The 123,066-nt window shown below is 44.1% G+C and overlaps 3 protein-coding genes, 4 long non-coding RNA genes and 3 pseudogenes across 12 annotated transcripts; 3 read left to right on the forward strand and 7 right to left on the reverse strand.

Annotated features, from left to right (window-relative positions):
- Positions 1 to 1,368: 1,368 nt before the first annotated feature.
- On the reverse strand, positions 1,369 to 4,454 carry LOC137470829 (PHD finger protein 7-like; annotated as a pseudogene).
- Positions 4,455 to 10,812: 6,358 nt separating this feature from the next.
- On the reverse strand, positions 10,813 to 13,190 carry LOC137479265 (uncharacterized). Its single transcript, XR_011002125.1, has 3 exons — positions 12,880 to 13,190; positions 11,374 to 11,648; positions 10,813 to 11,169 (listed from the first exon to the last, which is right to left on the reverse strand). It is a non-coding gene; the product is annotated as an uncharacterized lncRNA (long non-coding RNA).
- A 538-nt stretch (positions 13,191 to 13,728) lies between these two features.
- Positions 13,729 to 16,814, reverse strand: LOC137470886 (PHD finger protein 7-like; annotated as a pseudogene).
- Positions 16,815 to 23,147: 6,333 nt separating this feature from the next.
- LOC137479306 (uncharacterized) lies at positions 23,148 to 25,525 on the reverse strand. Its single transcript, XR_011002162.1, has 3 exons — positions 25,215 to 25,525; positions 23,709 to 23,983; positions 23,148 to 23,504 (listed from the first exon to the last, which is right to left on the reverse strand). It is a non-coding gene; the product is annotated as an uncharacterized lncRNA (long non-coding RNA).
- Positions 25,526 to 26,063: 538 nt separating this feature from the next.
- LOC137470939 (PHD finger protein 7-like) lies at positions 26,064 to 29,138 on the reverse strand (annotated as a pseudogene).
- Positions 29,139 to 34,968: 5,830 nt separating this feature from the next.
- Positions 34,969 to 37,806, reverse strand: LOC137476734 (uncharacterized). Of its 2 annotated transcripts, none has more exons than XR_011000560.1 (3): positions 37,533 to 37,806; positions 36,032 to 36,306; positions 34,969 to 35,130 (listed from the first exon to the last, which is right to left on the reverse strand). It is a non-coding gene; the product is annotated as an uncharacterized lncRNA (long non-coding RNA). The 2 variants fall into 2 exon arrangements; XR_011000559.1 differs by lacking the exon at positions 34,969 to 35,130 and adding an exon at positions 35,726 to 35,827.
- Positions 37,807 to 38,511: 705 nt separating this feature from the next.
- Positions 38,512 to 49,420, forward strand: LOC137476731 (lipid scramblase CLPTM1L-like). The gene is made up of 8 exons (XM_068195012.1): positions 38,512 to 38,648; positions 39,675 to 39,725; positions 40,343 to 40,425; positions 42,224 to 42,258; positions 42,545 to 42,600; positions 42,683 to 42,727; positions 45,794 to 45,909; positions 47,134 to 49,420. The coding sequence occupies exons 1-8, from the start codon at positions 38,610 to 38,612 to the stop codon at positions 47,219 to 47,221; spliced, it is 513 nt and encodes a 170-aa protein (XP_068051113.1). The 5' UTR covers positions 38,512 to 38,609; the 3' UTR covers positions 47,222 to 49,420.
- A 12,215-nt stretch (positions 49,421 to 61,635) lies between these two features.
- TERT (telomerase reverse transcriptase) lies at positions 61,636 to 91,532 on the forward strand. The gene is given in 17 exon segments (XM_068195040.1): positions 61,636 to 61,749; positions 61,751 to 62,002; positions 63,014 to 64,904; positions 67,865 to 68,060; positions 72,311 to 72,500; positions 73,805 to 73,987; positions 75,296 to 75,457; positions 75,851 to 75,946; positions 77,901 to 77,986; positions 79,820 to 79,933; positions 81,597 to 81,668; positions 83,494 to 83,679; positions 84,886 to 85,012; positions 85,304 to 85,365; positions 87,099 to 87,223; positions 87,578 to 87,715; positions 91,367 to 91,532. Coding segments are annotated over 17 exon segments (4,083 nt in total). The 5' UTR covers positions 61,636 to 61,650; the 3' UTR covers positions 91,471 to 91,532.
- A 940-nt stretch (positions 91,533 to 92,472) lies between these two features.
- Positions 92,473 to 97,760, forward strand: LOC137476759 (uncharacterized). 2 transcript variants are annotated; one of them, XR_011000572.1, is made up of 4 exons: positions 92,473 to 93,805; positions 94,937 to 95,038; positions 95,753 to 96,022; positions 97,699 to 97,760. It is a non-coding gene; the product is annotated as an uncharacterized lncRNA (long non-coding RNA). The 2 variants fall into 2 exon arrangements; XR_011000571.1 differs by having other exon boundaries at positions 94,937 to 96,022.
- LOC137476741 (sodium-dependent neutral amino acid transporter B(0)AT3-like) lies at positions 94,943 to 120,915 on the reverse strand. 4 transcript variants are annotated; one of them, XM_068195063.1, is made up of 13 exons: positions 120,366 to 120,913; positions 111,506 to 111,646; positions 109,122 to 109,259; positions 107,939 to 108,120; positions 107,026 to 107,136; positions 102,087 to 102,199; positions 101,688 to 101,816; positions 100,924 to 101,080; positions 99,455 to 99,659; positions 97,684 to 97,843; positions 97,052 to 97,214; positions 95,751 to 95,982; positions 94,943 to 95,064 (listed from the first exon to the last, which is right to left on the reverse strand). In XM_068195063.1, exons 1-12 carry the CDS (start codon positions 120,520 to 120,522, stop codon positions 95,770 to 95,772), a joined length of 1,869 nt encoding a protein of 622 aa, XP_068051164.1. In that variant the 5' UTR covers positions 120,523 to 120,913; the 3' UTR covers positions 94,943 to 95,064; positions 95,751 to 95,769. The 4 variants fall into 4 exon arrangements, with proteins under 4 accessions (XP_068051164.1, XP_068051155.1, XP_068051174.1 ...); XM_068195054.1 differs by having other exon boundaries at positions 94,943 to 95,982; XM_068195073.1 differs by lacking the exon at positions 120,366 to 120,913 and adding an exon at positions 113,052 to 113,195 and having other exon boundaries at positions 94,943 to 95,982.
- Between the last annotated feature and the right edge of the window lie 2,151 nt (positions 120,916 to 123,066).

A 123,066-nucleotide genomic window follows, 5' to 3' on the forward strand; every position in this document is an offset into this window, starting at 1 on the left:
ACGGGAGTCACCCCAAAAGTTCATTTGGCGTAAGAACGGAGATTTGTAGCAGGTCGCGCGTCAGGCTGTCCCGTGCTGGGTCCATGCCAGGTCCTTGCCAAGTCCTTGCCAAGTCCTCGCCAGGCCTTGTTCAGAACAGCTAACGTAAAGGTACAGCAGCTGCACCTGCACTGCTGCTCTCTGCAAGCCGGAACTGCAGTGGGGGAAGGGGCTTCTCCTCGTGGCAATCGGTAGGCAAATGTGGGGGCTTCAGATGGCCTCTTGCACAAGCCCATCAAGGAGTGGCTCACTTTCAAGAGTAAGCAGTGGGGAAACACCTGAGGTTGGAGTCTAAAGGCAAGAACAAGAGTCCTTTTTAATTAGCCACATCATTTAAGTGACTTTTCACTTAATACATGGTAAGACAGAAATCAAGGTATTTAGCATAAGACTACTTTCCTGCCAGTCGAAAAGCCAAGAGCTACTATGGTTTTCTCACAGACCTGCAAATCTCAAGGACCCTGTACTGACCGATCTCACCTTCACTTCCGGCAGCGAGCGGATGGACTAGAAAGAAAAGATGACACTACGTGCTGCTGTTGGAGGCCCCAGTTGAGGCCCGACGCCGCTGGCGGAAGCGGCTGCTCCTGTGGGACATCCCTGACGGTGTCCCCCTGTGCCTGGGCCTCTCAGCCCTTGCTGCTGTCCTCCTGCTCCTGTCCTGGCGACTCCTGGACCGGACAGGTTGATTCGAGGCCCGGCGCTGCAGGCGGGAGCGGCTGCATCTGGGGGATGTCCCTGAGGAAGTCTCCCTTTGCCTGGGCCTCTCAGTCCTTGGTCTTGTCCTGCTGCTCCTGTCACGGCGACTCCTGGAGCGGCCAGGTGGACTCTGGGCCTGACCGTGCTGGTGGGAGCGGCTGCATCTGGGGGATGTCCATGAGGAAGTCTCCCTTTGCCTGGGCCTCTCAGTCCTTGGTCTTGTCCTGCTGCTCCTGTCACGGCGACTCCTGGAGCGGCCAGGTGGACTCTGGGCCTGACCTTGCTGGTGGGAGCGGCTGCATCTGGGGGATGTCCCTGATGAAGTCTCCCTTTGCCTGGGCCTCTCAGCGCTTGATGTTGTCCTGTGGCTCCTGTCCCGGCGACTCCTGGGCCGGGCAGGTGGACTTAGGGCCTGACCTTGCTGGCGGGTGCGGCTGCGTCTGGGGGATGCCTGTGACGATGTCTGCCTTTGCCTGGGCCTCTCAGTCCTTGTGGTTGTCCTGCTGCTCCTGTCACGGCGACTCCTGGAGCAGACAGGTGGACTTAGGGCCTGACCTTGCTGGCGGGTGCGGCTGTGTCTGGGGGATGCCCGTGAAGGTGTCTCCCTTCGCCTGGGCCTCTCAGTCTTTGTCATTGTCCTGTTGCTTCTGTCACGGCGACTCCTCGATCGGACGGGTCCATCTGGGGCCCGACCTTGCTGGCGAGAGCGGGTTCGGCCTCGGCCGGGCCCTGCACGTCTGGAATGGACCCTGTCCTCAGAGTCAGGGGAGCTGCTGTACGTTGAACTTGATGTGCTGAGGCTGCTGGTGTCCAGTGAGGAAGACGGCAGAGACTGCTGCCATGCTGTGTGTCGGTGGCTTCTGCGGCCGCTGGTCTCTGCAGATGAAGACCGGGGATCCAGCCCCGATGGCACCGGGGTGCGGGAGCTGGGGCTGATGGCCTCAGATTCTGAGGAGCCATGAGCAGGCTCCAGTCCGGACTGTCTGCTCCGGCTGGGGCCCCTGAGCTCTGACTCATGCCTGAAAGCTGTAAGGCCAAGCAGGAATGTCAAAGACCACCCAGGCGCGAGGCAAGCCAGGCCAGAGCAGAACCCCCAGCCCTTCAGGAGCAGAGGGGCTCTGCCAAGCCCAGCCTGGGCACTGTCCCCAGCCCAGGGGCACCGGCTGCTTTGCCTCATACCCGTTCCGAGACCAGCACAGCCGTCACACTCCCAGCTCTCTATGCGGTTTCTCAGGCCAGAGCAGCGCCTGTGGGTGCCCTCAGCAGCGCAGGAGGAGCACAGCAGCAGTTCCCAGGGCCTGGGGAGGCAAAGGGGCTCATGGACAACGTGTCCACAGCACAGGATTGTCCAGACAAGTTATTCTGATTCTTTCCCCTTTGAGCCCTTGAAGTGACACATGTACCCTGCAGAGCCTCAGGTGCAGCTCCCCAACTTACCCCTCTTCCTCTGCCTCCTCCCTGCCTCCCGGGTAAAGGCAATCCCTGGCATTGCACCTGCTGTGCCTCTCTCCTAGATCCGCGAAGGCATCGTTGTCCTCCCACGTTGGCTCTCTGATGCAGAAAGGAAAAGCTGATGAGTTTCTGATGTCCTGCCCTCATGGAGGTACAGGTTGTCCCTGCTCTTTCTCCAGTGCTTTTCCAAGTCCCGCGTGAAGCTGAAGCCCAGACTCACGGGGCAGAGCAGGGCCAGGACTGCTGGGGCAGGGCCTGGCACAGCACAGCACTTGCACCTCCTGTCCTGTGAGCCAGGCAGAAGGACACCAACCTGAAGGGAATTCGGATCCCCACGATGAACATTTGTGTAAGAAATTGTTCAGTGTCCCTGCACAGGGGGCAGTGGAGGCATAAAAGACCAGCGCGCATGGCCTGTCCCTGCAGGGCAAACAGAAGCAGGGTGAGCAAGGCCCTGGTGCTGCTGAGCACCTGCTGTGCCCCGGGGCTGAGGGGATGGCTCCTACCTGGATGCAGTCCCTGTGGAACCAGGCCCTTTTGCACGCTGGGCACACCAGGGTTCTGAAGGTGTTTCTATCCTCCACAGGCTCCATGCAGATGGGGCAATCGGTGCCCGGCTCTGCAGTCGCCTCCATGTCCTGCTCTGGACGGTGCTCAGAGCAGTAGGTGCTGAGGGAAAATGGGTGGGCAAAGTGAGCAATGTTGGATCTTCTCCCAGGGGCGACCAGGAGTGGGGAGGAGGGGCACCTGTACTCTGGAATATACTGTGTGACGCAGCCGCCCTCCTTGGCACAGGGCAGGTGGAACCATCTGCCACAGTCCTCCTTGCAACACATGATGGTTGCCCCGCTCTGGCCACAGACGCAGCAGCGCTGGAAAGAGCCAAGCAGCCCCATCAGCAGCAGCCTCGGGGCCTCCCCTGGCAGCCCCACGGCTCCGGGCAGGGCCTAGCATGTGGCCACTGCTGGGTCTCAGCCCACAGAGCCGACGGGTGGAGGAGACTCCGCTGCCAGAGCCTCTGTGCAGCTGCTGGGAGCCAGACTTTGGCCCACAGGCGGCCGGAAGGGCAGGCCTTTCATTCCAAGTGTCTGGGCTCAGCTCTGGCAAACCTCGCCTGGCACAAATCTCCCTGCTCTTGTCAGGCTCTCACCTTTTGTGCCGCCCGCCAGACTGCAATTTGGATGTCTCTAGGAAGAAATCCCATGAGTCCAACACGCTCGTTCTTCTGACGAGAAAGTAGAGTGGCAAAGAACTGCAGCAAAGGGGATGAGCAGATGAGGAGAGAGAGGCAGGAATTGCCCATTGCAATGGTGGAAGGAGCACCCAGAGCCACTCACCAGGCAGAACACGTGGGCACAGAGCCCATACTTCTCCAGTTTGTCACCGCACATGTCCGGGTCAGCCTCTGCACGTCGACACAGCATGCAGGCTGCAGGGGACAGAGCCAATGGCAGCGGGCACGAGCACCTCTGCGGGGCGCTTTGGCTGCAGCAGCATCGGCCCCAAGGGCTGCTCTCTCCCTGCCTGCCTGCCTTCCTGCCTGGCTGATGGGCAGGGCTGGAGGCCTTGGAGAGCAGGGGCCATTGCGGGCACGGGTGTCCCAAGAGCTGCCCCCTGGCCCAGCTGGGCCCCACTTGGGGAGGAAGGAGGCTCCCAGCCACGGCATGGCTGAGCGGCTCCTGCCTCCCCCTGCCTCTGCTCTGGGCCCTGCGCCGCCTGCCGCAAGCGTTCCTGGGCCAGGCTGTGGGAGGTTGGCATTGCCCTCACCTGGCTCCCTGGCTCCAGGGCCCTCCTGCTTGCTGTAAGTCATGGCAGCTCTCAGCGCTGAGCCCCTGTCCAGAAAGGCCACAGTCTCCTCCAGGTGCTGGTCCTCTCTCTCTGTGGGAGAAAGAGGAGTGTGAGGAGTTTGCCGAACAGGCCCAGAGCCACGAGGGCACTGCTCCCTGCTCAGCCCTGCGTGAGCCCTGCTCCTGTCCGCCTTCTGCTCCCGTCGTCGCCTGGAGGAAGACCGCAGTCTGCTCTGGTTGTTCCTCTGCTGATTCTGGGAAGGGAGAGGCAGGTGAGCCTGCAGCACAGGCCCAGATCCCGAGGTGTGGGGTGCCTCTGGTCCCTGGGCAGCAGCGACCCTGCCCTGCCTTCTCCTCCCGTTGTCAGGTCGCACTGACACACGGCCTGAGCCCAGCCTTGCCTTTTGAAGCCTTGGTCGCACGGGTCACAATGGCCAGGCTGACATCAGCATCGTGCAGCCAAAATTGGACAACCATGGCCTCGGGTCCCTGGCAACCACTTGAGGCGGCCCCCTTGGGAACCCAGGTTCTGAGATGGGTGCGAAGGTTTGGTCAGGCGGGAGCCAGGCAGGGACTCCTGCAGCAAGTGCAGGCTCAAATGCCAGGCCCCAAGGCAACCATCGGGCACTGCTCTGCTGCTGCTCCTGGTGCTGCTCCTGCAATTTTCACACAGACACAGAGCTACCTGCTCTGTCTCAGCCCTGTTCAGCACTGGACAGCAGGGCACAGTAAAATGTTGTCTTGGGTGTTATGGACAAACAAACAAACAAACAAAAAAAATTAACCTTTGAGGAACCTAGTTAAAAATGGTGGGATGTTGATACAAAGGTAAATGTTGTTAATACACGTTAAATGTTGTTAATTCAAGTAACAAATTGTGATTAGTTGTATTAAAACCCAGTACTGTTGCTGATGTATAGAGGGGGAGTGGAACCGGGGAGGAGATGGGGTGCCAATCTTTGTGGAGGGGCAGAGAAACTTTCAGGAGTATTGCATCATAGAACACAACCACAACTTAAATCAAGATTGGTGGAGAGACCAAGCAATGGGAGGAGAGAATTCCACAATGATTGGCCAAGACTGCAGCAACTGATAAGGCAATGGGCAAGGGAGAAATAGACCTATCACAGCACGGATCCTGAGCGCCCCAAGCAGGAGGCGAGAGAGAGACTTTAAAAGGCCTGGGGTGCCGAACTCCCGGGTCTTTCCTCAGAGCGGAGTAGGTTTCCCTGGAAACACACACCCCTAGGTTACAAGTACTAAGTTGTTGAAACAGTCTCCGGACTAGCCGGAGGCTTTTGCTTCCAGTTGTTCCTTTGGTAATAAACAGGCTTACTTTTTTTTAATTAAATTGACTCCTTTTGGTTACTTTCAAGTTTCTTTCTAAGCTTGTTCCCAGCATTGGGTATATGATCAAATTATTCAAAGTCCTGCAAAGAATCACATTCAAAGCACACACACAAAAAAAAAAAAAAAACCAAAAAAAACCACAAAAACAAACAGAAAAAAAAACCAACAAAAACAAACCCTGCTACAAATATTGAATTGACAAAAAAAGCATATTCCTCTTCAGAAACACAGGCTAACACTTTGGGCCAATGCTTTTTCCTATTAGCTCTTTGAAAGGATTTCAAAAGTAACATTGGCAACTTCTTCAAGGAACAAACAGGAAATGCTTCTGACCTCTAAAAGTAGATTTCTTCATTGGCTTTCGCTTTCCTTTTGGAATCCTTACGCTTTGCCTGGCATTCCAGAAAATCATGAAAATCCAACGTAATATAGAGGGAGTTTCTGAATTCAGTGTTTTTCTCAAAGACTTTCTTTACATACGTACAAGAAACTGCTCCTGTAACATAAAGAGATGCAGTGGTTTCCCTGACTGGACGTCACAAGATGACACGATACACTCCTCTATACTAAAAAAACTTCTGTTGCCTGGTAATTAGAAAGCTTCAAGATCTTCTAGAGGCTTTCCCCTGTGCAACTTCACTAGGTCCCTCTCTGCTCAACTCTCAAGCCTGTCCAGGTCTCACTGAAAGGCAGCAGCACAGCCGTGTGGTTCACCAGCCCCTGCTCTCGCTTCTGTCCCATCAGCAAACGTGCTGAGGGAGCGCTCCGTCTCTTCTGCCAGGTCACTGGGGAATAAGGCAAACAAGACTGGCCCCAGCACGGCCCCCTGAGCTCGCAGCTATCTGAGTTTGGAGCTCCACTGCCCGCTTCTCTACGCCACTGTCCCTGAGCTGCCCCATGAGCGTGATACGGGAGGCCGGGACAAAGCCTTGCTGAAGTCCCGGCTGACAACAGCCACTGCTCTCCCCTCACAAACCCAGCCAGTCAGTGCAGCAGAGGTGGCTATGGGATTGCCCAAGCATGGTTTTCTGTCGCTGTAGAGATGGACACAAGACATACACATACACCTGTGCAGTGACAACAATGGCTTCTTCTTTATTACAAGTTGTTCTCAAGTTTTATACCCCTAAAAAAGTGTGATCCTAAGGCCCTAGTTACATCAAAACAGCTCCTTCTATTCAATGGACAAAGCAATAGCTTATTGTATTTTATTGGTACAAAGCATTTAACGTCAATAATTCATTGGCAAGAGTTTACCACAAATTCTTAAGGCACGTCCACTGCTGACTAAGGCACGTATCCTCTAACTACAAGGAGCCCTGATGTGTTTTTCAGTTTCCACGCTAACGGCCTTGCTTGCTTCCTTGCCATGGATAAACCCGTATCTTATTAATTTCTTCTTCTGCAAACTCAGTTGTTTGCCCTGCAAAACAGCTGCTAAACCCATCCAGTTTTCCCTTCCTGTTATTCCACACGCTTAGAGATGACATCCAAGAGGAGATATTCTGCCACCTTTCTGGGGACGGAGCTGAGGCTGATGGGCCTGCAGTTTCCTGGCTCCTTCTTAGTGCCCTTTTGGAAGACTGGAGAGATGCTGGCTTTCCTCCACTGCTCACGCCTCTCTCTGGGGCTATCACCTTCCCTGACCCGCTAGCAGAGCGCCCTGTGCCAGAGGCAGGAGCAGAGACTTCCCTTGGCCCCAAAAGGCAAGGCTGGGCTCAGGCCGTGTGTCAGTGCGACCTGACAACGAGAGGAGAAGGCAGGGCAGGGTCGCTGCTGCCCAGGGACCAGAGGCACCCCACACCTCGGGATCTGGGCCTGTGCTGCAGGCTCACCTGCCTCTCCCTTCCCAGAATCAGCAGAGGAACAACCAGAGCAGACTGCGGTCTTCCTCCAGGCGACGACGGGAGCAGAAGGCGGACAGGAGCAGGGCTCACGCAGGGCTGAGCAGGGAGCAGTGCCCTCGTGGCTCTGGGCCTGTTCGGCAAACTCCCCACACTCCTCTTTCTCCCACAGAGAGAGAGGACCAGCACCTGGAGGAGACTGTGGCCTTTCTGGACAGGGACTCAGCGCTGAGAGCTGCCATGTCTTACAGCAAGCAGGAGGGCCCTGGAGCCAGGGAGCCAGGTGAGGGCAATGCCAACCTCCCACAGCCTGGCCCAGGAACGCTTGCGGCAGGCGGCGCAGGGCCCAGAGCAGAGGCAGGGGGAGGCAGGAGCCGCTCAGCCATGCCGTGGCTGGGAGCCTCCTTCCTCCCCAAGTGGGGCCCAGCTGGGCCAGGGGGCAGCTCTTGGGACACCCGTGCCCGCAATGGCCCCTGCTCTCCAAGGCCTCCAGCCCTGCCCATCAGCCAGGCAGGAAGGCAGGCAGGCAGGGAGAGAGCAGCCCTTGGGGCCGATGCTGCTGCAGCCAAAGCGCCCCGCAGAGGTGCTCGTGCCCGCTGCCATTGGCTCTGTCCCCTGCAGCCTGCATGCTGTGTCGACGTGCAGAGGCTGACCCGGACCTGTGCTTCCCCAGGCACTGGCAACAGCTCCTGTGCTGCCCAGGGCACCCACGGGCACTGCCAGGGCCTCACACCAACCCGAACCAGCTGGGGTGTGACAGCTCTGCTGCTCTGCGCACGGCTCTCGGGCAAAGCAGCCGCGTGTCCCTGGGCTGGGGGCAGTGCCCAGGTCGGGCTTGGCAGAGCCTGTCCGCTCCTGGAGGGCTGGTGGCACTGCTCTGGTCCGGCCTGGCCCGGCCCGGGTCTGGGGGGCCTTTGACATTCCTGCTTGCCCTTACAGCCGCCAGGGATCAGCCGGAGCTCAATGGCCCCAGCCTGGCCGGACAGTCAGGACTGGAGCCTTCCCGTGGCTCCCCAGCACCCAAGACCATCAGCTCCAGCTGGGAAACACTGCCTAACAGGGTTTGTCAATATTTTCTCCTGTTAGATCATTGAAGGGATTTTGAAAGTGACGTTGTTTGGCAACTTCTTCAAGGAACAGAAGTGGTGCGCTTCTAATCAGTAAAAGGTTTATTGGTTTCCTTGGACTTTCAGTCTGGTATCCTTATGCTTCCTCCGGCGTTCCGGAAAATAATGAAAATCTAACAAATTCTTGGGAGAAGGTTCTGAATCCACTAGTAGGAGAAGTCTCTAAATTCACTCTTTCTCTTAAATACATTCTTTACATATAGTTAAGTAGCTGTTCCTGTAACAGACAAAAATGCCGTGGTTTACCCGACTGGAGAATACCACAGGATGTTATACACACCGGCACACTAAAACACTTTTGTTCCCGGGGAGTTACAAAGTTGCAGGCTCTTCTCGAGGACCTGAATTAATTCTGCATGCCTCTTCATACCCGCATTCCCTCCCCATGCTCAGCTTTCACCTAGAGTTCCCGGGGAACGGATCTTACATACTCACCTCAAGCAATAATCTACGTCTGTCTTCCCAACCCTCTTTTTCTTCACTGAGCTCTGCAGATCTGCAAAATAACTTTGGGCCCTCTGCACAAAAGAAAGAACCAATTAATAGGCTTAAACACTTCTGATTGTGCTGCTGCTTCTAACAGTCATGGACAACACAGCAATCGTGTTCTCCAGAAGTCAATTCTTCACATCCTCCCTGTTCTCTTGCCCCCCCACCAGACGCTGGCTCCAACAGAAATGTTCCCTACTGCAGCCTGGTGTACGAAGAACCATGAAAGGCAGCAGCAGCAGTTTTCCTCAACATGCTGCAATCGAAATTGCAGTGAAATAGCAGCTGTTTCATTAGAAGCTCAGCACCAAGATCGCACCTCTTCCCCCAGAACTGAGGCCTGCGAAGGACTGAGCTCCCCATCGTAACACACCCTGTAAATCAGACGGGCTGGAAGATTGCTGGGCACTAACTGGATGAACACAGCAATACATTTCAGCAGCGTTATCGAATCAGTCTCGAGAAAGGCACATCATTTCAGCCTGTCTTACGACTCTGTTCTACAAAACATGTAACAAGCAATTGTTTTGCTGGCCTTTGCAACTTTGGGGGACTCTGTAGGTTTCCTTTGGTTGTTGTTTTCTTTGTTTCTAAATTCAAAATTCACTGGATTCGGGAGAGAAAACCCCAGATTCATCAGGACCAAGAAGCACAGGGACATATGTGGCTGACAAGAACACTCAACATTCCTAATGGTAACACCAGAAAGGCAGGAAAAAGTGAAAGATGATATAAATACCTGAAAGGATCCAAACTATCTAGGTAAACTGTCAAGTGGCTAATGTTTTGGTAAGCTCTAAAAGTCCAGATTCCTATTAGGCAATTATCTGAAAGAAAAGAAAGCCAGAAATCTGCTTGGCCTTTATTTTACCAGGACTTTCTCACGGGATTCTACCACAACTTTGGCCGCAAGTAAGGATGCCAAATTTTGACTAGAAAACATTCATAAGCAGGCAGCATTTTTTTCCTCCTCACGGAATTCCAGGAACAGTTAAAAAAAAATACAGAAGGGGGCGAAGAACTTCCGTCGTACCTCTCAGGCGTTCATCATCTTTGGAGAAGAAGAAAACTCTAGCCCTTTCTGTGCGTGGTAAAGAAAGAAACCTAGACAAGTACAAAGGGATTTTAGCATCCTAAATTGTACTATCAAATTCCATGAACACAAGTTAAAACTGTAGCGCTTCAGAGAAATGGTGACCGTTGAAAAGCTTTATTCCCTAGTAACCAAAGAGAGCCATCTATAAAAAAAAACCCAAATCACTTCTTGAAAGAAATCTGACTGTGTCTTTGGCTTTTGGCCAAACTCAGTTTGGAGTTGGTCAAGCCAAAAGGACCAAGTTAATTTCTTGTGCTCAATGTCTCTCTTCTCATATTCAACTTCACATCAAATGGGCTGCTGGCAATTTTGACTCTGGGCAGCCCAAATGGTTTTCCAAGATGACTTTCATTGCTCAGAGGTGTGCAATGTCAGCTTCCCATTTCCCGAGTGCTGCTCTTAACATTCCCACAGCATCCAACTACTACAGCCAAGTAGACAACAAATAGAAAGGGAACTTGCATTTCTTGGTCCTTTTCAATTTCTCACGTCTCAGGCTCACCATCACCCTCAGAACTGCTGTCTTGGAAACGTGAATCCTCTTGCCATGCGACTTTTGCCGACTTGATGGTTCCAAGTCCGCAAGACTCTGCAATAACAGCACCAAAAATAGAAACGAAGGCAAAACCAGATTATTCCTCCACTTGTCAGGAAAAATTCCTCCTTTCAAGACAAATACTTACAGTGGAGAAGAGAGATTTAGGAAGGACAGAATCTGCTCCTGCCTGATTTCCTGAGCTACATCTCTGCTCCAGGATTTTCCGGTTTGTTCTAGGGATCGCTTCTGTATTCTTAAACATTTATCATTGCATTCAGAAGACACTGAATACCTTCTGAATTCAGCACAAGTGTGGGAGGCTCGTTGCTTTGTCTTGTGGCATTGGGGTTTTTTTAATATTTTGGATAACTTCACATGGCTTCTCTTCTCTCCTTCAGGACTGTGACTCCATTTAATGTTGTTTCATCTTCTTTTCATAAGGCCTCATTTTATCTACGGTTAGAACACCCCAATGATCACGTGTCATTCACTTTCCTTTTCCTAAAGGTCCAAGAATAGAATTCAGTAACAAAGAGAATGTCCATGGATCTTGGGGTCAACTCCCGGATTTTGCTCCTCCCTCTACATTAACACACATTTCCTTGAAAATCGTGTTGGGTTCTATGAAACTTGATATGACTGGTGTATCCCCTTTCTCCCTGCTTGAGAAATTCAGGGCATGACAACAAGCTTTCTCACCACTCAGCAAAAACCCCAATGCCTTCTCAAAGCATGCCTTTCAGAACGCCTGAGATGCAAGCACGAGCTACCTCTCATTAATCCACCACAGCCTTGGCAAGCAGAAATGAAGATCAAAATGCTTCTGCCTACTTACTGACTTCTGCTGCTGAAAATCCCCTGCATCCTGACCTTCTTTACACCCTATTGCTCTACAGTGCCTGCCAGAAGCTCTTCCTTAGAAATGGCACTCTTAGAAGGGTTCTGCTGTTACCTCCTTTGATGCCCAACCCCTCTGTGTCTCCAAAGAAGGGAAACTTGAAAGCACTCGACTCCTGAGCTGCATCGTTCTCAGGCAAAGGTCCCAAATGGTCGTCTGGGGCAGAGTCCTGCGCATCCTCTTTGTCCCAGGGTATTTCCACAGTCTTTTCTGGTTTGTTCTTTCAAGGTCCAAGCAAGTCTTTTAAATCAGCAGCAATAGAGTAATCGATTTCTTCAGGCACTTGAGGTTGTGTGTCACTCTCTTCTCTCTTCTTCCTTTTGGCTTTACTGAAATGAGATTGTTCAAGGATAGCAACACAGCACACGTCCTTTTCCAAGACAGCTTCCCTAAGAGCCACCTTGCTCTGAATGTTTCCCTAACCATACCCTGTCCAAGCTGTCACGATCCGCTTGTTGCGGGGTGTCGTGATGGCTCTTTTCACCAATCCCAAAAGTGCAAAAAGGCAAACAACAAGGGACTATCAGTTAATCACAACAAATGCACCTTTATTAAGGGCCAAAACAGTAAATGGGATAGTGGGGATCTGAAAGAAGGTCAAAGAATAGAGAGAGAGAGAGAGAGAGAGAGAGAGAAGAGGGGGATGGGAATAGCTACAAGCACAGGCGAGATCCTCAGTGGTCCAGACGATGGGGATCCGTCTTGTCGTGTCGGGGAAGTCTTCGAAGTTCTGGTCAACTCAGGGGTCCAGTTATAGTCCACAGAGGAAAGAGGGGGGAGCATGCAGGACAATGAGAGGCCCTTGTGATTGCTGCGGGGGAACAGGCGAGTCCACCGAAACCACCAAAGCAAGGCAAACACAATGGAGAATAAGTCCACTGGAATTACTGAAGGGAAACAGGTCATGTCGTTAGTGGTCAGACCACCGTTTTGCCCCCTGCCTGTAGTAGGGGTCTCAGTCTCAGTCCTTGGGAGGAGGGTCCTCAATCTTTGTCTGTCACAGTGGTAATGAGGCAGATGAGGGGTCTTCAATGAAGGACCACGGGAGTCACCCCAAAAGTTCATTTGGCGTAAGAACGGAGATTTGTAGCAGGTCGCGCGTCAGGCTGTCCCGTGCTGGGTCCATGCCAGGTCCTTGCCAAGTCCTTGCCAAGTCCTCGCCAGGCCTTGTTCAGAACAGCTAACGTAAAGGTACAGCAGCTGCACCTGCACTGCTGCTCTCTGCAAGCCGGAACTGCAGTGGGGGAAGGGGCTTCTCCTCGTGGCAATCGGTAGGCAAATGTGGGGGCTTCAGATGGCCTCTTGCACAAGCCCATCAAGGAGTGGCTCACTTTCAAGAGTAAGCAGTGGGGAAACACCTGAGGTTGGAGTCTAAAGGCAAGAACAAGAGTCCTTTTTAATTAGCCACATCATTTAAGTGACTTTTCACTTAATACATGGTAAGACAGAAATCAAGGTATTTAGCATAAGACTACTTTCCTGCCAGTCGAAAAGCCAAGAGCTACTATGGTTTTCTCACAGACCTGCAAATCTCAAGGACCCTGTACTGACCGATCTCACCTTCACTTCCGGCAGCGAGCGGATGGACTAGAAAGAAAAGATGACGCTACGTGCTGCTGTTGGAGGCCCCAGTTGAGGCCCGACGCAGCTGGCGGGAGCGGCTGCTCCTGTGGGACATCCCTGACGGTGTCCCCCTGTGCCTGGGCCTCTCAGCCCTTGCTGCTGTCCTCCTGCTCCTGTCCTGGCGACTCCTGGACCGGACAGGTTGATTCGAGGCCCGGCGCTGCAGGCGGGAGCGGCTGCATCTGGGGGATGTCCATGAGGAAGTCTCCCTTTGCCTGGGCCTCTCAGTCCTTGGTCTTGTCCTGCTGCTCCTGTCACAGCGACTCCTGGAGCAGCCAGGTGGACTCTGGGCCTGACCGTGCTGGTGGGAGCGGCTGCATCTGGGGGATGTCCATGAGGAAGTCTCCCTTTGCCTGGGCCTCTCAGTCCTTGGTCTTGTCCTGCTGCTCCTGTCACGGCGACTCCTGGAGCGGCCAGGTGGACTCTGGGCCTGACCTTGCTGGTGGGAGCGGCTGCATCTGGGGGATGTCCCTGACGAAGTCTCCCTTTGCCTGGGCCTCTCAGCGCTTGATGTTGTCCTGTGGCTCCTGTCCCGGCGACTCCTGGGCCGGGCAGGTGGACTTAGGGCCTGACCTTGCTGGCGGGTGCGGCTGCGTCTGGGGGATGCCTGTGACGATGTCTGCCTTTGCCTGGGCCTCTCAGTCCTTGTGGTTGTCCTGCTGCTCCTGTCACGGCGACTCCTGGAGCAGACAGGTGGACTTAGGGCCTGACCTTGCTGGCGGGTGCGGCTGTGTCTGGGGGATGCCCGTGAAGGTGTCTCCCTTCGCCTGGGCCTCTCAGTCTTTGTCATTGTCCTGTTGCTTCTGTCACGGCGACTCCTCGATCGGACGGGTCCATCTGGGGCCCGACCTTGCTGGCGAGAGCGGGTTCGGCCTCGGCCGGGCCCTGCACGTCTGGAATGGACCCTGTCCTCAGAGTCAGGGGAGCTGCTGTACGTTGAACTTGATGTGCTGAGGCTGCTGGTGTCCAGTGAGGAAGACGGCAGAGACTGCTGCCATGCTGTGTGTCGGTGGCTTCTGCGGCCGCTGGTCTCTGCAGGTGAAGACCGGGGATCCAGCCCCGATGGCACCAGGGTGCGGGAGCTGGGGCTGATGGCCTCAGATTCTGAGGAGCCATGAGCAGGCTCCAGTCCGGACTGTCTGCTCCGGCTGGGGCCCCTGAGCTCTGACTCATGCCTGAAAGCTGTAAGGCCAAGCAGGAATGTCAAAGACCACCCAGGCGCGAGGCAAGCCAGGCCAGAGCAGAACCCCCAGCCCTTCAGGAGCAGAGGGGCTCTGCCAAGCCCAGCCTGGGCACTGTCCCCAGCCCAGGGGCACCGGCTGCTTTGCCTCATACCCGTTCCGAGACCAGCACAGCCGTCACACTCCCAGCTCTCTATGCGGTTTCTCAGGCCAGAGCAGCGCCTGTGGGTGCCCTCAGCAGCGCAGGAGGAGCACAGCAGCAGTTCCCAGGGCCTGGGGAGGCAAAGGGGCTCATGGACAATGTGTCCACAGCACAGGATTGTCCAGACAAGTTATTCTGATTCTTTCCCCTTTGAGCCCTTGAAGTGACACATGTACCCTGCAGAGCCTCAGGTGCAGCTCCCCAACTTACCCCTCTTCCTCTGCCTCCTCCCTGCCTCCCGGGTAAAGGCAATCCCTGGCATTGCACCTGCTGTGCCTCTCTCCTAGATCCGCGAAGGCATCGTTGTCCTCCCACGTTGGCTCTCTGATGGAGAAAGGAAAAGCTGATGAGTTTCTGATGTCCTGCCCTCATGGAGGTACAGGTTGTCCCCGCTCTTTCTCCAGCGCTTTTCCAAGTCCCGCGTGAAGCTGAAGCCCAGACTCACGGGGCAGAGCAGGGCCAGGACTGCTGGGGCAGGGCCTGGCACAGCACAGCACTTGCACCTCCTGTCCTGTGAGCCAGGCAGAAGGACACCAACCTGAAGGGAATTCGGATCCCCACGATGAACATTTGTGTAAGAAATTGTTCAGTGTCCCTGCACAGGGGGCAGTGGAGGCATAAAAGACCAGCGCTCATGGCCTGTCCCTGCAGGGCAAACAGAAGCAGGGTGAGCAAGGCCCTGGTGCTGCTGAGCACCTGCTGTGCCCCGGGGCTGAGGGGATGGCTCCTACCTGGATGCAGTCCCTGTGGAACCAGGCCCTTTTGCACGCTGGGCACACCAGGGTTCTGAAGGTGTTTCTATCCTCCACAGGCTCCATGCAGATGGGGCAATCGGTGCCCGGCTCTGCAGTCGCCTCCATGTCCTGCTCTGGACGGTGCTCAGGGCAGTAGGTGCTGAGGGAAAATGGGTGGGCAAAGTGAGCAATGTTGGATCTTCTCCCAGGGGCGACCAGGAGTGGGGAGGAGGGGCACCTGTACTCTGGAATATACTGTGTGACGCAGCCGCCCTCCTTGGCACAGGGCAGGTGGAACCATCTGCCACAGTCCTCCTTGCAACACATGATGGTTGCCCCGCTCTGGCCACAGACGCAGCAGCGCTGGAAAGAGCCAAGCAGCCCCATCAGCAGCAGCCTCGGGGCCTCCCCTGGCAGCCCCACGGCTCCGGGCAGGGCCTAGCATGTGGCCACTGCTGGGTCTCAGCCCACAGAGCCGACGGGTGGAGGAGACTCCGCTGCCAGAGCCTCTGTGCAGCTGCTGGGAGCCAGACTTTGGCCCACAGGCGGCCGGAAGGGCAGGCCTTTCATTCCAAGTGTCTGGGCTCAGCTCTGGCAAACCTCGCCTGGCACAAATCTCCCTGCTCTTGTCAGGCTCTCACCTTTTGTGCCGCCCGCCAGACTGCAATTTGGATATCTCTAGGAAGAAATCCCATGAGTCCAACACGCTCGTTCTTCTGACGAGAAAGTAGAGTGGCAAAGAACTGCAGCAAAGGGGATGAGCAGATGAGGAGAGAGAGGCAGGAATTGCCCATTGCAATGGTGGAAGGAGCACCCAGAGCCACTCACCAGGCAGAACACGTGGGCACAGAGCCCATACTTCTCCAGTTTGTCACCGCACATGTCCGGGTCAGCCTCTGCACGGCGACACAGCATGCAGGCTGCAGGGGACAGAGAGAATGGCAGCGGGCACGAGCACCTCTGCGGGGCGCTTTGGCTGCAGCAGCATCGGCCCCAAGGGCTGCTCTCTCCCTGCCTGCCTGCCTTCCTGCCTGGCTGATGGGCAGGGCTGGAGGCCTTGGAGAGCAGGGGCCATTGCGGGCACGGGTGTCCCAAGAGCTGCCCCCTGGCCCAGCTGGGCCCCACTTGGGGAGGAAGGAGGCTCCCAGCCACGGCATGGCTGAGCGGCTCCTGCCTCCCCCTGCCTCTGCTCTGGGCCCTGCGCCGCCTGCCACAAGCGTTCCTGGGCCAGGCTGTGGGAGGTTGGCATTGCCCTCACCTGGCTCCCTGGCTCCAGGGCCCTCCTGCTTGCTGTAAGTCATGGCAGCTCTCAGCGCTGAGTCCCTGTCCAGAAAGGCCACAGTCTCCTCCAGGTGCTGGTCCTCTCTCTCTGTGGGAGAAAGAGGAGTGTGGGGAGTTTGCCGAACAGGCCCAGAGCCACGAGGGCACTGCTCCCTGCTCAGCCCTGCGTGAGCCCTGCTCCTGTCCGCCTTCTGCTCCCGTCGTCGCCTGGAGGAAGACCGCAGTCTGCTCTGGTTGTTCCTCTGCTGATTCTGGGAAGGGAGAGGCAGGTGAGCCTGCAGCACAGGCCCAGATCCCGAGGTGTGGGGTGCCTCTGGTCCCTGGGCAGCAGCAACCCTGCCCTGCCTTCTCCTCCCGTTGTCAGGTCGCACTGACACACGGCCTGAGCCCAGCCTTGCCTTTTGAAGCCTTGGTCGCACGGGTCACAATGGCCAGGCTGACATCAGCATCGTGCAGCCAAAATTGGACAACCATGGCCTCGGGTCCCTGGCAACCACTTGAGGCGGCCCCCTTGGGAACCCAGGTTCTGAGATGGGTGCGAAGGTTTGGTCAGGCGGGAGCCAGGCAGGGACTCCTGCAGCAAGTGCAGGCTCAAATGCCAGGCCCCAAGGCAACCATCGGGCACTGCTCTGCTGCTGCTCCTGGTGCTGCTCCTGCAATTTTCACACAGACACAGAGCTACCTGCTCTGTCTCAGCCCTGTTCAGCACTGGACAGCAGGGCACAGTAAAATGTTGTCTTGGGTGTTATGGACAAACAAACAAACAAACAAAAAAATTAACCTTTGAGGAACCTAGTTAAAAATGGTGGAATGTTGATACAAAGGTAAATGTTAATTCAAGTAACAAATTGTGATTAGTTGTATTAAAACCCAGCACTGTTGTTGATGTATAGAGGGGGAGTGAAACAGGGGAGGAGATGGGGTTCCAGTCTTTGTGGAGGGGCAGAGAAACTTTCAGGAGTATTGCATCATAGAACACAACCACAACTTAAATCAAGATTGGTGGAGAGACCAAGCAATGGGAGGAGAGAATTCCACAATGATTGGCCAAGACTGCAGCAACTGATAAGGCAATGGGCAAGGGAGAAATAGACCTATCACAGCACGGATCCTGAGCGCCCCAAGCAGGAGGCGAGAGAGAGACTTTAAAAGGCCTGGGGTGCCGAACTCCCGGGTCTTTCCTCAGAGCGGAGTAGGTTTCCCTGGAAACACACACCCCTAGGTTACAAGTACTAAGTTGTTGAAACAGTCTCCGGACTAGCCAGAGGCTTTTGCTTCCAGTTGTTCCTTTGGTAATAAACAGGCTTACTTTTTTTAATTAAATTGACTCCTTTTGGTTACTTTCAAGTTTCTTTCTAAGCTTGTTCCCAGCATTGGGTATATGATCAAATTATTCAAAGTCCTGCAAAGAATCACATTCAAAGCACACACAAAAAAAAAAAAAAAAACCAAAAAAAAACCACAAAAACAAACAGAAAAAAAAACCAACAAAAACAAACCCTGCTACAAATATTGAATTGACAAAAAAAGCATATTCCTCTTCAGAAACACAGGCTAACACTTTGGGCCAATGCTTTTTCCTATTAGCTCTTTGAAAGGATTTCAAAAGTAACATTGGCAACTTCTTCAAGGAACAAACAGGAAATGCTTCTGACCTCTAAAAGTAGATTTCTTCATTGGCTTTCGCTTTCCTTTTGGAATCCTTACGCTTTGCCTGGCATTCCAGAAAATCATGAAAATCCAACGTAATATAGAGGGAGTTTCTGAATTCAGTGTTTTTCTCAAAGACTTTCTTTACATACGTACAAGAAACTGCTCCTGTAACATAAAGAGATGCAGTGGTTTCCCTGACTGGACGTCACAAGATGACACGATACACTCCTCTATACTAAAAAAACTTCTGTTGCCTGGTAATTAGAAAGCTTCAAGATCTTCTAGAGGCTTTCCCCTGTGCAACTTCACTAGGTCCCTCTCTGCTCAACTCTCAAGCCTGTCCAGGTCTCACTGAAAGGCAGCAGCACAGCCGTGTGGTTCACCAGCCCCTGCTCTCGCTTCTGTCCCATCAGCAAACGTGCTGAGGGAGCGCTCCGTCTCTTCTGCCAGGTCACTGGGGAATAAGGCAAACAAGACTGGCCCCAGCACGGCCCCCTGAGCTCGCAGCTATCTGAGTTTGGAGCTCCACTGCCCGCTTCTCTACGCCACTGTCCCTGAGCTGCCCCATGAGCGTGATACGGGAGGCCGGGACAAAGCCTTGCTGAAGTCCCGGCTGACAACAGCCACTGCTCTCCCCTCACAAACCCAGCCAGTCAGTGCAGCAGAGGTGGCTATGGGATTGCCCAAGCATGGTTTTCTGTCGCTGTAGAGATGGACACAAGACATACACATACACCTGTGCAGTGACAACAATGGCTTCTTCTTTATTACAAGTTGTTCTCAAGTTTTATACCCCTAAAAAAGTGTGATCCTAAGGCCCTAGTTACATCAAAACAGCTCCTTCTATTCAATGGACAAAGCAATAGCTTATTGTATTTTATTGGTACAAAGCATTTAACGTCAATAATTCATTGGCAAGAGTTTACCACAAATTCTTAAGGCACGTCCACTGCTGACTAAGGCACGTATCCTCTAACTACAAGGAGCCCTGATGTGTTTTTCAGTTTCCACGCTAACGGCCTTGCTTGCTTCCTTGCCATGGATAAACCCGTATCTTATTAATTTCTTCTTCTGCAAACTCAGTTGTTTGCCCTGCAAAACAGCTGCTAAACCCATCCAGTTTTCCCTTCCTGTTATTCCACACGCTTAGAGATGACATCCAAGAGGAGATATTCTGCCACCTTTCTGGGGACGGAGCTGAGGCTGATGGGCCTGCAGTTTCCTGGCTCCTTCTTAGTGCCCTTTTGGAAGACTGGAGAGATGCTGGCTTTCCTCCACTGCTCACGCCTCTCTCTGGGGCTATCACCTTCCCTGACCCGCTAGCAGAGCGCCCTGTGCCAGAGGCAGGAGCAGAGACTTCCCTTGGCCCCAAAAGGCAAGGCTGGGCTCAGGCCGTGTGTCAGTGCGACCTGACAACGAGAGGAGAAGGCAGGGCAGGGTCGCTGCTGCCCAGGGACCAGAGGCACCCCACACCTCGGGATCTGGGCCTGTGCTGCAGGCTCACCTGCCTCTCCCTTCCCAGAATCAGCAGAGGAACAACCAGAGCAGACTGCGGTCTTCCTCCAGGCGACAACGGGAGCAGAAGGCGGACAGGAGCAGGGCTCACGCAGGGCTGAGCAGGGAGCAGTGCCCTCGTGGCTCTGGGCCTGTTCGGCAAACTCCCCACACTCCTCTTTCTCCCACAGAGAGAGAGGACCAGCACCTGGAGGAGACTGTGGCCTTTCTGGACAGGGACTCAGCGCTGAGAGCTGCCATGTCTTACAGCAAGCAGGAGGGCCCTGGAGCCAGGGAGCCAGGTGAGGGCAATGCCAACCTCCCACAGCCTGGCCCAGGAACGCTTGCGGCAGGCGGCGCAGGGCCCAGAGCAGAGGCAGGGGGAGGCAGGAGCCGCTCAGCCATGCCGTGGCTGGGAGCCTCCTTCCTCCCCAAGTGGGGCCCAGCTGGGCCAGGGGGCAGCTCTTGGGACACCCGTGCCCGCAATGGCCCCTGCTCTCCAAGGCCTCCAGCCCTGCCCATCAGCCAGGCAGGAAGGCAGGCAGGCAGGGAGAGAGCAGCCCTTGGGGCCGATGCTGCTGCAGCCAAAGCGCCCCGCAGAGGTGCTCGTGCCCGCTGCCATTCTCTCTGTCCCCTGCAGCCTGCATGCTGTGTCGCCGTGCAGAGGCTGACCCGGACACGTGCTTCCCCAGGCACTGGCAACAGCTCCTGTGCTGCCCAGGGCACCCACGGGCACTGCCAGGGCCTCACACCAACCCGAACCAGCTGGGGTGTGACAGCTCTGCTGCTCTGCGCACGGCTCTCGGGCAAAGCAGCCGCGTGTCCCTGGGCTGGGAGCAGTGCCCAGGTCGGGCTTGGCAGAGCCTGTCCGCTCCTGGAGGGCTGGCGGCACTGCTCTGGTCCGGCCTGGCCCGGCCCGGGTCTGGGGGGCCTTTGACATTCCTGCTTGCCCTTACAGCCGCCAGGGATCAGCCGGAGCTCAATGGCCCCAGCCTGGCCGGACAGTCAGGACTGGAGCCTTCCCGTGGCTCCCCAGCACCCAAGACCATCAGCTCCAGCTGGGAAACACTGCCTAACAGGGTTTGCCAATATTTTCTCCTGTTAGATCATTGAAGGGATTTTGAAAGTGACGTTGTTTGGCAACTTCTTCAAGGAACAGAAGTGGTGCGCTTCTAATCAGTAAAAGGTTTATTGGTTTCCTTGGACTTTCAGTCTGGTATCCTTATGCTTCCTCCGGCGTTCCGGAAAATAATGAAAATCTAACAAATTCTTGGGAGATGGTTCTGAATCCACTAGTAGGAGAAGTCTCTAAATTCACTCTTTCTCTTAAATACATTCTTTACATATAGTTAAGTAGCTGTTCCTGTAACAGACAAAAATGCCGTGGTTTACCTGACTGGAGAACACCACAGGATGTTATACACACCGGCACACTAAAACACTTTTGTTCCCGGGGAGTTACAAAGTTGCAGGCTCTTCTCGAGGGCCTGAATTAATTCTGCATGCCCCTTCATACCCGCATTCCCTCCCCATGCTCAGCTTTCACCTAGAGTTCCCGGGGAACGGATCTTACATACTCACCTCAAGCGATAATCTACGTCTGTCTTCCCAACCCTCTTTTTCTTCACTGAGCTCTGCAGATCTGCAAAATAACTTTGGGCCCTCTGCACAAAAGAAAGAACCAATTAATAGGCTTAAACACTTCTGATTGTGCTGCTGCTTCTAACAGTCATGGACAACACAGCAATCGTGTTCTCCAGAAGTCAATTCTTCACATCCTCCCTGTTCTCTTGCCCCCCCACCAGACGCTGGCTCCAACAGAAATGTTCCCTACTGCAGCCTGGTGTACGAAGAACCATGAAAGGCAGCAGCAGCAGTTTTCCTCAACATGCTGCAATCGAAATTGCAGTGAAATAGCAGCTGTTTCATTAGAAGCTCAGCACCAAGACCGCACCTCTTCCCCCAGAACTGAGGCCTGCGAAGGACTGAGCTCCCCATCGTAACACACCCTGTAAATCAGACGGGCTGGAAGATTGCTGGGCACTAACTGGATGAACACAGCAATACATTTCAGCAGCGGTATCGAATCAGTCTCGAGAAAGGCACATCATTTCAGCCTGTCTTACGACTCTGTTCTACAAAACATGTAACAAGCAATTGTTTTGCTGGCCTTTGCAACTTTGGGGGACTCTGTAGGTTTCCTTTGGTTGTTGTTTTCTTTGTTTCTAAATTCAAAATTCACTGGATTCGGGAGAGAAAACCCCAGATTCATCAGGACCAAGAAGCACAGGGACATATGTGGCTGACAAGAACACTCAACATTCCTAATGGTAACACCAGAAAGGCAGGAAAAAGTGAAAGATGATATAAATACCTGAAAGGATCCAAACTATCTAGGTAAACTGTCAAGTGGCTAATGTTTTGGTAAGCTCTAAAAGTCCAGATTCCTATTAGGCAATTATCTGAAAGAAAAGAAAGCCAGAAATCTGCTTGGCCTTTATTTTACCAGGACTTTCTCACGGGATTCTACCACAACTTTGGCCGCAAGTAAGGATGCCAAATTTTGACTAGAAAACATTCATAAGCAGGCAGCATTTTTTTCCTCCTCACGGAATTCCAGGAACAGTTAAAAAAAAATACAGAAGGGGGCGAAGAACTTCCGTCGTACCTCTCAGGCGTTCATCATCTTTGGAGAAGAAGAAAACTCTAGCCCTTTCTGTGCGTGGTAAAGAAAGAAACCTAGACAAGTACAAAGGGATTTTAGCATCCTAAATTGTACTATCAAATTCCATGAACACAAGTTAAAACTGTAGCGCTTCAGAGAAATGGTGACCGTTGAAAAGCTTTATTCCCTAGTAACCAAAGAGAGCCATCTATAAAAAAAAACCCAAATCACTTCTTGAAAGAAATCTGACTGTGTCTTTGGCTTTTGGCCAAACTCAGTTTGGAGTTGGTCAAGCCAAAAGGACCAAGTTAATTTCTTGTGCTCAATGTCTCTCTTCTCATATTCAACTTCACATCAAATGGGCTGCTGGCAATTTTGACTCTGGGCAGCCCAAATGGTTTTCCAAGATGACTTTCATTGCTCAGAGGTGTGCAATGTCAGCTTCCCATTTCCCGAGTGCTGCTCTTAACATTCCCACAGCATCCAACTACTACAGCCAAGTAGACAACAAATAGAAAGGGAACTTGCATTTCTTGGTCCTTTTCAATTTCTCACGTCTCAGGCTCACCATCACCCTCAGAACTGCTGTCTTGGAAACGTGAATCCTCTTGCCATGCGACTTTTGCCGACTTGATGGTTCCAAGTCCGCAAGACTCTGCAATAACAGCACCAAAAATAGAAACGAAGGCAAAACCAGATTATTCCTCCACTTGTCAGGAAAAATTCCTCCTTTCAAGACAAATACTTACAGTGGAGAAGAGAGATTTAGGAAGGACAGAATCTGCTCCTGCCTGATTTCCTGAGCTACATCTCTGCTCCAGGATTTTCCGGTTTGTTCTAGGGATCGCTTCTGTATTCTTAAACATTTATCATTGCATTCAGAAGACACTGAATACCTTCTGAATTCAGCACAAGTGTGGGAGGCTCGTTGCTTTGTCTTGTGGCATTGGGGTTTTTTTAATATTTTGGATAACTTCACATGGCTTCTCTTCTCTCCTTCAGGACTGTGACTCCATTTAATGTTGTTTCATCTTCTTTTCATAAGGCCTCATTTTATCTACGGTTAGAACACCCCAATGATCACGTGTCATTCACTTTCCTTTTCCTAAAGGTCCAAGAATAGAATTCAGTAACAAAGAGAATGTCCATGGATCTTGGGGTCAACTCCCGGATTTTGCTCCTCCCTCTACATTAACACACATTTCCTTGAAAATCGTGTTGGGTTCTATGAAACTTGATATGACTGGTGTATCCCCTTTCTCCCTGCTTGAGAAATTCAGGGCATGACAACAAGCTTTCTCACCACTCAGCAAAAACCCCAATGCCTTCTCAAAGCATGCCTTTCAGAACGCCTGAGATGCAAGCACGAGCTACCTCTCATTAATCCACCACAGCCTTGGCAAGCAGAAATGAAGATCAAAATGCTTCTGCCTACTTACTGACTTCTGCTGCTGAAAATCCCCTGCATCCTGACCTTCTTTACACCCTATTGCTCTACAGTGCCTGCCAGAAGCTCTTCCTTAGAAATGGCACTCTTAGAAGGGTTCTGCTGTTACCTCCTTTGATGCCCAACCCCTCTGTGTCTCCAAAGAAGGGAAACTTGAAAGCACTCGACTCCTGAGCTGCATCGTTCTCAGGCAAAGGTCCCAAATGGTCGTCTGGGGCAGAGTCCTGCGCATCCTCTTTGTCCCAGGGTATTTCCACAGTCTTTTCTGGTTTGTTCTTTCAAGGTCCAAGCAAGTCTTTTAAATCAGCAGCAATAGAGTAATCGATTTCTTCAGGCACTTGAGGTTGTGTGTCACTCTCTTCTCTCTTCTTCCTTTTGGCTTTACTGAAATGAGATTGTTCAAGGATAGCAACACAGCACACGTCCTTTTCCAAGACAGCTTCCCTAAGAGCCACCTTGCTCTGAATGTTTCCCTAACCATACCCTGTCCAAGCTGTCACGATCCGCTTGTTGCGGGGTGTCGTGATGGCTCTTTTCACCAATCCCAAAAGTGCAAAAAGGCAAACAACAAGGGACTATCAGTTAATCACAACAAATGCACCTTTATTAAGGGCCAAAACAGTAAATGGGATAGTGGGGATCTGAAAGAAGGTCAAAGAATAGAGAGAGAGAGAGAGAGAGAGAGAGAGAAGAGGGGGATGGGAATAGCTACAAGCACAGGCGAGATCCTCAGTGGTCCAGACGATGGGGATCCGTCTTGTCGTGTCGGGGAAGTCTTCGAAGTTCTGGTCAACTCAGGGGTCCAGTTATAGTCCACAGAGGAAAGAGGGGGGAGCATGCAGGACAATGAGAGGCCCTTGTGATTGCTGCGGGGGAACAGGCGAGTCCACCGAAACCACCAAAGCAAGGCAAACACAATGGAGAATAAGTCCACTGGAATTACTGAAGGGAAACAGGTCATGTCGTTAGTGGTCAGACCACCGTTTTGCCCCCTGCCTGTAGTAGGGGTCTCAGTCTCAGTCCTTGGGAGGAGGGTCCTCAATCTTTGTCTGTCACAGTGGTAATGAGGCAGATGAGGGGTCTTCAATGAAGGACCACGGGAGTCACCCCAAAAGTTCATTTGGCGTAAGAACGGAGATTTGTAGCAGGTCGCGCGTCAGGCTGTCCCGTGCTGGGTCCATGCCAGGTCCTTGCCAAGTCCTTGCCAAGTCCTCGCCAGGCCTTGTTCAGAACAGCTAACGTAAAGGTACAGCAGCTGCACCTGCACTGCTGCTCTCTGCAAGCCGGAACTGCAGTGGGGGAAGGGGCTTCTCCTCGTGGCAATCGGTAGGCAAATGTGGGGGCTTCAGATGGCCTCTTGCACAAGCCCATCAAGGAGTGGCTCACTTTCAAGAGTAAGCAGTGGGGAAACACCTGAGGTTGGAGTCTAAAGGCAAGAACAAGAGTCCTTTTTAATTAGCCACATCATTTAAGTGACTTTTCACTTAATACATGGTAAGACAGAAATCAAGGTATTTAGCATAAGACTACTTTCCTGCCAGTCGAAAAGCCAAGAGCTACTATGGTTTTCTCACAGACCTGCAAATCTCAAGGACCCTGTACTGACCGATCTCACCTTCACTTCCGGCAGCGAGCGGATGGACTAGAAAGAAAAGATGACGCTACGTGCTGCTGTTGGAGGCCCCAGTTGAGGCCCGACGCAGCTGGCGGGAGCGGCTGCTCCTGTGGGACATCCCTGACGGTGTCCCCCTGTGCCTGGGCCTCTCAGCCCTTGCTGCTGTCCTCCTGCTCCTGTCCTGGCGACTCCTGGACCGGACAGGTTGATTCGAGGCCCGGCGCTGCAGGCGGGAGCGGCTGCATCTGGGGGATGTCCATGAGGAAGTCTCCCTTTGCCTGGGCCTCTCAGTCCTTGGTCTTGTCCTGCTGCTCCTGTCACAGCGACTCCTGGAGCAGCCAGGTGGACTCTGGGCCTGACCGTGCTGGTGGGAGCGGCTGCATCTGGGGGATGTCCATGAGGAAGTCTCCCTTTGCCTGGGCCTCTCAGTCCTTGGTCTTGTCCTGCTGCTCCTGTCACGGCGACTCCTGGAGCGGCCAGGTGGACTCTGGGCCTGACCTTGCTGGTGGGAGCGGCTGCATCTGGGGGATGTCCCTGACGAAGTCTCCCTTTGCCTGGGCCTCTCAGCGCTTGATGTTGTCCTGTGGCTCCTGTCCCGGCGACTCCTGGGCCGGGCAGGTGGACTTAGGGCCTGACCTTGCTGGCGGGTGCGGCTGCGTCTGGGGGATGCCTGTGACGATGTCTGCCTTTGCCTGGGCCTCTCAGTCCTTGTGGTTGTCCTGCTGCTCCTGTCACGGCGACTCCTGGAGCAGACAGGTGGACTTAGGGCCTGACCTTGCTGGCGGGTGCGGCTGTGTCTGGGGGATGCCCGTGAAGGTGTCTCCCTTCGCCTGGGCCTCTCAGTCTTTGTCATTGTCCTGTTGCTTCTGTCACGGCGACTCCTCGATCGGACGGGTCCATCTGGGGCCCGACCTTGCTGGCGAGAGCGGGTTCGGCCTCGGCCGGGCCCTGCACGTCTGGAATGGACCCTGTCCTCAGAGTCAGGGGAGCTGCTGTACGTTGAACTTGATGTGCTGAGGCTGCTGGTGTCCAGTGAGGAAGACGGCAGAGACTGCTGCCATGCTGTGTGTCGGTGGCTTCTGCGGCCGCTGGTCTCTGCAGGTGAAGACCGGGGATCCAGCCCCGATGGCACCAGGGTGCGGGAGCTGGGGCTGATGGCCTCAGATTCTGAGGAGCCATGAGCAGGCTCCAGTCCGGACTGTCTGCTCCGGCTGGGGCCCCTGAGCTCTGACTCATGCCTGAAAGCTGTAAGGCCAAGCAGGAATGTCAAAGACCACCCAGGCGCGAGGCAAGCCAGGCCAGAGCAGAACCCCCAGCCCTTCAGGAGCAGAGGGGCTCTGCCAAGCCCAGCCTGGGCACTGTCCCCAGCCCAGGGGCACCGGCTGCTTTGCCTCATACCCGTTCCGAGACCAGCACAGCCGTCACACTCCCAGCTCTCTATGCGGTTTCTCAGGCCAGAGCAGCGCCTGTGGGTGCCCTCAGCAGCGCAGGAGGAGCACAGCAGCAGTTCCCAGGGCCTGGGGAGGCAAAGGGGCTCATGGACAATGTGTCCACAGCACAGGATTGTCCAGACAAGTTATTCTGATTCTTTCCCCTTTGAGCCCTTGAAGTGACACATGTACCCTGCAGAGCCTCAGGTGCAGCTCCCCAACTTACCCCTCTTCCTCTGCCTCCTCCCTGCCTCCCGGGTAAAGGCAATCCCTGGCATTGCACCTGCTGTGCCTCTCTCCTAGATCCGCGAAGGCATCGTTGTCCTCCCACGTTGGCTCTCTGATGGAGAAAGGAAAAGCTGATGAGTTTCTGATGTCCTGCCCTCATGGAGGTACAGGTTGTCCCCGCTCTTTCTCCAGCGCTTTTCCAAGTCCCGCGTGAAGCTGAAGCCCAGACTCACGGGGCAGAGCAGGGCCAGGACTGCTGGGGCAGGGCCTGGCACAGCACAGCACTTGCACCTCCTGTCCTGTGAGCCAGGCAGAAGGACACCAACCTGAAGGGAATTCGGATCCCCACGATGAACATTTGTGTAAGAAATTGTTCAGTGTCCCTGCACAGGGGGCAGTGGAGGCATAAAAGACCAGCGCTCATGGCCTGTCCCTGCAGGGCAAACAGAAGCAGGGTGAGCAAGGCCCTGGTGCTGCTGAGCACCTGCTGTGCCCCGGGGCTGAGGGGATGGCTCCTACCTGGATGCAGTCCCTGTGGAACCAGGCCCTTTTGCACGCTGGGCACACCAGGGTTCTGAAGGTGTTTCTATCCTCCACAGGCTCCATGCAGATGGGGCAATCGGTGCCCGGCTCTGCAGTCGCCTCCATGTCCTGCTCTGGACGGTGCTCAGGGCAGTAGGTGCTGAGGGAAAATGGGTGGGCAAAGTGAGCAATGTTGGATCTTCTCCCAGGAGTGGGGAGGAGGGGCACCTGTACTCTGGAATATACTGTGTGACGCAGCCGCCCTCCTTGGCACAGGGCAGGTGGAACCATCTGCCACAGTCCTCCTTGCAACACATGATGGTTGCCCCGCTCTGGCCACAGACGCAGCAGCGCTGGAAAGAGCCAAGCAGCCCCATCAGCAGCAGCCTCGGGGCCTCCCCTGGCAGCCCCACGGCTCCGGGCAGGGCCTAGCATGTGGCCACTGCTGGGTCTCAGCCCACAGAGCCGACGGGTGAGGAGACTCCGCTGCCAGAGCCTCTGTGCAGCTGCTGGGAGCCAGACTTTGGCCCACAGGCGGCCGGAAGGGCAGGCCTTTCATTCCAAGTGTCTGGGCTCAGCTCTGGCAAACCTCGCCTGGCACAAATCTCCCTGCTCTTGTCAGGCTCTCACCTTTTGTGCCGCCCGCCAGACTGCAATTTGGATATCTCTAGGAAGAAATCCCATGAGTCCAACACGCTCGTTCTTCTGACGAGAAAAGTAGAGTGGCAAAGAACTGCAGCAAAGGGGATGAGCAGATGAGGAGAGAGAGGCAGGAATTGCCCATTGCAATGGTGGAAGGAGCACCCAGAGCCACTCACCAGGCAGAACACGTGGGCACAGAGCCCATACTTCTCCAGTTTGTCACCGCACATGTCCGGGTCAGCCTCTGCACGGCGACACAGCATGCAGGCTGCAGGGGACAGAGCCAATGGCAGCGGGCACGAGCACCTCTGCGGGGTGCTTTGGCTGCAGCAGCATCGGCCCCAAGGGCTGCTCTCTCCCTGCCTGCCTGCCTTCCTGCCTGGCTGATGGGCAGGGCTGGAGGCCTTGGAGAGCAGGGGCCATTGCGGGCACGGGTGTCCAAGAGCTGCCCCCTGGCCCAGCTGGGCCCCACTTGGGGAGGAAGGAGGCTCCCAGCCACGGCATGGCTGAGCGGCTCCTGCCTCCCCATGCCTCTGCTCTGGGCCCTGCGCTGCCTGCCGCAAGCGTTCCTGGGCCAGGCTGTGGGAGGTTGGCATTGCCCTCACCTGGCTCCCTGGCTCAGGGCCCTCCTGCTTGCTGTAAGTCATGGCAGCTCTCAGCGCTGAGCCCCTGTCCAGAAAGGCCACAGTCTCCTCCAGGTGCTGGTCCTCTCTCTCTGTGGGAGAAAGAGGAGTGTGGGGAGTTTGCCGAACAGGCCCAGAGCCACGAGGGCACTGCTCCCTGCTCAGCCCTGCGTGAGCCCTGCTCCTGTCCGCCTTCTGCTCCCGTCGTCGCCTGGAGGAAGACCGCAGTCCTGCTCTGGTTGTTCCTCTGCTGATTCTGGGAAGGGAGAGGCAGGTGAGCCTGCAGCACAGGCCCAGATCCCGAGGTGTGGGGTGCCTCTGGTCCCTGGGCAGCAGCGACCCTGCCCTGCCTTCTCCTCCCGTTGTCAGGTCGCACTGACACACGGCCTGAGCCCAGCCTTGCCTTTTGAAGCCTTGGTCGCACGGGTCACAATGGCCAGGCTGACATCAGCATCGTGCAGCCAAAATTGGACAACCATGGCCTCGGGTCCCTGGCAACCACTTGAGGCGGCCCCCCTTGGGAACCCAGGTTCTGAGATGGGTGCGAAGGTTTGGTCAGGCGGGAGCCAGGCAGGGACTCCTGCAGCAAGTGCAGGCTCAAATGCCAGGCCCCAAGGCAACCATCGGGCACTGCTCTGCTGCTGCTCCTGGTGCTGCTCCTGCAATTTTCACACAGACACAGAGCTACCTGCTCTGTCTCAGCCCTGTTCAGCACTGGACAGCAGGGCACAGTAAAATGTTGTCTTGGGTGTTATGGACAAACAAACAAACAAACAAAAAAATTAACCTTTGAGGAACCTAGTTAAAAATGGTGGAATGTTGATACAAAGGTAAATGTTAATTCAAGTAACAAATTGTGATTAGTTGTATTAAACCAGCACTGTTGTTGATGTATAGAGGGGGAGTGAAACAGGGGAGGAGATGGGGTTCCAGTCTTTGTGGAGGGGCAGAGAAACTTTCAGGAGTATTGCATCATAGAACACAACCACAACTTAAATCAAGATTGGTGGAGAGACCAAGCAATGGGAGGAGAGAATTCCACAATGATTGGCCAAGACTGCAGCAACTGATAAGGCAATGGGCAAGGGAGAAATAGACCTATCACAGCACGGATCCTGAGCGCCCCAAGCAGGAGGCGAGAGAGAGACTTTAAAAGGCCTGGGGTGCCGAACTCCCGGGTCTTTCCTCAGAGCGGAGTAGGTTTCCCTGGAAACACACACCCCTAGGTTACAAGTACTAAGTTGTTGAAACAGTCTCCGGACTAGCCAGAGGCTTTTGCTTCCAGTTGTTCCTTTGGTAATAAACAGGCTTACTTTTTTTAATTAAATTGACTCCTTTTGGTTACTTTCAAGTTTCTTTCTAAGCTTGTTCCCAGCATTGGGTATATGATCAAATTATTCAAAGTCCTGCAAAGAATCACATTCAAAGCACACACAAAAAAAAAAAAAAAAACCAAAAAAAAACCACAAAAACAAACAGAAAAAAAAACCAACAAAAACAAACCTGCTACAAATATTGAATTGACAAAAAAAGCATATTCCTCTTCAGAAACACAGGCTAACACTTTGGGCCAATGCTTTTCCTATTAGCTCTTTGAAAGGATTTCAAAAGTAACATTGGCAACTTCTTCAAGGAACAAACAGGAAATGCTTCTGACCTCTAAAGTAGATTTCTTCATTGGCTTTCGCTTTCCTTTTGGAATCCTTACGCTTTGCCTGGCATTCCAGAAAATCATGAAAATCCAACGTAATATAGAGGGAGTTTCTGAATTCAGTGTTTTTCTCAAAGACTTTCTTTACATACGTACAAGAAACTGCTCCTGTAACATAAAGAGATGCAGTGGTTTCCCTGACTGGACGTCACAAGATGACACGATACACTCCTCTATACTAAAAAAACTTCTGTTGCCTGGTAATTAGAAAGCTTCAAGATCTTCTAGAGGCTTTCCCCTGTGCAACTTCACTAGGTCCCTCTCTGCTCAACTCTCAAGCCTGTCCAGGTCTCACTGAAAGGCAGCAGCACAGCCGTGTGGTTCACCAGCCCCTGCTCTCGCTTCTGTCCCATCAGCAAACGTGCTGAGGAGCGCTCCGTCTCTTCTGCCAGGTCACTGGGGAATAAGGCAAACAAGACTGGCCCCAGCACGGCCCCCTGAGCTCGCAGCTATCTGAGTTTGGAGCTCCACTGCCCGCTTCTCTACGCCACTGTCCCTGAGCTGCCCCATGAGCGTGATACGGGAGGCCGGGACAAAGCCTTGCTGAAGTCCCGGCTGACAACAGCCACTGCTCTCCCCTCACAAACCCAGCCAGTCAGTGCAGCAGAGGTGGCTATGGGATTGCCCAAGCATGGTTTTCTGTCGCTGTAGAGATGGACACAAGACATACACATACACCTGTGCAGTGACAACAATGGCTTCTTCTTTATTACAAGTTGTTCTCAAGTTTTATACCCCTAAAAAAGTGTGATCCTAAGGCCCTAGTTACATCAAAACAGCTCCTTCTATTCAATGGACAAAGCAATAGCTTATTGTATTTTATTGGTACAAAGCATTTAACGTCAATAATTCATTGGCAAGAGTTTACCACAAATTCTTAAGGCACGTCCACTGCTGACTAAGGCACGTATCCTCTAACTACAAGGAGCCCTGATGTGTTTTTCAGTTTCCACGCTAACGGCCTTGCTTGCTTCCTTGCCATGGATAAACCCGTATCTTATTAATTTCTTCTTCTGCAAACTCAGTTGTTTGCCCTGCAAAACAGCTGCTAAGCCCATCCAGTTTTCCCTTCCTGTTATTCCACACGCTTAGAGATGACATCCAAGAGGAGATATTCTGCCACCTTTCTGGGACGGAGCTGAGGCTGATGGGCCTGCAGTTTCCTGGCTCCTTCTTAGTGCCCTTTTGGAAGACTGGAGAGATGCTGGCTTTCCTCCACTGCTCACGCCTCTCTCTGGGGCTATCACCTTCCCTGACCCGCTAGCAGAGCGCCCTGTGCCAGAGGCAGGAGCAGAGACTTCCCTTGGCCCCAAAAGGCAAGGCTGGGCTCAGGCCGTGTGTCAGTGCGACTGACAACGAGAGGAGAAGGCAGGGCAGGGTCGCTGCTGCCCAGGGACCAGAGGCACCCCACACCTCGGGATCTGGCCTGTGCTGCAGGCTCACCTGCCTCTCCCTTCCCAGAATCAGCAGAGGAACAACCAGAGCAGACTGCGGTCTTCCTCCAGGCGACGACGGGAGCAGAAGGCGGACAGGAGCAGGGCTCACGCAGGGCTGAGCAGGGAGCAGTGCCCTCGTGGCTCTGGGCCTGTTCGGCAAACTCCCCACACTCCTCTTTCTCCACAGAGAGAGAGGACCAGCACCTGGAGGAGACTGTGGCCTTCTGGACAGGGACTCAGCGCTGAGAGCTGCCATGTCTTACAGCAAGCAGGAGGGCCCTGGAGCCAGGGAGCCAGGTGAGGGCAATGCCAACCTCCCACAGCCTGGCCCAGGAACGCTTGCGGCAGGCGGCGCAGGGCCCAGAGCAGAGGCAGGGGGAGGCAGGAGCCGCTCAGCCATGCCGTGGCTGGGAGCCTCCTTCCTCCCCAAGTGGGGCCCAGCTGGGCCAGGGGGCAGCTCTTGGGACACCCGATGCCCGCAATGGCCCCTGCTCTCCAAGGCCTCCAGCCCTGCCCATCAGCCAGGCAGGAAGGCAGGCAGGCAGGGAGAGAGCAGCCCTTGGGGCCGATGCTGCTGCAGCCAAAGCGCCCCGCAGAGGTGCTCGTGCCCGCTGCCATTGGCTCTGTCCCCTGCAGCCTGCATGCTGTGTCGCCGTGCAGAGGCTGACCCGGACACGTGCTTCCCCAGGCACTGGCAACAGCTCCTGTGCTTCCCAGGGCACCCACGGGCACTGCCAGGGCCTCACACCAACCCGAACCAGCTGGGGTGTGACAGCTCTGCTGCTCTGCGCACGGCTCTCGGGCAAAGCAGCCGCGTGTCCCTGGGCTGGGAGCAGTGCCCAGGTCGGGCTTGGCAGAGCCTGTCCGCTCCTGGAGGGCTGGTGGCACTGCTCTGGTCCGGCCTGGCCCGGCCCGGGTCTGGGGGGCCTTTGACATTCCTGCTTGCCCTTACAGCCGCCAGGGATCAGCCGGAGCTCAATGGCCCCAGCCTGGCCGGACAGTCAGGACTGGAGCCTTCCCGTGGCTCCCCAGCACCCAAGACCATCAGCTCCAGCTGGGAAACACTGCCTAACAGGGTTTGCCAATATTTTCTCCTGTTAGATCATTGAAGGGATTTTGAAAGTGACGTTGTTTGGCAACTTCTTCAAGGAACAGAAGTGGTGCGCTTCTAATCAGTAAAAGGTTTATTGGTTTCCTTGGACTTTCAGTCTGGTATCCTTATGCTTCCTCCGGCGTGTCCGGCGTTCCGGAAAATAATGAAAATCTAACAAATTCTTGGGAGATGGTTCTGAATCCACTAGTAGGAGAAGTCTCTAAATTCACTCTTTCTCTTAAATACATTCTTTACATATAGTTAAGTAGCTGTTCCTGTAACAGACAAAAATGCCGTGGTTTACCTGACTGGAGAACACCACAGGATGTTATACACACCGGCACACTAAAACACTTTTGTTCCCGGGGAGTTACAAAGTTGCAGGCTCTTCTCGAGGGCCTGAATTAATTCTGCATGCCCCTTCATACCCGCATTCCCTCCCCATGCTCAGCTTTCACCTAGAGTTCCCGGGGAACGGATCTTACATACTCACCTCAAGCGATAATCTACGTCTGTCTTCCCAACCCTCTTTTTCTTCACTGAGCTCTGCAGATCTGCAAAATAACTTTGGGCCCTCTGCACAAAAGAAAGAACCAATTAATAGGCTTAAACACTTCTGATTGTGCTGCTGCTTCTAACAGTCATGGACAACACAGCAATCGTGTTCTCCAGAAGTCAATTCTTCACATCCTCCCTGTTCTCTTGCCCCCCCACCAGACGCTGGCTCCAACAGAAATGTTCCCTACTGCAGCCTGGTGTACGAAGAACCATGAAAGGCAGCAGCAGCAGTTTTCCTCAACATGCTGCAATCGAAATTGCAGTGAAATAGCAGCTGTTTCATTAGAAGCTCAGCACCAAGACCGCACCTCTTCCCCCAGAACTGAGGCCTGCGAAGGACTGAGCTCCCCATCGTAACACACCCTGTAAATCAGACGGGCTGGAAGATTGCTGGGCACTAACTGGATGAACACAGCAATACATTTCAGCAGCGGTATCGAATCAGTCTCGAGAAAGGCACATCATTTCAGCCTGTCTTACGACTCTGTTCTACAAAACATGTAACAAGCAATTGTTTTGCTGGCCTTTGCAACTTTGGGGGACTCTGTAGGTTTCCTTTGGTTGTTGTTTTCTTTGTTTCTAAATTCAAAATTCACTGGATTCGGGAGAGAAAACCCCAGATTCATCAGGACCAAGAAGCACAGGGACATATGTGGCTGACAAGAACACTCAACATTCCTAATGGTAACACCAGAAAGGCAGGAAAAAGTGAAAGATGATATAAATACCTGAAAGGATCCAAACTATCTAGGTAAACTGTCAAGTGGCTAATGTTTTGGTAAGCTCTAAAAGTCCAGATTCCTATTAGGCAATTATCTGAAAGAAAAGAAAGCCAGAAATCTGCTTGGCCTTTATTTTACCAGGACTTTCTCACGGGATTCTACCACAACTTTGGCCGCAAGTAAGGATGCCAAATTTTGACTAGAAAACATTCATAAGCAGGCAGCATTTTTTTCCTCCTCACGGAATTCCAGGAACAGTTAAAAAAAATACAGAAGGGGGCGAAGAACTTCCGTCGTACCTCTCAGGCGTTCATCATCTTTGGAGAAGAAGAAAACTCTAGCCCTTTCTGTGCGTGGTAAAGAAAGAAACCTAGACAAGTACAAAGGGATTTTAGCATCCTAAATTGTACTATCAAATTCCATGAACACAAGTTAAAACTGTAGCGCTTCAGAGAAATGGTGACCGTTGAAAAGCTTTATTCCCTAGTAACCAAAGAGAGCCTTCTATAAAAAAAAACCCAAATCACTTCTTGAAAGAAATCTGACTGTGTCTTTGGCTTTTGGCCAAACTCAGTTTGGAGTTGGTCAAGCCAAAAGGACCAAGTTAATTTCTTGTGCTCAACGTCTCTCTTCTCATATTCAACTTCACATCAAATGGGCTGCTGGCAATTTTGACTCTGGGCAGCCCAAATGGTTTTCCAAGATGACTTTCATTGCTCAGAGGTGTGCAATGTCAGCTTCCCATTTCCCGAGTGCTGCTCTTAACATTCCCACAGCATCCAACTACTACAGCCAAGTAGACAACAAATAGAAAGGGAACTTGCATTTCTTGGTCCTTTTCAATTTCTCACGTCTCAGGCTCACCATCACCCTCAGAACTGCTGTCTTGGAAACGTGAATCCTCTTGCCATGCGACTTTTGCCGACTTGATGGTTCCAAGTCCGCAAGACTCTGCAATAACTGCACCAAAAAGAGAAACGAAGGCAAAACCAGATTATTCCTCCACTTGTCAGGAAAAATTCCTCCTTTCAAGACAAATACTTACAGTGGAGAAGAGAGATTTAGGAAGGACAGAATCTGCTCCTGCCTGATTTCCTGAGCTACATCTCTGCTCCAGGATTTTCCGGTTTGTTCTAGGGATCGCTTCTGTATTCTTAAACATTTATCATTGCATTCAGAAGACACTGAATACCTTCTGAATTCAGCACAAGTGTGGGAGGCTCGTTGCTTTGTCTTGTGGCATTGGGGTTTTTTTAATATTTTGGATAACTTCACACGGCTTCTCTTCTCTCCTTCAGGACTGTGACTCCATTTAATGTTGTTTCATCTTCTTTTCATAAGGCCTCATTTTATCTACGGTTAGAACACCCCAATGATCACGTGTCATTCACTTTCCTTTTCCTAAAGGTCCAAGAATAGAATTCAGTAACAAAGAGAATGTCCATGGATCTTGGGGTCAACTCCCGGATTTTGCTCCTCCCTCTACATTAACACACATTTCCTTGAAAATCGTGTTGGGTTCTATGAAACTTGATATGACTGGTGTATCCCCTTTCTCCCTGCTTGAGAAATTCAGGGCATGACAACAAGCTTTCTCACCACTCAGCAAAAACCCCAATGCCTTCTCAAAGCATGCCTTTCAGAACGCCTGAGATGCAAGCACGAGCTACCTCTCGTTAATCCACCACAGCCTTGGCAAGCAGAAATGAAGATCAAAATGCTTCTGCCTACTTACTGACTTCTGCTGCTGAAAATCCCCTGCATCCTGACCTTCTTTACACCCTATTGCTCTACAGTGCCTGCCAGAAGCTCTTCCTTAGAAATGGCACTCTTAGAAGGGTTCTGCTGTTACCTCCTTTGATGCCCAACCCCTCTGTGTCTCCAAAGAAGGGAAACTTGAAAGCACTCGACTCCTGAGCTGCGTCGTTCTCAGGCAAAGGTCCCAAATGGTCATCTGGGGCAGAGTCCTGCGCATCCTCTTTGTCCCAGGGTATTTCCACAGTCTTTTCTGGTTTGTTCTTTCAAGGTCCAAGCAAGTCTTTTAAATCAGCAGCAATAGAGTAATCGATTTCTTCAGGCGCTTGAGGTTGTGTGTCACTCTCTTCTCTCTTCTTCCTTTTGGCTTTACTGAAATGAGATTGTTCAAGGATAGCAACACAGCACACGTCCTTTTCCAAGACAGCTTCCCTAAGAGCCACCTTGCTCTGACTGTCTCCCTAACCGTATCCAAGCTGTCACGATCCGCTTGTTGCGGGGTGTCGTGATGGTTCTTTTCACCAATCCCAAAAGTGCAAAAAGGCAAACAACAAGGGACTATCAGTTAATCACAACAAATGCACCTTTATTAAAGGCCAAAACAGTAAATGCGATAGTGGGGATCTGAAAGAAGATCAAAGAATAGAGAGAGAGAGAGAGAGAGAGAGAGAGAAGAGGGGGATGGGAATAGCTACAAGCACAGGCGAGATCCTCAGTGGTCCGGACGATGGGGATCCGCCTTGTCGTGTCGGGGAAGTCTTCGAAGTTCTGGTCAACTCAGGGGTCCAGTTATAGTCCACAGAGGAAAGAGGGGGGAGCATGCAGGACAATGAGAGGCCCTTGTGATTGCTGCGGGGGATCAGGCGAGTCCACCGAAACCACCAAAGCAAGGCGAACACAATGGAGAATAAGTCCACTGGAATTACTGAAGGGAAACAGGTCATGTCGTTAGTGGTCAGACCACCGTTTTGCCCCCTGCCTGTAGTAGGGGTCTCAGTCTCAGTCCTTGGGAGGAGGGTTCTCAATCTTTGTCTGTCACAGTGGTAATGAGGCAGATGAGGGGTCTTCAGTGAAGGACCACGGGAGTCACCCCAAAAGTTCATTTGGCGTAAGAACGGAGATTTGTAGCAGGTCGCGCGTCAGGCTGTCCCATGCTGGGTCCATGCCAGGTCCTTGCCAAGTCCTTGCCAAGTCCTCGCCAGGCCTTGTTCAGAACAGCTAACGTAAAGGTACAGCAGCTGCACCTGCACTGCTGCTCTCTGCAAGCCGGAACTGCAGTGGGGGAAGGGGCTTCTCCTCGTGGCAATCGGTAGGCAAATGTGGGGGCTTCAGATGGCCTCTTGCACAAGCCCATCAAGGAGTGGCTCACTTTCAAGAGTAAGCAGTGGGGAAACACCTGAGGTTGGAGTCTAAAGGCAAGAACAAGAGTCCTTTTTAATTAGCCACATCATTTAAGTGACTTTTCACTTAATACATGGTAAGACAGAAATCAAGGTATTTAGCATAAGACTACTTTCCTGCCAGTCGAAAAGCCAAGAGCTACTATGGTTTTCTCACAGACCTGCAAATCTCAAGGACCCTGTACTGACCGATCTCACCTTCACTTCCGGCAGCGAGCGGATGGACTAGAAAGAAAAGATGACACTACGTGCTGCTGTTGGAGGCCCCAGTTGAGGCCCGACGCCGCTGGCGGGAGCGGCTGCTCCTGTGGGACATCCCTGACGGTGTCCCCCTGTGCCTGGGCCTCTCAGCCCTTGCTGCTGTCCTCCTGCTCTGTCCTGGCGACTCCTGGACCGGACAGGTTGATTCGAGGCCCGGCGCTGCAGGCGGGAGCGGCTGCATCTGGGGGATGTCCATGAGGAAGTCTCCCTTTGCCTGGGCCTCTCAGTCCTTGGTCTTGTCCCGCTGCCTTTTCGCTATTCCTCTTTTTTTTGTCTGGAATATATGGTGGGTGAGAAAAGAATATTGGTGTATCTGAAGTTAAACAAATTAACCTTGTCCAGAAAAAGCTTCAGGGAGTGCAGCTCTCCTGGGCAGCTGCATTGCCTAAGTTGTCAAATCTGTATAGCAGTGTGGGTACATGAGTAAATTTTCAGCTGAACTGCAACTTCTGGTTTACATTAGGGTCAGACTGTTACAGCTGTACAGCAAGTAACCAAATAATTCAGCAGATTCACTGATTTTTGCTTGTAGTCCACTACTGAAATGTAATGACCATGTAAGTAAGTGCCAACTTAATCACTGTTAGGACTTCTGTGCCCCCTTCGTCAAAGGCACATAAAAACTTGCTTGGCAGGTGACTACTGGAATTTTCTAAATGCTTGACCTGGAGTGCATGTTGGTGCTAACCCCACTTAGGCACTGCCATTCAGATATCCTGGAATGACTACATTACTTCACTTAAATTACATCATCTGATAAAGAGACTTAATAGTGCAGGCTCACAACATTGTATTTGTTTGATGACATAGCATTTGGTTTGTGCAGACACAGGCAGTGTGTGCTGCAATCAGGCTGCTACTGCATTATGCAATGGGTGGTTAAAAGAGGTATTTTAAAATCTTGATTTTAATTGTCTGAATCCTTTGTAAGATGTTCCTTTGTGTAATAATCTTTTACGTGCATTTTTTCTGTTTTGCTAATCACAGCTCTGGAAAGTGAAGAAGGCCTTGAAAATGACAATCAGGTGGCAAGGTTTGAGACCCAAATTTCAGGTATAGTAGACATTGCCCTGTTAATGATTACACTCTTGAGCCACCCATCTGTTTCCAGGTTACTGTGCAGCTTGAGTTCTAGTGAAATGGAGAATTTTTTTTAAATTATAAAACTTTCCTGTCTTCATCTCTCTATGAATGGCTTAATCCAATAGCAGGATGAGCATTTTCAAACCTGTTTCTTTCTCTGAGTTCTTAAGAAGCAGCTATTTATTTGTATGTATTTATGGTGCAAGAAACTTCAGAACTTCTCTGTCAGTCCTGCTAAATCTTTATAGGTGGGACTGTGCTGCTGCCACTGTGTTGGAAAGGCATTCTTAAGTGACATCTTGTTTTCAAATAAGAAACTGGCTTTTTCATGAACCTGTAGGTGTAACTTCTCAGATGTGGAACTAACAGAAGATTTGACATGTTCTGGGTACAGTACACTCTTAGATGATTCTTCTGGGTGAAATGAAGTGCTGAGATTGCAGAACATGCAGTGGCAAAGTGCAGTCTACACTGAAAGTTTGTCTTGCCGGTAAAAGAAACAGTTGTCTAATATTCAGTGTTTCTTCACAAGAAGTGCTGGGGGTTTGTGCTGCTTAAAGTCTATGTGTCTAGAGTGACTGGTGGCTCTACTTGTTCCTGTGTCAAGGAACTGTGTTGAAGCAGGCAGAATTTGTGGACATGCAGAGATAATCCATAACCATGATAATCCATGACCTCTTCATGGTTATGGCTTTTCATAAATGCTTCCTGTATCTGACAAATTTCTAGCTACTTGACCTGGCTTTTGCATTGTGAATTCTGCTGTCTCAACAGCATTTCTCTAAGCAAAGTAGTCTTGGAAGTTTGGTATAAAATATGAGGTTAAAGGTTAATCTTTTTGCCTACCCTATATTTAGTAGGCTGCACAGGACAAATATATGACTCTCCTATATAGTAGCTTTTAAAAGCTTTGTTACCTGCCTAAAGTAGGGAGTTGGACAGGAAATGCTTTCCCCCTGTGTTCTGACGTGATTATGGTTTTCATGTGTGTTGCAGTTTGGTGCATACAATGACTCTGAAAAGAAAACCGAGGAATATGATGCCCAGGTAAGAGGGAATCCTATGACTTCCAATCTACAAAGTCTGTATATGTCACGTGTTGGTTGACTTGTTTTGCTCTTTTTGTCTACAAGTGTATTTTCCACATCCTCAGAGTTGTCAAGTGAATCATCATTGTGTAGATGATCAGATAGTGAAGATTCATTCTGATAATTTATGAAAGGAAACAAGGAAATAGTTCTTTTGGTTGTTGAATCTGGTTGAGGCATTGCTCTTAGAAGCATTGCCACTCACAAATTTGAAAGCTGATATTTGTACTTATTATTTTTACTGAAGGAAAGTTCACATGGTTCCTGATTTCTGAAAGGAGTTGAGCATAGGTGACAACATTGGTGTTAAGTAGGGAGCTATTTTTAGAGACTGATCTTCGTGGTGTCTCTTGGCACCAATGCTCAGAGGTGATTGCTTGTCTGAACTGGACTTTGGAATTTTCACCATCGCCATTAGAAGTGGAAGCATAGTAGAAATAGCAGACATTTGGAAATAGGAAAAGATTTTCAGGAAAAAATTATGTGGCTGTCTTCTTCTTTTCATGGCTATTTAATGCCATGAAAAATCTCTTCATATAGAATGTGAACTAACAAACTATTTTCCTTGTCCATTAGGCTATGAAATACTTGTCATATTTGCTCTATCCACTGTGTATTGGAGGTGCAGGTTACTCCTTGCTGAATGTCAAATACAAAAGGTACTGTAACTCTATAAATGACCTTATATGGAATTGAAACATTCCCCATTTTTTCCTCATGGTTGTGGAAATTTGTTGTTAGCTTGATGCCCAGGCCAGGCACTGGAAACTTCCGTGTCCTGTCTATCTAAAGCTGAAGAATATAGATGTTTTTTTAACATGCTGCAAGCAACAGGCTGCTGTATTTCACAAGTTACCTGATAATTACTTTAGCATAGAATTCATTAGCTTGCATACATGTCAATCAGAAGAGGATGAAGAAAGCTACCATTGATGTTCAGAGGGCCAGTTGGTGATAGGAGAGATGAAAGGAATTCAGTGGTTGGACTTGTCCAATAGCAAAAAGAAGCAAAAACCTTCACAAAATTATTTGGTTTGAACAACAGGCTTCTCTGTTCCTAGATATGATAGCTACAATGGCAAGCAAGCAAAAGCATTTTTTAGAAAGGGCTCTTTATTCCTTTAGAGCCATGAACTTCCTGCAACATAGTAATACTTCAGCAAGAGCTGAACATTCAATATTTCATGAACAAATGAAACCCTTGTCACCTTTCAGTCAAAATAGCTGGCTCATTTTGTGTTGGAGAGATGCAAGCAAGTGAGCAACCATGAGACTTTGTTGTAGGAAAATCCTGCAAACACAAGCATGGTGAGGCCACGTAGGCATTTTTTAATAGTCCTTAGGCCCAGATGGGATGGGACAAAACAAGCAGTAGTAGTTTTTCCTTGTGTTATTTTAAGCTGTTGCTGCATACGTGAGCTGTAACACTCATACCAGAAACTTGGGCAATTTCTGCGCTATTAGAAAAGCATTTTTTTCAAAACGTTCTTGTCTTAGTAAGCAGCTAACAGATGTGCAGCATTTTAAAATTCTGCTTTTTGGATAAAATTCTTGAATTAGTTTAGTATTTCAAAATACGATATTTTAGATATTTTATGAGCTGTAGCTTAAGGAAGTGAAAGCAATTAATATAATAGAATTCTTCCCATTGTTAAATCAGTAAGGAAATGTGTCAGGACAAATAATCTTAGCAGCGGATTATCCTTTAATCTTGGAGGCATTTTCTGATTCATTCTTTATATGCTTGTGGATTACTGAAATGCTGCTACAACTGTAATGTTGCTCTTAATGTGTCAGTAACACAGCAGTGCAAGTTTAATTTTAAATGATGTAACCAGAGCGTGACAGTTATTAGCTGTTCTCAGGATTGCAAGCACAAGTATGGGATTCTGTCATTGTCTGTAGCCCTACCATTATTTTGTCAGGACTGTGCTCCATTGAACACCTGGGAAGGTTATTAGATGTAAGGAGGGAAAAACCTAGATTCCTTGTCTTTTTTTTGTTTTAAGTACCTTCTGTTGTGGTTTGCACTGAATGGTACTTGTTTGAAATTTAATACGTGCCATATGAAGTGACCCTTTAATATTTAGAATACAGTGTTTCCTTTGCAGGCTTTAATACAGTCAGGGTTCAGTGCACAGTATTACACGCACAGTGCACATATCTCATGTCAGTTATCTCATTATCAACAGAGATGTCTTAAAATGGTCTGTAAAAGTATAAAAACAGGCGATAAACCTCTCAAAACTTCTTGTACGGACTGATAAGTATCGTTTGCTTAAACTACCTTCTCTGGAGCCCCTCCTAATCCAAGAAAGATGTGAGGTATTTAGTTCTTGCGTGGAGTAATTTGTAACACAGCTATTTCTTGGAGTAGTCATGTGGTGTACAGTGGTGTATAGGATGTACTATAATTTTGGCTGAAGAGAAATATAACTGTACTCTCTTTGTTTGTAGCTGGTACTCCTGGTTGATTAACAGTTTTGTCAATGGTGAGTCCCTTCTGTTCTCTTTTCTAGACATGTTTTTTCAGATGAAGGCCAGGACTCCAAAGTAGAATATTAACTGCTGTCATTTGGATCAGTGTAATACAGATCAATAACTTATTACTAAATTATCCCAGTGATTGAAAAAGGGAGAAGAATCAACCCAAAGTGAACAAAAGAATTAGATACATCTTCACTCCTCAGAAAAATTGAGTGAAAGTTACTAATTATGGAAGTACAGTCGTGTGATTAACATCTGTGCATTTGTTTGTTTTCCATATTTCATCTTCAGGAGTGTATGCTTTTGGATTCCTGTTTATGCTGCCCCAACTATTTGTAAACTACAAGGTAAGATTGAAAAGTGATGGAAGTCTACTTTTCTAGTCTCTTCTTCCAGACTTTATAACAATTTGATCTTTTTTATTTCTAGATGAAATCTGTTGCACACTTACCATGGAAGGCTTTCACATACAAAGTAAGTGAAGCTCTAATTTAAAGTTGGGTGCAGTCATTTTGAAAATTATTTTCTGTAAGAAACAGCCTAATAATAAATAGCTTAAGGATGGCAATACTTTTTTGTGTTAACAACTACACTTGTTTGCAACTGTCCTTAAAATAAAAAAAACATGCTGATTTTCATTTTTCATAATGACTTCCATATGATGAGAACACTTACATCCTAGTTTTTATGATAATACTGCTTTTTGTACTGTCAGCTGTCTTGCATGAGTGCAGATGTTGGCCTGCAGATAAATTTATCAGTCTCAGTTAAATGTGTTATTTTAAGAAGGTGTCAGTGCATCACTGACAAGGGATAGTTCTCAAGAAACAGTTAGGAATGCTAAAAGACCTTATTTTGGCAGGTTCCAGGAGCTACCAGAGGCTGAAGTCATGTACACACTGTTCTGTGCTAGGGTGGTAATTGTGAGCTTCTGGGCAAATGCGAGGGGGATTGTTCCATGGAGGAACAGGGGCTGCACTGTGGTGTCCCCAATGCCTAGACTGCCCTGGTAAGGCAGTGCAGTGCTGCAGCCAAGCTCAATAGCAGACCTTGGAGGGGAAGGTGAGTTTATTTAAAACCAAAATCAGCTCACTAACCCTTTGAGAGCTGTATATCCACAAGCACCCGCTCATGTGTCCAAGTGGTTTGTATAGTATTCAAATACCAAGATGATAGACCCAAGTATCCCAGTCAGTTATCATACGTGCTGATATGGATAACAAGGGACACCCACTGTTGAGTTACCACGTCTCCTATGTTCTCCCTCAATTAGCAGCTCTATACTAGTTTTGTTCTTGTACGCCTAAAGAGCTGATAGTGTTTTGACTATCATTTCCCACCAATCCTAGTCATTAGGGATTTTGTACTGTGCTTTGTTTTCCTGATCGTTGTGTCCTGAGAAACCTTGGGCGGATGTAGTGGGATCATCAAGGCCCTGATGCCATCACCATGTACCCTTTTTACTTGTGCTTCTACTCATAAATGCTTTCATTTTTCCTTTGTGCCGATATATTACAATTCTCCAGAACATCTGTACTTTAAAAGGAACAGTGTTAAAAACTGCTCAAGAAATGGTGTCCAATTCTGAACAGAAGATATGGGACAAAAGGACTAAAACCTCTACATCTAAAGAGACTACAAAGACTTTTCCATTTCTATGAGCCTATAGCAATTGTCCAACTTTCTGCTGCCTTACTGTTTTTAAGGAAACAGGGTGCATCTAGGAAAACAGATTGAAATGTAGCTGCTAGCAGAATAACAACTAAGCAGTGTTTGATGTGGAAATAGAGATAAAAATAACAATAAACACAGTATTTCAGGCATATACTAGGCAAATCAGCATGTTTCTTAAGAGGAGGGAGCAAAAGGTATATTAATGAAGTAATTTCACAATCTTACTTCACCAAAGAAAATAACTGAGCAGAGACATCAACAGTTAAATAAACAACAGAGGGAGGTTATTGAAGCAAATAACCTATAATCAGTACAACCTTGCTGAATAGCCTTTTCTTACAAAGTATTTATGGTTCCTGTTTAGATGCCATAGGCTACTCATAACAAAGGCTTGTGTGTGTGGAGAAAGAAGTCTATTTCCGTTTTCAATTATGTTTAATTTAGAGAGCTTTGGATGGAGTATTTTACTTTTTGAAATGAATATTTAGAGTTGCTTTGTCTCATCTTCACTTGAAGTGGAAAGAAAAGTCTGAGGGCTCACTTGTGACCATTGTTTTAGAGAGCTTTGTTGGTTTTTTTCCTTAATTTGAACTCTGACTTTCCAGTTTCTGTGGGTTTTATGTTTCAGTGTTAATAAAGAGTACCTTCAAGTGCGGTAATCTCAAAAGAAAATTGTCCAGTCTGAACAGTATTGAATGGGCTGCCTTGGTGCATTCACTTGCAGTGCCTTATGAAGACTGCCTGTGTGCCTGAAGGATGGAGCATTTAGCTTTTTCTTCCCATTGTCATTGCAAGATCACTCACTTGGGTGTTGACTTGGAAAGGCTGTCTTTTCCAGTTTGCCAAGGTTTTTATGTTTGCTCCATGACAAACCTTTGCACAGGCTTGAGAAGTGCCAACCATATTCCTCTCTCACTTCAGATTGATGGATTTGTTTTGACCTGACAGAAAGAGCTCTCCTGTTGTAACTAATCAGAACTCTCTCCTGTCCAACACCCCCATTTTCTGCTGATATTTTCTTCCATCATATAAACATTGGTTCATTGTGTAGAGTGAGTTTTCTGCTTACATCACTTGCCCCCTTCTCAGGGTATGGATTTGCATACAGCTTGCTAAACGGAAAGGAGCCATGCTACTGACTCAGTGTGTTAACCTAACAGTGAATATTCTTTGCTGTGTTTGTTTCCCGATGTGTTTAGTGAGTTGAAACAGTTTATTGCAACATGAGAACTAGAGCTGGTGCACTGTAGGCAAGAGCCAGATCCAGAGGAGTTGCCTTTTGGTTAAATTACTTTTTATTATTGCTGCAGAAGCAGAGCCTACAGTACACCTAGTTGATTGGAAATGGTGTAGAAAATTAGCCATCCCTTATTCAAGACATGGTTACTTCCAGGAAAGCACTGAAAATACTTTAAAGTCTTTCCAAGGCTATTAAGTTAATCTTCTTAAAAGCAATAAATTAACAAGTTTTTACACAAATTTCTACAGAAAACGAAAGTGAAGTGACATTTTGTACATCTTGTGATTTCAGTAATGAATGAAGAAAAGTCTGGGGGGGTTTCCAGGTCCTTTTGAAGTTTTCTCTGAAAATGAGTCTGTGTTTTCCCCTCCCACGACAATACTCTCACAGTCCTACTTCCTTTTTACTTGTAACTTCTGGTCTGTAGTAGACAGTATGGTCTTCATTAAAAGAAGGCATTTTAAAGTTTGCACTAATTAGTTCTGCAGCATAACCTTTAAGTGTTGTTATAAATGTGGAGGAAGTCTGTGTTCCCACAGAAAAAATATAGGAAGCTTCTAACTTTGTATGACTGATGACTTCCTTTCTTCACAGCCAGCTGAAGTAGTCTTTTCTTTTATTTGTAGGCATTCAACACCTTTATTGACGATATATTTGCTTTTATCATCACTATGCCAACATCTCATAGGCTGGCATGCTTTAGAGATGATGTTGTGTTCCTGGTCTATCTCTACCAAAGATGGTATGACTTCCTTTAATATTTGTTACAGTTTTTACAATGCTAAAGATGGTTGCAGTCTTGTTGCTATAAAGAGCTATAGTGGGATAGACTGGAGTAGAAGTTTTATGCTATAATAATGTATAGTATAGTTTGGTCTGGATAATGCTAGTTATGTATATGCCTAGTGAAGGGAATGGTGAGCAGGGTACCCTATAAATGAGATCTCAATACAAATAAGAGGAACAAAAACATTTTCCCATAACTGACAGTAATCCTGGACATGATACAGAGTAGTCAGAAAATTTCTTTTCTCACAGTACTCTGAATTTTTGTCTGTTACCCCTTTTCCCTCCCTACAACATCCTTCTTTTCACCAGATCTGGAAGTCACAAGTCCTCCTACCCCACCCCAGAAAAAAAAAAAAAAAAAAAAAAAAAAAAAAAAAACAAAAAAAAAAACAAGCAAAAACTACAAAAATAAAAAACAAAACAAAAACCCCACAAATCAAATGTGAGACATAAATTCCTGAAGTTAGGGAAAGGAGAGAAATTCCTAAGCTTGTATTCACCTTAGCAGTTCTGGGCTTCTAACCCTTGCTGAGGGCCACATCTCCATATGCTCAGTGTCTGAGGCATGTTCTCCAAGCAAGGTGCTCTGCAGGGCAGTAGTGAAGGATGCTGTCTGATAGGGGATCGTCCTGCTTTGCCTTTCTATGTATCTGGTTTGCAAAAACAAGTTATCAGGTTCTTTTGTAAGTTGAGTACCTGTTGAGTTTCAGTGTCTTTGAGTAACTAAAATCAGATAGGCAAGAAAGCTATATGCACTACTTATGAAATACTGTTCATAGTGAAGTTACAGAAAGTGTATTTTTGTTCCCAAGAATAAACGTTTTTGTTTATTGTTATTTTTGTAGAAATTAAGTGGTCAGCAGCTTCTGATAGGGGCTGGACAGTGGTTTCAAGTTTGAGAGGTGTCCTGCACTGCTTGAGAAAAGACTCCAGCCAAGCTTTAAGGGAGCTAATGCATCTCTTAAGAGGTTCTGTTATAAGACATCTGGTTGAGTCATACTGTGAAAAAGCTGATACATCTGTCCAAATCTTTAAAGATGTTGGGTTTTGCCACAAATGGGAATAGAGAATACGATGACAAAGAAATTAACTTTTAAAATTAAGCATCACAGAACTACTTAATTCCTTCAGATAGGAGGCTGTAATGGAACTAAAGATTTGGGTTTTTTTCTGCCAGGCTTTATCCTGTGGATAAGAGCAGAGTAAATGAGTACGGAGAATCTTATGAAGAAAAGTTAAAAAAAAAAAAAGCTCATAGAGAATAACTAAGAACTGAAGAAGATTCTGACCCCTGGACTCTTCCTCGCTTTGTGTATTACCTGGTCTTAAGGAAGGAAAAACTTATTTAATAAGAGTATTTTTAAAGCTTATGACAGAACTACATGGACAGTACATCTTCTATATTGCCAAAATCTAGTTTTGATACCCTCCTCTTTCAAGATCCTCTTCTGTCCTCACAAGGTCTGCAGTCTGCCAGATGACATTATATAAACTTCCTGCATTTCAGCTTCTCTTCAGTGAAAACCTAAGCATCCTGAACATTGTAGTTAACATCAAAATCTGTGTTTTTAAGACAACTCACGAACTGAAACTGTGGTGCCTGTGCCACTAGGCTATGAAAACTGAAAAAAAAACGATACTGTGTTACAGAAAAATCAAGGATTATTGCCAAACTGGGGGCTGTCAAAAATAAAAGGTAAAATATTTCATTATATTCTACTTACAAATCATTCTCATTTGATAATGGAGATAATGGAAATTGTAGAAATTGTGAATTCCTAGCTGAAAAAATATATTGTTGGAAATACAGGATAAGGTACATGGCATTGTTAAACTTCAAATTCTGCCACATTCTTGGCCTACAATATGGCAGTGGGTTTCAGTTTTCTTAAAGTGAGTGAAGGTGTGAAAAAACTAACATGATTTCTTTCAATATGTATGCGAGGTTATAGAAATCCTTCTGCCTTGTTGACAAACCTGATTTCTTGGCATAGCAGGTATTCATGTAATGCAAATCATTGTTACATGCTGGGAAAGTCTCTTAACACTTCTTAAATTCTTCATCATTTGGTACCACAGTGACCTACTAGGCCAATTCTGTCATGTTTCAAAGGGAATAATTCCTCAGTCTTTTCCCCTCTCCCTCCCTGCCCCATCCTGTTTTTTAGATGAAACACACATCATTCAAATGGAATTATTTTGCTCAAGTACAGGTTCAACAAAGTACACTGATACAGAGAAAAAAAAAAAAAAAAAGCCTGGTAAAGAACAATTCATACCTTTCAATTTAAAATCTGTATTCCATGGGAATTAAATTCATTAAGGGAGATATTTTGATCTGTTTCTTTCAAATTTGTAAAAAATAATCAGGTTGACTTATTATACCAAAATCTAAACTCCACAGCTATATCTAGAAACCACTTATAAAAATGGTTAGAAAAAATTTAAATTTTAAATCTTCAAAGATTTTTAAAAGAAAGTTTCTTAGTAACACTAAGGGAAATAAAGAATGCATTCCGTTCAGCAGCAAATGAAATACAATTTAAAAAATCCAAAAGGCAGAATTCTAGTTTCCAATTCTAGTTTTGCTTTGGCCAGTAAGTTTACAAATAAACCATAATGATTCTTAAGTTTATTAAATTGCATGCTGTTTGTGCAAGGCTGCTAAACCTCGATTTGTCATGAACTGAAAATATTCATACAGGTCAGCTCCTGTGGTCTGTAACTACTTTGTGAAGTGGATTTTATCCAGTTCTGGTACTGCAAAGTCTGAACGTATAAATATTTGGGTCCTAAAAAGATAAAGAAGTTTGTCTGCCTATTGTGTTTTGCTACAGACTACAGTCTTTCCTGTACTGAAGTCCTCCTTACACACTGCTGGCAATGGAAAGGAGTCTTGACGTGAATATTTATCTCATGTTAAAGTCTCTTTATGCTGTTAATTGTAACTACAGATTATTGACTTCAGCATTAAACACACCTTAGTCTATGCAAAACTGAGGCTGCATTTGCTGTATCTTGTACCTGTTTTGAATTTGTTTGGAATGAGCTCTTTACTGTTAAGCAAACTAATATTTCACATTAAGTAAATTGTGTGTGAAAAGTTTTCCTGATATAAAGAATGCATATAGCACGTTCCCTTTTTGTGCCATTTCAGAACAACCAAGTCATTGGTTCTTCTACAGTAGCTTCTCAAAGTCCAGAATACCGTATCTGGGTATTTCTGATGTTTCATTGCTCCTTTTTGTACAAGCTGTTGAAAAATTTCTCTTACACCTTTACTGTGAGTTCCCTGGTCTTCCGTCTTGCATTTCTTGGCACTGACCTCATGATATCCTATACAATAGTCATAAAGCTTATAAAATTAGAGCATTTTAAGTCTTTAAAATGAGCAAGACTTTCCTGTTCAAGTCATTGTTTTATGCATTCCATTTCCAAATAAAAGACTTGGCATACAGGATAAAGAGTTACATTTTGTTCCTGGAAAGAAAGGTGGTAAAAAAACTGTACGTAGTAACTTTGGAGATACTGAATTATATGTTTTAACTTTCTAGTTGTGGTAATGACATCAGCTAAAAATGTGGTTCTGTAGTGAACCAGCTCATGCTGGATAATCAATATCTTACAATCTGTTCAAGTGTCCAAGAGTAACTTCAAAACTTCCTCACTTCTAATGGGATCTACTATTGTAAGCAACTAGGTGACCATCTCACATTCTCATCTTCATTAGGCTTGTAAAGTCTTTGGAAATTATAAGATTGCTGTGATTTGGGGTCGGGGCTGGTTTAGAATTAATTGAGAAAAACATCCTGTACTTCTGGAAGCTGCTCTTGCCCAGGATTTAGCACTGCAGTCCTGATTCTCTTAAGGACATAAGTGACAAATAGCAGCTGGCTGGACTCTGTGGCTGTAGATAGCCCATGGCGCAGTGCCTCCGAGCTGTGACAGAGACTGTGCTCCGTTCCTGCACAGCTCTTCACTTCCATGCCCTGCTACTTCCTGCTCATCATTTCCTGCTGTTCTCCCAGAGGCGACCTTCCACCCTTTGGACTTTTTCCCCAGGAGCCACAGGACAAATGGATTTACAAAACAGCAGCAGCACAGGCAGGCTTTTCTCACCAGCAGAGCTCAAGAAGTGTGCTCTGCTGTGCTTCTGTCCCTCTGGAGCAGGGACTATGGATGCTGCTAAGCTGCAGCCTCAGCACCAGTACATGTTTCTTTTTAACATGACACTCCAGTAACTCAGCTACAGCACCTACAGCTCAGCAACAGAAGCATTAAGACACAAAATGCTGTATTTGGTCTGCAAACACCACGCTTTCCAGTTTTTTTCTATCAGAAGATAAATCTCATCTTGAAGAAGAAAAATGTGGCAGTTTATTGGTAATACCCTTTACATTAGCTTTTCCTTATCATGCAGTCTAAAAGAGGTGAGAAGGGACTACAGGAGGCTGCTCACTGCCCACACAGCCTCTTACCCCTCTGAACACTAATTATGCTTTCCTGTTAGTCCCATGTAAAGAAAGCCCTCTGAGTGAATAAATCTAATATGCATTGAGAAATGGAGCCAGAAAGAGCCCAGCCTTCCCAGATGCCCAATGACAGTCTCTGGCTGTTCCCCATCTCCCACCAAGAGAAGTTTGGCCCTGTGTGAGGATCGATGCACTTTTCCAGTGGTTACAGAAATATAGAGGAAAGACATTAATCTGTTAGAGAGTATCAAAGGAGAGGAACGAGGATGGTAAAAGGACTGTAGGGGAAGTTTTATGAGGAGCAGCTTGAGATCACTTGGTCTGTTCAGTCTGGAGAAAAAAGAGACTGAGGGGAGACTTTATTGCAGTCCAAAATTTCCTTGTGAAGGGGAAGCAAAGGGGAAGGTTCTGATCACTTCACTCTCATGGCCACTGACAAGACTTGAGTAAACAGTATTAAGCCTAGTCAGGAGGTTTAGATTGGTATTTTATTAGGAAAAAGTGTTTCACCCATAGTGTGGCTGGGCAAGGGAACAGGCTCCCCAGGGAAGTGGTCACAGCAGCAGCCTAACAGAGCTCAAGAGGTGTTTGGACAATGCCCTCGGGCACATGGTGTCAGTCTTAGGAATGGTGCTGGGTAGGGGCAGGAGTTGGATTTGATCATCCAGATGGGTCCCTTCCAACTCAACATATTCCATTTAAGAATTTTCTCTTAGTATAAAGGGAGAATTGTGATGTCTCTTTTTTTAAGGATATCTAGAGCTAATCAGTTTGCTTCAGCTATTTCTTTAAGCTATTCTATTTCTCACTGCTCCTTTTAATGGGTCCCTAAAAATCCTGGTTTGATTTGGTTTTTTTTAATTATTCTTTTTAGAACCACCCCCTCCTTCATCTATTTTGTCCCTACAAAATAGATTCAAAAGGCACTTTTAACACTGGGGCATTTTGGCTCATGCCTGCCTGAGTTTGGTTAAAAGAGTAGGATAGCTTCTCCCCTGGTGCCTCCAGCTTTCTGTTTAGTGATAGATACTCTGTCCTTTTAGTCCTTGCCGTATGGTACCCATAAAACATCTTGTAAGCTGTTTTGAGTCTATGTATGTATTTGGGTATAGTTGCCTCTCAGTTTCTGTCCCCTGAGGTTCTCTTTTTTCATCTCCTGCTCCACAATCCGTATTAAGAGAGAACTCTGAAGGTTGCTTTTATGATGATTTGTCCTCCTTCTATTTCTTGCACACCTGCAAAGACTTGTGAACTATCTTTCTCTTATTTTGGACTTTGAAAAGTTGACTTTGAACATTTTTACCAGGCTTTATTTGCCTGTAGCAGTCTCTAGCCTGAGGTTAGTCAGTGTCAAGCAGCCTAAAGCCAGGTAGGCGTTTCATTGGTGTGGTTCATCTGTGTGCTTTGGTCCTGTTAATCACAAGCCTAATGTGTCCAGGGAGCAACTGGGAATGAAAAATGCCAGTTTCCCCCCCACTTATGAGATATTAGAGAAGAGGAGGTTAGAACTGGTTGCAGAAAATCAATTTTTTTTTAATTAAAAAAAAATTTAAAAAACAAAATTAGTAAAATAAAACCCAAAAAAGAAAAATTATGCAATTTTACACAATTACACCACCAACCAACTGATGCCCAGCCTCTCCCTGAGCACCTTCTCCCCCCGCCTCCCAGTCTCCCCTCAGCTTTTTATGCTGAGCATGACACCATATGGTATGGAATACCCCTTGGGTCAGTTGGGGTCAGCTTTCCCAGCTATGCCATCTTCCAGATTCCTGTGCACCTCCAGCCTCCTCACTGGAGGAGCGTTGAAGGGAGCAGAAAATACTCTGACACTCTGTAAACATTGCTCAGCAGTAAAAAAAACATCTCTGTGTTATCAAGACTCTAGCACAAGTTCAAAACATAGACCTGAAATAACTAGTATGAAGATACTTAACTCTACCCTAGTTAAAACCAGCAGACGGAAAATAAATTTCCCCTTGTTATGAACAAAAAAAAAAAAATTAAACCTTTGAGGAACCTAGTTAAAAATGGTTGAATGTTGATACAAAGGTAAATGTTGTTAATACACGTTAAATGTTGTTAATTCAAGTAACAAATTGTGATTAGTTGTATTAAAACCCAGCACTGTTGCTGATGTATAGAGGGGGAGTGGAACAGGGGAGGAGATGGGGTGCCAATCTTTGTGGAGGGGCAGAGAAACTTTCAGGAGTATTGCATCATAGAACACAACCACAACTTAAATCAAGATTGGTGGAGAGACCAAGCAATGGGAGGAGAGAATTCCACAATGATTGGCCAAGACTGCAGCAACTGATAAGGCAATGGGCAAGGGAGAAATAGACCTATCACAGCACGGATCCTGAGCGCCCCAAGCAGGAGGCGAGAGAGAGAGACTTTAAAAGGCCTGGGGTGCCGAACTCCCGGGTCTTTCCTCAGAGCGGAGCAGGTTTCCCTGGAAACACCCCTAGGTTACAAGTACTTAGTTGTTGAAACAGTCTCCGGACTAGCCAGAGGCTTTGCTTCCAGTTGTTCCTTTGGTAATAAACAGGCTTACTTTTTTAAATTCACCTGCCTCCTCTTTGTTACTTTCAAGTTTCTTTCTAAGCCTGTTCCCAACACCCTCAGACTCACTAATACTGAAAGTCAGCATGAAGCCTGAGGAAGAATATGTCTGAGGAAGAGCAAAGTGTGATGAACTTGGGTGTGGCTGTCTGCCAGCCAAGAGTCTGAGATAAGGGTCAAAGAGCTTGGGGAGGAAATACTGGGATTGATGTATAAAAAGCAGTACTGAGCATTTATTTAACAGAATAGAAAAGTTCAGTGTTTGATGGGCACAAAGTATGTCAGACACAATTAAGACCTGACTTCAAGAAGGCAAATGTGGGAGGAAAGGAAGGGCTGAACATCTGTTCTAAGGAGTAATAGGCACGTAGAGCGAAGCTGAATCAAACAGTAAGTCTGGGGCTAGTGTTAGAAAAGTGATGCCATTCAGGGACCATCACATGGTGTGAGACACACACAGTGGCCTGAAAAAAAACATTCAAAGAGGTGAAGGGACCACTGCAGCTCTGAGGGAGAGTTCCAGTCCAGAGGATTTTGGTAGACAGACATGGGGAGAGCCAGACCCATGTAAGTCTGGTAACTGTGATAATAGTGCTAGAAAGGGCTTGTTTCCCCACACCACATGCCCTCTGCTCAGGGTGAGACAGAGAACCAAATCACATCTCCATTTACCAAGACCACTGTAAAGAAAACAAAGACTGCAGATGCAAGCCAACAGAGAAGAGAGCAAGTCACTATCACAACAGGCTTTATTCCACAGCAGATAAAAGCCATGACACTTGATGGACGCTCTAAAGAGGGATTGTGCACTGAGCAGCTGGTTAGGCTGAAGGGATGTCGTTGATTAAAGGCACATTAGTGTATGATCTATCTCAAGCAATAGCCTCAGGTGAGACTAGCACCAAGATCAGCCACACTGGCTGAAGATCCCCTAGTCAGTGATGACTCTGATGGATGTGATGGGCCAAAAAGAGGTCTTACTCTGACAAATTGTACTGGGTCTGGCAAGGACAGAGTTACCTTTCTTCAAAGCAGTCTGTTTGTGTTCTTCTTTTGATTTGTAACTAACAGACAACACACCCAAGTCTTGATACTACTAAGCAGTTCTTGGAACAGCATCAGGATTTATTTTTTCCCACTCTGCCTCCAACATGAGCAGACTGAGGTGAGCAAGAAACTGGGAGTAGACACAGCTGGGACAACTGACCTTAACTGACCAAAGGAATGTGTCCCTGAATCATATAATGTCATCCTCAGCTAATGTAATGCTGACTACTCCAGTGTGCCATTCTCTACTACAGCTAGTCAACTTTCACAGCTGAGTCATCAGATTTACTTCTAGGTAGTCCCTATGATATCCTTTGGGATTCTTGATGTCAGGTTACATATTTTCATAGCCTGTGATACAGAAACTTTCTGTCTTGAAATGCGTAATCAAAGGCTACCCCGGACCGAGTCCCACAGGGTGGCCCTCAGTTGGCTGGTCAATGGGTGCCTGGATAGCGTAATTAAAATCCCCACCAGGAAGACGGAAGGACTCTTGAGCTGCTGGAATCCGAGCGGGTTTGTTGAGGATTGATCGAAGGAGTAAAGAGGCAGAAATAGGAGCAGGAAGACAACCACACTCAGGGAAAGCAGACTCCTAGAGCCCCAGGGAAGGAGGGGCCAGAACATATGACTGGGGCGGGAAGGAGTGCCTAGGGTACAAATGATCCAATGGGAAGAGGGTGTAAGGGAGGAACAGGGTTGGGGTAACATAAACTGGACCAATGAGGGAAAAGGGAAGGAGTGGTTTACAGAGGGAACCATTAGAAACAACAATAATAGAGAACTTTCCAGAACTTGGGGAGATGACAGCCACAAACTGACAGGTGATGGGCATGTGCTCATTTGCATTGGGGGGGCAGAGGACTCTGGGGAAAGGCCTTATGCTAAACAACTGTAGTTTCCCATGGTATTCCCACACTGTCCTCTCCATGGGCACATCCCACAGGTAATCCCTGAGTTCCTTTAAACTCACTGGTAATTACCATCTAATTTTAGAGACTCACTGGTTTTTGTATTTTTTTTCCTCTTTCTTGAACAACATAAATCACAATACTCAACCTTGAGACTGTTCATGCTGTGTGCAAAGATTTCACACAGGACCCTCCCTCAAGTTTCTCAGTATTGCCATGATTGTTGTAAGTGTTCCTTCTCTATTTTTGCATTATAGACTTCCTGGCAAGCTGTTCCACTTCTGATGTTTCATGTTTCTTTCAACTTTGAGAAGTTATTAATCAAACTAATCTGATATTGTTTGATTTGTTTTTTCACTTTTCTGTGTGAACACAGATTCCGATTTTTGAAAGACACCTTACGTCTTCATCTTGTTACATTTCTTCTAAGAGTTTCTTTTAGCCTTCTCAAATGGAGCTTTGAAAACAGAGGCACACTTGCAGAAAGCTTGCCTCTTTAAATGGCCATTACTGAAGCTGGACCCAAACATAACATCTCATTTTCTTTCACTTTGTTGCTTCAGTGTAAAAACAGCATTTTATTTTTATCATACCACTATCATCATCCATTCCCAGGGTAACCCCCTTTCACAGAAACTGGTTGTAAAGCAGGATGTGGATAAGGTTAAGTAAGCCTTGAAGCATAAATTTTGTTGAGAACTGACCCCATTATTTGTCCAGATCTGGGTTCCCAGTAAAAGAGTGATATTGCAGTGACCACAGAAAACTTTCCACTAAGGGTCACTAAAGTGATTAGAGAGTGGGACAATCTTACCCTATGAGAAGAAGGTGAGGCAGCTGGAGGAAAGGCTCAGTGGGGATCATATCAAAGTGAATAAATACAAGATATGTCCAAATTCTTCTCAATGGTATCCAATATCAGGATAAGATGCAGTGGGCACAAATTAAAATAGAAGAAATCTCATTTAAACATGACTTTTTTTTTTTAAGTGCGATAAAGCACTGGAGCAGGTTGCGCAGTGAGGTTGTAGTCTCCATCGTCGAGGGTATTAAAGCCTGATTTGACATGGCACTTGCAATCTGCTCTAAGTGACCCTGCTTTGAGCAGCAGAGTGGACTAGATAACTCTATAGAGCTCTTTTAACCTCAGCTATTCTATGTCTCTGTGATTCTATTTTCCTTATTCATCCTGTCATCCCTCCAAAAAAAAAACCCCAAAAGCCAAAAAATCAACCTTTCTCTTTTTCCATGTTACTTCATTCCCCCTCACCCCTCTCCCTCCTGAATTTTCTCCGCAGCCCAAAGGTAGACACACAGGAAAACATAGTACCTGTGAAAAGAAAGAGGAGAGAGGCCCCCTTAGCTCGGCTGCAGCAGCCCTCTCCCCCTCCACCACTGCTGTGGTTATTGCTGCCAAGGAGGCATCAGGAAGAGGCACAGGCTGGGACCTGCCAGCAGCTAGTAGAGATTAATTAATCCCTTTTTCTTCCTTTTCCTCTTACTTTCTTCCTGAACATGCTTGTCACAGGAAATGGTGAACCTTATGTTTGTCACAGGCAACATTCTACCTTAAGGGTACTGTCACCTTTGAAGCAACAGAGATATGGGGGGAAATACATGTCAAATAGATCCTTCAGAGGTCAGACCAAGGGCATCAGCTTTATCACTAACCTAGGTGCAGATGCTGATGGATTCAGACTGTCTACAAATCCCCTGCCTCTCAGTATGCAGTGGCAGTGCAGTATTTCAGTTACAGCCTTGCTGAGGTGCCATGAAGCCTGGTGTTATTGCTCTGCCTCCCTTGGGAATGCCAGCTGGTGCCTATCTCTGTTAAGGGCTAAAGGAGTCTGGCAAGCAGGCAGTGCTGAAGTGGAAATGATGTAGGAATGCCTCAACTTGTAGGTCACAAGTTGCCAGGGAGTTGAATCCTCAGCCATGCTGATGTTAGGAGATGAGCTGCTTTGCTCCCAGGAAGAAATTAATTGTTTTAGTAGGAAAAGAGGCCAGTCCTCCCTGAGCAGTGGGATGCTGACCTCACTCCCTAGTCTGTAAAGGCTTCACTTGAGGAAGGGAAGGTACACATTGCTCGGTCTTAGCAGACCTACAACTTTTACACATCTGTCCCTGCCACTGGTGAGAATTACTCACAGCATGGCACCGCACCACCACTACCAGGGACAAGACCACAGGGACACTAACATCTCCCTTCACCTAGTGACACACCTGAAAAAATAATCTTCTCCATGATGGGATCTGTTGGACAATTCCTCTCAAAGATGAGGTACTCTCTAAACTTTGAGAAGGAGAGAAGTCTATTATATTTCTGCAGGATACTTACAGCAACCTAACTATGAAGCCTGTGTAGAAAACAATCAGTCACCTTGTGGCAAGCACATTTCTCTCTCTCTCAGGATTTTTATAAAGGTGCACAGAGAGAAGCGAAAGAGAAAACAATTTCTATTTCTGCTCCTTGTTTTTCTCTTGTGGAATGTGTTTGGAGAATTGTTTACCTAGAGCGAATGCCTGGTTGGATCACGGTGGATTGTTTGGGCCTGATGGCCAATCGGATCCACCTGTGTCTGGACTCTGAAGAACAGGGTCATGAGGTGTGAGTTAGATATGATAGAGAGAGTAGCATGTAGTTTTTAGTATCCTCTTTTATATAGTATATTAATGTATCATAGCATAATTATAATAAAGAAATCATTCAGCCTTCTGAAATAAGTCAGACATCATCATTCTTCCCATTGGGTTCGCCGACATCTACAACAAGTGGTGACGCCGAATGTTGAACTAGGAACCAGGACCTGGATCGGTCCACAACCATGATTTTAGACAGGAAAGGAAGTGAACCCTCTTGAAAAGGCATGTCCGACGTCCCTGCAAGGGATAGGGGAAGACGCCGTGGGAACCCTCTCTAGGACCAGCTGCAGCCCTGAGCAGTTGCCGTAACCGGACGCCTCTGCTTGCCTTTGAAAAGGTACTGATTTTTGATTATAATACTGCCCTGACCTGGGGTGGACTTTAACTTTGGGAAGAAATGTCTGAAGATATAGACACTGGTTTGTATTGTGTACATGGCCGTATATTTGCCGTCTGGAGAGATTTGCCTAAGGCCTATGGAATTTATATCTCTGAGGATGATTTATTGGAGTTTCTTGAATATGCAGACACTCGTGTTTTTTTCAGGGATCTGTGTTTTTCCCTGAATCCAGAAGCTTGGAGATCCCTGTATTTCCTCATCAGGCAAAGCATCATGCGAGATCTCCGAGCGTTTCGATACATGAGAGTTTATTTCGAGCTTCTTCCGATAGTCCAGAAATGGACCCCTTTTTCGATAGTCCAGTCTTTGCGGCAGGTGCCCCCCCGCAAAAGGAGGGGGGCAGAGCTTTTGTCCGTGGCTCAGAAGTTTTCTTCTGCTTCTGCGCAGAGGGAGGTTTGTTCACCGCCTCCTCCACCTCCTGCTCCTGCAGTGTGTGAGCCCCCTCTCCTCCCCTCGGAGGGGGCGGGCCCGCTCCCGACCCCGGCGGACGCGGAGACACCGCCTCCCTCGCCGGTCCGCCCGCCTGCAGCCGTGCCGCCTCCTCCTCCTCCTCCTCCTCCTCCTCCTCCTCCTCCTGCCCATTCGGAGCTGGGAGACACACCCGCCGCTGAGAGCCAGCCTGAAGCCACTTCGGCAGGGGCGGAGACACCGCCTGCGCCGGCTCCCGCGCCGGCCCCGCTCGCCGCGCCCGCTCCTGCCTCGGAGTCGGCGGCCGCGCCTCCTGCAGCGCCAGCGGCGCCTCCGGCACCGCCCGTCATTGCTCCCGCGGCGGCGGCCGCGCTCCCTGCACCAGCAGCCGGTCCTCCCGCGCTGGAAGCCAGCCCCCCGGCGCCGCAGCCGGCGATTGAGCCATCGGCAGCCGAGGCCGAGGACCTCCCCGCGCCGGCTCCGCCGCCGACATCAGCTCTGACGCCCTCGCCGGCCCCGCCGGTCCCGGCTGCCCCGTCGCCTCCCGCAGCTTTCGCCGGGTCCCCAGGCGCTGCCACCAGCAACAGCAGCGAGCCGCAGCAGCCTGGGGCCGCGCTGGAGCGGACCCCGCCGCCTCCAGTCAGCCCGGGGTCCCCTCCCGGCCTGTTCCCTGGTGCTGGCGCTCCTCGGCAGCTCCTTGCAGCTGCCGCGAAAGTGGAAGTTATGAAGTTTAGTGCCTTTCTGGGGAACAGAGTTTTTCTTGGTCCAATTCTTGCTTGGGTGGGGGATTCCCGCGGGAGCTCGAGGCCCCTCGTCCCTCCCGCTCCCGTTTGGGGGGCGGGGGGGATGAGTTCTGGGAACGCTGCCGCTGGACTTGTGCCCGGAGAGCGTGGGGGTGCTGCTGCCAGGGGTCAGGGAGCTGCGTGCCGGCCCAGCCGTGCCGCAAGTCCTGAGAATCAACATTTCTCTGGGGAAAGCACCTTCTCTGCTGAGCCCTGGGGCAGTTCGCGTGTCCTGCTCTCGTTTGAGGTGCGGGATGAACAAAATGCTGGAGGAATTGCCGTGATGCTGGCCGCGTGGTGGGGGCGGGCTGTGGAGATGAAGACCCCGCCTCGCCGGCCGGGCTGGGGCCGATTGGTCCAGCCCCCCGGCCGGAGGGCCCCGCGCCCCCCACGGCCGGGTTTGGGATCTTGGCTCCGCCCGCATGGACCGGGGCCGCCAGCTGCGCAGGGTCTTAAAGCCTGCTACTTGCTGGGCATTCTGATCCCAAGAGTTCGAAAAAAAAAAAAAAATCATTGAAGTTAGATTTAAGATTAATTAAATAGAGGTGGTTGACAGAAGAACAAGAAAAAAGTGATCGATTTAAGAGTTATGGCCATGGCATTTCAGAGATTTTTCAGGGTTTTTTTCTTTTTTATTTGGTGATGGGTTTTTGCACAAGAAAGGTATGTTTGCATGGTTGATGATCAGCCCAGAGTTGGTTTTATCGGTTGTTGAAGTCTCTGGGATGACATTCAGTGTTTTGGTGTTTGATAATTATATGATGTCGCATTTGGGTTTTCTTTATGGGTTTTTTAATGGTTATTTGGACTTTCTTCAGTTGTTTTGTTTCAGGATTCAGCAGTTCTCTGTTTCAGCAATGAGAAGGACTTTTGAGGATGTCAAGATAAACGTTTCCAGACAATGGACACCTTCTCCTGAGAATCAGCTGTTTGGACTTTGAACTTTGAGCGTTCTTTTCCTTGTTGTTTGGGTTTTTGTATTGTAAGCTTTGTTTTAGAGATTTGATAGATGGTTTGCAGGTAAAGGATCTCTGAACATTCCACATCAGTATGTGATTTGGCTTTTGATTGATAGCTAGCAAATTGATAAGGGGGCCTCTTGAGATGTGTTTGCTCTCTTTTGCAGGGTCCTGCAGAAGACTTGCAGATGCAGTTTTTAATTTTTTTTTTTTTTTTAATTTATACTAAAACGGTGATATGTGGCAAGCACATTTCTCTCTCAGGATTTTTATAAAGGTGCACAGAGAGAAGTGAAAGAGAAAACAATTTCTATTTCTGCTCCTTGTTTTTCTCTTGTGGAATGTGTTTGGAGAATTGTTTACCTAGAGCGAATGCCTGGTTGGATCACAGTGGATTGTTTGGGCCTGATGGCCAATCGGATCCACCTGTGTCTGGACTCTGGAGAACAGGGTCACGAGTTGTGAGTTGGTTAGATAAGATAGAGAGAGTAGCATGTAGTTTTTAGTATCCTCTTTTATATAGTATATTAATGTATCATAGCATAATTATAATAAAGAAATCATTCAGCCTTCTGAAATAAGTCAGACATCATCATTCTTCCCATTGGGTTCGCAGACATCTACAACATCACCTCACCCACCATCTTACCAAAACATTTACACAAAAGTCCTGGGTTTGTTGAATTTATGTGAAGTGTCATGCTACATTTTCTTGCAAAGGTTTTTGGAAATTCATGTAGCATATATCAACCAGATGACCAGATAATTTTTCATGTCTTTCCAACACTTGACAGAACTCAAGGGCAGGACTCCTTATGGGAGCGATGTTGGCTGAGCAATTTGTATTTCTCCCAGCATCCCCTAATTCTGTTATTGCACAGATATTTCACATATATTGTCCTTGCCCATGGCAAGGGAGTTGGAACTAGATGACCTTTGAAGTCCCTTTCAACCCAAACCACACTATAATTCTACGATTTCTGCTAATCCACCTGGAACACACATGGGGCTGAGAGACCTGTACTTCCCCAGGACTCTACTGCAATCTCTTTCACAGTCTAGCATCAAGTTTTCTATCGTGAAGTCTTCAGATACCAAGGCAAATTTGGAGTAGGAGGTTATACACTACCACAAGTGATGTGGCTTCTTAATTCATGAATTTGATGGAAAAAACCCAAAAGCCAACAGGGTGAGCCATTTCGGTTTTTGTAGGGTTTAGTATGTTCATCTCCACCATAATCTCTCCTACAGTTGCTCTTATTTCAGATAGATCCTCAATGGAGTGCTGATCCTGAGGGGGAAAAAAGCGTTCCTCAGAAAGGAATCTTCCCGCTGCGTCCCCGCCGGCGGAGCTGGACAGCGGCCTCCGGTCCGGCCCCGCCCGGCCCCGCCCCGCCCCGCCCGCCGCCGGTCCGCGGCCACGCGGTGGGCAGCGGCGTGCCGCAGCCGCGCCGCAGCTTTAAAAGGATGCTTTGGCTGGTTTCTTTTTCTCCCGCCTCACCAGTCAATGCTTTTATTTACTTATTCATTCATCGCTAAGCAGCTGCTCCGCGATGCCCGGCGGGCGAGCGGCGTGGTCGTAGGGGCGCCGCGGCTGCGCCAGGTGGACCCGTGCCCTCTTTGGCCGCAACATGGCGGGCAGGGAGCCCTTCACGGCCGTGCTGTCCGCCCTGCGCCGCTGCTACGCCGAGGCCGTCCCGCTGGAGACCTTCGTCCGGCGGCTGGGGGACGGCGGCGCCGGGGACGCCGAGGTGCTGCGGGCCGACGACACCCCCGGCTACCGCAACTTCGTGGGGCAGTGCCTCGTGTGCGTCCCCCGCGGCGCCCGCGCCATCCCGCGGCCCTTCACCTTCCAGCAGGTAGGAAGGGGCCCGGGGGCGAGAGCCCTGCCGGGGCTTCCCGGGGACAGCGCTTCCCGCGCTCCGTGCGAGCGCGGGGGCGGCGCGGCGGCCCTTGGTCCCTGGCGGCTGCTGCCGGGCGGGCCTGGCCGGTTCCCGCAGCCGTCTTTCTCCGCTCCATCCTGGCCCCAGAGCCAGCGGGGAGCGGTGGGAATCAGCCCTTGCCTCTTCTTGGGGTGGGAGAGCAAGGCCCGGGTGCCGGCGTGGGGCGGGCGGATAGCGCTGCAGGTCTGCGTGCGTGGGGCTCCCTGACTCCCTGCCTGCTCATGCGGGTAGGGATGAACGAGACGAAAGTGGCCGGGGAGCGACGGGGGATGGAGAGTGCCCCAGTCTTGAGAGATTAAAGAAGGGGCGTGTAGAATGGGCTGCAGGTCAGTGCTTAAACAGAGGAAAAGCTTTTCAGAGAGGGAAGACCGCTTTTTTTCTAGCGCCATATGAGCAAAACTGTGCTGTGGTAGGAAGATGTTGCAAACCCAGGACAACATGTTAAATGGATTTTGGAATTGTGTGCCGAGTCGTTTAGTTGAATTATCCTTTACATAAAAGGAAATGGAGGCCTCAAGAAAATTAGCGTTAGTTTCCTGGAGGTTGGAGCCTGCGCGAGCACGTATGCATGCCTGCAAATGTGGATCTGCGAACACGGATTCACTGGAGGCAGTGGAGTCTGAGCTGCTGAGGGACTTAAGGGGAATAGTGTAGGGCGTTTCCCGGGCATAAAAGCCAGCATCAAAAGGGCAGATGTTAAAAAGACTTCCTTCAAGTCATTGGCTTATGTTGCTACATATGAACATCTTGCATTATGCTTGGAAAATCTTAATTTTTGAGTATGATGCTGGTGAATAATTAATACTGCTTTGAAAACTGATGTCTAGGGCTGTGTATCTTTGCATGTGTTTTTATTTAAAGGGTATATTGTGATTTATGGAGGAGTAAGTGAAAAAAGTTAATAATCTTTTTTCTTTGTTTCTTCAGTTATCTAGTCAGAGTGAGGTCACCGCAAGAGTCGTTCAGAGACTGTGTGAAAAAAAGAAGAAGAATGTCCTCGCATATGGATACTCCTTACCAGATGAAAACAGTTCTCAATTCCCAGTCATGCCACTTTCAAAGATACACAGCTACCTGCCCAATACTGCCACAGAAACTCTTTGTATCAGCGGCTTCTGGGAGACACTGTTGAGCCGGATAGGGGATGATGTGATGATGTATTTATTGGAACACTGTGCAATCTTTATGCTGGTTCCCCCCAGTAATTGTTACCAAGTTTGTGGACAACCAGTTTATGAACTTATTTCGCATAGTGTAGACTCACCCCTGGTATTTGTTAGACAAAGGTTCTCAAAGTATAAACGTACTAGCTTGCTTAAATATATGCGAAAAAGGCTTATGTTTCATAGAAATTATCTTTTAAAGTCATACAGACAAAGATATGAAGATAATGTCTCCAAAATGAGAAATGAAAGAAAGAGCATGAGACAAAGCTTAGTGCCCACTGATCAGTGTTCTGCAAAAACTGTTTCTAAAGGAAGCAAACAGATCAGAATGATTACGGAAGATCAGGAAAAACAGAGTAGCTCCAGTTCATGTGTTTCAGCTACAGCTCCATCTCTAAAAAGGAAGATTCATAGAGAGCAATTTGGAATTCCAGCCAAGAGGGCAAAAATAGGGGAGAAAGTGAGAGAGGAAAAGGCTTGTAGTCTTGTTCCTGATGTAAACCAAAGTAGTTCCGAGAGATCTGAAACTGGGTATGTAGCACCATGTTCTGAAAGAGTCATTAAAACCCCCTGTATTTCTGAAAGAAGTAACAGTGCTGTGTCTGGTCCTTCTTTAGTTCACACATCTTGTGGCAGGAGGAATTTTGTGGCAGTCTCTCTTCTGCAGAGATTTCAGAGTAACAAACCTTTAGAGTCCAACACTGAAATGCAAGCAGAATCCCGTAGGAAAAGAGTAGAGATTCATACATCATATGAATCTCAGTTGGCTTCAGGACAAATCAAACCTGTGGAGGGTACTTCAAAATGCGGAGAGCAGGAAAGTCCCCAACCTCATTTATCAAAGAAGCTAACAAATAGACTCCTGAGTTCTGCAGCATACATTGAGAGGAAGTCTCTTCTGTATTCTTGCAGGAGTTTCAAAGAATGTTTTCCTAAATCATTTGTATTGAATTGCTTGCAGGGCTCTCAGGCAGGTGGAAGACGGCTTGTAGAAGCTATATTCTTAAGCCAGAATCAGGTGCAGCAAAGGCATAACCAAAGTCTGCCAAAATGCAAGCGGAGAAAGAAGACGTTGCCCAAACGTTACCAGCAAATGAGGCATACATTTCAGAAACTGCTAAAGAACCATGGAAAATGTGCTTACTTAGCTCTCTTGAAAAAAAATTGCCCTGTTTGGATATCTGAAATCAGTATGACAAAAATCAAGCTGTTTTGTCAGGCAGCCTTGCCTGAGGAAGCAGAGGTTCAGAAGCAAGCAGAACAGCTTGGGAAAGAGCCTGCTAAATGTGTGACAAGCAGCAGATGTGAATCTGGTCACACTGATGTGCCAGACAACTTGGGTGCTCCCCTCGCAGAATCTGTGCGTGGGGAGTTGCCTCTGAGTGAGGAGCAAAACCCACGAGAGGCATGCGATTCAGCCCTCACGGAGCTCCTCAAGCAACACAGCAGCCACTGGCAGGTGTACATGTTTGTGAGGGATTGCCTGGAGAAGGTCATTCCTGCTGAGCTTTGGGGTTCAAACCACAACAAGTGCCGGTTCCTAAAAAATGTCAAAGTGTTTATTTCCAGGGGGAGGTTTGCTAAGGTTTCGTTGCAGGAGTTGATGTGGAGGATGAGAGTGAATGACTGCATGTGGCTTCGTCTAGGCAAAGGTACTTCTTATATTAAAGAACTACATGGTGGGGCTGTCAGATGATTGGTGTTCATGTTTAAGGTGGGAAGGGGAGGATATTGAATCTGGACTCAGAATTGCTGAGTTCATTGGCAATAACCGTAGCTGAGAGAGAAAATGTAGTTGTGTTTGTAACTGATGGTGGAAGGACACTTAAGCTTGTCTTTCTTGCAAAACTCGTTTGCATACATGCTATTTGTGTTTAATAGGATGATGTTTTCATAAACATGAATTCAGGACCTGGGCTAAACAAAAACTAAAACTCTTTCCCATCCACTCCTACTATCCAAATTGCGGTAACTCTGAAAATCCACTGAAGTGTGACCTAAACATGTAAGGAATAAACACTGTCTGCCTGTTTGTTACTGTAGGAGTTCAGAAAGAACTAAAAGCAAGTCAAGACTCTTGCAGTAGCATGAGTTCATCTGCTATGGGAGTGAAAAAAACCTTTTTTTTTACTCCCTCACAGCAACCCTGTGAGAAAGATGTGAGTATGAGACCCATTCATACAGGGATTACCTGCTGTAGAATCTCAGAATTATTTGAATTCTAAGTGACTTTAAAGATGTAGTTCTAACCTCCCTGCTATGTGCAGGAACATCTTCCACTAGATCAGGTTGCTCAGAACCCCATTCAGCCTGTCCTTGAATCTTTCAGGGCTGGGACATGCACAACCACTCTGGGCAATTTGTTCCAGTGCCTTACCACCCTCACAGTAAAGAATTTCTTCCTAACATGTAACCTAAACCTACTTTTTTCAGTTTAAAACCTTCCCCCCTTTCTCCTAACACTACATGCCTGTGTGAAAAGGGCTGTCATCATCTATCACCTTTTCTAAAGCCCTTCTCTAGGATCAAGAGAGCCTTACTGAGCACTGCTTCAGCCTGGCTAATTGGTGCTGCAGAAGTCCCCAGGCTAAGTGGTTCCTGGCTAAAAAGCTCCCACGAGGGCAATAGCTGATTGCTCCAAATTGTGTATGAATCCATTTCTGTCCTCTTCTCAAATGACAGGTTAATCTTCATTTCCTTGAGTTTGTTCTTCAGACTCTATCCCAGGATTTAAATGTAGACTGAAGTAATTGTTCTGAGGTTGATTGCTGTAGGATCTAGTGCATATTATCATTTTTCTGTGCTTCTGTTCTTCATCTATACTATATGGATTGTTCTCCCTTAACTGCTATGCTTACAGTGTTTATTCATACCTGGTATTGAACTTGGATCCTACAGTAATGTGAGCTGAAAATGGTGTTCTTTTGTTAAAAGTTGCAATAAGTTCTGAAACTGTTACAGGTTCTTTCAGGTGTAGAAGGAAAATCAAAAGTCTGATGTTTGAGAACTGATGTCAAAAGTAAGGGAGGTTACATTTTCATAAGAAACTCTTAATTTTAGGAAGCAGTATTTCTTTATTCAGAAACTGTGGTTCAAAACCACACTTTCCAAAATGCTGAGGAGTTAAAATATTTTAAAAGGCTTTATTGAAAATTATGTGTTTGATTCATAGTAATTTGGAACATCTGATCTTTGAAAAAGGTAATGCCCTCTTCTCTGGCCATATTCCAGGCAAAGCAATACATAGCCTTATTTAAATTTTCATGAAAGTAGTCCCATGTACTTGATGTTTAAACATGCTTTGAATTGCTTTGCTGCACTGTAAGTGGAGTTGTTTCTTCCTCCAAAGGTAGTAGTGATTTCTTGACAATTTCCTGAATTGTAGTCATTGTTTACATCTGTTGTCAAGAACTTAGAAAATAAATAATCTATTTCCAGGGCAGCTACCTATCAGCATCCTGATTCAATTTGCATATTACAACTGCCTATTGCAACTCTTGGGTTAGAGATTTTTCCAGCAGTGAAATTTTTCCCTGATGTTAACTGGCTTCTGTTGAAATAATACTGGTCTTTTTTAAAGTGCTGTAAATACATGAAAATGTCTCTGCTGTGGAGCATGCAAAAGCTCAACAGAGTAGAAAACTGAAAATTTATTTCCATTTTATAAATTTTACTGTCAGGTCTGTTGCATCAAAATTAAGCTTTTTTTTTTTTTTGACACATTCATGCCATAACCATGATTTTGCTAAGTAGCTAAACTAATATTTCTGTGTAGTTTCTTTAAGATGCTCTTGCATTTGGGCTAAATTCTACTCTTTGAATGTAATTAGAAAAAATATTGTTGGAAGTTTCCCAAAACATCACTATTGTAGCCCAGGGTCTTACTCCCTGTTCATCTGTATTTAGACATAATTACAGATCTATGTTACTTTAAATTCAATGGCAGTTACGAATGCTCTGGGTTCATAATTGTTGTCCCATCTAAATGTTGGAAGTACTGATAGACTTCGGGTGATTTGAATTTTTTCTTTGTTTTTCTTTGACTACAACAATAAGTTTTATATAGGATGTCTGAAATAAAGCCTAACCCTACAATTAACTAATTTTCATGTAATTGGGAAATCTGAATATCATTCTTATCCCCAAATCATCCCAGTTTACTTTTGTTAATTTTCACAGTATACCTATGTTATTTTCAGTCTTTTTCTTCCTTTTTTTTTTAAGTTTTATATTGGAGTAGACTTGTTTCTTTCTAATTTACCTCTCCTTTCACAATAATCTTGTCTTTGTGCATTAAAGATCTTGCACAGTTGATGTTGTGGTAAGAAAGTAAGTCTTCGGGCTACTGTAGCATATATTTGTATCCTCTGTGTCAGTTAGTCACTGCAGATTAGTTCCTGTGTTTATGCTTTAAGCTTGGGTCAGTTCATTATTTAATGCCCTGAAACTTTGGATTGTCATCTGTGTAATTGTTTGTACTTACCTTTTTTCTTTCTCATGACCTCAAGCTAGGGCAAGAATGTTATCCAAGTTTTTTGTTTGTGTGTTCTGTTTCTTTACTTGTGCTAAGAGTTGATAGTTACTATAACTACCTTTGAATTATTTATTGAAGGTGATCACTTTGTTCCTGCCGACGAACATTGTTTCCGTGAAGAACTTTTGGCCAAATTCCTATACTGGCTGATGGGTACCTATGTTGTTGAGTTGCTCAGATCATTTTTCTATATCACCGAGACCATGTTCCAGAAAAACATGCTCTTCTACTACCGAAAGTTTATTTGGGGCAAGTTACAGAGCATTGGAATTAGGTAACACTAGAAAACTAATTAAACTTTAATGGAGATATAGAAATCATGTGTTTTGTAGTGTAAAGGTATATTTCTGCTTTAATTTATTGCCTATTTATCTTCATTTTATTTGCTTCATTTCCCAGAGGAAAATTCAGCCTGTGATTGTAGCATGCACAGTTTCTAATTTCAGAAATATTTTGTGTGAGAAAACTAATTCAGATTTAGACTTCTTTATTAGAAGAGAAATCTTTGCAATAATAAAAACCAGTATGGAGAGGATTTTGTTATTATGTAAGTGCAGTTTTTATACCTTTTAACAATGAGTGATAGTATCCCAAAGTAACCTTGTGAAAGTTCATTTTAAAAATACTCAATTTCCTTCAACTACTTTAATTTAGAAAAAGAAAAAACAAGGCTCTGCTGAAATGCTGTAATACTCTCTTCATAAAAATCCGACAGTAGCCTAGTTGGTTTAGGTTTTTTTTTTTTTTTTTAATGTTAGGGTTTAGAAGCCACAGCTCCTTTTTTAGTATGGCTGTAATTCCATGCTGGATTTTTTGGTCTTAAAATTGCATGCATGTATTTAAGTTAGAGCATTATTTAAGATAAAATTTTAAACAATTAAGTGAGAAACTAGGAAAGGCAATTTTAATTAACAGTGTTGTCCACCCACAACATTGCACCCACATCCTTAGTTCACATCTTTCAGGTTTTCATTATAAATTACTGGTGTCTAAGAGAGCTTTGGAACTGTGAAAAATTAGCATACTTAATATCTTGTGTTTTAGTGGCTATTTTGTAATGGTGAACCTTTTGCTTTTGCTCTGATCTTTTGGTCCACAATGTTACATGTGTGATTTTTTCCCCTCCTGCCCCATCACTCCCTGGTTTCAGCATTAATATCTCCAGTGCCACTCTTTGCATTTGTGTTTGCAATTAATGGGGTTTTGGTTTTGTTTGCAGTTGTAGCACAGAAAATGCACTTTGAATAGTAGTAGAATGTAATTTTCAGTCCCACACATTTTATTTGTCTTGTCTTCAAGACCAGCAGCTGTAGTGTTGCAATTAGTGTTTTATTCAGTTTCAGTGTACTTAAAGACTATTTTTTGCCACAAAATGCGATCAAGTACTGACTTTCACATAGTACGGATACAGTAAAAATAATAGAAGTAGTAAATAATAGATTTTTGTGGGGTTTGTGATTAAAAGAAAACAAATAACTTAGGATTTAGCTCTTTTGTGTTCCCAGTTTCCCAGAAAAACTCAATGTGTAAGGTGCTTTGAACTCAAAAGACTTTAATCTAGGGTCTTGTTTCTTCTGATTTCCTCCCCACATATTTCCTTACCATGCAGGAAACCCCTTCTCACCTTTTGCTTGAAAGGTCTCTAAATTGCAGATTGTTGAAAGCTGGAGAAACATCCCAAGGAAATGCTGCTGCATGCTTGCCATAGGCGTGTTCTGAAAGCAGGATGTTTGCTTTTAGCTACAGGAATCATAGTTTATAAGGACTTTGAGTCTCATTCCAGCAGCTGCAGTTAAGCTTCACTGACCCGGCTTTCAGCACTGCTCTTTCAAGTGTGATTTGTTACACGAGGTCTGCCACGAGTCCAGTTTCCTGCATTCATACAGGTGGCCAGCTGCCAACTTCGCATAGGAGGAAAGACATTGGGATACAGGTCTTTAGAGATGCGGGGGTACAGGTGTTTAGGATGGCCTTGGCCATTTTGAGGCTGTTCCAACACTGTCTGCTCTTAACCAGCCAGGCACTGCTGGTGAAGTAGTGCCAAAGGCTGTTGAGCTGCTTCCATCTTCTCTGGAGGAAGAGTGTCTGGTGACCTCAGTTGTTGCCCTAATGGATGTTCTGTGGTTGTTCTGGTTCTCCTCAGCTGGAGCTGCTCAAGGCAGTTGCCCTGAGCTGGTTCGTAGGAAGGCATTGGTAGCCACTGATTGCTGTTGAGTTCTTCTGCATCCTCCTTTGGAGGAAGGAAATGGATGGAACAGGCTGGACTGAGTGGACCTGGATCTTACTTGTGAGCTTACCTTTGCATTGACTGCATTGTCATTAGGGAGTAAATCCTCATCTTGGAGGACTGTCCTTTTGAGTAGATCATCCTGGGCAGAATCCCACTCAAGGATATGGATCAGGGTTCTGAGAGGGGCCCTGGATCTGTATATTAGCCTTGCTATACTGGTAGAGATCAGACTGTGCTGTCATTGTACACAGACAACTTTGTGTTAATTTTTGAAGCTATATCAAACTTCAGTCCCCAAATTAAAAACAGAATTTGTTAGGAAAAAATCAGTCTTTTGTGATATAGTTGCTTCAAGTTAAATAGCCTGTAGAATGTAAATTTGTGTGTTAAAAATAATGAACACAGTGTTGTGGTGAGAACACCTGTTTTCTTAAAGCTCATGCTGTCCCTGCGCTTGCCACACACAGTGGCTGCTGAGAATTAAAAACACTGCAGAAATTCTGAATCTTCCCCATCAGATTGAAGTGAGATGTCAAAAGACAGCAGGACCATCTAGTCAAGTTCCTTCAAGTTTCAGTGCTTAACAGCTTTGTGAGTGCCAGTGAGAGCAGCGTGCTTCAGTGGCCGCTAGATTAGCGCACATTCAAAATCATTAGCACTGCTATAAATGCCATGAAATAAGCAGTGAAAGTTGCTGCAGGCAAAATGGCATCCAGGTCTCCAGCTGGCCAGAGGGAGTAGCAAAGATCTGCCAATAACTGGCCTTTGTCTTCACTTTCAAAGGAAGCCATATTTTTAGTATAGTGATAAAGGTTCATTGGGTTTTTTTTTCCTTCTGGTCTTGAATGTGAGCTGTAAAGGGATGGAAATTTGATCATTAAGTTTTTTCTGTTGAACTGGAGTTACTTGTTTTATCCTGGTTATCTATATAATAGTATAGTAGATGTGTTCAGCAAAGAATGTAATTCTGTAAAGAGTAGTGATCCCTCACTGTGGAAAAGCAACCATTTCTGCTTTCCTTTGGGCAGCGTCTGTACCAGGAATTTAATTTGAAAATTTGAATATTAATCCTCAAAACTCTCTTTTCAGTAGCTCAGCTCACTGGCCCTGAATGCCACTATACCTTCTAGGTGTCGTGCACTGTATCCCTCAGATACATGCCAAGAGTCTCAAGCAGCTGGATCATGAGCTTGTATTTGAGTTGTATAGGCATACAAAAGAAGTATTTGTGTGCATCTCTTACCTGCATTCTTGGCTTCTCAGGTGTCTCCTAGAGCATCTTTACAAGGTTTCCACTATTCACACACTGCCTTTTGTAACAGTGTGGCCTCCTTTTGCTAAACCAGCCTGTTGGATTGTGTAGGATGTAAAAAGTCTTCATGCAAATTTAGATTGATGTCCAGTCTTTTGTGAGGACTTGAATTGCCTCCCTTACTTCCCAGGGTAAGATCATAACCATTAGTCTGTAGGGCATATTTTGTCCATTTGAACAATACAAGCAGTGCAGGAGGTTTAGCCACGTCTTTTATGTTACAGGTAGGGTACTTCAACTTTGCATCTTAAGAAAAACAAGGGCTTTTGCTCCACCACCATCTTCCTGATTCGTTGTATGGAAAAGTATTGATTTTGATTTTTTCATGGAACTGTAAATCCTGAGGGGGGACTCTGAGAGGAGAACACATTTCCTATTAAGATGGACTTGGGAAGCCCAGAACCTGTGACTTAGGCGCCTTTGGTTCCTTATTATTTTCTGCTGTTTGTTTCAACTGACACCTGCTCATCAGAGTCCTGGATACCTAAAGCCCTTATGTTGTCTGTGTATCCCAGCACCTAATAAGTGGTAGATCCCCCAAGTCTTGGGGGTAGGACAGCCATTACAGTTTGCATGTTATTCCCAGGAGCTCTTTTAGAGTAGTTTTCAGAAGGTTCTTTTCAACTTTGTTAATGCCTTTCAAACTTCTGAAACCATGAGCAATATCCAACTTCCTGTTTCTTACATAAAACATATTTCATAATGTTCATATGTATTCCACTAATCTGTGCTTAAATTTTAATTTGTGTTAAGAGGGGTTTTTATTTGCATCAAGCAGAAATATGTTGTCTCTTGTCATATTACATTGTCATTAAGATACTGTGATAGTGTCCTGAAATTCAGAATTTCATGTCACTTTCTGTAGAGGTTAGTATTTGTATTATCTTAGAAAAATATTTGGCTTTAGTTATCATGAATACACTAAATGTTTTCATTTTCTCCCTTTCCTATTGCTTACACTAAGTGTATATTTGTATTTTAGAAACCATTTTGTCAAAGTACAGCTACGGCCTCTGTCTTCAGAGGAGATTGAAATGATCCGTCAAAAAAAATTTGTTCCTGTGGCATCAAAGCTCCGGTTTATTCCGAAACCAAATGGGTTGAGACCCATAGTAAAAGTGAGCGGTGTTGTTGAACCACAAGCACTCAGCAAGGAAAGCAGAGAAAAGAAGGTTTTTATTTACTTCATTGTTTTATGTGCATTTGATGTAGGTTACTAAAAATGGAGTAAAGATTTTTGTTACATAAAACTAGTTTTAACATGGTGAACTGTAACATTCTGATCAAAATGGCTGAATGGGTCTGTTGCAGCTTAGCTTCTCCCTTTCCAGTGCTTAATTACCACAAGCCTCCAGTTCCAGGATCGCAAACTTCTGTTGGCAAATGTACCTTAAGCAAATGAAATGAGCCCAATAGATTAACATGGCTTGTAAAGTAATCCCGTTTATTTGATATGGGTGAGTCTGGCTTGTTGGGGTTTGCCTGAATACTGGTATGATGCATGTTGATCTGTGAAGTTGCCTGTGGAGACAGTGAACAGTGGTGAGCTGGGTGTGTTACAGAAGAGGGTCTCAGGAAGGGCAAGGAAGCTGGAGCAAGCACAGTAGAGAGATAGAAAGGAAGCTGAGTAATTGCAGTGTGGTAACAGACAGAACACTCAGTGCATGGAATAATCTATTTAACAGGGCAGCTAGCCAGAAGGAATAGTGGCAGCCTAGTTGCACTATCTTGCAGGGCTGCATTAATTGTTTTTCCTTAAGGCTGAGTCTCATTCACAAGATTGAATGTTCGCCAAATGGGTGAAGTGTCAACAGCTTCTTAGCACTAACTGTTCAGACCATGTGATCCCATACCAGGTGAAAAGAGCATCAGCTAAAAGCTGTTCTGAGCTGTGGAGTGTTATTTCCATAATATTCCAAGTTATGGTGTTTACAGAGCTAATCAACCTGCATGACTTCAGTGCTGCTCTGATTTACTTGACTATCCCTACAGCTGTGTTAAGTCTTTGCTCAATTACTTGAATTAAGCACCTCAAGAGGCCCAGCTGATGGTGCAGCTGGAGTAGCATAAAATCTCAGAGCACAGCTTCTCTTTGCTGTTCTTGTTGCTGTCATGATCTCCAGCAAAAAGAATGAATGGTTATTTTAGGTTATTTTCAGATCAGTGGTGGCTTTATTTGCTGGCATTCATCTATTTATCACTGTGACTATTACACCTTGATTTCCAAGAATCAAGTATAGGAACAAAAACATTTTCCATAGGATTTAACTGTACCAAAAAAAAATCTGAGACTGTTTTGTCACTTTAAAGTAGTTACTGTGGTGATACTCAGGCTATCTGAAACCTTCAGTTGAACAAAATAATATAGTAAATACATCATTTTAATCTCAAACTTCATTTAAATTTGTAATCTTTGTATTGCAAAGATTTAATGTGTTTCAGCATAATTTAAGGTGATTCTCTTTGGTCTCTTTAGATGAATCATTACAACACTCAACTAAAAAATCTGTTTAGTGTGTTAAATTATGAACGGACTATAAACACCAGTTTTATAGGCTCTTCTGTGTTTGGGAAAGATGATATCTACAAGACATGGAAGCAGTTTGTTATAAAGATTCTTGAATCTGGTGGTGAAATTCCTCATTTCTACTGTGTAAAGGTATGTATTTTTAATTACATATTCAAACTAGCTTTTCAAAATCAGCTTGTGCAGATACTTTTATAGCTGTATTAGCTGTAATCTGACTGCATAATGATTTGTTTTTCTAAATAAAATTTTGTGCATACCTTACAGACTGGTTAGTTTTTTGATGGGAGTGGTTGATTGCTTTTTGTGGATGGGTGTCCCTGCAGTAGAGCTTCCTTTACTTGGGTGTTTTTCTGTCCATCTTTCTGTTGTGCAGGAGCTCCTGCTTCTACACATGCACTGAATTTTTTGCAGTTATATGTAGCTAGGTATAAAAGTGGGAAAAAGAAGTTCAGATAACCTTTTGAGCCATGTGAAAACCAGAAAAAATGTTTTATGTGCATATGAATAAATTCAGTGTCTCTTAAATGAATTCTCTTCTATCTCAGTATCATTAGTTTTTGTTGAAAATGAACACATGACTTCTGATTGGTGTCTTTCCAAGAAGTTTCTTCTCCCACTTGGAAAAAATCAGTGCTTGTTGTAGCCCATTTTTTAAAGGAGTTTGTGCTTCATCTTCACACTTTTGACAGGTCTGTCTAGCAGGCAGCATTTTGTGTTTGATTTCAATTCATAGCTTTGAATTGGGGCGATGTATACAAAAATACATAAATTACACAGATTTGTGTGTATTTTAGGGGAGCTGTGTTCTCATCTCTTAAATGTTGCTTGTCATCCTGCTCTGAAATAACTTTCATAATTTTGTCTTATGCTTCCAGCCAAAAAGTTGTGTTATTGACATAATTTGTCATATAATCCCTAAGATTGCTGCTTCTACAGAAAGTTTTCTGTTTTTACTAGGACAAGTAAAAGCAGAGGTAGGTTTCCAATATGAAAAGGAAAGGAAGGAAAAGGTATAATATGTAGGTTTACAGCTTTCTGAAAGTCTAAGATGTCATCTCCATGGCCATATGGTGAGGCAAGTTTCTTAAAATACTTCAACATTAAAATACCAGTTATTAACTTAAATGATTGGGGGTTTAGTGTTAGTTTTGTGGTTACATGTGGTGTAATCTTCTGTTAATAATTAGAATTGTGTTAAAACTGATGATTTGGATATTCCTTTCTAAGGGAATACTCAATGAGTGGGTAAAGGTCTCTCAGATAAGCAGCGAGTTCCTATTTTTGTCAGAAATTTGGCCTGAATGTTGCAGTAATTTTACTCCCATGTGATCTATCCTTCAGCCTTGTTTACATACTACAGCAATACTTCTTCTGTACTACCACAATGTTTATAGCAATATTGCTGAATATGTAGTGAAGATATTTCTTCTGTTTCAGGCTGATGTGTCCAGGGCTTATGATACCATTCCTCATAATAAACTTGTGGAAGTGATTTCGCGGGTGCTGAAGCCTGAGAAGAGAACTGTGTACTGCATACGGCGCTACGCTGTGATTATGATTACCCCAAGTGGAAGAGCCAAGAGGCTCTATAGGAGACATGTATGATTTCCTGATTTCTTCTCTTTGCTGTTGTAAGCATATTTTAGTCCAAGGGAAGTTTTTCCTTTATAGCTTTCTTTAGCCACCATTTGAAGTGGATAAGTACTTAATAAACATTTTTTAAATGCTGTTAGATATTTTCCAGGGGTAGAAAAGCTTGTTTTTAGTTCATACCTTTTAAAGTTTTTACTCACTCGTAGTAAAAATAAAGATAAATGTGTTGTGGAAATAGAGATTTGTGGGTGAGACATTTTATTTTAATGGTAGAAGAGTTGTTGTATTAAAATAATGCAATAAGGCTGGTTCTTTGCCCTCCACTGAACAGAAAAGTCATTTATTGAATATTTTATTGCTTTTGTCATTTGTTTCTTTACAATTTAAACAATTACACAGGTTTCTACTTTCAAGGACTTTATGCCGGATATGAAGCAGTTTGTGTCTCAGCTTCAGGAGAATGCCTCATTGCAAAATGCAATAGTAGTTGAACAGGTAAGTATTGTGAGGCTTCTTTTCAACTGAAAAAGCTACAGAAAAATTAGAGGAAGATGGGGATTTTTACTTGTGTGTACATGTTATGTGGTACCATTACTTCTCATTTAGTTAACCAGCACCTTCTTTCTTCTGTAGAAAGACTTTTGTCATCTCTTCTTTGATGTTTGTAGCAGGCTCTGAGTGTTCAGTGGAGGAGTGCACCAGGCAAGAAATCTGACTAAAAGTCCTTCGAGATTTTCTCATTATTTTATCGAACTTTCATTTTAACCAGTGTTTTCTTTTTATTTTCCTAATTTCATTGTTTCTTGCAACAGTCCTCAAGTGAAATATTAACTATCTAGTAAAAGCAGACATCAACACTTCCCATCTCCAAAACATACGGAAGTAGGAATGAGTAAAATGTATTATAAGCTGAGTAGCTAAGGATGTGGCATCTTGACTTGCAAATTGCGCTGCTTTTTTTGGTTTTTTGCTTTAAGATTTTAGTTTTTGCCTTATTAACAGTTTAAAAGGCTGATTTTAAGGATTGCCTGTCAAGGTTGATGAGAATGAACTCTTCTTTAGGGGGAGTTAAGTACAAAGCAAACAAGATCATCTCTTTAAGTTTTTGTTTAAAGAGATTTCTTGCTTTCAGTGAATTAAAGTATGGTTAAAAATTACATATATTTTAACTTTACTCCAACTGATGCTTTGTTGCAAGAAGCAAGTGTCCTTCTGTTTTCATTCTTGTGATACAAGTGTTTGTTCTCAAGACTTCCTTCTGTGCAAGCAGCATGACAAAGGTATAGAAGTAGGTGATAGGCTTAGACAGGTTCTTCATGCATTTCCTTGCTTGGAGTCATGGTGTTCCATAATAACAACCTACAAGATTTCCTGAGCATCCAGTGAGAAGACGGGTATGTTCTTTCAGGCTAGTAATTCCTCTTCAAATTTTTCTTCTCTAAACCTGGCAGTGGAAAATGACAAGGTTGGCAAAAAGGTGATTTCTAACATACAGGTGAAATGATCTTGTGTATCTGTGGACGTATGAGTAGAATATATGGTGTGGCTGGTGTACAATTCCAGGATCCTACAAAAATAAGAAAGTCTAATGAGTACCTGGATGAAAATGGAAACTAGCTGGATCTCTGATGTCTAAGTACATTTTGTTATCTTTTTCAAACTGATTTAGAGAACTATGCTAGATACTGCATGAGCAGCAGCGTTCTGTTTAAAAATATTTTATGTTTGAGAACAATTGTCATTATCTTAAAAGAACAAAGTAGTTTGAGAAAAGTGGCATGTCAGGCTGGGTGTCTGTACCACTGGTACATCACCTTATCTTTTCAATGCAAGTAATTGTGATCTTGCATGGCTCTGTCAAAAGCTGGGTGTGTTTGCCTGCTGTCTAATCTATGCAAGTAGTAAGTAATTTTATTTTAATTTGAATTAAGTCATTGTTAAGGGTATTTAAATTGTTGTAAATGGATTTTTTTATCTTATAATTTTTAACAAAATGTTCCATAAATATTGGGTGGACAGCAATGCATGGAAGTGTTTGTTATACCTGAAGAAGTGTGTGTTTTGCAGCAGAATGGGCAAGTGAATGTGTCAAGACTTTGGGAATCATAAAAATTGGGACACACAGAAATTGTCCTACAGGATAGAAAGTGGCCAAAAGAGCAGGGTCTTATACCTTGTAATAATCCAGTATATTATGCCAGCACTTAAAGTGGGTTTAGATGTTCTATTTGATTTCTTCTAACACAAAAAAACCATCCAACAAAAATTAACTTGTTGGATGTGAGCAGCTTCATAGTATGTATGTTCAGATCTTGGGTGTAGGGTTTGTCTGTTCACTTACATAGGGATTTGAGCTACTACAGTCTACTATTTTAAAGATTTCTGTGTATCTTCAAAGTTACAGTGTATTTTTCATTTCAAATCATATTTTGTTTTGTCACATTTCTAGAGCTTAACTTTCTATGAGACAAGTTCCAGCCTGTTTAATTTTTTCCTTCAAATGATACATAACAGCATTCTGGAGATTAGGAACAGGTAAAAAAGAAATTTGTTATTCTTTTATAGTATACTTTGTTTGTTTGTTTGTTTCCTGTTAAGAGGATACCTTTAATTGACTCTGGGGACTTTTGAAAAGTTGTCTTTTAAATATTTTAAAATTTCATATTAGTGAGATATTTGTGTATCAGTTTAAGTTCTAAAAAAGCATGAAGAGTTTGGAGTCAACTTTATATTTAATAAAATTTCTCTTCCCTACCTGGATGATGTTAACTATTTATAATGCATTAGTCCATAGAATATGGAATAACCTTCATAATGTGTATTATTCCATAGCATATGGAATAACCTTCATTTAAAAATACAAGTGTAGTTCAAAAGGAATATACTTTAAAATGGGGGGGATCCATAGTGGTGAGTAAAAGCAGGAGTAACATCCAAGCAATCATGCAAAAGCCTTGTTAGTAATTTCCCTGAAGTGCAATGGTTTTTCTCTTTGGCAAGTTGCAATAAAAATAAAAGGCAGTAGCAATAGGAATTTAAATTATTGGCAACTCCAAAATTAAGATTCAGATGTTACAGGAAGTAGTAATGCAGATTTCTTCTTGTGTTGGTAGAGATACTGACTTGGTACTTATATTTTGCCTCTAGGTGGCAAATGTGTACCATGTCTAAAAAATGAAGTACTTACATGATCATTATTTGTAAATTCAGAGTGATTTATGTTAGAGTGAATAGCTTCTTGCTCTGGAAAAAATACCTTCGTTTTAGAATACTTTTTTTTAAGTCTCACAGAATTGAGGGAGAGTGGGAAATGCTCTCAAGGAGTCACATAGAAGCATGTTTATATATTTTTCTAGCATTGATGCTTACGCTCCCTTTGGCAGGATCATAAGAATGCTCTTCTGGCATACTTTAGTAATGACTAACTAATGTGAGTATGTTTCATGGAATTTTAATGGCTTCAGAGAAAGCACACCCTGACAAACCCAGCTTCACACTTTCACATTCAGTAACAACTTGACTGAAAAAATACTGTTTGTCCTGAAATGAACTTAACCCTTTTAATAGCTTGTTCTTGTTTGTCCAAAAAAAAACCCCATATGTCTAGTAAATAGACTCTCTTTTTCATAAAAAATTACAGTTGGTCAACATTAACATGAAATTTTGAGAAAAATGCTAATTATTGAGCTGGGGACCTCTAAGCAATCTTTTAATACCATTAGATACATGTAACAAAAGTCTGTAAGTAAATAAAATTACTGCCAGGAGTATTTTCAGATGAGTGAAAATACAGGTAGGATCAGTGCTCAAAAGTAGCACATGGTCTGCATTTATTCTTTTCAGCTTCACCAAGTCATTCATGTCATAGTGGTGAAATGGACATTATAGAATCTCACTGCTTCAAAGAAGTGTTGTGAAAATGCTTCTCTTGGGTTTTGTGAGCCATATCCATTTGGTTGATGCCGGCATAGAAAATTCTTCAGTGCACATGGTTTTATGTGTAAGAACACTTCTCTTGAAGCTGTCACAGTAAGATGTAACAAAGAAAACTTCAGTGAAGGATGTGTCTGCAGCAGAAGGAGGTGTTGTGGTTTGAACTCAGTTATACAATTTCTTTCATTTAATGGCAGTTGTCTCCTGGAGTTAGTTAATATGAAAAGAGTATGTGTGTTAGTGAGTTTTTCCCCCACTGTTAAAGTTACAACTTCTAGATCTCTATGTAGGTTCTTAGAAGAAGAACAAAAAAAATTAAGGCTAACTGGCAAACATATAGCATATTTCTTATGTTACACTTGGAAAAAATATTTAACAGCTATTGTGATCTTGTTACATGTTTTGATTTTTTTGTTTTCTTTTCTTCTTTGATAGGTACTACTTACAGTGCTGTGGAATTCCACAGGGCTCCATTTTGTCAACCTTACTGTGCAGCTTATTCTATGGAGATATGGAAAACAAATGGCTCTCTGGAATAAAGCAGGATGGGTAGGGATGTTTTGTTCTGTGCTCTGTTACAGTAATTCATAATATGTAGTGTATGTGTTAGTCATTTTCTCTGACATTTAGTTTTGAATTTCAAGGATTTCCAACTTCATTAGGAGTGTGGTGCACACAAACATTTCTGCAGCTTCAGTGAAATTGTGGTTGTTTTTTGGGACAATTTCTCCACTGCATGATTGAGAAGAAAATGCACAAAAGGCTTTCCTGTATATTTGGTAGGAGATTTATTCTTAGAAAGGGCACCATATTTAGGGATGCTTTAAGGAGTCTTACAAGCTGTTCTTGTACTTCTGAGAAGTTTATGCTTCACTCATTCCCACATCATCTGTGGTCTTTTCACCTCAGGCAAGATGAGATGTTTGTTACATACTTTCTGATACTGACACTCCAGGCTCCTGCCTAAGGGCTTTCCGATCCTCTGTTGGTAAATCTTAACATTTTATCAAGGTCAGAGCTTTATAGCAGATTTTTATGGGGTATGTTGGTTCTTTTTTGAAGCCCTGTGTGATTTTTGGTAAATCTTCTCAGTCTTTGTGCCCATTACATGCTTGCTCCTTAGGAGCTTGACAGAAAGCTAGCCTGATAAAAACTTTACCTCTTTATTAGCTGTTTACCTCCTTTTACATTTGTATTAACAGATCCCCAACTGAATCCTGGATTAGGGTATTTAGTCATGAGCTGTACCCTGAAACTTGACATCTCCCTTCATTGCTGTGAATTCTTTCCCAAAAAAATGAAAAAGAACTGTGGGAATACTCCAGATAAGTGCATCTGCCTGGTGTCTCTTCTTGGGAGGCTTGCTGGGTCAGAATTTTAAACATTTCCCTACAAAAGTAGTACTTACAGGCTTGAGGATGCTCTGATGTGAGTCTGAAAAGCTGTCTTGCTTTCAAAGGCTGTTTAGAAAATGGAAATTATGAAACTGATTCAGAAGAATGCACTCTTTAATGTAGCAGCGGTTGTTATGTAGAGAAGATTTTAGAATGTTAAGTGTCTGTTGAACAGTCTTGATAATTTAATTTGTTCTTTAAGGCAGAAGAATAAGGTGGTTATTGACTTAGCTGGGCCAAGGTGCAGCAATCTGTTCATAGTGATGGCAATACTCTTGCTTTGAAGATGAGACTGTACATCATCATATCCAGAGCTACTTCTTTGTGATCTGCTAGGCAGGATTTACCAGAAAAATATGGGCATGCTTGGGGTCTGAATTCTGTTAGAAAATGTCAGCCTTTGCAGTGGCTGATGGTATTCTGGTTTACATACAAGCTGTAGCTTCATAAACAAGTTGTTATGTGGTAAACAAAGAGAGAGTTGGAGCTGATCAAGAATCTTCTTGTGTACCTTGTCTGGCACAAAGTGTAATGTCCTGTATCGAGGGAAGCCATTGTGGAGTAGTTTGTGTGTTGCAAATTCCTTCGTGTTTCATCTTGCCAGTCTCATTGCTTTTTTATTTTATTTAATTTTTTCATTTATGTTTAGGAAAGAAGCAAAATAGAATTTCTTCATGAGTCTCAATTTGGAGTTCATATCAGCCTCTACCATCTTGTGAATTAAAACAGGCAGGCACATTGTTGCTCTGAAGCGTATGAAAAAACCTTGAAATGATTACGTATTAAAAAATCTAACACTGGTTTCTTCTTGATTACAGAGTCCTAATACGTCTCATTGATGATTTTTTACTGTTTACACCACATTTAATGAAGGCAAGAACTTTTCTAAGGTATGCTGTTAGAGACGTAGTCTGCAAAGTAGTTAGCATTATTACCTTTTATATAATTCTTTTTCATCTTCATGCACATAGGTGTATTTGTTTTATGAGTTAACAATCAAGGGCTATTTTTCAGTCCTTGGTAGTAGCCTGTGCTTGGGAAGAATCTTAAAACTGCATTCTTGATAGCCAGTTAACAATCTGTTGCAGTTCACATGGTGGGCAATTCCTGCTTAAGTTTGAATTAGGGACCTACCTACTAACCTTGGTGGAGCTTCAAGCAAAAATTAGTATTGCAGCCTAACCAAAGCAGCTGACAGTTGTCTTTGAAAAACATTTTCCCTCAAATTTTTAAAGATGTCGTATTTGCATTCTCAAAATGCTTTTATTGGGAACTCATGCTGCTGCTTTCTGTTCCCTGGGAAATAATGCAGCTCTGGTCTGATCCAATATTGCTAAGAATTTTCTGGTCATGAACATTTCATGATGAGTATCTGAAGATACCAATAGCATGGTAGTATGCAGTTCACACTGAAGTTTTAAAACAGTAATTATTTATTGTGCTTCAGAACTACCTTTTCTTTAAAATGTGAATCCCAGAAGCTCCTGTTTACTGTGGATAGGAGTGTACAGTCAGTCCTGGGGGGTTCTGCTGATGCCAAAATCAATTTAAAGGATCCAAGGAACAGATCTGGGAAGAAATGCTTGGCATCTGCAGTGTAGTCAGTTGCATTATGCTTTTCAGTAGTCACAAAGATGCAGCTCTGTTGTGAGCTTGAAAGGTGATAGAGCAATCATTAAGTACAGTTTGAAGTATAAATTCTATGAAATAGTGGTAGCATATTTTGAAGACTTCATTTGTCCTCATTTCCTTATTAGAACAGAAGGAAATTTCTTTTTCTGTGGGATCTGTGGGTTTACAGATAAGTCAAACTAACAGTGAGGGCTTCAAACTATTAATCTCTTATAACATCTTTTCAGCACAATGTCACTTAAGTAGCAGTGCAGATATTGTCCTTCTTGCCCTTTGAAGTTTTCTGCATCATTGTTCTATATCCACTTCTGTACCAGCTGTGTTGATTTTCTGTAGAGAAGTAGCCTGTTCTGTGAGAAGTTTCCAGAACTGTTTACAGATCAGATCCTATGAGCTCTCTGCCACAAATGGAGTAGAACCAGTTTTTCCTAATGTAGCATTAGAACTGGCAGACTCAATAAATTAGTTTTGAGGAGACAGCATTAAGACTATGACTCCCCAAGAAGAAGAGCCTACCTCTTCCTCTCTTCAAAAGGAGGCCTGCACATAAGTACATTGCCAAGTAAGACGAGCTGCTTCTTGTCCATGACACCACTGATCCAATATGTAGCAGGTAATCAGCGTGCAGTCTGGCAATGAAAACATTCTTAGGGAAAATATTCCCCTTCAAAACTTTTCATCAGATAAGTGAGGTTCCTGTTATATGGATTCTCCTTGGTTTTGTTAACTTCCAAAAACAGTAACTTGTCATCTTTTCCCAGTGATTTTTATTTCAGAGGTTTCTGTGAGTGTAGTTCATACAGCTTGTCTCAAGTGTTGCATGGCTGATGTGCTTAATTTGCATTAATCAGGATTTTTTTTTCTCCATTATCCTCAAGTTTATTTGTTTTATGTATTTATGTACCTCTAATGTCTTCTCTTTCTTTATTTCTAGCTGTATTCCTTAACCTGAAGAGTTGGCTGTAGATCCCTTCATTCTTTGATTTCTGCCCTTTTGCGCAAGATCTTCTGTCTTGCAGCATGGTGCCAGTTTTTGTCTGCTTTGCTGGGGGGGCTTAGCCTAACTGTTTATATCTGTTTTAGGACTCTAACAACAGGTATTCCTGAGTACGGCCTTTTAATAAACCCAAATAAGACAGTGGTGAATTTTCCTGTTGATGATATCCCAGGATGTTCCAAATTTAAACAACTGCCAGATTGTCGTTTGATCCCATGGTGTGGTTTGTTATTAGATATAAAAACACTTGAGGTTTACTGCGATTACTCCAGGTAAATAGAGTTGCGCACTCCAGTGTCAGCTTTACAATATCTCGTACATAGTGGGAGAAGCACAAGGGTGTGTTGGGAAGGGTGTAGTTGAATTAATTGCAAAATGGATTGGGATTAATTTGGTACAGACTAGAGGGACTAGCAATCCTTTCAGCATCAGTGGTGTCCCCTCCGGTACATTTAACATGGGAAAGAATGTGTGGGGAAGGGAACTTCTCTTTAAACTAGCAACCTTGACCATTTACACAAAACAGTCTGAAGTGGCATAGAACTCCAGACAGGATAGTGTATCCTACTGAAAAGTTCTGAAGACTCTGTACATGAACTACGAGAGGTGGCATTAAATATTTGCTAAAGATTGCAAGAAAGAACTGTTCAAACTCAAGGATAATATTGCTTCATTAGCTTCATTATTGACCATTTTTAGTATAAACAGCCCTTAAGCATTTAAGTGGAAAATTAGGAGGTTTTCCACCAATAGGGTGGTAAAGTTCCTCAGTAGTCTTCCTAAACAGAAAAGCTTTTTCACTTTAGGAAAGGAATTTATATGACATGGTTTCCAAACTCAACAGCCAAAGGGATTTGTTCACTAGCTGAGTTCTTGAAAGAAACAGTTTATGTTTAAAATGGTTTTGATGCTACTGGTCTGGGAGACGCTAGTCAGAATCATAAAATCATAGAATTGTTTATGTTTGAAAAGACCTTTAAGATCAAGTCTAACCATTAACCCAACACTGCCAAGCCCACCACAGTGTTTCAAGGCTTTGCTTTTGATAAGCTTGACTTAAGTAGCTTGATCATCAGGGTTGTTCCAGAAGCTAGGGTGGCTTCAAGCCTAAGCTCCTGCATTGCACAGATCATTTAGATAACATGATTGTCACTGGAGTAATTAATAATGTTCTGGCTAGACAATGTGTTTAAGAAATACGTTTAGTTTGTTTTTAAGGTTATTGATTTAGCTTTTTTTAGCAGGCTGAATTTTTCAGCCCTGAGGTATTGAAGTCAGCCCTTAGCTAATACCCTTAATGCCACAGGGACTAGTCTCTTTCAACATTGAGTTAAATTATGGTCCTCTTTTAGCCACTGGCTCATTGATTAGCAGGAAATCTCTGTAACATGGGAAGTTAAATGAGGCTTACTTTACAGAACTTAAATTAGTCTGTTATCCCACGGAGTTTAACTGCTTTTTTTGCTTTTTTTTTCTAGTTACACCTGTACTTCTATCAGATCAAGTCTTTCCTTCAATTCAAGTATAACAGCTGGGAAAAACATGAAATACAAACTGAGTGCAGTCCTCAAACTGAAATGTCATAGTTTATTTCTTGATTTACAGGTAGGAATATGAAAATGGATGTTTGGCAGTATTGTGATTAGTGATGAAGAGCATTAAAACTGCTTTGAGTTCGAACATAAAAGTTTATTTTGAGAGGAGATCCGCATAATCTAGAAATGTTGACATCAAATAAGATGTAGGGTTCCAGAAGTGATCCTTCACAACACTGTTAACTTAGTTGCATAAAAGAAGTTTCTTAAGTTTAGCATAAAATGTTTTTTGCCTAGATCTTCAAGAAGACCTATTATGACACTAAAATATTCTTATAGCTCTGTTTCTGTTCTGTACTAGATCAACAGCCTTAGAACAGTTCTCATTAACATCTACAAGATATTTTTACTCCAGGCTTACAGGTGGGTCACTGTCTTCTGAAGTAAGTGTCAATATTTTATTACTCTTTCTTGACACATGGAGGAGCTATGAATCAGAAAAAGTGTGCCATGTAAGTGTGCAGGGTGTGTGCAGTAGTAAATGTCAGTAGTAGGTCAAGTTATTCTTGTTTCAACACTGTTCTTAAATAATACTGTTGTGTTTAGGATACAGGAATATATTTGATGTGTGTGTTTAAGTGATACTTCACCAAATGGATTTTCAGTGTCTTGGTTTTGACAGCTGACCTCAAGATAACCAGTCTGTTTTGATTCAGGAATATGATAAGAAGCCTTATTAGCCATTTTATATTTAGATCAGTTAAATATTAGGCAGTTTATATTTAGAACTTTGTATCTATTAAAGTCATATAGAACTTTGACCAGTATAACATTAGGTAAAGTGAGATTTCATTCTACCAGGTTAATTGTAGTTTCTTATTGCTGATAACATTTTAGTTGCTCTTTAGCTGGTAATATCTTGGCATTTGTGACTTTGGCTTGACCAGTAGAGGAAGTGAATGTTTTAAACAAAGATAAAGGAAAGAAATAAAAACTGATAAGAATGTTGGAAGAAAATACTAAACTATGTAATTGAAAACTTGGAATGGTTGGCAGCAGCAAGTAATTGGGTTTTTATTTATTTTAACACAAAAATGTGCAAGAAGTTCTTCACTGTTCACAGAAATCAGATGTTGCTCTTTTGCTATGGTCACACTTGTTACAAAGGGACATTTTGGTTTTTATTATTAAATTCATCTTGGTCCACATTCAAGCTGTATTCTTTGTCCAGGATGTGTAAATGTGTTTGTCTAGTACAGCACTGATGTGTCCAGCTCTTAAACTTTTGGCTTGTGGGTGATTTAAGGTTTTTCTCTGATAGATATGATCACTTAGTTACTTCTGTTTGATTTTATGGTAACATTCTAACAGTGGCCTTTATATGTTATTTAAAAGACTGTCCACCATGATAACTGTATGTCAGGTTAATTCAGCCAAAGACATGTAATGCAGCATGGTACTTGGGTCTATCCTTTATATATTGAAAATGTCACCATTTTTAAAGTGATTGTTGGGTTAATTTAATAAACAATATACACATTGTTGATTAATTAAAAATCAACATTGTAATTGGCTATATTTGGCATAAGCAGGATTATAATGCCACAGTCTGAAGGCAAAAAAGTCAGCAGTTTCAAAATATTTTCAAACAGGTGTAAGGAAGCATACAATACAAATAGCATCTAAAGAGTTGGCTTTGAAATAGGCAAAGGAGTTAGTGTCCCGGTCTGTGAAATCATTTAGAAATCTGTTTTCCTGCATGTATGAACAAAATTTATTGTGGAGTTTTGCTTTTTCTTCCTCTCACACTCTCTCATGTGAGTGTTCTCTGGTGTCATAGTCTGTGACATGGAATTGGTGGCAATGGGTAGTTTAGTTTTCCCTGCACATAACACAGTTATGCTGTCCTCAGAGGAGAAGTCTGTTACCAAGGCAAATGGCTTCGAGAACTTCTTTCAGCATAAAATTTAGAAACAAGCATCATTTATGTCTGACATTCCAGGAATGTGTATATATGGGAGAGGTGTCATGCAGTAACAGTGTTGATACAGCTAAAGACTCTTGTGAGCATTTAAGTGTTGTATAGTGCCTATACAACATAGATACCCTTGAAATTGCAAATGACTCTTTATTAAATAGGTTGTTTTTGTGAACAGGTTCCATGCTTGTGTTCTCCAATTTCCATTCAGCCAGCAAGTTAGAAAAAATCCTCATTTCTTCCTAAGGATTATCTCTCAGACTGCGTCGTGCTGCTATGCTATCCTGAAAACAATAAATGCAGGTATAGGATGTTAATGGCAATGAGGTAGTGGGCTTGGATTTGTTTGGGATTTTTTTAGACAAATAAAACATTTTGAATGTGCAGTCCAATAGTGTAATTTTGGGATAAAGATTAGGAATTAATATTGTGAAGTGCATAATAAGAATCACAGTGCATTTTTCTTCTCAAACTCAGTTTCCTGAAGATTGTGTTTCAGATACTAGTTTCTTATTTTTCTGCTGATGCATGAGACTTCACTGACTGCACAGGTTTCTAATAAAAAACCCTGGGGTGATTTTATAGAAAGGGAGGAGAGACCAGACATATTTCTTAATACTCATCATTTTCAGTTACATTATTTTCCTTTTTTTCTAGGGATTGCTGAATGTAACAAAGGTTTATCTGGCATATTCCCTATTCAGGTAGCAGAATGGCTTTGCTACCATGCCTTCACTGTCAAACTGTTAAATCACAAAGCTGTTTACAAATGTCTGCTTACATCCTTAAAAGTCTGTAAGTATCCAGCTATTTTTACAGTTTTGTCTATGGTTCATTGTAATTAAACTTAGAAACTAATGGATTTTTAAAGATTTCCAATCCAAAAATGTTGCTCTCAGATGTACATTAACGATCTTTCTGATTTTATTCAAATTTACTAAGTAGACAGATTAAAATGTTTTCCAGCACTGCATTTTCTAGAGCCTTATTCTCACAGGACAGTTGATGCTTGGCACTCAGTAAGCTTGTACATTTCAGAAGGCTTAATAAGACTGTGTTAATCATGTAAGTATTGTCAGCAGGTTTAACTAAATTAAATACAAATGCTCAAGCTTCTATTTTAAAAAATGTAGATTAATTGGCAAATAAGCTCCTCCCACAATTTAAACTTTTACCCAAAAAAGTGCCACCAGAGTCACTTGGAAACAGAAGCACTGGCTTCACTGCATATATATATATTCCTGCAGAGTTGTGGTGTTGGGGTTTCTCTGACACTTCCATTTGATCAAAGAAGCTGTCTGTGTCCCTGGCCCCTGGGGAACTCTTTCCTTAAACAGTTGTGCAGTCTGCCTCTAGGCTAGCCCCAGAAATAATATAATTTTCAGTTTTAAGGTACTAAAAGTAGACAGAGGTTTTCCTGAAGCAGCCAGTACTGTTGATGAATTAACTGCAGTGATGGCCAGACTCTCGATGCTGACTCTGTAATTTGCACTCTGAATGAGTCATTGCTTGGGCAGTTTTGTTATACAAGACCAAGAAGTTCCTGGGTCTCATTCCAGAGTAACACCTATTTGATTTGAAATGTATCATAAGCTTCCTTTGATAGCTGCACTGAGGTCCAGTGCCCCAGAAAGAAAGCAGCTTTTCTTTTGGAAGGAAGCATTTTCTTTCTGTTATCAAAAGCTTGCAGCAACACCTGAGTGCACAGTCTGATTTTTGGTGGTGCAGTGTGAATGTATTAAGATGACACGCTTTTACAGGAAACAAACTGATGGTTGGGATTTTGCCAGCCACATTCTTGAGAGCTATGGACTTTCTGTATGGAGCAGAATTCTGGCAGCCTTTCCCAGAGGAACTTCTTCTCTGAGTTTACTCACTGACACCAAAACCAGAGGCCCCAAGTTTGCTCATTGCTGCTGAAAAACCAGGGCAGGGCTGCTTGCTTCAATTGGAGAGGACAGGGACTGAAGAACTAAAGTAGACAATGCAGTAGACACAGCCAACAGGACAGTGGCTCTTGGGATCTTTGAGTGGGAGACCACAATCCAAGCCAAAGCTCCTTCCTCCTTCTGTGTGCATGCTTTGCTGTTTCATCTGACAGTACTTCCAGGGTGGAGGCACAGGCCCCGGCAGCTTTACTGCTCAGCAGAATCTCACCTTCCATGGCTGTCTGCATCAGCCATAAAAGTGGTCTCTGCTGTCCACAAAGTCACACCACCACAGATGCCAGGGAGAATTGGCTGGGAAGTAGAGGTGAAGTTTTCCTAGTTTGAATAGCAATTGTCACTAGGTTCCTTCTGCTGTACCCAGAGGGCTGCCTAACTGCAATACTAACCTGGAACTTGCATGTGGTCCAGACCTAACTCTGTGCACAGTTTCTTCCCCAGGAAGAGAAAGCTGACCACCTGTCAACTGGCTTCTCTGGCACTGATAATTGCCCTTTAGAAAGAGAATAATCTTTCTTCCTAAATTCCTGGGGAAGCCTATTAACGTTGTACTTCCTGAGTATTGTGGAAGTGGAGCAGGAAAAGTCCAAAGGTCTGTGGAAAGTCAGTGGTGGTGTTCTCTTGAAAAGAGTGATTTTCAGCTATTCTTTCATAAATCTTACCTTCTCCGGGGCAGAATCTGTTCTTCACATCCATAGTGTTAAGACAATCCACTCTTCTTATCTACAGAGCCCAGTTTCTTTTGGAAATATGAGACTCCAGGTACTCTACTGAAAGATCAAGGCTTCAGAAATCTTTGCTTAACAGCTGCCTGAACAATTAGCAGGCTGTGGCTTGTGACTTTACTATGAAACTTTTAAGATGGAAACTTTCACTGTGCTTGGTTGACAGATCACTGAGGTCCAAGTAATTCAAATGCTATTTCTCTATTTGCTTCCAGCCACCTGAAATCTTACCTGTATTTCCACTAGCCCTGTTCCACCAGTGCAGCTCAGGTTGATACAATAATTGGTGGAGCTGTCCAAAGACATCTTGTGGTGACAAGTCACATGCACACCCTTGGTGTGAACAGGCATCATTATCTCTGTATCCCCAAGGTCTCTGGTCATAGGGGAAGGCTGTTTTTCAGTCCCTGATTGTACATGGTGTTTATATTTGTGTTTTCTTCTGAATTTGCTACTAAGTGTCCTGATCCTTTGGGCATACGCTGAAATTAATTTACAGAGATATTGATAGTTTTCTATACAGTTACAAGTTAGTTTTGTTTGCCCTGCACCAGACCTAGCCCTGGGCAATGTTACTGTAATCAGAGCATCATCCTGTAGAGAAGGTTACTCTGTTACTGAAGGTTACTGTAGAGAGCTAAGCATTATGTAGAGATGTCAGAGCTAATTCTAAACATGGTATTTTAAGTTTTGTCTTCTGGAAATCAGGTAGCATGTGTGGATGTCGGTAGTCATGACAATAAAGTCACTGACTTTCAGGTGGGACCCTGTGAAGTTTGCTCAGTATCTCTACATGCTGCAGTAATCTGTAGCATAGAGTTAAACAAGGCTGGTAAAAGCCCCTATTTGATGTAACAGCTGCAATTTCTGTTGTCATTTTGGAGTTTGTATTGGCTGTATAAAACCTATTACCTCTGTAAGATTGTTATTGACAGGAATTGATATAAATGTGATTTTCTCTTGTGTCCCTGCATGTACTTTTCTGTTACTCCCCGTGGGAATTGAAATCAAGCTCATAGGTTTTGAGGAGGATGTTCTTCCCACTCTTCCCAAACCTATTAAATATCAACATCAGGGGCTTGTCATAAGTTGTCATCATTCTTCAGAGTTAAGTATTTAAAACACAGTTATTGTTTAACATCCCTCCTGTTATTACTAGTGGGGAAAGGAGCAAGAGTCTTTCCTTATCATGATAAGATATAAATACATCATCTGTCTCCTTTCCAGATACAGGGCAAATGTTTATTGAGTACTTCTGGCTTTCTGCATCATTTACAATTTTGCTGACTCTGTTTAGTGACAGACTTAAACTGTTGCTAGGATTTTACATGTTCTTCCTAATCTGTAAAAAGTCCTTTTTGCTGTCTGTATTTCTATCAATGGGACATTCTATCTTTCAAAGTAACGGGTTTAACAGAAGGCCTTATTTGGTGGGTAAAGTTGTTGAACAAATGGGCTTATACTTTCAAAATTTAGTGAAGTTCTCAAATCTGAAAAAAGACCCCACAAAAACAGAAAATCAAGGAGCAAATTTCTTCTTCTTTCTTTGTTAATATTTTCACATACAGTTTTGAACCTTTTTATTTGTTAGCCTGATTCAAGTATGGAAGAAAAGTAGCATGTTTTATTATAGCTTTTTTGTCCCCATATTCCAGATGTTTCAGCTTTTTAGGTGGTTTTCGCTAGTATTGATTTAATTGCTTCATTAGCATTTTCCCTAGACCAGAATTAATAGTTATTTGCAGTTGTAATAATTGTTTCTGATATTTTGGTAGGTAAGAGGAAGCTAATCAGGAAGATCCCAGAGGATACTGTGGCACTACTGCAGGCAGTGACAGAACCGTCTCTTTGTCAAGATTTCAAAGCTATCCTGGACTAACTGATTGAGGTTTATTTCATAATTTGCCCAGGTTTGAAAGTAACTGCTATGTCTTTAGATGACTTCTCTGTAGTTTATTTTGATAGAGTGGGCCAAAAGCAAGTTCACCCAGAAGTTTTGTGTGTCTGTTTCTCACATACCCTACAAGGACATAAAAAGAGCAGACAGTTTTGTTAATACCTTCCTGTTTTGGTTTTTGTTTGTGCGGATTTTTTTTTGTAAATTCACAGGCTGTTTGATTATGTTCCATGATTCTTATCTTCTTGATGAAGGAATCATTAAACTATGTTTTGTACAAAATTATTAACTTGTTTCAATGAGTTGTCTTGAGCTGTTTTTGACTTCTCTGTGTTGCAGACTATTTTGTAATAAATTGGCTGGTTAATTGCAATAACACATATTTGCTTTCAAGAACTTTATTTTATAGTAATCTTTAATATACTGGTTTATAACACAAAAAGCACAGGGCAAATGCATTTCATGGCAAGTTGCAGAGGCTAGAAATTTTATGTTTTGCAGTTCAGAAAAATATATGCCAAAATTTCACTGTCCAAGCTGATTATGTTTGGTGTATGTTTTATTTATTTGAATACTTAGTGATATTTTTAATACAGTGTTGTACAGAATGATGCTGGTGCATTTATACCTACAAAACAAAAGTTCTTGATTAGATAATATACCAAGTATATTGCTTTTCTATTTGCATATCTTTGGCTCTCCAAAACCAAATTTTTTACAAGGACATATAGTGGTAGAAAAAGGGAGAATGGCTTTTAATTGGGAGTTGGTTTACTTTCAATATAAGGAAGAAATTCTTTACTGTGATGGTGTTGAGTTGCTGGAAGAGGTTGCCCAGAGAAGTCATTGTTGCCCCATCCCTGGCAAATCCCCACCACACAGGGGCTGGTGGTTGAATTGCAGTATTGCAGTCTGTCCATTAACATCATAACTCAGTTCAAAATATGCAGTATATACAGTCAGCCATACAGGTTTGGGTTTTTTCTGCGAAGTGGCACTCTTAAAATACATTTTTAAAAAGTCACAGAGCAATTGTTCCTACTAGAGATGAAGACCAAGACTTCTGCTCTCCAGCCAGCAGCTCAAACATTTAAATGCACCCCCATGCCCCTCAGTGGTCTGAGTGATACTGGATTAGGGAGCACAATCAGGGACAACATTGCATAAAAGAGGCCTGGCAGTGCAGAAAGCCTTATTTTATGGGATCATGTGGCAAGAAGAGACAGCAAGATGCTCCAACATGAAGAAAGGAGGGAATGTAAACTTTGCCAATGGCTTGGATTAGCCTATCTTTCTCTGTGAGAATATAAACTTATGATGTGGTCTCAGCTGAAGGTGTTACTTTATAAAAATGAATACAGGGTAATGCTTGCAATTCTCCAAGCTGATGTTTGCCTTTCCCAGCAATTACCGGCTGAGTCATCAGTTCTAAAGAGTAGCTGTTTGTAAACAGATACAAATACAGTGTAGAAATCACAAGAAAATATTATTTCATTAAAAATATCCTTCCCCCAAAAAGGCAGGTGAAAGTAAAGTGAAACTGTTAAGTGTTTTAGCAAGTGGAGAATTTAGAGATTTGAAGAAGAACTGGCAGTCTGTACTGGAAACATGAAGTTGCTGCTGTGGCTTATGATAATTGGAAAGAAAATACTATGAGTATATGTGTGAGGAATAGATTAACCATGGCAGGGACATACAATTTGTGGTCTAAAAATAGCTGTTTATAATGTTGGGAAGGTAGAGATATTCCATAAAGCTATTCTGGCACAGAACTATTCTAAAAGAAATAGTATGATCCATTGTGGTGGTAAAATATAGTCTACTTAATTGGTAGCAAGGCAGTGCATTAAACAGCAACTGCTGATGGGAAATATTTAGGTAGAGTGAACAACTTGAATCTAGAAATATTAAAGGAATTACCTGAGGAGCATTCTGAATCTGTAATGTGGATTTTCAACAATCATTACACAGCTGGGAAAATTTCAAAATCTTTGAGATCTGCAGTGAAGGTTAAGGTCTCAGTATTTAAGAGAAGGTAAGTAGGGGGATGGAGAGCTAAACCACTGAATGTAACTCCCTGTGCTGCAAGTGTTGCAAACCGCTCAGGAAGCTGAACTTGCTGGAGGGTTTTAAATGGGGAAGGGGAGAAATAGGGCTTGACATTTGTTTTTAGTGTGTCTACAGAGCTATGAGGAAGGAATTTGATAGATGCCTCTCTAGGGTAGATCACAGTGTCTTGGATGCATCCATCAAACAAGTCCTTCTCTCCACTGTTTCCTTTTGGGAAGGAAGCAAGGACTGGGAATCTCAGGTTGAGGTAGGTGTCAAATTTCACAATGCAGGAAACTGCCTGTGTTCCAGAAGGATTGTGCTTTTCTTTCTGCATCTGTTTTCAGTTTATTGTATTATGTATTTATTGTATTATGTTAATTTGGATGTGTCCTTATTTATAGTGCTGTTCCACTGCTCCTTCTGAGGCTTTTTCCTTTAACAGGCGATTGATCTCCTTGTTTTAGGGCTGTGGATTCTGGTTAAGGCTGAACATCAACATGGCTGTGTTTGTGTCTTTTATTGATTTACCCCCAAAGAACCCAGGTGGTTCTTGCAGCCTAGACAATTCTAGAAGGTCTTGTCTGTTGGAACATTATGAGTTCACGGCAGGCTATTAGAGCAAAGAAGATTTGATGGAATATGGAGATAAAAGATTGGGAAAGAGTGAGCAGAAAGTGTTTGCATGCACGTGCTCCCTCAAGTAACACAGTCGAGCTATTCTGGAGGAAAATGTACTTATTTTCTTATTCTTAATGAATAAGAAGGGGAGCTTGTAGCACTAACTTTATTAGAATAAGGCTACAGTTTTGGCACGGGAATTTTGGTAGAGGTAACACTGGAAGTGCACTAGCAACAGATAAGCAGTGTTCATGCAAGGGTTGCTCAACACTTTTTTCTACATGCGTACTTGAGCTAAACAATAACTTCAGCTTGTGTTTCCCAGCCATCATTTGTAGTTACTGGAGCTGAAAATTGTCCTCCCCCAGAATCCTGTCCTGGGTTGAACTGCATGTCCGGTGATCCATCAAGTCTTCCTTCTGGTGAATGGAAGGGACAGCTCAAAAGTCAAGTCTGGATACTGTGACAGTAACTCAAGATGGATTCATAGATTTGAAAGTCTTTTAGATCTAGTTTAATTATTTTCTCAGCTTCGTTCTCTATTAATTGGATGTGTTTTTGTTTAAGAACAGACCTCTGACTACTTAAACCTGCTGCCTGTAGGATTTTAATGAACATCTAGCTATCTGTAGTCAGAAATGTGAATATAAAATATATGCTTTAGTTAGTTAAAAATTCTTATTTATGTATTTACAGCTTTATAGCCTTAATCCTTTCTCTTCCTTGACTCAATTACTCAGCCTGAAGGTGTTGTCATACTTTCTCCATATTTTTTCAGAGGCTGCTGGTTCCTCGAGTATCATGACAAGAGGAATCCTCATCTCCCAGCACTACAGAGTGGCCAGGATCTGGAGCCAAGTACAGGAAATCCTGTTTTTCAGTAAACTTTAATTTTCTTGTCATGTCCTATAAGGTTGCAGCTCATGGAAAGGCTGGTATACATCTGCATTTTTGTTATGCTATTCAGCTATTGTGTTCAGTATGAGAAATAAAGGGGGGAAAAATGGGGACTTTTTTTTTTTTACAGTATTTTCTACTAGAATAAATTCTGGAATCTGCTAAGATAAGATATTTGTGCAGAATTAAGTGCTGAATTTTACTTAACATTCTTTTTATCTGCTGATGCTTTATCTTTGCTCCTTGCAATGCTTGAGAATATGAAATAATCACAAAATGACTGCTGTTTAAGTGTATATAGGGATTTATAAAAATTAGAGTGTAGTGGAAAAGATCAGTCCTTATCTTAGAGGGCTCCCACTTTGCATCTCCTGGAGCAGGGGGATAGGGCAGTGAATGAAACTGTAGGTGCTTGTGTTCCAATTTATGTTGCTGATCCTTTGGAACAGACCAGTTTTTTAAAAGTGAAGAAAGACAGAAGCCAGCAACAATACTTAATAGGCTTTCCAACTTCAAATTCTGGCTGGAGAGATACATGAAGCTGTGAAATTGGTTGAAATTTAGGGAAACACAACAGCATTGTTTACAGAGTGTAGTGATTGCTGTAAGCATAGGAACTGTGTATACCAGGTCAGTTGGATGATACTAAATGACAGCTAATAATGTGTAACAAAGGCTGTCTTATTTTTGCTTACAGACAGGTACAATAGATATTTATTCTTTTGGATGAGAAAGGTTGCTGTTAGCCCCCTGACAGGAGAAAACTTCTGGTGGTACAAAGCTTGGGTTCTTGCTTCTGCGCTTTTGTTTGACCAGGTGGAAAAGGGCTACCAGAGGTACGCACACACAAGGAAGGGCAGCCAACAGCACGCAAATGGCCTGTACCCAAGGTGGATAAACTTTCTCTTCTTTCATGGGAAAACCTTCCTGTGGAAATAAAAAAGCAAGCAAAAGAAATAATTCATAGGTACACTTAGATTTTGCTATGACTTCTATTTTTGTTTTCTTTCACTGTTTTCATAAGGATAGCAAGTCCTACTCTGTCTACAGTAGCAGTCAGTTGCTGTGTCCTCTGCAAACCCTTCTTGTGGGTCTATAGACAGCTCTAAATGCTGTACGCTTTCAAAGATGTATAGCTGGAATAGTGACACATTCCTAGGGATATGGGGATTGCCCAAAGTGTTATCAAATCTTCACCCTCTCTTGGTTAAACTATGTTCATTCTTGTTGTACTCAAAGCTTAACTGGTTTCAATAATTACTGAGCATGTTCTTTGTCAGATAGGGAAGATGTGTATCAGGGATTTTGAGGGAATGATGATAAAACAATTTCTGCAAGTCTGTGGCTATGAATTTTGAGATGATAGACATTTGATGGCATTTGAGGGAGACACTGCTCCTGTGTAATCCTCATATAGTTTAAGAACAGAATTGATCTTCAAACCCCTACACAAGGGTGTATTTGAGAGGGGTCAAAGAAACTGCAATTAATGTGAGACAGTGACATCAAGATCAAATGTTCTCAGCATGGACATGTCTTTGTTGCTGAATTAACCAACACTGTACTCAGACCACTGTCTGCCTGTCTAAAGTACACATTCATATATTCACCAGAGCCCCAGTGATATTGGAAGTTCTCACTGAGAAATGCCTTCATCCCTAACACCTGTTACGCAGCTCTAAAGCTCTGCTCAGGCATTTGTTCTACCTCTGAACCCCCTGTGGGTATGGAATGTCTGTAATGTTTCACTACAACACTTCTGAGCATTACACACATCTGTAAGAGATACGGAGCACAGAATAAGCAGGACACCTCAAGAGGAGACATGTTTTAGTATGTGTAACCTCTTTGCACACTGGAGCCTTCTCATTCTGAGCACTACATCACTTCAGGCTATTTTCAATGGTCAGCAGTAGATAATGATATTAAAGGATCTGGAAAGGGAAGAAAATAGAGAATTCTTCCTTAAAAGTTCTAAAAATATTTGAGCACATACATATTTAGGGTTCCAGGCTGTGTAACTTGGGGGCTTCTGCATCTGAAGAGTAACAAAGGCCATGAAGACAATTAGCAGGAGCAGAGGGCTAATAAACCTCCATGTGATCTGCCAGAAGAGATTGAGTTTTCGTCCAGTCATCCATTCCACATCTTCACTGAACCTTGTAAAAGAAGGCATGTTTATGATGACGTCAGATCTAGAGTGGTAACACTTTCCCTTTTTTATAGCTTCCTGTAAGTTGGAAATACAGAGTACTGCACTGTAAATCTTTTCTATTCCACACCATTCTTTAATAACTCACTACTTACTTGAGTAAATAATAATATCATTCAAGTAGGTCTTTATTGAGCCATACTAGAGATTAATGACCAATTTACATTGTCAGTTTAATTACCTGAGCACCTAGTGTAAGGTTTCTAAGCATAAATAAATTATTATATTGCAGCAGTTCTGTAAACTATTCAGATATTTAAAATAAAAAGACAAAATTGCTAAGGCAACAAACATAGCATGCTAGGAAGACATCTCAGTTATTAGCACCAAATCAAATCAAGTCAGGGTCAAAGTTACTGCAACCTGAGCTGCATTTATGTCTTACAAGAAAAAAATTCTATCTCTTTCCAACATACCTTTTAATTTTATAGATGTACACAACTCCAATCACTTCAAAGAAAGCAATGACTAGAAGAGGTACTGAACCTGCATATCTGTCAAAAATGTCAATCCAGTAACTCCCTGAACGCAGTGTAAAACACAGAGCAATGAGGAAGCTAATTAGACATATTATACCTGAAGAAAAAAGGATATCTTTGTTACTGGAGTAGTGAACTTGGCAGGTTTATTTTTGTTCTAAATTGCTTTGTTCTTATTCTAATAATTTTTATTCTCTCCCTCTCTATGGAGTTACAACAAGCTGTTTTCTCATTAGGAAAGCTAATACCACTTCCCAAACTCAATTTTCCCCTGTGTGTTGGCCAAGAACACTACTGTTGCAGGAGGAATACATTCATCTAACTCAGAGCATAATTCAGTTGTTCATACTTCCTTCCATCAGACAGCCTGGGCTGTGCTGTGACCCAGTGTTAATTTTTGAGTGCTGTAGTGAGTTTCAAGTCCCTCATTTCCATGTAGCCATAGGCTTAAACCGCAGGCAGGTAATTACAGTTAGGCAAGTGTGACACTTCCACCTTGGAAGTGTAAGGACTCCCTGGGTTTCTGCCCCTGTTTCCTTAAAGAGCCCAGAGTCACAAATATGTGTGTCCCTTATGTTCCAGCATGTATCATTTGGGTTCCAGCACACTTCTGTACAGCCAGTTCCCCTTTAGCCAAATTTCAGATTTGGGGTAATTGAGAGAAAAAGTAGGAAGGAAAGGAGGGAATAAAGGTATTGATGGACACAGACACAGGCTACAAATCGGTTTATACGTGTTTCTAATGTGTTGCTAATTGCTTCTAACCCTGAGACGGCATTTGGTTCAATTCCATAAAATGTTGGCTCCAGACTTTTTTTTTTTTAGTTCATAATTGGCAAATCATTTTAAAAATAATATTGTTAACTCATCAAGTTGGGAATAAATTTGTTTCTACATGAAGAATTGTAAAATTAGGGATACTATTTAGATGCCACAGGAAGATTCTACAAAAGGCATGACAGCAACATTTCCCATAAGAATTTAAAAGGGCACATTGCAGAAATATAAATCCATTACTTGTAACTGCCATAGATTTTTCTGGACCAGTTTCATAGTAGGATCTCTCAGACTCTCATAGAGTCTGGTTCTTAAAGAGCAGGTTTTGTTCAATACACGTGGCTGGTTGAAAAGATTCCAGTTCTGGTGCCAGAACAGGATCACACACCTTCATTCCTCGTTTTTCAAGTGGTAATTTTCTACTCTGACATATTCACAGTAAATGTGAATCTCTAGCAGCATAGACCTGGGTGAAATAGGGGTGGATGTCCTCTCTTACAGTAGTAAGTTCAAGTGCAGGTGGTTATGGCAGACCAGCTGATGTCACTGGGTACCTTAAAGTGATTTGTATCAGTGCCAAAGGCTTAAGGGAAGGTAAGGCTCTTTCTGATGACTGAAACAGCTCAGAGTGGACTGGACTCCAAGAATAGCAATTTAACAAGCTTTCTCAGACTGGAACAGCTGAACTTGCAAACTCAGAAAAGAACTGGCAAAGGCAATATAATATTGTCACATGACAGCTACTGCCATAACTGCTACCTCATCTCTCGGCTTATCTTCTGTAAACACAATCCACTGTCCTTACTTGCACTGTGACATTCAGCTAAATTATTACTACTAATTATTAATTCCTCTGTGATATTAATTAAGGAGTTCGTAGTTTGTGCATCTATAAGGAAGTCACCTTCTTTGAACAAAGCAAATACCTTACCAGATAATAGCTCTTTAGGTGCTGATTTAGGTATAATTTGAAGCTCTAGAAGAGGAGTGAAGACACCCTCAATGTTTCCAAACATCGAAGAAAGGCCCAAGCTGAACAACATTATGAAAAACAGGATGGCCCAGGCTTGGGAGCCTGGCATGAGGATGATAGCCTGAGTGAAAACGATGAAAGCCAAGCCAGTTCCTGAGACACTCTGCAGAATTCACAAACAGATCAAAATACACATTACAATGTCATTTCTCATGCATAAAGTAAATATAACAATGCTGTCCTTTCCTGTAGTCAAGGTTGCTGGTCACCCTGTGGCCTCTGTGGCAGCCAGCAGTTGAGGAAATGGGCAGTGGGGAGTTTAATTTTAAGTGTTCTAGAGATGTCTAGACAATCACAGAGCATAATATTAGCCTGCACAGAGAGATGGGTTCCGAGTAAAGCAGACTGGAGAGTTGTAATTGTAATAGAAATTGTTTTGCTAATACATCTTAAATGTGCTTTTTAAAAATCTATGATGTAGCAGCTTCTGGAAAGAAAGAGGTGTAAATAAGGATATGATCACTACTCTTAACACCAAGAGAATTGGTGAATTGTTGGTCACAAAACCCCCTATAATGGCCAAGGCAGAAAAGACTAATAGGGAAAAAGCCAATTTCAACCAAATTTCTTTTGATTTAGTCTCCCAAGGACAATATTGAAATCTAAGCATTGAAAAATGCTAATGTTGTTATAACTTTGAAGTAAAATATTTCAAACTGTAAATGAGAAATGGATGCCATCAGAAGTGAGACAAAAGAAACTGACTTGTACTAGGGCTGGAATGTTTTCCTTGGACTTCTCCATCATGGAGTGAAATAGCCTACTTTACCATTATTGCATGTTAGGCCTGTCGTGCATTAGCACACACTGACTGTGCCAACCAGGATCCCTGGAGCAAGTGAAATGAGGTAGGACAAGAAAACAGAGAAGAAACGTCTGTGTTTAGTGGTAGGGAAAATGTTATAGGAAGGTTGGAAAATAAGGAGACACTCATGATGTACTTTGGTGGTGAACAGTGTACATTGTAATGGATTTTTTGATACTTTCCTAAATACAGATTTAGGAAATTCCCATTCAGCATCCTTTTTCTATAATCTTTCATCTAGATGTATTCCCCCATTATGCTTATTTCTGTAAACCAAACTAGGACTGAATCTAGTGTCCATGATAGACTTCTGGTGGGAGCACCCTGGAAGATCAGTTTTGTGGTAATAATGTGGTTTTTTGTTTGCTATAACAGCTATACATTCAGACTATCCTACAGCAGTATTGCTAAGTCAAATGTTGAAAGATTGATTTGTTGCATGATTGTGTGTAATATATCATTGCAGGTAGAACAGAGTACATGTACTGAAAGGAAAAAGGAAGATACCAATCCTTCTACATAACTTTGTTTAAGGATTACCTGTTGAAAGCAGTTATGGTACCTGATCAAGAAATTCTTGAAGATCACAGCTTTTCAGTTTGAGTCCAGCAATTTTTTCTGGATATGATGAATTCAAAAAACTAATCCAGGATGTATAGTTCTGTCGCATGATGCTTTCTTCTGGAAGATCAAATTCATTGATGATACTGATAATGTTCCTGCCAGAGAAGCCAACATATTGAAACTTTAGTTTAAAAGCTTGCAGATGATGTGGCTGGAAATGCTATGCTGTGTATTTAGATGATACTCCAAAGATGTGTTTACTTTCTGTGCTGCTATTTACAATATAAAGGAAAATATTAATTGACAGCTTATATATAAAATAGTGGAAAATACTCAGACTATTTAATGTTGTCTCAGACAGAAACTCTGAGTACTTTATGCAGATTCAGTCTCTAAATCATTTTTATCAGGTTTCCAGACCATTTCTACTACATGTGTTTAATAAGTTAGTGAAATAAATTTCTAGTGAATTAGAAAAAGGAAGGGATTTTTACTACTAATGCTAGCCTGAGAGCAAGGTCCAAACCTTGATGGACTACTTGAAATGGATTGTTCTGTAATTTGTCTTGATTGTTACATATTATCATCCTTGACTCAGTCCCATAGTACTTTATATTTTTACATTAAACTTCTCCATACAGATGCTTTTCCTTTCTAATTAAAATAAATTCTCTAAATACATGTCTTTCAAATAACACATTATCACATTATCTATTTAGGCACTGAAACCACAGTATAACTTTGGGAACTCAGCTTTCTCACCTGTCCAAGCAGTCCCAGTATGCTGTGGTTGCTTTAAACCCCAAAACAGAAAAGACTGGGATGGAAGCGTAGAGAGATGTCATGCTGTTCACAATTGCTACTGTCACAGCATCCTTTTCACAGTCATTTCTAGAGATAGCATTCAAACAAGTGAAGTGATTAAAAAAGGCAGGTTTTCTTATCTCTGATGCAGTTATTTGTGCAAACTTTTTTTTTTTAATTTCTTCTCTCCCTCCTTCCCCTTCCCCCTTCTCTTAGAAAATCTGGTGGGCCTTTTAGAAAGACAGATACTTTCTAAGGATCCTTTAAAAATTAAGGAAAACATTTTGAAAATTTAAAGAAATTGCACAAAACGCAGCAAGAATTCAGCCAGCTAATAAAGGTTGTAGTTCTACTCACTTTGTTGGATTGTAGCTTGCAAATGCAATAAGCCCTCCAAAAGCCAAAGAGAGAGAGAAGAAAATCTGTGTCGCTGCATCAAGCCATACACGGGGATTTTTCAAATTGTTCAGCTGAAATAATTGGAAGAAATGCATGTATTAGGCTTAAACTAAAATTTATTTTTCTCTTGCAGTTCTTGTAGCTCATCTGTTATTTCACTTCTGAAATTTTGAGCTGTGTTGCCATCTAAATACTATGAAAATGGGAGTAGGTACTAAACAGGTCAGTAAAATGGTGTTTTTGAGAGTATCAATGAGGCTATTTAAATGTGTGCAACAATTATAGACTATTCTTTATTGTACGCTTCATCTGTCTGATGATAAAAATGTGGTTCTAAGTGATAGACACTAGGAACACGATAGGGAAAATACTTTTTTCCTCAATTACTTTCTTTTTTATAAAAATTCACATACTTAAACTGCAGTTAAAGAATATTGTTTTCCTAAAACTATATAAACAAATACTAAACCTTCACTGTTTTAAGACGGGAAGTGATTCCGTAGCTGTCTAAATTTACTTAAAAAATAATTAAAAGAAGTGACTAAAAGCACAAGCAGGCAAGAAGAGAACAGTTATTAAGAGCAGCATCTGCTATCTGTTCTGTGAAAACAGGAATAAAAGAAGGTCAGCATAGGAAATACAAGAAAAAAGGAGAAACTGACAGTGAAATTTGAATTTTGTTGTAAGGGCAGTATGATACAGGAAGGTAAATTAAAAAGCAATGATTGGTGGATTACAGTGAACATTGAGCAGTTTTAAATAGCTCCACTAAGGAGTCTTGACATTGAAATCTATATAAAAGAAAGAGATAGAACATGAGTAATGTGTAAAATGTAAATATGATCAATTAATATTACTTTCCTGCAGAAACTAAGAAGTGGTGTGTTATACCCTACCATGTGAATTGCTCTTTGATCTATTTTCAAGGATGGAGAATAGAAGAATGTTTTGCTGAGAATATTTTAAAAGCCAGATAGTTCAAATGTAATGCTGGGACTGTGGACTATTTCACTTTGTTTTACAACAGTCTGAGTCAAATCTGCATCCCAGTCATGCAGGACAATTTGTGTGTTTTGTGTCTATGTGCCTGTGCTAGTGATCCGAGTCCATGACTGGGAACATACGCAGGAGTGAGAGGTAAGTATGTCAGAAGACCCTTCATAGCATTTTGGGTTTCTCTGAAGCTGGTCTGAGCTTGAAGAGCAAGAACAATGGGTCCACCTTGGTGTGGATGGATTCAGGCAATGCCATTACTGCAGGTGCTCTCTCCACAGGGAGGCCAGTGCTTTGACCACAGCAGAACCGTGTCACCAACACAACATAGCAAGCAGATTCGTGGAACCATTGCTGGCTGAAATGCTTCAGCAAAGGCAAACCCTTCTAGAGGTTTATTTTGAAAGATCATAGTCAAGCCCTCAAAGGCCAGAGTGCTCACTGGCAGGACCTTGTGCATGTGCTGTTGCAGTGCAGAAACTTGGCACCCACATGTCTCTGTGGCCTTCACACTTTGATTAAGTGCTGCCAAGTCAGTTGATGCTGACAGATGCGACTTCTAAAAGTCTGGCTTTCAGACTGGGAACTTTGGCAAATGAGTCTGGACATAGTTGAGACTGGTTCTAGGTGCAGTGTGTTTATTGACTCCAAAAGATACTAATGAACCCCCAAACTTGAAAAGATAATGGGCAGGCAAGCATGCCATGGCAATGTTATTATCTGGTCTTCAGCAATTTGTTGAAAGTGTTATTTTATATTTATATGGCATACAGATTTTATAAGCATATCTTTAGAAGAAAAAATGTGCTGATGCCAGAAACATGTGGATGAAGATATACAATCAGTATTAATGAATGAACATGGGAGTAAGGAGGAAAGGAAATTGTTCCCTCATGAGTGGTAAGATGTTTGGATTCTTGAATACGTGAAGCACAGACAGAAACAGAATTAAAAATTACTGGGGTCCCTGTGATGTGTAATTTTGGTGTAAAAACTGCTAATGTTTTTGTGAATAGAGGGTAGAGGGTTTGGGGCCTGTGGTGCCTATTTTTTTTTTTTTTTTTTGCATTCTCACTCCATGTTAAATAGCTGCTGAGTCCTGGGCACAGGCAACAGTTGCCCAACCAAGTTCTTGGAATTGTTCATTGCTAGAGAACCTCCAAATATTTATAATCTCTGAAGCTCTTTCAAATGTGAAAGAGGCTGGAGAAGGAGACATTTGTATTCCTTAGGTGACACAGGCGTCCCCTGAAGCTGAACCATGCAGACTGTTGCTGATGCATGATGGAATCTTGTTTCTGCTGCCTCTGGTTGTTTATTTTCCAAAAACCTTTCCAAAAGTCTGTTCCAGTTCCTTGTTCCAGTCTGTTCCAGGCTTCATCGTTGTACAATTTCTGCTTTCTCCTCAGGTGTCACTTCAGGATACTTTTTTGCTTTCTTGGCACCTTCATTTTCCAAGTAACCAAGAATTTTGAGGTGAATGAATCATCAGACTTCTCTATGTCTGAAAGTCAATGAAAAGAAGTAGTCATTATTTATTCTGAAATTTAGGGTGGAAAGTGTGTCAGATGACAAAAGCTGATTATGTATTTTTGCATGAAAATAAAAACACAGCCTCACATAATTAAAATTCTTATGTATGCTTTTATTATATGTGGTATGTATTAACAAGAACTAAAATACAAACTTGGAAAGTAAATAAACTTTAAAAATTGTGGTTTAGAAAAACAAATTTAGTTAGGTAGTTATGATGTTGAAATTGGGTAAGATGGGACTTTTTGTGCTACGTATGACTTTCACAGACTTTCACGAACAACAATGAAGTGTCACAGTTACGAGAAAATGGATGTAGCAGCTGTCACAGAGAAGCTACCATTTCTGGTGTACTGTGTACTGCAGAGTTAGAAAGAAGTTGGAAAATACTGCCTCCAATCAGGGAAGAATGTCAAGAAAGTTGATTTTATTTGTTTTAGAAGCAAGCTGAAAGAAACAGTAGGTGATTTAATTCTTACTTCATTTTGCTAAAACTTTTTCTACAAAAAGACAGGAAAAGAAGAAGAAAACAGCACATATTTGAGAAATATGTTTTACAGTTTTGTAAACTGATGTGGCCTGGGTGGGCCAAGTAAATCTCTGCCTAACAGCCCTCCTATACAACTTACTTTGAGGCATTCCCTGTGGAGAAGTGTAAAAGAAAAACCGGTGTTTGCTCACAGGGAGGGTGGGAATAGCCTAACAGCAAAGGCAATACTGGTACTGCAGTTGTGGAGTAAGGGGATGAAGAGAGAAGGGCAATGTTGAAGCTGTGTGCTTACTATGCTTTTGAAGTCCTTGAAGTGCCCATAACCCTGTGTAGCAGTTGGTAGGTTGGTTTAACAAAGCCATCTGTCTTACACTAACTTTCTGTGCAAAGGCAACACCGATAGCAGGTATCACTTACCAGGCTGTTGCATCAGCTTTTCCACATTTGTAGATAGGAACATCACTAGAACCATCTTCAGATGACTTTTCAAGGATGTCCCCAGGATCTGCTTTCTCAAACCAGGTAACCATCAGCTGCAGGCTCACTGCAGATGGATTTTCATTCTGACTTCTGTTGCCAGTGTACAAATCCATCTGGCTCTTTTACGATGATCTGCTCCTCCTCAGCACTGCAATACCTCCAGGCTTTGTAAGTACAGCAAATCTAGTTTCTTGCATTCAGTTCAGGATCATTGCAAACTAAATTCCAAAAATGCCTGAGCTCTTCCAGAGAAACCTGACAGCCTAGCTGAGACCAACTGCTAACAGGCCACGGCGTGTTTTGTTTGTGTTGTCAAAGCTGCTTTCTTCCCTAAGACATTGCACCAAGCTCTTATAGTCCTGTCTGGCCCTTCAAAAATGCAATTGAATATGCTGATCTTCTGTAAAAACCTTGTCCTTGAGCTCTGGCAGCATTTAGATGGGTGTCTGTGCTACTGGGCTTGTAGAAAGAGGGATAAAACAGTGTCTCATCTGAGCTTTCTCTTTCTTGCTCTTGTCCCTTTCCAGCCTGGCATATAAAGTATCTGTGAGCTTCTTGGCTTATGTTTTCTTTAATGTCTGTGTTCTTGTAGGAAAGGAAAGGAAAAATCCAGTGCTTCTGTGTTTAAAGCACTGCTGTGGCTGTGGAGGCCAGCGGATGCTTGAGAATGTGTCAGTGAGGGCTGCTTTTCCTCCTCTACCCCCACCAATTCATGGAGCTTTTTAGCCATGAAGGCAGACTTGTGAGGAGCCTCTAGTGGATAGCAGCCACTTAGTGGGACAGTTTGACTTTGCATTTGGGAATGCTGCCAAGGACAGTGTAGGAAAGGTGCTTCTGAAATGGTCAGCATGTGGAGGAATCTGGAACTCTTGTCCATACAAGAAGTTCAACATAAGAGAAGTTCAGAAAAATGGGAGAGGGGCTGTTTTCCAGTTCTGTCTTTTAGGAAGAGATATGGGGGAGGGGAGAAATGCTATGAAGAAACAGGGGCAGGAGAAAATTACTTTCAACTTCCCAAAAAAATCACTTTACAGTATAAATCCTCAGTTCTCTTTGTGAATTTTTAAAAAATTCAAGCTGTGGAAATTCTGTAGCAGTGGCAGGGAAATCCCATCCTTCTTGTGTACTTGTGAAGTATATCAGTTTCACTTACACATTAAAGACTGAGGCATCCATAGCATTCTTAAACTTAATTTTCCAGTATTTTCTGATAGGCTTACTACTGAACTGTTAAGTTCTTTGCTGCTTATTTTCTTGTGAAAATATATTAAAATAATTCATTCCCTTAATCTCAGAAAAAGAGCTTAGCTGAGCTCTTGGATAGACATCTAAACCAGTTGTTGTTGGAAATTGGTATGAAATCTGAGGAGGAGTAAAAGGATAGTTAATACTAATACTTACATTAGGGGTGAAGAGGTAAATCAGACCTTCAGTGGCTCCTGGTAGAGTGAGTCCTTGAATAAGGAATATAGTCAGGACCAGATATGGAAATATTGCTGTTACATAAATTGCCTAAAGTAAGGAGGTCAGAAGACAGAGAGTTACTGGCAATAAGTTGAAACAATCCTATTTAAATTATTGCAATATACAATGTTGTAGATGTCGGCGAACCCAATGGGAAGAATGATGATGTCCAACTTATTTCAGAAGGCTGAATGATTTCTTTATTATAATTATGCTATGATACATTAATATACTATATAAAAGAGGATACTAAAAACTACATGCTACTCTCTCTATCATATCTAACTCCCTCACAACTCGTGACCCTGTTCTCCAGAGTCCAGACACAGGTGGATCCGATTGGCCATCAGGCCCAAACAATCCACCGTGATCCAACCAGGCATTTGCTCTAGGTAAACAATCTCCAAACACATTCCACAAGAGAAAAACAAGGAGCAGAAATAGAAATTGTTTTCTTTTTCACTTCTCTCTGTGCACCTTTATAAAAATCCTGAGAGAGAGAGAAATGTGCTTGCCACAATACAATAATAATAATATTAGATCAGACAGCTACAGATGAATATGGCCATCTTTCACATAAGCAGGGTGTACTTTTGCAGAATATATTTGTAACAAAATGGCTCTTAAAACTGTGAGAGGGAAGGCTGGTAGAGCAGATGTGTTTGGAATGGAAAAGGAGAGAAGCATCATTTTAAGCCACTTGTACTGCGGTTCTCAATTTGTTGGACAAGGGGCACACTGAATGGTGCCAGTGTGGTAAGTGGGAAAGGCTTTCCTTGTGGTAAAAACTCGGTATCTGGAGGGCAAGATTTCAAACTGCGGGACAATCACTTCTCTACCCTTTCCATACCTTCCCTGTGGTTTCAATTCCCCGGATGGTGCAGAGATAGACAATTGCCCAGCAAGCTGCTAAGCACAAAATGAGCCACCACTGGAATGTGCCACTCTCAGCAATATCAGGTGTTATGTTCAAAGTTTTCCTGTACCAAAAATAATTTACTGTGGTGCTTTCATGGCATTCTTCATTGAATCCTGAAAAAATAAAAAGTAGCAAGTGTTAGAATAAATTGTGGGCTGCAAAATCTAATACAGAAATGGACTTTCTGCACTGTCTGTAATGTGCAGCAAGACAAACTCTCACAGGAGACTGAGACTATGAGACTTACGAGAGACCTTCACCAGAACATCACCAGCATTTTATACAGGAAATAACTTCCTAATTAGAAACAGTGTAAGGTAAAATCTAAACTAATCATAGTGAAAGCAATGAAATTTTTAGCTGTATAGCTACAAGTTTTTGGAGCCATAGCAAACTCCAGGCACCTGAGAATACATCTAAGTCCAGGCTTCCCTGGCTATGTCATGGCCCTGTGGTGGGGAAAGACCCAGGCATTGGCCTCTTTGGTTTGAGTTTCCAGCACTTCTGTGAACAGGAACTTCAGGCATCTTCATGCAGGGGGGTGGGCATTCCCCAGCCAGGCTCTGTGCCTGAAGAAAAGGGAACAGGGAATGTGGTGCACACCACAACCTGTGATGTCTATTTGTCTTCCTGCTATAGAACAGTCTTAAGGCCTCCAAAAGAAAGTTTAATTCCACTATGTTTTGCCTTTTTCTTAGCCTTTTACTCAGGTGGTATTTCTTGCTGTGCCCTGGAACTTGTTCTCTCTCATGCTCTGAGAAAAAAAGGAAGCTGAAAAATAGTTTTAAAAACCTGAGAGCATTCTTCCTTATCCTGCTTATGTGCACTGTCTCTCTTTAGTCTTAGTAAAGGTTTTGTAATGGGCAACAGAACTTCCTCTATATTTTGTTTCCCATTTTAAAGTCAAGCAAAAGGCCTCACAGACTTCCTAGCTATTGTTGTTCTGGTGAGGATGATGAATTTGAGTAAGCTAGCATGACTCAATGACTCTTGTACCTTTTTAACAGGAAATCAAACCAGGACTTGTGCACAATTCAGAGCCAAATAAAGTGTGTTTTCTTGACTGGACATCAGTCTGATGTTTTTCTAGCAGTGCTCATGGAGGTGTACTTACCTGTTCTGTTTTCATTTAGAGGACAAACACTCCAAGGAAGAGGTTCTTGGAAGGAGTTTATGAAATACCACATCACCCAAGTTAAAACAGTGTTGTAGTACAAGCTCACCAGAACCGACACCATCCATGAACCAACTCCTACAGAAAACACAAGATCTCACTTCAGAAAAGCTTTGGGAAAAGTTATCAGTCAGTCACAGCACTAGCTGTTAGAAGCTCTCATTTCCTATTTTTTCAAGATTTTCTTCTCCATCCCCCTGACCCCCTCCTGAGATTTTCCCATGAAAGATGGGCATTTGTGTCCTCATTAGCCTAACACCGGTGCACAATCCCCCAGATCACCAGCCCTGCTCCAGGAATGCTGAGACTCTCTACTTACACAGAAGGTTAGGGTTGAAATCTTTGCTCTAGCATGTAATCCATTGTTTTCTATGATACTGAACAACTGTAATAGCAGAGAGCAAAAGAGATCAAAATTTTATAGTATGCTGTAGCTGCATGAGGCCACTCTTGTCCCAGATTGTGCCCTAAATTGGGCACTGTTTTGCTCCTGTGATAAGGAGGGAATATCAACACCACAGTTTCTGTTTGCTTGCATTTTTGCAAAGGGAGTATGAACATGCCTTGTTACTGTAGGAGATGGGTTTAGCTGGAAGCACCACCTGCTTGGTAATTCTTTCTCGATGCCCTCTGGCCCTTAAATGACTTCTCTGACCTGTCAGAGCTCACCCCCAGATTGGGGTGACCCTGAAAGATGGAAAAGTCTCTCCTCCAACCCGTGCCTTCAAAGAAAGACTCAATAGTCTTCAGTCGTCCAGTCTCAAGGTAGTTTATTGTATGTTATCTAAAAGATTTCTCCCTGAGCTGCTGCGGTCCATTCAGCAGTCAGGCAAAGGCACACTCCGACACCCAGGGGGCTGGTGCCTTCTTTTATATCGTACATTACATGTTAAATGTTTATGGTTTTTCCCCAATGCCCATCACTTATATTGAACAGTGACTTTCTACTCTAAACCAAATCTGTGAGTGCCAACATCACCAAGAACATGGAGGTTAGGAAGGAGAAAGAAGGAGACAGGGCACACCCAAATCCCTCCATTTTAGAACTTCTGACCCCCATGTACAAAACTCAGACCCCTCTGTACAAGGCCTAAAACCCCCCTGTACAGCACTCAAAAATTCTTCCTTTCACTTTGTGACTACTTCTACTATAATATCTAAACTTTTGTGATTTCTTGCTCTTTCTGCAAGGTTGGTAAATTGTTCCATGGATCAGATTCAAAGCCACAGGGGTCTCCGGCTGCATGCCAGGGTCTCAAATGCTTCTGACCTGGGCCCGGAACATCCAGGAGTGTCCAAGGGACATTCTGGGTTCTGACACTTACCCACCCCTTCTCCTCTCGCACAGGCCCACAGGCAGGGCCATCAGTGCCAAGCCCATTTCAGGCACCTGCTTAAAGCAGGTCATGATCCAGCAGAGCTGGCTGAAGCATGCAGGAGTTTCCCCTTGCCCTGCAGGCACAGGGATGTTATCTCAAATACCCAGTAGATGTCAATGCCTTAACCTCTGGTGGCTATTCTGGATCACTTTTGCAGCCTAACAATGGTGGACACAGGGCACCAGATGAGTTTTTCCATATATTAAATAAATAGAAAAGAGCTGGCAGTACAGGACTGCTCATCAGTCTGATGCACAATGCCATGTGGATTGTCCCTCATGCCCAGCTGTGTAGATAAAGTCCCTTCAGTAGCCCCACCCTCTTGTGGAGGGGAGCCTTCCCATATGCTTTGGACTCATTAGGAGGTACTAGGATCCTTGATTTCCTGTCTTTCTGTCCTTCCTTACGTCTGGCTACTAATGGACAGAGAAGACTGGGTCCTGGAAGGTCTGTGAGGGAGGAGCAAGAAGCACTGTGGGCAGGCAGCTCTTTTTGAGCACCAGGGTATGGTTGGAATGGGGCAGTGTTGAGTAGCAGAGCCCATGTTCACTATGCTCCCCACAGCAAAGGTTATTAGGTTTGCATTTAGGCTCTTCAAATGATCCTAAGATGTGCCTGGAGTAACGCCTGCTGAGAGCAATACATAATTACAGAATCACAGAATGGTTTGGGTAGGAAGGGACAGTAAAGATCATTTAGTGCCGCACCCCTGCCATGGACAGGGACATTTCAACTAGACCAAGTTGCTCAGAGCCCCATCCAACATGGTCTTGAATGTTTCTAGGGATATCACCCCTAAATATCTCACCATCCTCATTACTAAATATTTCCTTTTAACAGTCATTTCTTTTTATATCCTAAAACACATCAGGCACAGGTCTGTAGGAAGTGAGTGCTGGGTGGGAGCTGTCTGCAGTTCCTTGAGCTGGGACTGAAGAGACATACCAACGCCTCCAAGGTAAGGAGAAATGGTGTTCCAGGCTCCAATGCTGCCTTTCCTCAGGAACTGCCCTAGGGCCAGCTCAAGGTGTAGCAGTGGGATTCCTTCAAAGAGAAGAGCGATGAAGTATGGTATCAGGAAAGCCCCTGAAAAGATATTTAGTGTGATTAAGCCACATGATTTTCTGCATCTCCCTGAAATTACTGGTTTATAATTAATCTGCTTTATGAACCCAACAGAGTCCTCGTAGGATGTGTTGAGAGAGGGATCATTGCTAGGGACACCTACAAGTAACATCTGTTGCTGGTAATTTTGGTAGTGAAGATGAAGGAGGGACTGGGATGTTTAGTGCTGCAGAACACTTCCCTCAGGCATTGCTACAGCCCATTATAAGTAGCCTCACTATTTCATCCATTTCCCTTTTAAGCATCTTCTTTTGTCCTCCTTCTCATAAAGCACAAGGGTTTGCCTGTCCCCTATTCCATTGGGGAGTGCATTGCCTTGTTTCATTTCTTAAGGTTCTCAGGCCTCCATCCTGCACTGCAAAAGCAGGATTATGTGCTGTATACCCCCAAGAGACCAGGTTATTTTATTCCATGAAGCTCTGCTTAGACTACAGAGCCTCTAGCTAATGAAAAACCGAAAGCAAGGCTGAAGTTGTTCTCTGAGACTTGTGAGCCATGAAACCTCATTTCTTCCCAGTTCGTTTCCTTTACATCTTTTCTGTTTTCCTTGCAACATCTCCCTTGGGCCAGAAGAAGCGTGTCCTGTCGGTTGCCTGTAGGAAGGGACCAGTCCTACCAAGAGCCTGGCTAATTCCTGCTAAGGTGTGTGCAATGCCTCACTTACCTCATCTTCCCTCAGAAGGGACATACATTTGGGTGTCCCTTCTTTTGCACAAGTGCTGATTTTCATGAGACCAGGAGTTTCATCAGTATGTTTGTACCACCTGCCCAAATGTCCAATTAAATTGAAATGGTAGAATAGATTGAAGTTTATTGCCATGACCAAAAACCACTGTGACCACAGTGTCTCTTTTCTTCACAGAGACAAAGACAGATGTCCTGCCTCAGCCACCTCCCCATCCTCCTACAAATGTAAACAGATTCTGTGTTCCTCATAGGTTTGTCAATAAACTTGTGCCTTGTTTTACCATTTCTTGTCTGCCTCCAGACCTCATATCTGGGTCTGCTCAGCTCTGCTCTTCCAGCTCTGGAAACTTTCTTAATGCTCTGCCTTTGGCCCTGAGAGAGAGGTGGGGGAATGCACAAGGATTTCTGGTCCTCACCTGGAATGGGCGCCTGGGTTCTGCAATCACTGGCTATTTAGAAAGGCTGGGTAGATAAAATCTAATCTCTTGAGCTAGTGTTGTATTGCAATAACTTTGCTACCTCTTGTTATATGCTGCAATAAATACATACAACACCCAGAGATGGTGTGTTGTTGGATGGTTTAACCTTTTATCAAATTATGCGTAGAAACAAAAATCACAAAGCTCTTCTCGGCAAAGAACTGTTCATAAACTGCTAAACTTGGAAATAAATGTCTCACCTTAAGATCTCTATTCTTGAAATGTTTTTAACTGAGAAGCAGATTTGAAAAAGGAACCTCACAGTTAATTCCCAGTATGTTAGATCCTCAGTTAGAGGTCCCTTCAAGAAGAACCCAGTAACCTCTTGCCATGCTCAGTCCTGTGGTCTGTTTCAAACCTGCTGTAGTATCCCTCTCCACAGCACATCTGAGCGTGCCAGCCCAGCCCTTCTGACAGTCTGGTGCCTTGGACTGTCTCCTGAGAAGAGCAAAATATTGAGGCAAGTGACCAGAGCACTGCAGTATGAAGTACTCTACTTCTTCATCCATCTGCCTGGCCCTCCAGCAGCTCTGAGCAGCAGCAGTCTTGCTGCAATCCATGCTGAGCCCTCGCTAGCAGAGCACTCCTTAAGAGACCAGCCTATCTCCCATATCATATCTCCTGGGAAATAACTGGGTAGTAATTAGTGCAAACTGTTATCTCTCTCCCCTTTTCTGTTTGCTAGTTGAACCACTGGCAGCAGAGCGTGTTTAGACATTCTGCTGATAAAAGCATGTTTACTTTGTTCTGGCTTGTGTCTACCTTCAGGCATATTTACAGCATGGCAAAACATAATGTCACACTTGGAAAAAAAATACTGGTTTTCCATGAGAATTATATAAAATAATCTGCTATCTGCAATTATGAAAATATGGCAAAGGAATGAGTTAACAAGAAATAGTTTATGAATCTAATTTTTCTCAAACCTAATTCAAGTAAATGGCTTGTAGTGTAATGTAAGTTTTTAGTTATTCATTCCTTTGCATTACAATATTTTTAATTAAAAAGAAAAGAGAAAAATAACAGTCTGCTGAAGCACTTGAAGTTTACTCTTTTCCACAATAAAACCCCATATCTATAGAAAAACATGAAGAAACATTAACAGTAAGCCATCAGATATGGAATAATGAGTAGAAACCTTCTAGCGCTGTATAGTTGAGGGCTCCAAGTTAATTGATAGAGGAGGATGCGCCATGAGAAATCTAACCATGAAGAAAGCGGGCAGAAAATCCAAGAAGCAGAGAACATAACACAGCAGGTACCACAAACCAGAGCATTCAAACACAAGCACAGCAAAACCTTAGCAGAACATGTGTGATGTTTAAGCACAGAAACAGCAGAACTCTGTAGATTTTGCTTCCAAGGGGCATGGGGAAAGGAAAATTTAGCAGAAAAAAATCATAAAGTACAAGCAACAAATTATCTTGTATCTGTACATTCTACCTTAAAAAAAAAAAAAAAAGAGTTTAGGGGTTTTTTTCCTCTGAAAAAGTGAAAAAGGAAAATTATTGTGGTGAAGCGTTTCTAAGTACTTTAAAAGCCTGGAGAAATACTCATAAAAATAAAAAGTATTGCCAAAGTGTGATTTAATTGCTTCCCTGGGGTGTGACTTGGGAAAATTTTAGTCTACAACATTCCTTCTGTCAGAAAGACACTGAAGATTCATAAAGCATCAATCCTGCAAGTAGATACATGTGGTACTAAAAGAAGGTCAAGGGAAAGAAACCCCCAAAACTCTTCAAAACTTACAAGAGTCAAAAGTTATTTTGGAAGGAATCCTGCACAAGGATATCACAAAGCCATGGAACAATCCCCATGCATATGAAAAGGCACAGAAAGCCACTAAAGCTTTTTCAAATCAGGCTGTCCAAAACTGCAACTACTGCACTACTGGTCAGTTGATATCATTAACAAGAGAGACCCAAGTGTTGAGGAGCACCAATGTGTAACAAGATTGCTGAAGAGCCATTGGAGTGGAGACAGCTCCACAGCCACAGCAGCAGGAAAGGAAGGAGCAGGTCCACTCAGATACACAGAGGGTTTTTAAAACCTGAACCCTCGATGGCAGTGCACAGGCAAGTCAGGTCAGGACAGCAACTGCCCTACCGTATCCAGCAAAATGACACTTGAAGGGCACAACCTTTGTTGTATCACCTGCATGTGACAGTCTGGGGGGAAGTGTATGAGCCTCTAGGCAGCCTGGGGAGAGCTGCCAGTGCTCCACAGGACAGAGACACCAGGAGGCTCTGGAAGGAGCGCAGTCTAAAGTTGGTTTTTGGCGACCAGCAAAGCAGAGTGAAACAACCAAATTGGCTTTATCACTTGGAAAGAGAGAGCAACAGACTGGGCTAGTGGAAATGTAAAGCAGTTTTAAGTATCAGCTGGGCGACCTCCTAATCCACGTGTACCAAGACCTGCAGAAATCGATGTGCCTCAGTGAGAAGCAGAGAAAAAGACCCAGTAGGTGTGCTTGATATTGGGATACTAAGACTTCCTAAATGGTCGAGAAAAACTGTAGGGAGGACTGGTCCATGATTCAGTCTTGCATCTTACCAGTGCCTGTGAATCAGCTATCAGAAGAAAAGCAAGTGACTTGAAATGATGATTCAAAGACACAGCAGCATTTGAAAGGCCAGAACATGAATAGTACTTTTCCTTCAGAGAGAGATTTGGGAGTAGAAAAAATAGTTATAATAAAGACTGAAATGACCTGAAAAGTGGCAAAATAGTAGGAAATGCATCTGTAGAGTCTGAAAAATTCAGAAAGGACACCTCATTGTGATAAAATGCAGCAAGCATTCGGAGATCCACTTCATCAGTTCTGTTGGTACATAGGAGGAATGGTGATGGGTGCACTTTTCCAAAAGACTAAGAACTTAATGGCAAGATTCCTGTGATAATTGATGCAATTTTATGCAATGGGTGGGAACTACTTGTTCAGATACAGAGAAAAATATATTAGCTATTGAAAGGGGATTTTCAGACCTGTCCCATTCTCTCCATGGCAGTTCAGTGGCTAAGCAGTGTGGTACAGTCAACACAAACAAGGAATTGCATCAAGACATCAGAGAGGAAAAAAATCAACTTAATCACATTCACCCCTCTCTATAGAAAATAGCACTTCATAACCTCGTTTATGTCTTCTGCACACGCCTCAATCCAGATGAAAATATGAGCTACTCTAAGCATTGTATTTGTGCAGCACACTTATGATGGCACTGATATTGCCTTGCAGGTCACATTACAAACCTTACTGACTGAAACTTGGCAGGGTTGAATATCCCACATAAACGACTATATAAATCTCCTTGACCTACAGTGAGGGAGCTAAGGCCATTTCCAGAAAACCAAAGGGGCAATGGCCATTTCAAATGAAGATGGGTAACACCCACAGATAGCTTATAAAATAAGCTTGGTGAACTCCCCCGTGAAATGTGAAGGATGCAAGCATGAAGCTTTCAAATACAAGCATACACCAACCTGAGATGTAAAGGGCAATCAAATATAACAAATTATGAAAGGATTGACTTTACATGTCACAGCTTTTCACTAAGGGTTTAAGCAGGATATATTGAGTAAACCAGAAAATTAAGGTTGTTATTAGCTGTAACCCAATTTTTCTGTCAGACAGCGAATAGTTCTGCTCTTCCCAGCATACTAAATTTTTTTGGGTTGGTTTTGGGTTTTGATTTTTTTTTCCAGTTATACAATTTGTTCCTCTTTGGTTTTGTTTTCCTTTCGAGGACACAGTGAACCAGGCATTTCACAGCACATTGTAGTTCAAATTTGAGCAAAAGGTCAAGTAGGCCATGGGTTATGAAAATCTGGAAATGGTTGTCCCAGAAGTAAACAGCTATCCCTTTGTAGCATGACTGTAGTGTGTAGCAGTGTGGGATTTAGATGGTGGTTGCTGCTACCTGTAGTAATGTTTATGTGCATTTATTTTCCTAGAAAGAAACTGTATTTTATATTACAGACATTTTTCAACAATTTTGTAGGCTCAGGCACATTTTTAATACCCATGGGTTAAGCAAGCATGCATATATATTATATATATATATATATATATATATATATATATATATACAGTAGCTATAATCCAAAGTAAACCACTGCAGTCAGTTCTAGCTAGAACTGGGTTGGTTTCTTCAAGTATACTCAGATGACTCCATGTGTACACAAATAGATGTATGACTTGTTAGTGTCTCAGTTTTAAGTGACAAACTCTGTACTGGGCTATTTAGAGAATTCTTTTCAATCCCAGTTACCTGGGAACATTTGTGTTTGTCTCTACCAACTGTGGCAAACAACCTTCATACCCATTAGTCATGAAAAGTAAATAACTAACTTAACTCAGGCAATAAACCCAAATAATCAGTAACGGCAGCAGGTGATAAATGTCAGCAGAACTGATATTATATTAGATCCGAGTTACTGAGTAACACTAATGTGCAATGAATCAGGGCCAGAGGTCTGATGGGAACAGCTGACATGAGACAAACGTGCAAGCACTTGTTTTCATCTCTTGTTTTTGAAAAGATGCAGAAACAAGGATATCACCTGAACTAGCTGTAAAACTACCCCAGAAGCCATCCAGCCTTCAAGCATGACTATGCCATATCCATACCTGGTTTCTCCATGCTTGTGATTATGGCTGCAGGCAGAAAGCCATGGTATCTCTCACGGCTCCCAGTTAAACACAGTGCTGCTGGTCTCTCCCATGTGCACATCTTCACATGCACACATGCAGGATTTATGCTCCAGTACCCCTGAAAACCTATTGGGCTTTTGCACCTGAGTTGTTTGCTTTTGAAAATGCAAACCCAAACCACGTCACTGCTTTAAATTAACAGAAGAAAAATGCAGCTACCTTACACACAGATGTAAATGTAAGAGCTCCGTCTTCTCAGTGATCTTCACAACTCACTCAACTTTTCCAGTGCCAGCTTTCTAGGATAAATTATTCACAAACCTCGCAGCACTCTGTTAGAGAGTCCATCTTGCTATTGAGCTCTTTAGCCCTTTGTTGAAGGGGTCAGCAATGACCAAACACTGGCTGCCCATCCATACATTGACCTTAATTCACCACTGTCTTGTGCCACTGTTGGTGATGATGCAAAGTAACTGTTTGCCATTACTGAGTCTGGTGGCTATTTTAAGATGGTTTCTCACTGGCAGCATTACTAGTCAGGGAGAAAAGGAGCAACTCAGCCCTTACCCCTGCAGCATTTTCCTGTTTTTACTCTCTTTAAACCTGCTATACCCCCTGTCTTTTTTGTCCCTAGAGGTTCCTGTGTGAAATAGTGGAGTTCTGGAGCTGGATACAGAAGGAAGCAGACTTTCTGAGCACTGCTAACTCCATAAGACAGGTGACCTCCTTGCAGTCAGACTCATGCTGCTCTTGGGGCAGTGAGAGTAGGGATACAGGGGACTCCAGAAGGGAGGATGGAGGACAGAGATCAAACCTCAGGAGCAGATGAGTATTGCTGTCTTCTGAAGTAAGGCTGGGATCTGAAGATATTGAAACACCACTGGCCACAGCTGGCCATGGAGAAGCAACAATTGTTGCTTCACAGGAAAGTGTGAGAGCCTTTTTATGGCCACTAGAACAATATTTCATCTTAATCCTGATTATGCACAAATTTTGTGAAGCCTCTTGCAGCTGTTGGCTCCAGAAGTCCTCTGTGCAATGAAATGTGTGTAGGATCTGCATCTTGCTATGGCCCTGCCTGAGATTTTCAAACTTTCCACTGAGCACTTTGTGTTAATTATTCACTACTTTACAAAAACATCACATTATGTTTGCTTTATTATGTTATTTGTTAACCCTGAATGTTTTTCCCTTTGCTTTCCAAGATAGAAAGATCACCTGAGATGCTGTAGAGGATTTGACCTACAGCTTCTGCTCCATAAGAATATTTTCCTTGTGGGTCCCATGCCATATCTGCTATGGGGATGTCTCTCTAAAGATGTTCATCATGTCTCATTAATGCCAGTATCCTTAACTGAATTGACAGTTTTTTTTTCCCAGTAATTCCCATGGACAAACACAGAGAAACAGTGTGACTCCTGGCTTTCTAGCCACCCAGTGATGGTACTTTTCTGTGGGGCTTTCACTGGGTGTCACATTTTTTAAATAAATAATAGAAAATATCAAGTGTTCTGGGGGGAATCTATCCTACTGCTTCTTGTCTTTTCTTCTCTCTATTTGTGTAACTACCAGCTGTTGCATATTCAGCCTTAAAAAGCTCCTTGCCACCAAAATAATTTCCATTTTCTTGTTTATAGCTTAGGATAAACATACTCTTTAATTTTCAACTTCATTACCTAAATAGATTGAATTCTTAATTTTTTTTTTTTTTGTGTCCCAGAAGTTTTCTAACCCTTGGATAATTGCTGGGACTTTTCTGCATTTTGTCTTTTAAAATCTTGTCTAATTTTTAAAGCTGACTTTAAAAAGTGGACTTTCAGAAAAAAACAGAGACTCAGAAGTTGTCTTACTATAGGCAGCAATATCTCTACCTACTTCCTAGTGTTCTGCTTACATCTGCCAAGGTCCTTTCTCTTGATACAAGCTGCTATAGCTCATTCATTGAGCTACTTACCATAGTCCCTATCTAAGTGGCTGCTTCTTTATGAAACACCTTCCTTTGCAGGCTATAACCATTCAATGGTTCCTTGGTTGATTGAAACATATGCAGTTCATCAAGTAATACAGACACCTCAGTAAAACACACTTGGATGTGATAATATTTTCTGTCACTTGACAGTTTCTCCAGGTGTGAATTTTCATTTTCTCCAATTAATTGAAAGACAACAAATAATCCTGGGATGAAACAATTTGCTCACTCTTCTTTAGACAGGTTACTGTGGCAGATTTTAAAAGTTTCTGTGAACGGTGAGTTACCAAGTACTCTTTTCAGACCCATTTATATTTACCAAATTGTCTGCTTCTAAAGCAATTCTTTGTGGAACTGGTGCCCAGGCACAGGCTTAGGCAGCTGTCCATGACACCTGGCAGGCTCCTGTTGCTGCTCCATCAGATGAACATTTTAAAAAGCACAATTTAGTTTTGGACAGGGGCAATTCCAGATGATGAGGTAGTTTCTAAGAGCATGGGTGGGGAATGACTCACTCACCATCCCAAAGGGAAGTTCAGTTCCCTCAGGCATCCCCAGGGCTTCTCATTTCTCCTTAAGGTAGCCAGCTGCAGGTTCAGTTTCCTGCTTCCATTGGGGCTGTAGTACCAGTATAAAAGCTTCAACATGGATTTGTTCTATCATCAGTCAGGTCACCATCAGTCTGGTCTTCCTAACCGAACGTATCATTTTATAATTAAATATATTTCTATTGAAAGAGCTAATTAACTGGTGCAAAACATTAATGACAATCAGTGTTTTTTAAAAAGGGATATAACTGATATAAATTAAGTAATTTCCATGCCCATCAGAAGTTAGTATAGTTGCATGAGAATTGCAGTTCAGTATTTTGGCAAAGTCCCGTTCCAAACTTACCGCCTCCATGTATCTGACACAAGTATGGAAATCGCCACACGTTCCCCAGGCCAACGGCAAATCCGATGCAGCTTAAAATATACTGGAACTTATTGTCCCACTTGGGTCTGCCATCTTCTTTAGGGGTTTCAGGTGTTGCTGATAAATCTTGTGACATTTTAATGAAATATCCGTGGCTCCTTAGCCCCTTTCCCTAAAAATGGGAAGATGCTTCGAAACCTGTCACTCCTACAAGTTTTATGCAGGGTGACAGAAAGATCTTGGAAGAGAGGTGGAGCTTTCTTTTTATCTGATGCAAAGGGCTGTGTCATTGCCAAGGCTGCAGTTTAAAGACAAAACCAGGAATTATTATTATATAGAGAGTTACCACTCTTGCTTTTTTTGCAGCTCCTTCTATAGTTAGACAGCTTGGGAATATGTTGTTAATGGGTAACTCAGGATCAAACAGATTTTTATTTTCTGTTCTCCTTGTGTTCTCAGACTCTGTCAGACAAGTGTGACACTGAATATAATTAAAAAGGAACCTTTGCAGAGGACTAATTAAAATTGCAAAATACCTGTAAAAATTGTGAAAAAATTGGCATTTCCTTTCTTAGTTTATTAATAGAAGTAAACAAATGGAGGCATATTTTCCAAATGCAAAAAGTCTATTAGAAAAAAAGCCAAGAAAAATTAGATCTTGTATGTTCAGACACAAGAATTTGGTCCATTTTCACAATAGTTGCTAGAAGTTAATCACTTTCCACCTGTCAATGAATCCCTGGTGATTATTTTTATTATTCATTAAATAGTTACTGATGAATGCATGAGCCGAATGCTTTCCTTCAATTGAAAGTATGTGAGAATATTTTTCTGTTTTCTTTGAGTCATACCAGGGTTTTGCTGGTGTGCATGCCAAACCAGTTCACACTAAACAGAGCAGCCAGTCAGCTTGCTTGCCTCAGTAAATCCACAGTTTATGCCTGGATTCCCCTCTCTAAATGGGAAGAGTTTCCAAGTGAAGGTGAATTGTTTTCCCCAAAATAAAAGCCCTGCTCTGCAGCTAAGCACACAAATGTGATCAGGTTGCAGATCATCCAACCAGAAGCCAGTTTCAGATCAAGGCTACATGATTCTCCCTGGACTGTCACAGTTCATCTGTTTACACCTCTGCAAATATCCAGACTCACAGACGGAGCAACTCAACTTCCCAGTGTCTTGTTGGGATTATCTCAGAGGGCACACACAAGCTGGACACACAGGGAGGTTTGGCAGCCCTTGCACAATGTCAGTAGACCCAGGGCACACATCACCATCACTTCATCCCTGATCAGGATGCCTTCTGATCAGGAAATGCCTTCTGATGCTGCTCTTCTGATCAGGAAATGCCTCAGGCTGGGCTTGTGCCCTTCCAGCAACACCCTGAATTCCACACCTGGCACTGCAGCCAGCCACTTCAAACATGGTGTTACTCCTTCCTGGCTGAGCTTTTTATCAGCAGAAAAATCTGACAAAATATGTTCTTCCCATTAAAGAGTAACATCTTCAAATAGTTTAGATAGTTACTTACATTAATGTAATTTTTTAAAATTGAAAATGGAATGTATATTAATCATTCAGATTCTCTGGAATGGGTTGCCTAGAGAAGCTGTGGATGCCCCATCCCTGCAAGTCTTCATGTCCAGGTTAGATGGAGCTTGGAGAAACCTGAACGAGTGGAAAGTGTCTCTGCCTATGGCAGGGGGGTTGGAATTGGATGATCTTCAAGTTCTTTTCCAACCCAAACCATTGATTCTATGATTCCATGAAGTACACATGCAATGTCTGTTGCTTTACTCTCAATTTAGAGGAGATAGACTACTCTAAAGATACATTCTGGAGTAAATATGCCCTAACTGTAGCTATTCCTTTTAAGAGAGTGTTTTAATTACAACCAGTATGAGGATCTAAATTGGATCCATTCTTGTTTCAAAAGGTGTGTGTAGGAATTGCTGCAAGGTGATACAAGTGTATCACTGTCCTTATACACAGACAGTTGGACGAAAAGGATCACCCATCCAGAGGGGACATGGATGCTGTCTGCTCCAGGCACTCTGCCTGGGTGCTCTAACAGTGCGCCTTTCCCTCTCCGGTGGCCACATGAGGAATGGGACTCCTCACTGAGCTCCATTGGGTCACATGGAAGTTAAAAAATTCAAATAGTTGTAAGGTGTGTGTGTGTGTGTGTGTGTGTGCGTGTGTGTGTGTAGATGAACCAGAGCCACCTACCTGGATGGCAACAGAGGAGAGCAAGATTTGCACCTTGATGTGCCTTGGATGTCCCATCAGAGCAGATCCCCCAGGCAAGCGGTGCACCCCTTGCTCATGGGCGCCACAGAAGGCAGATTCTGCTCTTTCCTGAACTGCTGCTGCCCCGTTGCAAGACTTCCTCTGCTGTCATCAGCAAAAGCAACACTATCTGCTAGGATTTTGGAAGTTATAGGCAATTCATAAAATATATAGAATTCTAAATGAATCAAGCTGTCATTCTCATACTTAGAAATGTTTTTATTAAATATTTCAAACTTCTCTATGAGACAAATAATATTAGTGGCTTTGTGCAACACAGTGGCATGTAAAGTAAAAACAATTTAATGTGCAAGAGAGGACACCATTAAGTTACCCTTCGTATTGGCCACCCAACCAGAATGATTACACATGTAAGAGTCACTTCATGCACAGT

This window comes from Anomalospiza imberbis, chromosome 1 (assembly GCF_031753505.1).
Source record: "Anomalospiza imberbis isolate Cuckoo-Finch-1a 21T00152 chromosome 1, ASM3175350v1, whole genome shotgun sequence".
Classification (NCBI taxonomy): Eukaryota; Metazoa; Chordata; class Aves; order Passeriformes; family Viduidae; genus Anomalospiza; species Anomalospiza imberbis.

Bases quoted from the DNA above. Each gene is read 5' to 3' on its own strand.
- LOC137476741 (XM_068195063.1), bottom strand. From the start codon at position 120,522: ATGTCACAAGATTTATCAGCAACACCTGAAACCCCTAAAGAAGATGGC. The intron at 109,260-111,505 runs GTATGTCTCTTC...TGTTTTCTGTAG, and splicing joins TCCTTACCTTGGAGGCGTTG to GAGTTGGTTCATGGATGGTG. The intron at 97,215-97,683 runs GTATGTTGGAAA...TTCTTTTACAAG, and splicing joins TACATCTATAAAATTAAAAG to GTTCAGTGAAGATGTGGAAT.
- LOC137476731 (XM_068195012.1), top strand. From the start codon at position 38,610: ATGACAATCAGGTGGCAAGGTTTGAGACCCAAATTTCAG. The intron at 39,726-40,342 runs GTAAGAGGGAAT...CTTGTCCATTAG, and splicing joins CCGAGGAATATGATGCCCAG to GCTATGAAATACTTGTCATA. The intron at 42,728-45,793 runs GTAAGTGAAGCT...TTTTATTTGTAG, and splicing joins GGAAGGCTTTCACATACAAA to GCATTCAACACCTTTATTGA.